This window comes from Paramisgurnus dabryanus, chromosome 14 (genome assembly GCF_030506205.2).
Source record: "Paramisgurnus dabryanus chromosome 14, PD_genome_1.1, whole genome shotgun sequence".
NCBI lineage: Eukaryota > Metazoa > Chordata > Actinopteri > Cypriniformes > Cobitidae > Paramisgurnus > Paramisgurnus dabryanus.
In genome coordinates, this window is record NC_133350.1 from 4,419,578 (window position 1) to 4,563,756 (window position 144,179).

Sequence of the window (144,179 nt, forward strand, 5' to 3'; positions counted from 1 at the left end):
ATTTCTAACCTATACCCCTTTCACTAGCGATTACGGCGGAAATCCCCTCCACACCCTCTTAGTGGTATCAATACTGGAATGTCAAACACAAAGAAATCCACCCCCCATCTACAGTACCTTCATATGAAACAACCTGTCTTTGGAAGACTACCATCAGATTCCACAGGGTATGTTTTGTCTCAATGCACAGTCAATGGAAACACCACAGTTCATGAAAGAATGCATTAGGGCCCCTTAAATATTTTTCTTTGCCACTTCTCCTGCGGATTCTTTGAAATCCTTTCAGCAATCAGGAAGATTTTCGCAAAATGTTGTCATCCTGCCTGCTAAACGCCGGAGTCGTGGCACTCTGTGGTGCACTGTTTTCATAAGAGCGGAGGAATCGCTGTTAAAAGTCAGGGCGAGTATTAATTGTATATACACGAGGCCCTGGCAGGCATGCATTGCTGCTGATTAACACAGAGTCTGGAACCAAAGCTGTTGTCCCAGGTGCGCTGTGTTTAGAAAGGGACCGTATCCAAAATGAAATACTTTGCAGAGGAAGTCCATCACAGCTATTGCGCTGGTGAGCCAGACCACATTTAACCACTTTAGGTGCGCCTCCGCTTCCTCAATTGCATTGTTAAACGATTGAAGATTTTTGCAAGAACGATCAAGGACAAGATCAAGCATAGGCCAGACATTCAACCTGAGGGCGTTTTTGGGTCAGTGGCCACTCGAGGCTTACAGCATGTGTATTAAGTCATTCTTTGATTAAATATTAGAAATATTATATACTTCATGTTACATCTTTAAGGTATGACTTCATGCAAAACTGTACAACCATGTTAGACAGATACAAAATTATTTAAAACTGCTTTTTCGTATTCTTTGTACATTGTATACAAGTGCACAATGTCAACAAACATGTTCCTTTAGTTTCTTTAGATTTGTTTGTAGAGGGGAAGGCTTCACAATTATTGAAACGACAGATTTTGTGTGTGACATCACATCTGACTTATGCATTATGGATATCTTTAAAGGGGACATATGATGGAAATTTGACTTTTCCATTTTTAAAGGTGACATTTCACAAGACGTTTTTAAGATGTAAAATAAATCTTTGGTGTCTACAGAGTATGTATGTGAAATTTTAGCTAAAAAAAATAACTTATAGATAATTTATTATAACATGTTAACATTGCCACTTTGTAGGTGTGAGCAAAATGTGCCGTTTTGGGTGTGTCATTTAAAATGCAAATGAGCTGATCTCTGCACTAAATGGCAGTGTTGTGGTTGGATATTGCCGATTAAAGGGCGATATTATCCCGTTCTGACATCACAGGGGAAGCCAAATTTCAATTACCTATTTTTTCACATGCTTACAGAGAATGGTTTACCAAAACTAAGTTACTGGGTTGATATTTTTCACATTTTCTAGGTTTATAGAAGCACTGGGGACCCAATGATAGCCATTAAACAAGGAAAAAGTCAGATTTTCATGACATGTCCCCATTAAGTGCTACAATTGGGTCCCCCGTGCTTCTATCAACCAAAGAAAATGTAAAAAAAGAACAACCCAAAGAAAAAAGAACAAACTTTTCCCTGCAAGCATGTGAAAAAATAGGTAATTGAAATTTGGCTCCCTTGATCTGCACTATTCAACCACGGCACTGCCATTTAGTGCAGAGATCAGCTCATTTGCATTTGAAAGGACACACTCAAAATGGCACACTTTTGCCCACACCTACAAAGTGGTAATTTTAACATGCTATAATAAATTATCTATATGGTATTCTAAGCTAAAAAACTTTGCACATGTACTCGGGGACCCCAAAGTTTTTTTGACATATTCAAAAAGTATTGCGAAATGTATTATTATTATTATTATTTTTTTTTTTGAGAATTATTGATCTACAACTCTCAAAAGTCCTGGGTTATATTCAACCTTGGTTTAAAAGGGACAAGTCCAGCATTTGGGTTAAATTAACCCAGAAATTTTTTATATTTGACCTAACAGTGTACAATTCTACTTTCAGGTTGTGTGTTCCCTGGGATTGAAACCACTCTCTTTGCGTCTAATGCAATAATTGAGCTACGGAAACATAGCACATGAAAACTTAATAAGAATGCCACGGTTATAATCATCATTTAGGGATTAAGCCACCTACCGCACCACTCATTGTCAACAAAAACATTTCTCACCTAGATACAATCTCATTTTATCAGCCATACGGAACAGTTTTGGAATATACCTACGGATCAGTTTGGCTCTTTGGATAATTTGAGGATACATAGACCTTTAGCGTGGCTGGCGACCCACCAAGAACGCTAACATAGTAAGTGCTATTGCTAATGAAAGCAACGGGCCACACCAGAACTTCGCCATGTGCCGTTTGTGCCTGTAGCAGAGCTGCCAGCGTTGCGGTAAATGGTGTTGATTAGAGCAACACTGATATTCTGAGCCAAAGCAGCTGCTTTGGTTCTACTTGATTGCTGGATGAAGGAAGGAATTAAATGAAGTATTCACCTGTCAGGGATTGTTTGGCTAACCACATATGTACCACATTATTACATTTTTTTTAGCTTCACATCATATCCTTACAGATGTCAAATGCAATTTTGACTGTCCAGGTCAAGGGTGACCAAAAATTAAGAGTCCCGCTGTCTCTCGGTTTTTTGATAATTAAGCATACTGATGAGAGACCTCATAATAAGGTTCACCCACAGGACATTAGATCCATGTTGATCTACAAATGCACGATTGTGGGCATAATATTGTTGTATACATTAAAAGTACCGGTAAATAAAAATAAACTGAACATACATTTTCGAAATATAAAACAGACAAGAAGAAACGGTGAAGAGCATCAGTGATGATGTCATACTAAATACCGGCACTTTTAAAATGTCACTTGGCCAATCAAATTAGAAAGCCTGAACTAACTTTCATTTAGGTCATTATAGCATATTTTACTCCCCAGCAACCACAGAGTCAGATTATCCAACGGCTATGTGAAATTACTGCTTGGTTTGGAAAAGACTTTTATAATTTTTGAGCTAAAATATATAATATTCACAGAACGAATCCGCTCTTAGATGGAAAAGTAGTACAAATATTTGGACATGTGGCCTCAGATAGAAATCCCCCAACCGTTACAGCTCAGAATAACGAGTTTTCTTTTTTACAACATTCTTGCTCACATTGAAGGACAATACTGGTTTTTCATTTTTAACTACTCCACACAGGCCTACGCTTAATTGAAGTTACGAAAGACTTTCAGAGGACCGTAACAACCGCAACCAGCGGTTAATGAATTTACATGCTTATATCTGACTTCATTAGTCCATAAAAGAGGGCATCTGCAGCTCTTTACAATCAAATAGACTGTATATTCAGTGTCAGGTTGCTTGATGAAGTGACGGGAGGTTCTGGCTGTCAGTCTAGGAACTGCAACACATTATTACTTCAGCAGTACCGCACATAGAGTAATTAATGTCTGTACATGCTCCTGTTTCCTCCCGTCTCCTGGCCCCACGCTCCACTGTTGAAACATGAACGACTCTCTAAGGGGTCACAGAGCGTGTTTTTACAAACTACCCTTCCTCTCTTGGCAAGGTTTAATTATGTCATACAGGACACCACTAACACTATGAATGTCCATTTATGTTAGAGGTGGTGAAGAGCCAGTGATAATTATACTGTGTTGAGGTTGGAAAGTTGATGTGAAATAAACCTGGTATAGCAGGAAAAACATGAATGTCTACATTTTTACAAATTATTTCAACTTTAAAATGTTGTATTCTGTGTGATATTATCTGTGGTGGAATTGATAATTATTCATTTTTGAAACAAAATGACAAATTCTTTCGCCTTGGATAATTTCGCTATAGTAAGCATTTTAAACTCTCAGAAAAAAGGTACAAAAGTTGTCACTGGGATGGTACCTTTTTAAAAGGTCCTATTTTGTACCATTTTGGTACAGATTTGAACCATTGAGTTACCACTAGGTACCCATATGCACCTTCTTTGGGTACAAAATCTACTTTTTGAAAAAGTGCCGCACCAGTGACAACTTTTGTACCTTTGTGTACCTTTTTCTGAGAGTGTACACTGTTAAGCATGAAATCAAATCAATTCATATTATTATGTTACATCAACTTGTGATAAGTTGAAATAACTATATAAACAAGTCAAAACTTAATACAGTAGGTTGCATCCAAAATAAAATGAAATAATATTTTCACTTTTTTGAATAATTTTAAGGCGGGGGGCGTGATTTTTGAAAAACAATTTGGAAAAGGGAGTCGCGCCGAGTACCAAAACACACTTGTAGCCAATCAGCAGTAAGGGGCGTGTCTTCTAACCAACATCGTTGCCTGGGTTACGTATGCGTGGGGAAGGTCTATCAATTGAAGGTTCAAGATTCTATTGGGGTAGGGGCATGTTTGTTTAGGTGATTTCAAATGTCAACATTGGCTTTCAGAGATCATGCACCCCGCCTTTAAAATGACAAAATAAAATATTATTAAATTACAACTTGATTGGAAATGACACACAAAAATCTTCTGCTCACAAATGTTGAAAGTCTTGTATAATAATAAAATAATAGACTGAAAAGCATTTTTAAAGACTTACGAAGAAAGTTAGTAACCTTAAGAATCCAATACATGTGTTCGTATATAATAACCATGCGTGCATGCAAAACTCTAATAATACATAATATTACGCACTGTAAAAGAAAAATGCAGCAACTTGGTTTTGCTGTCAATTCAACCTACTAAGTTTTGGCTTAAAAAGTTGACAATAAAATAAATTCAAGTTGAAATTGTTTAACTTAATTTTTTAAAGTTAAAGTTACATAAAATACGTGTTGATTTGACAAAAATGCCGCAAATTTTTAGTGAATAATTAAATAAACTAAGAGTAATGCAAAGAGCTTAGACCTAATGCTGAGTTCACACCAGCCGCGGTAGAGGCACCAAGCGCGAGTGATTTCAGTGTGAAGTCAATGTGAAGACGCATTGATGCGCGTCTGGAGGTCTTGCGGCGTGAATGAGGCGTTAAGCGATGTGCGAATGGCGCGAATTGAGCGTTGCCACGGCAAATGTGCGAGTTGAAAAATGTGAACTTTGGCAGAAAAACGCGCCGCGTTACCAATCAGGCGCTTGCTCTAGTAGTGACGTGATTACCAAAAGCGAGCGGAGTCGCAGAAGCCCCTCCCATGATGCGAATTTCCGCGTGAATGTCTCGATGACTAGAATTTCACGTGCGGCTTTCACACGCGAATGAAGCGAGTAAACTCAAACTGTTCAAGCAGCAAACTAGGCATGTTAGACGTGATTTTGACGCATCAAACGCGACTAGTGTGAACCCACGGTAAGATCAATATACATTCTACTTCTTTTTTTACTTACAGTAATTCAAATTCACAAATAGAAAAAAAACAACATTTTTGTAGAATTGCTGTTATTTATGTTATGCATAGAGTATAGAAAATGACAGAAATGACAAAGAAATGAGGAGCTCAGATGCAAAAGCATTCTTCATCAAAAATGAGATATTATACCAGATGCTCTCTGCCTAATCCAGGCCTCAGGTCATTCAGAAAAATGGGTTTGTTTTCCCTTCAAATGCAACTAATATTAACCGCAATCTTCTAAACAGCAGTGAAACCAATTTCCCCCAAAGACCATAAAGGATCAAATCCATATAAGCATCAACGATAAATGTGCCTGTGAGAGCATTGAATAGACAGAGTGTGGATGAACAAGAGCTCTTCCTTAAGGTTCACAGCAGGCTGGGGTTTTATCATTGTGTGTGTAGCAACTTGAGTATAGATGTGCATTTGCATTGTGTGTGTGCGCGCTAAAGGGTAGAAGCACATCTGAGAGCAATCCCCTCATGTGACAGAACGCAGACATAACAGTCTGCGCGGACACTTGTTACCGGCACATAAACACTTGCCTTAGTGAGATCGGGTCGAGAGAGGGCCCGCAGCAGCTGAATAGGGCTTGAGCAGATCTGCTATTTATCAAACCCTAATTAACTGTTAATTTGCCAACCTTTAGGTTCAAGCATGTGACCAATTTATCACACCCTACAAACAGACTCTCCCGAGAGGGTGGTCCAGAAGATTGCCTATATGTTAACGCCTTGAAGATCCTAGTCTTCTATAATACAATAGGCTTACATTTTAAATGACTTTTAGCAAAATGAAGCTACTAAATAAATAAATTGAATTAAATAAACTTAATTAAAAACATTTTGCTAGCTATGAAATCCGAATTTTATCTAACTGCTGATGTGGAGTTTTTGTAGCCTACTGATCTTAGGGGGAAAATTTGTTAAATTAATTCAAATAGTAAAAATGTGTTAAATTGAGCAGAGTACTTTAATTGGTAGATAAAATATTAAATAAAATAACACATAAGATGGATAAAATATCAAGAACCTGTATAATTTTGTGAATGATGGGTGTTCTAGTTATGTGAAAAAAATACAATATATTTTGACTTCAGGGGATAGAGATTTTGTGTGGGCCTGCCGATCTACAAGTAAAATAGATCTTTAATGTAACTATAGACATGAGAAAAATCTGACTTGTTGAATGACTGACAGCAAGTGCTTTGTTTCAAGCCCACATCTCCCAAAAGAACAAACCATAAGCCACTTAACCAACTCTTAACACACTTGTTGAAAAAAATCATGACTAACACCATAAGCTGAGTGATTTTTACCCCACATACTGTACTGTGCTACAGAACATTTACAACACACTGCACTTATTGTTATAACCTAATAAAACACTCAAACATAATAATTAGTTTAATTTTATAATTAGGCCTGCAATAATCTCACAATATACTACATTTTCATGCCTAAACATAAGCTTGCCAATTTTTATGTTCAGCCAAAAAGCATCACACCGATGTGACAGCCCTAGAGATCAAATGCGCTAAAGAAGACATCACAGGCGATACGCGAGCGTATGGAGTTCTTTATAACACCCTGGCGACAGCAGCTGTCATTGGAAAGGTGGAAGTGCGCGCGAAAAACATCTCTGTTGAGAGAAGTGTTAGTCTATCCCTGTGTTTGAGCGGGCCGTGTCTTTCAAAGCAGACGTCACTTGCACCTCACAGACAAATCATGCTATTAATTTGTCACATGGGCCGGAATGAAAAGCACTGATGGGAATTAAGCTTTGACGAGCCTTGAATGAGCTGAAACTGAGTTTTCATCGGGTGGTGTTTGTTCACATAAACCATTCTGGCCAGGCTAATGAGGGGGAACATGTACCGTGAATGACTCAAAAGGCAGTTTTGTAAAGATAAATCTTGTTTGGATAATCAGTTATTGGTCTTTTTTTGCAGCATATAATGACCATTCCAGTCTTTAAAGGTATTTTTTTTACAATCTAAGGTGCTGTAATTTTTCTTGTCTGGAACAGCACACAGAAAATGTGTCAAAATCTGACAGATATCAAAGAAACAGGTGTCTGGAGTTATGCTTGTTTTCATATCAGTTCTAGTTTTGTTACAGTTGTTTAGCCAATCAGAGGTCTTTGGGGCCCTTCACTCAGTTTAAGTGTTGGGGTATGTTCGCACTGTAAGCCTATAGAGGGCAGCATTTTGGAGGTGGGAGGGTAATTCAGTGAAAAAAAATCAGAAATACATGAAACATATTTTCATAATGAAATAATGATAAAAAAATTAGGGATGCGCCGATACCACTTTTTTGGAATACGAGTACGAGTACGAGTACTTGCATTTCAGTACTTGCCGATACCGATACCGAGTACTTAATAAAAAACATGATTTAAATTTACAGGTAACAGCTTTAGTCATATAATTTAACAAAAAAACAAGGGACTAGTTTTCCAGTTTGTTGTAAACTCTGCCTCTTTGGCAAACACAAGAGGCATTAACCCCTTACACGCCGCTCAAACATAGACATTTCTCAGACCGTGGTATCGATCCCTGGTATCGGGGGACTTTTAACGAGTACGAGTACTTTAGAAAATGTGGTATCGAGGCCGATACCCGATACCAGTATCGGTATCGCTGCATCTCTAAAAAAAAATGTATATGCATTGTAAATTGCTTTGGATAAAGCATCTGCAAAATCATGCAATACAATTGTTCTTTTAAAATAAACCAAACTTTTTTGTCTGCCTACGTTTGGGTTTTGCATTACATTCATTCTCACAGGTGAGTTCATTTAGTTTACAAACAAAACCATATAGTCGCTTGCGATTAAAAATGTCCTAATTTTAACATTTCCAAGCATTAAAATAACCAAAACACTGCGGTTTTGTTTCGCCTGTAGTTGTTATTGGGGGAGGGTTTAAATACAGATAAAGAAATCAGTGCTCACAGTCCCACAGCAATTAGGGTCACTCAAGCATATAGCTAGAAGCTCCACGCCAAATTGGGTAGTTCTGCTAAAATTTCACTTCCTACAGCAATTATCATGGGCACGTTTGAGAAAGGACAGATTGTTTACAAACAGTCAAGGCTTAGACTGTGGGAGGCATTAGTATTCCGTTAGCAAACAGACAATCTTGCCAAAGGATGTCAGATTCCAGGGTTTGGCCATTTAAGAGAATGATGGTCCCCTAAACTATGGTTTTATTATAGTAAAGTGTAGCAACCAGGGTGGGTTTTTCTGTGTGTATCGATTACCATTTCTAAATTAATGGGTTTGCTTAAAAACATGGTTAAACTATGGCTAATTTGAGGTAACTAAGGATTAACTATAGTAACTATTTTGTGTGTGCTTTATTTGTAGTAAAACTATGGTAAACTTTCTACATGTTTGTAGCCAAAGTGTGAGGCTTATTTTCCACATACCGTACATTTTGTAGCTTCAAATATAGACCGTTTCAGCAGTAACAACATAAACAAGCGGCTTTCGTGGTCCTCACATAACTTCCAGTAAACTCTGCGAAGAATAAATAACAACAAAGTCCTTTTATAGTTTATTTATATAGCAAGCAAAATAAACAACACATAGATTACATAGGAACCCGAAACATTTGTTATTTTCGACGAGGTATTTGCTTAAGAGTTTAAGCAACTAGTCAGACCATTAAACAAACAGAAACCGGAAGTAAAGTTCATACCAGACGCTTATCGCGTCACCGCACATGCGCCCGATGAAACCGTCTATACGGCTTTCCTCAAATGCTCTGATTTTGTGAAAAGCTCATCGATATGAAAAGCGCTGTGTCCTTGATTGGCCAGCCAATCTTTACGTTGTGATTGGCCTGAATACCCCAGACGTCAGCTGGACATGTGACACTCCTAACCATGTTTAAAAGATTCACTCACAATACAATGCTGACAGGAGTTAAATTACAAGCAGACTCAAAGCAGGAGGAATTATGATAATGTCGGTCTTGTCCACGTCAACAGGTCCAGGAAGGAAACTGTTCCCTACAATCCGTGTGTTTGTTGTAGTTTAAGAAAAGAGATTTACGTTGGATACAATAACTCGCATCATTGTTTACTTTGGGTTATGTACCTTTTGCATATCGTTAAAATGTACTAATACACACTTACACACCAAAGCAAATGTAAAATTGTGAATCGGACAATAGTTTCTCTTTATCTGAAATTACCTTAAACTATTTAACCAAAAGGGACAGCTGTTTAATATGAATTTGAATAAAGACATTACTGCTTTTGTACAAACGCACATCTAGTCGGAAGTAGTAGGGCATCCAGGTACTTTTCGCCTAATGTTTTTTGAATACTATGGATTCGGACATACTACTCACCTCGCTTACTGCTCATCGCCTACTATACAGTATGACAGTTGGCAGTTTCGGACGTAGCCTGAGTGTGACTCAATTATTTGGGTAACAAATCAAAACTTCAGTATTACACCGCTATTACACCGTTATCACCATAACAATTGTTAAAACTAATAACACACTGCTCATCCGGGTACTGCGAGTCACTCACTATTTTAGTATGATATGATTTATATTTAATTGGTTATCCGTTGTCTCCTTGGTTGGTTGGAATTCGATACAAATTGAGCTAATAAAATATTTTAAATCAATATTTCGTTTCAATGTATTTACTCATGTGACAAGCACCCATCTACAAGCACGTCCAGCTAGGGTCCAATTCACCTTCGCCGTTTCTCAAACAGAAGGCTGCATCCTTTGGAGATTGCATTTGTAGGCTGCATACATCATAAAAACTATCCTATTTCAGAATATTAACGATTATAAGTTTACTATTATACTAAGTTAATCGTAAATTGTTGTAATATGCTGTGAATTGCGAATGTAATGCTCCATTAACTGAAATAAACCAGGCTTAATGACGCATGCACCCTGCATACGCGACCTCCGAAGGATGCAGCCTTCCGTTTGAGAAACGGCCCCTAGCCCCTACTGCCCTGTGAGGGTCTATTTTGCGACAACAACCGGCTGGATGTACATTATCCCCTACATAACATAGCACTGATGTTAAAAACACGACGACAATTCTCCGTGTGTGTGAATTTGACGCATTAAGATGAGGGCAATTAACAGCAAACATGTAAACATAAATACGTGAGCGCTGCTCCTCCTCCGTGTGGGATTAAGAGGAGTCTTTAAGCACGTTGAAATACTGCTGCAGTGTGTTCTCCAGGCAGTTTAGTTTCCCTCAGGCTGCTTTCGGTCAATCTAATGCTCTCTGATGGTCCCACCAGAGTATTTCCTTACACACTCAACCGACCCTTGATCAGAAGCAGAGCTCACTGTGTCCATTCATCCACCCCCTGCCCGGCGCACGTGTGTCAGTGTGTGGGGCTCCGCGTGTGAGATCTTTAACGTTACCTTAATGACATCCTGCTGAGGAGATCGTGTCATTGCTCTGCACTGGGCCCTCCGGCGGTGAAACTTGTTGAAAATACTTTCCAGTTTTTTTGTTATGTTTGCCGTTGTAAATGAAGCTTCAATGAGTCAAACGTATTATGCGACAGCAGATAGTTTCGTCCCTGGAACGCTTCCGGTTAGTTTTCAGCGTCACTTAATTTGCGGTTTTAGGCAAACATACAGCCAAAATATAAGGTTGAGACACTTTTGTTTCATCAGAAATAAAACTTTATTAAATTAAAATATGTTTTCGCTCTAAGTCGTGTTCAAAGCTGCTGTAAATTATTGTAGTATAGACAAGACACCTGTGACCGCATTACATACGTGTTACTGCGCCATTGCGTCTTTGTTGCTTGGCAACCACTTTGTTGAATTCTTTCTGAAGAACTACATTGCTTGGCGGAATAATAATATTTTTATCAATATAATTACATTTTGTTGATTGTGTTTATTTTTATGAAGCTTTAATTCCGCCTTGTGCCTAACAACGACCCCTAGATGTTTTAAACTCACTTCTTGGGACTTCTTGTTTTAATTATAATCAATGAATTGAAATCAGACTTTCGCCCTTTCATTTGTTTATAGGCTATAGTCACAATTCAGACTTTTACTTGCTATTGGACATTTTCACTAAAAAGAAATAATCAAATTTATATATACACGTGTATATTTAATATATGTGTATTTATATTTACACGTACATTACATATTTCATTTAAGTTTTGTTTATTTAGTCACAATAATACTAAAAAAAACTTCCCTAAGAGTGTAATGTGCTGTCTCTCTTCAATGCTATTGTTACACAGTATTCAAACTATTATGATTCCTTTTCTAAGAATGACTGAACTCTTAAGCAACACATTTTTAAGGAGAGCTATAGTGTTTTGTCAGAAATGCAAGTCTGACTTAAAAGTTTGACACATCATTGGCCGTTCAAAGAGACCAGGAGGTTTATTGTCATGGCACAAGTTAAAGTTTTAATGGTTTGTGCCACATACAAGAAAAACACATTTCAATCAAAGCACTTTAAATTTTAATTATTCTGGTTGCCTATGCTATCTGGAACCCACACTTTGAAACCAAACAAAATAAACACGCTTCCCAGGTAGGAAAACATGGCACTTAGTTTGGCCTCTTTGTCTTTTTTGACACTCCAGTCGCTCACACACACACATATTCAAGCACGCACACTAATGGTTCTGGTGAGGTGTTGTGTTATGAACCAGACCACGGGACTGTGCACCATGATGAGTGCACCACGGTGCTTGGGTTCTAGTCTGGACACTGTGCAGGCCCAAGACTGGCGCAGGTTTTAAACAGGCCTTTGGTGTTATCACAGCTGTGAGTTTGCCAGGGAAATTTGTCTGCAATTCACCTGAATTAAAATCACCCGGGCAGCTTGAAACTAGGTCCCTTTAGAACAGCCTAATGGTTTGTTTATTTTAAAGGTTTTGCTTCTAGCAAATCATTCCTTATCTGTCTTTGGCTTATTGTCCCACTGGGTCACCTAAGAAAAAAGCAAAAAAAGGGGAGGGAGAAATACAAAAAAAATATGCAGAAAGACATACCTGCCTTTTTTTCTTTTTTTTTTAGCTTTCTGGTGATACAACAAATTATTAGGGGATTTGTTCATTGCTAACTACTTTGTTTTGCAAAATTTATATAAACTCATAGACATTTCAACAGATGATATTGTTAAATTTAAACAGGTCTTATGGTAAACGATCAAACGGGGAAAATGCCTGTTAACAACATAATGATGTTTATACCTTCAAATATTTAAATCATGTCTAAACACTTGAATGTTATGCTAGCTTTCATTTTCCTTTGTTATGGGATATTGGATACTCCTAAGTCATTGAATTCCTATAAACAATTCTAAATAATGCAATGCAATTCAACATAGCTATATTTATGTCAGACACCGTGATTTAGTGGTTACAATGGGCTACAAAATAGTATATTTTGAAAGTGACTCGTCTGTATAACAGCTCAGCAAATGGTCCTTGACATCATAATTGTCGTGTGTAATGGCCTCTGCAGATGTCTGTCAACTCACTCTATGGTGTAAAATGGTAAAGAATTTGAGTGGAGAGGCCGGTTTTGTTCTCTACTGATGTTTCTAAGAGCCATGACCATGCCAGAAGACCCCTAAGATCACTATGAATCTGTCTGTTACGGCCGGTTGCTTCTGTGTCTTAATCTGCTACCATTTACTCAAACATGCAACAAATTTACTTTTAATTGCAGGGATTCTGTGCTGCTTGTAAATAGTTTTGCTTTGACAGTTCATTTATTTTGTTTGATTGCTACCATCTATTTATAGTTATAATTTAGGGGGAATGCCTTGCATATGAATTCCTTGTGTCATCTGCGCCCAGCACAAAGACAAAAACGCCATGAATCAACATTGCCTGGTAGGAAAGTGTTTATTTATTCATAGACCCCAAAATTGCGCTTCATCCACGCTTGGCAAAGCAGATGGCATTTCCTAAAGAGTGAACGGGTCTTACTAACAAATGAAGTTATGGAGGATAATTACACTGCAAAAGTGGGCTCTCTTTCAGAACTCTTAGTACAGCATTCTTTTTCGACATTGTTATATCCCAGTAAAGCAATGGAAGAAGCCATTTTCCAACATTTTACAAATAGTTTTTTTTTTACTTACTAATAACACAAACTATAATTTCAGTCATATTACAGTATAGGCAATGTAGTTTATTAGTAATTATTTTGTTTATCAGTTTGTAATCATTTAAGAAAACACAATTTAAAACACACTTGCATATACATTAAATGCAACATTCAACAATAATGATGTTTTAAGTAAAAGAAAGATATGAAAGGTATTTAATGTTTAAGCCTAAAACATTAAACTTAATGGTGGCATTGTAACTTATAATAATTTGAGGAATATTTACATGTATGCATTTGGCAAAGCAACTTACTGTGCATTCACTGTTAACTTATTGTCTTTACTTAAACAATGAACTAAACATCACTTAATATTTTGTGTTTTGGACCTGTATGCTTAAAAATTTTAGTTCATAAAACTTTGAAGCATACAAAATTCATTAAACTTAAACATTTAGGTAAATTGAACTTAAAATGATTTTAAAAAATGCACCTGAATATTTTGATTATTTATGATTCATCACAGAATAAGAACTGATAAGAACTTTAACTACTTACATTTTTGTTAATAAAATGTTATAGAGGTTTAAAGAGGAGATTTCACAAGACTTTTTAAGATGTCAGATAAATCTTTCGTGTCCCCAGAGTACGGCTGTGTAGTTCAGGCTCAAAATATTATAATTTATTATGGCATATTAACATTGCCACTTTGTAGGTGTTATCCAAAAAAATTCTGGGTGTGTCCTTTTAAATGCAAATAAGATGATCTTTGCACTAAATGGCAGTGTTTAGGTTGGATAGTGCAGATTAAGGGGTGTTATTATCCCCTTCTGACATCACAAGGGGAGCCAGATTTTTCACATGCTTGCAGAGAATGGTTTATAAAAACTAAGTTACTGGGTTGATATTTTTCACATTTTCTAGGTTGATACAAGCAATGGGGACCCAATTAGGCTATAGCACTTCAACATGGAAAAAGTCAGATTTTCATTATATGTCCCCTTTAAGTAATTTTGTTTAGTCACCGTTCAGGTGATCAGTGTTTACTTACATGAACCCTGTTCAACACATTTCTCTCCACAGGACTGACAATGCATGTAAAAAATGCAGTTTTTGTATGTGTTTCTATTGATAATCAAGTTTATTTAATGACTTGCCTTATAATCAGTCATGCATTTTGTGTTATAATACCATTTATAACACCAAAAGTAATATAAAGAATTAAAAAATAGAATATATTTGAACTTAAAAACTAAGTGGAGATGTTGGAGAGAGCAGTGCAACAGGTTTCCGTGCAATTTTTTAGTAAAGTCAACTAATGGTCAAACTATACTTTTTATCAATATTTTATGTTTCCTGGTAATCAAATCCATGGCTTGCTAATGCAATGATCTACCAGTTGAGCTCAGAGTTAAACAGCAAGAATGTTATTGAGCATCAGGGATAAGCAGCATCAGTGTTATACAAAATTGGGGTAAAAAGCATCAGTGTAAAGCAGCATCAGGATTCACATCTAACATCATCATGGTTCAGCAGCATCATCTTTATGCAGCATTGGGGCTCAGCAGCATCAGTGTTAAAGGGATAGTTAACCCAAAAAATTAAAATTCTGTTTAAAATTATTAACTCTCATGTTGTTTCAAACCTGTATACATTTCTTTGTTCTGCTGAATACAAAGGAAGATATTTTGAGCAATGTTTGTAACTAGTATTTTGCTACTATGGAAGTCAATGGTGCTTCTGTTTCCTGCTTCATTACAAGAACAAAGAAATGTATACAGATCTGGAACAAGTAAATAAAGAGTTTGGTTCCAATACGAGATAACTCCGTTTTTTTATTTTTGTCAAAACATATTTATTAATATGTTATCATGTTTTTATTGTGTTTTTTATTGTGCTACTAAGCACATTTAAAAATGACGAGTTATCTCATTTTGGAACCAAACTTTTCAAATAATGACAGAATTTCCTTTTTTGGGTGATCTCTTTATGGTTTGGTATCATCAGGGTTCTGCAGCATCATAATTAACAACAGCATCAGAGTTAAGCAAGATCACAGTTAAACATCATAAGGGTTAAACAGTATCACGTTTAAAGAGGGTTAAACAGTATCAGGGTTAAGCATCTATTTAGTGGGCGCTAGAGGGCAGATGATCCGCGGGTCTGTGTGTTGTGTGTTGAGTAATTAGCGGCTCAGTCATTCACGCTGGGTGAGATAACATCAGCTCTTATCCATCTTCCCGCCATCAGGGGTCACGCTCCATTTCCGCAGCACAAACGCTCGCGGATGTTTTCGTGATTAGATATGTGGAGCGCGTGGGTGGGATGCGCGAGCGTCAAGTGCAGTCTGTCAGTGACGGGATGAGGTGAGTGTTGAAATCATATTTACCTCAAATAACACATGACATTTATGTTAAAGAGATGCAGTCAATATCTACAGCTGGAATTCTGTTTTTCGAAAACGAAACATTTTGTTATGTAACGTTAGCCTAATTACATTCATTCATGTATCAAAATGTAGGTATTTTAAATACGACGCTGTAAAATGAGTAGACTATCAAATCATATTAGATTAATGTGTTTTGTTTGAAAAGTGGATCACACACTTCGTTACAGGGCGAGCCATCCTGTTTAGATGCCATTTTAGTTTGCTAAACCTCGAAGAAATTGCGTTATTTCAAACAATGTGTTAAACTGTTGTACACTGTATTTTTAAAGTAATACTAAACTTTGTTAATGTTTGCTATATTATTCTGAGGTATTATATAAAGTGAAGTGATACACTGTGGTACATACTGTAGTATACTTTAATATTTACTATGATAAGGTTTAAACCATACTAATTTACTTTACTAAAATATACTACAGTAAAATATTTTTTAATTATGGTTGAATTACAATGTACTCATACTTTCACCTGATATTTCCTTTCTAAAAAGTTAGCATCTTTTTTACCTTTACTTTTTTATTTTTTTGCAGGTGCAATTTTATCCTACACCAAATTATAGGATTTGTTAGACCATTTACCCATGTCAGGTAAGATTATTCACATAGGATGTTGCTTCTGTCAGATATCGAACCGAGTAAACTGAACCATAGTTGTGCTTATGGCTGAAAAGTACTGATGTGATAACATTGGCTTTGTCCACTATATTGTTTATACACTCACCTAAAGGATTATTAGGAACACCATACTAATACTGTGTTTTCCCCCTTTCACCTTCAGAACTGCCTTAATTCTATGTGGCATTGATTCAACAAGGTGCTGAAAGCATTCTATAGAAATGTTGGCCCATATTGATTGATAGGATAGCATCTTGCAGTTGATGGAGATTTGTGGGATGCACATCCAGGGCATGAAGCTCCCGTTCCACCACATCCCAAAGATGCTCTATTGGGTTGAGATCTGGTGACTGTGGGGGCCATTTTAGTACAGAGAACTCATTGTCATGTTCAAGAAACCAATTTGAAATAATGATTCAAACTTTGTGACATGGTGCACTATCCTGCTGGAAGTAGCCATCAGAGAATGGGTACATGGTGGTCATAAAGGGATGGACATGGTCAGAAACAATGCTCAGGTAGGCTGTGGCATTTAAACAAAGCCCAATTGGCACTAAGGGGCCTAAAGTGTGCCAAGAAAACATCCCTCACACCATTGCATCAATGAGAAATTGAACAGGTGTTCCTAATAATCCTTTAGGTGAGTGTAAAAGGTGGAGCATTACAATGTCAAAGCACCAGAGAGCACATAGGAGGCTAAACCAGCTGCTGTTTTCCCTACACCCCAATTTTGTTAAAAGAAAAAGCTCAACTATTATTTACACTTCAGAAAGTCAAAGGTCGGGCAACAGAGTTTGGAGAATGGGCACCTTGTGTCTGCTGCATGCTCTTAGGTGAAGAATGTGACATGAGTGATTTTTGCCATACACCTCTTTGTTGTTAGGTGAGATCTGACCTGGTGAAGTCGACTCGAGCCATTATCTGCAAAATCAAATGAAGATAGGTAATTGCACGCACACATATTATATAGGCCTACAATGATTTTATCTCTTCTTCTACCAGAGTTCTTTTTTAACCATGCACATTGAACTGTTGGCAAACATGCAGATAGTTGTGTAGATTAGCATTTTACATTAATGGTTTTTGCTTGTTCTTCGCTATCATTGTTGCAATCATAATGAAATCCCACTGGAATACAAATAAAATCTCTCTAAAAGAATTGAATTAATCTAAAAATAGATGTCTGCCTTCTTGTCAGAACTTCAAAACTCATCTGAAACAGAATGCCTGTCAGATCTCTGATAATTATTTAGATGTGCCGCATACTTGTGGTGAACAGGCTGAAATGCTCCCTTTTAAACGCTCCACTTTAAACTGACCAAAATTGAGCACAGAATAATTCCTGTCAGTTGTAGCGGTCTGCCTCACGTCAGCCTGAAAAGGTTTTAATACGACCGTGCCACATTCATTTCTTTAACGTAAATTAACTCGATTCATTCTCCCGTAATCTTAAAGTGCAACTTAGCCGAATTTAACTAAGGCATTACGACCGGCAGACATAATTTCTTCCCAAAATGGCTCGCACTTCCTCTGCGTGTTATCATTACGCTTCTCAATGAGACACTTGAAAGCCTCGGCCATCCTGAGGTCGTGGCGCTGAAATCCGGAGCTGTTTGCACTGATTGGACCTTTTTGAAATGAGGCCATGGTCTATATCAGGCCGTTTGACGACATAACAAGCCTGTTAATATTCAAAGGAAATGCTGCGGGTCGGGAAGGTCGCATTCATTTGACCTTCGGGGTTCAGAGGGCAGAGAACCTAGGGGTGGCACATGGTCGAGCGAGAGCACTAATCATTTAGATATCTGTTACACACTCAGCAGAAAGGCAATCTTGTCTTATTAACCGTCTGCTCTGAGGGTTGAATGTCTGTCCGCCAAATAATAAACCAACTTTGTGGAGAGCAGGCCCATTTATAAGTACCTTTAAATCGTCATCACCGAAATATCTTCTTGAATAACAGATAATTAAAGACAGTTGACCACCATCAGTGTACGTTGGGCACACTATTATGACATTTGGTTCACGGTATGTTGATATACAAAACGCGGCCGTGTCAAATATTATGGAAGATTATAGAGTCACGTTTGTTTATTGCGTAGTTAAACTTGCATTTAACTTCGTGGCTTCTGACAATGATGGCAATGAGCGAAGTTTTTCTCTTCAGGGGGATTTGTTACAGAAAACAGCACTTTTAAACAGACGTCTTAGTTACTTGCCCATGCGTGAAGTGGTGCTAAATTTCATTGAAATAATGTAGCGCACATGAGGCTTATGCACAACAGAACCATATCCTCGAAAAACACTTTCAAAAGCAATTTCCGTCTCGTAATGCTGCATGTAAACAAAGTAATTGTATTTGGGAAACTCTCAGTGCCAGCTGAACAAAATTCTCGCACAACTTGTTTATGGGGGAAGCGGGGCAGAATGGCAGGGATTACAATCTAAACTTTGTGTATGATTACGATATATAGAAAATGATACCCCATATAAACAGCACGGATGTATTATTAGATCCGGTTGATGGATTGCTGCGTGTCAGCGTGGAAAATCTGCCGCAGAGATTCCGATAGAAATACGATCTTAGGGAAGCGTCTTCACTTTTGTCAACTAGGTCCTCGAAATAAACTTGCACAGTGTTTTTTGTGATAAGTGGAAATACATGATCGACTAAATGCTAGTTTTTAAAATGAACTCGTGGGTCAAAACGTTGTTATTTGGGGACACTGGCTCTGCTCTTAAGTTACAGCCAGAGTGTTTCCTTATGGTCATTGGGCTTGCTTACACAGAAAATGGCTGGTTTCATATGTATGGTAAAGGACCAGATGTTTGCATTTGCGAGCCTCAACCCTAAATTTGTTGCATCTGGCGCTGGGCTTCTCTGTTTATGCCTATCTGAAAGGTTGCGATTATGGATGTTTATTCACGTCACCAGGATTTGATCACACTACAGTGTGAAACACTTCACCAACCGCTCATGTGAATGGGGGTCACAGAGAGTTTAAAGACCTGATGGGAAAAGCTTATTGGCTAATGGAGGCATAGATATGCCCATTCATAAAGTTCTGGCACAAAGTCTATAACATTTGACGTTTTTCTCCAAATATCTTTTGCAAGTGAAATATTTCACTTCATTCTTATATTATCACTAGTGATACTGTTTATGCATTCGACAGATGCTTTTATACAAAGTGACTTACATTGCGTTTTTTAATCAGTATGTGTGCAGTACAATACTAGTTGAGCTGGAACAATACTTATAAAACATCTCACTAGTTAAAGTATTAATTAAAATATTTGGATGTTAATATATAGTAATGTGTTTGTATTATGTTGTCATGTCGGCATCAGATTAAGTCGTCGTTTGCTTTGATAAACCTTTTTTGTTGTTTCACAAACATCAGCAGAAATCTAAATTTAGTTTTAAATTACTTATATAAATATGTAATATATTATACTAATTTAATATATTATTTAAAATATATTAAATGTGTATTATTAGTATTAGTTAAATAAATATAAAATCTAAAAGTAATGTGATCATAGGCACATGTGCAAACCAGAATTGAGAGTCCCTGCAGAATTTTTTCAGGGGCATCACCGGGGTCTTGATCCAGCCTGCATCTTCTTTAACCACCAGGAATGTAGCTTTGAAGAACTTAGCAGAGGTAGAGGACCACCAATAATCCACAGCAGCGCCTGCATCGCTGTTAGGCCACACAAAGACATGACTTACTCAAACATTCCTATGCAATTAAAGCGTCTTCTGCCTGGCACGTTTCACCGAATCACTGGGGGCTTGTTAATAAGACCGCAGGGCTTTCGCCGAACTCGCAGCCGTCCGTTCACATCTGTGACCGCTACACCGCATATGATCACAATGAGATAAGCTCAGATTTGACACTCAGCAGATCCCACCTGGACTCCAACAGACACTGCAATTATGAAAGCACTTGCCCTTCTAAAGGAACCTATGTAATTAATTCCTAATGGACTCAAGTGATATTGAGCTCAGTGTAAAACAGAGGCGTGAACCTAAAGATCTGCTCAGTTGTACTGAACAAAAATAAGAGCTTTAGACGTGTAATTCTTTTCTTTAAACATATGAATAAATTAAAGGCAAACAGAACTTTAGGCAACTATAGTTATTAATATAATTGTTTCCAGTTTATTATGTGACACTGTCTATAAAAAAACTTAATGTAAAGAACATGTGAAAATATAACCTTGATATATTTAATATTGACTGAGTAAGGTCATGTCACAGATTAAAATTCAATTTAAATCTATATTTAAAATCAAACTCTTTATTTTACAGACAGCGTTGCATATAAGCTTTTTGTACATGCAATCTGTATAAAATAATTCAGTAATGACAAAAACTACACAAATAATGATATAATCAGGACAATTCATTGGTTAACAGGTGTGCCCCCGATGTAAAGGCAGCATGGTTAACAATGCTTTAAAAACAGATGTTCACATGTTACCAGGCAAACATTCAATATCCCCTGCTGTTTAAAATGTATCAGAGTACAACTCAACTTACTGCTTGAGGGATTTTATCACCTGTGCTATTTCATCACATGCACTGCAATACTAAATACACGAGCATTTTAAAGTTATATATATCGTTGTCCACTGGGCACAGACAAAGCAACCTTTTTAAATGATCTTTCTCTTAATGTAGTTTACATGTTTGAGCGGATGTGCTGGCCCAAAGAAATTCCCTGCATTTCTTAACCATCTGCGTTCACGACCAGAACTCACAACAAACTGAAAACATCAGGCAAATGTCTCTGTGGATAAAACTGCATTGTAAAGGTAATTATTATCTTATTTATATTGCATATTTAATTTTAAATTATTTTATTAAAAAGAAATATTATTTAATTAAAAAAATATATATTTTTTAAATACATTGCATACAAAGTAGAGGCCCATAAATAATAATAAATATGTAACCCTGTCTGTGAAATCCAAGCTAAAATCTCATAATCTAATTTTGAGATTCGGAACATCAAAGTTTGATTTCACTTTAATTATCAATACTCAATATTAAAGATATGTTATAAAAATACAAACTTATATTTTCACAAAATGTTATTAACATAACGTAGGATGATTTTATGTAAAAGCTAGGTTTTCGCATGCAGGGTCACATATATTTAAAAATATTTGTGCTTCTCCCTAAAAGTTTGTCTGTTTTCTTTGTTGTTATTTAAATGCTGTATTTGATTAAAGAGCTTAACCAAATCCGACTCTCTCCCAATCACCCTTGCTTTCCGTATCTCACGTTTCCTCCAGATCAGTCATGCTCAATCTTTCTAAAGCGCCGCTTTAAAAAAAAAAAGTTAACTAACTGCTAAAACAATGTTTGCTAAACACTGCTGTGCACAGACAAACAAACTAGTGGCAGGAACAAGTTAGGCCTGATATACGGGCTTCTTCTCTAAGTCCTCTAAGGACTGCACTTTGAGATAAACATCATTAATACACTCCAAAGTACTTAGGGCGACATGGGTGCTACTTTGCTGGGCAGTTTGGTTTACCGTAAGGCAATGAGCTGTGCCGTTCTCCGCGCTGTGTCTGATACATGGCAGATGTTGATGACAAAACCAGCATTTTCATGTTGAGAGTAGAACCCTGCCGCATACTCCAACAATAACAAATATGTACTCAAAGATGGTTTTATCTTAAATTATTTGAAATGTATGTCACTCCGCTAAGATTTATGCGGGATCACGTGCCACGCTAAAGACCAAAGGGAAGAAATTGAGGATAGGGTAAACATAAAAAATATGAAATTGGTTCAGGCCACATTTTTACAGTAATTGTTCGCTTATGCCCAATTGTTTATGAACTTGGCGTGGATTTTTCCAGTTTCCTCCAAATTAGCTCTTAAAAAGTATCCGTCAACATTAGATCCGCACTTACAGCGTGATACATCGTAATGCATAAACAAAGTTAAGGAAATCACATTGATCTCATGTTCTCATCTGTAAAACCCCTGACGTAAGTCATGCTTTAAACAGTACCTGCCAATTTTCTCTGAAGAGAAGCGACAGACCTGCTTTCTGAGATGTCTATCCCCACCTGGTGGTGTTTCCAAGTTCACCTCCGAGCCGAGCAAACCAAGACAAAAGCTAAGAATTACAGGAACGGGGCCTAGGAAATAAAGAGAAGCATGCGCATACAACACGAGATATTCATTGCAAGCAGGCAGATGTCTTTGAAATCTCACTAGAGTATGCAATTGTACACGTGTCACAGAGCATATATGAAACTACACAACAGAGCCCGGCAACACAGAGAGTATTAACAATGTTGACCTTGGCTTGGCCTTTGTTAATGATTTGGCCGGGGCTGCCGAATTGATTCGCTAGTGTTTGGCTTTAGCTGTGTATTAATGAACAAAAGCAGAAAGCGCGGCTCGGCTCCCGGCGGACAATGTGGTTCTAAATGGGGGGATTGTATTTGAGTAGAGAGTTTCTCCAGGGCATCAGACCTGAATGGTACAGTAGCATGAGCCCATTTAAAAGTAATTACCACAGCATGTTCCAGGGAACGTGTGTAGTCCTGCCATTTCATATGAATGGTGGAGGAACATGTTACCAAAGCTGACTTTCCACCGGCATTGTGCGCCGCTACGCCAAGGCAACTGACTTTACATGCGAAACGAGTGACTCATTTCATTTAGAAAAACAAATTAAGTGTACGACAACACAGCCTAATACTACAAGTTCAACAAAAGTGAAAAATTCATAGTGCATGGCCGTTTGTGCAAACACATGACACAAGCCTTAATTCAAAACAGGTCTCTGTGAGTCAGAAAATCAGAACCCACCACTACAAAAGTATCATTCACTGTCATGAAACAGTGGATGCATTTAATTGTTTGAACATATAAAAATAAACCACAACAAAGCAACACACGTTTTGTACAAATAAAAACCTGAAATAGTTCCATTGACAAAGATTTATCGGTGTGTTTCAAATCGAAAAGGTGGATACAAGATTTACATAAACTAAAACACTACAATTTATGAGCACAGTAAACCTTGTTAAGAATGTACATAATATGTTACCAAAATAAAAATCATGGCATGATGGTAGGAATTTTCAAAATAGCTGCTTAAAAATAATAATAATAATAATAAACAATAATAATGTAACATTTCCTATTAATGAGCAGTTGCACTTGATCTGATGAAAACAGTAAAGACAAAAATGTTTTTGCTAAGACAAAATGTAGGAACTATTGCCCAAAACTCAATGAGACATATTATGACAGAAATGTCCTAAGGGGCTCACAGACTGATAAAATATTTAAAACAAAACCTCTTAAGAATTGTACAAGTATAAAAGGCTACAAACATTAATAAATTACATCACTGACACAGATAACACTTCACAAGGTGCTAGTAAAATAACTTTGAAATCCATCAGGGGTATTTTTAGCTTAAACATCAGGCTGGTCGTAGAAACTTTGTCAACGTTGTTTTCCTTCTTCTCCCCCATCATGACTGAATCATAATACACGTGGTTTTATGCATGTAAGGCCATATAAGAATTAATGTTATTTTGTTCTCCAGGCAACACCTTTTGTCTAATGTAACAACAAAACGATGATTTAAAAAAAAAAGTTCAGCGTTTGTGTATCTAACAAAACAATTTAAACCGTAATGACTAGGTCTATATCTTTATATATATATTTTTGTTTGTAATTAGCAAAAACTAGTAAAAATGTATAATGAAGTATTAAAGAAAAAAGGATACAAAAAGTAGTCATTTAAAAAGCTATGTACAGGCTACATTCTACATACTGTACTGTGAAGCGATATAAATGCATATTTCGTTCTAGGGTAACTGTCTGGTGCTGCCTGTTAAACAAACAGAGGAGAGAAAGTATCCCAATGGCGTGAAATGGATGAGGCTTATCATCAGTTCATGTAGTGTTGTTGTATGGCTAGTGTTTCGTATCGTAGAACAGAACCGTAATAAGAGCTACATCGATAAACAATAAAGTGATGCGAAGAAATGATGACATAAAATTAGTAATTGTTAGAATCAACATTTAAAAAGATGAAAAACAATAAAATAAAATAAAAAAGATCATGTGTATTCATTACAAACAATTGGAATTGTTAGAATAACAATGTGTTTTGTTATTAATATGATATGTAATGATTTTTCCCACATCATTTTTATAACATAAATGCTTCCTATATCTGTTAACAAAATAAAAAAAACTATACAAATAAAAACAGCCTCCAATCAAGAGCTACATACTTTTTATAGTAGCTGTTCAGATATATAAGATTACTTACAGTAACATATCATGTTTGTGCTTCACTGATGTTTTGTAAGTGCCTTCTGGCTTTCCTCAAACTACATGTACAATTATATTAAGTCAATAAATATTATCTGTGATAGTGCTTTGCAAACAGAAAAATACTTACAGTATTTATTTGTCCTGTGTAAGTACTGCGTTTAAAAATGCTCAAGTAAATTTCATGTGGGGGATATTAAAATCACCCGGGCAGTTGTTGAAACTTGTTTAAAAAGACAATGATAAGCCACATCCAAAAGCATTAATGAACTTATTGTTTGCAAACCCCTCCGGCCCACCCCCAAAAATGCATGCAGCTGAACACATGCAAGGGATACTTTCTTCACCTTGGAATGACTGCTATGTACTGTATCTTATAATATATAAGCACCCCCTGATAAACTGATAGCCGTAGTAAAACAAGACCGATTCTTCTTACAAAATATTAATAGCAGGTATTCTGTACATTTTTAATATCTGAAAGTTATAAAGTAAAAGAAGAGGCAAAAACCTGTCTGAGCTATGTTCTTCTTAGAAATTGAAAACTTCTGTTTGCGTTCCCGGCTGTGTCAGTTTATACTGCTCTCATCCCGGCTCACTGAGTTAGGGATCAGGTCAGGCTGCTCATAAACACCGGGAGAATGTCCGAGTCTCTCGCTGTCCGTGTTACAGCAGGAGTTTGCCGTTACGATGAATCTTTAAGATTTTTCCTAGTCTCTGTTTGGCCGTCGCCATTCCTTTCTTTAGTCGCTTGGCTGTAGACAGGAGAACCAATTGGAAATGGTTAGCATGTGCAACAACAACAGCGCCCACTAAAAGCACTCTCGTATGCGTCAATACGTTATTGAAGCTACAGCTGTGTCAATAAATGATTAAACGTGAATCAAATAAACAACCATCAAAGAAAATCCTCATTAAAGGCGTAGTTTACACAAAAAATACTTCTTTCATTATTTACACACCCTCATGAGGATCTTTCTTTTTCGGTATAAATTTCTCGTTGCTCTTTTGAGTGCCTAATGACTTACAGGGATACCCGAAAATAAAAATGTAAGTCATTTATTTACCCTCAAGTTGTTCAAAACCTGTATGTAATAAGATATTTTGAGAAATGTCATGGTGATTTTATGTCCATACAGTGGAAAGTTCAAGTGTTCTTCAAAATATCTTCATATATGTTTTGTCAAATAAAGAAAATCATACAGGATTGCAAATACATGAGGATGAGTAAATGATGAAAGAATTTATAATTATAGCTAAACTAGCCTTTTAAATTTTTTTAGGGCCTGAATATAAAGGGGCAGTAATTTTTTTTATAAATAAAAATATAAATTTATTTAAAGAAATATTTGATATGACAAACAGCATATTTTATTAGTTACATTTTTATTTCTTTTTATTTGTTATTTGCAATATGGGCTTTTAACATTTTTATCCCAATAACAACAGTAATGATAATGATGATGATCACCATGAACCACTGACTTTGCCTACAAATAATAGGTGCATAGTCTTAAAGACACACTATGCAGTTATTTTACCTTAATATAACAGCTTCAAAGTCATTTCGATGGTAAACGAAGTCATAGTATGGCGAATCATCCCCCTGTTGAAGCTCGGGAAGGACGCCGCTACCAAAACCAGCAATGCAAGCTTGAGAGAACCGCCCCTGACAAATCTCGCGAGAATCACGACTTGCTTTACGGCAACGACGTCACACACGTTAGGCTTGTTCGACTTCGTGCAGCGCTGCAAGAACCGGCAGTCGGATGACGTAAAAGTACCGCGAGAATGATCCGAGACGGCACTTTGACGTCATCCGGCTGTTGGTTCCTGCAGCGCTGCACGAAGTCAAACAAGCCTGTAACAACAAGCCTGTAACAACAACTGCACGCGCGCATTTGAGACGTGATGCTCGATGAGGGAAACAGCTAAGAAAATCCGTTCGGAAGAGAGTAGAAAGCGAAAAAGAGAATCTGACCGAGTTAGGAACCGGACAAGAGTCCCACGCGGTCAGGTTTTTACTCGTTGGCGTGAGCTAATAGACAGCCCTGGATGCAAAAGGGATGCTGATCTGGCGATCTTGTTGATGGACAAGTAAGTAAATCTTTTATTTGTAAATTTGTTTGCGGTCTATGTTGTATGTGGTTGCGCTTGCTTGTAGTGTGTATTTTTTTACTAAGCTGTTCATTCATCCAGTGTTGATAATTAGACCAGTAAAATAACTTCAACAAGGGTCTAGCTAGCTTACGATCATAAGAGCATTTAGCAGACTTGCTAACAAACACTCGTTTCTCTTACATGTTTTTTTTGGCCATCTAAACTCAAGTGTTGTGTTGTGATGTGTACGTAGTCATTTGTCTAATTTCGATTGCTTATGGCCAACGAATAACGGCCAATGTTATGAAATAATGCAACGTATACAATTAACTTTGTCAATACATTTTGTAATGTTTACATTACAATTAAAAAACAAATGAAATTATACAGTAGACATAACGTTAGACTATAGACTGTTTACTTGTGATTAAGCTGCAATCTTGTAAAAACGTAATAAGCCAGCAAACGCGGTAGGCTACTTTTATTATTATATGCCTACTCTACACTTGGCATAAACTTCATATTATCCTATTACCATCATCTGTAGTTTAGTAGACATGCAGTAGCCTAATATTTGTATGAAACTGTGAAACATTCCCTGGTCATTATCTTCGAAGTCCATCTCACGCCCAACACTATCCTAACAGGTACGTACAGAGTGGGCGTGCGAAATTACGACAGTTGCAAGTTTTCCCCAGTGACTCTAGGGGTCGCTGTTTGACAAAAACATCAAACTGCATGGAATGCCTTTAAGAGCCTCAGAATCACAAACACTGATCTAAAAGTAAAACTTACCCATCACCAGAAAGACTTAAGTATACCAAATAACATAACAGATTAAAAACATTAAGAATTTCAAACACAGCCCTAGCAGAAATAGAAAAGTTGCAGATAAGTGACAAATGCAGATGCACACATTGCAATATCGATGCTGAAACAATATATTGTGCAGCCCCATATAAAAGTAAAAATAATTTTTTTAAGCCGGCTCTTCTGTCCTCATACCTTTTAACTCCATGAGACAGTAACCATCAGTATCTTGAAAATGTATTTTATGATCCACATAAGAAAGAAAGTCCTACGTTTTTAAAACATCACACTAGTAGGGATGTCACAATAATTAAATAATTGTCTCATCGCGATTGTTTGACCTAATCGGGATGATTTCAGATCACCGCAATGATTGCACATCTCTCTAAAAAACACAAGGGGGAGCTGCAGCGCCTGTATAAAACGAGACGTATGAGATGGCGCTCCTTAAATGACAGTGTAACGTGATACATTGCAAAGCCATTCAATACAGTGAAAAAACAGCATGCTGCAAAACTTTTATAAGCAGTATAAACTGCCAAGTAAAAGATACATTTCCAAAACAGCAATTCCAAATTTAGGGAAGTGAGGGATGCTATTCTTAAGGATCTGTAGGAATTTCTTTTTTTGCAGCCACTACAGACATGTTTGGCTACTATTTAAGGCCTGTTCTGGTATAGTCAGTTTATTTTTAGTTATTTTTCACACACTTTATTGTGTTTATTTCTTATGAAGAATTTTCAGTTTTTGAAAGATATATTCATTAAATAATTACTTTTAAATATGTGTTATGTGTATTAATATTTACACAACAATGTGTGAAAAATATTTCATAAACAAACAAAAAAATAAACGAGAAGTAAACGTCAAAGCAATAAAAAATTAATCGTCATAATTTATTAGGCAATCAACCGTCAGCCAAATTTCATAATCGTGACCGCCCTACACAAAAGTGAGTACATTTTCAGTCTTTAAAGCCTTTTAACATGGCTACATGATGTTGCCGACTCACCTTTGGCGTCTGTTGAGTTCCCACGTTCGACCTTTGCTGGTGGGACAGATGAGGTGATCTGAGACGACGACGATGACGAAGGTCTTCGCTGGTTGAGGAAGACTCCGGGGGCCATGGGTTGCGAGCTACCGGCGGTCTTGCCTGTCCCAGTGTTGTACTCGTGGTCGGCCTGGTTGCTTTCCGAGTCCGGTGTGGCTTCTGGAGAACTGCTGTCCTGAGAGAGTTTGTGCGGCTCTTCCACCACCATGGGCTTCTTTTTGGTATTCTTCTTCTTTTTCTTGATCTTCTGCTCTTCCTGCACCAAGAACTTAAGATTTAGCTTCATACAGGTTATTTAGTTATAAACACACATATGGGATGCTGGGAAACAAGAGAGTTATTTATAATATAAAGCCACTAATAATGTCAGATCATATCAGTGGTTGAAGGGTTTTTCAATACATAGGGATGATACAGTAGGAGTTTAGATTGAATGTATAGTTACTCAAAGCTGATATATAGGGGCGGTTTCCCAGACAGGGTTTATGCTAGTGCCAGACTAAAATCAAATGCACATTCGAGCTGCCTTCATTTAAAAACATCTTGCACTAACGTATCTTAACATATCTCAGTGTCATTGTTTTGTCTCAAGATGCACACCAGTAATGTTTTTGTAAAATCTACTTAAATGTCCTAATATAACTAAGGCCTAGTCCTGGATTAATCTAAAACCTATCAAAGATATACCTTTAATATATAATTTACTCACTTGTTTCTCTTATTCTGCATGACTTCCGTATGGAATTATATTTGTAATATTATCTGAGATTGAATTTCCCCCAAAATGTCCTATTTCCCCAAAAAACATCTCATTGAAAAATGTAACTAAAATACTCTCACCTCCAGAATCAGGAGGTAGAAAATCCCTGTGTTTACTTCCACAATACATATAAATGAGTTAAGCAAAATTAAATGATAAAAAACGAGAATTACAAACACAAGATATGCATGACAAACGTAAAATTAGTTTGACAAAATATTTACTTCTTTTAAAGCAGATTATACACATTATTTATATGTATTAAATAAATGCAAAGCATTAACCTGATGAGAGAGTTTGGCTGCTGCAGCCGCCAGTCCCGTCTCAATGGACGCCACTCGTGCTCCCTCTCGCGCTGGTCTTTCCTGACGCGGTACAGTCGGCCCGACTCGCGCTGTAACACGCAATCCCATGTCATTATATTTACTTTACAGTTTCATTCTCACCTGCTGACTTAAAAAAATGGCTTTCCAGTACCTGTTGGGCTATACGGAGTGTCGTCTGTATTTTTCCTTTTTTTCGATCTGGATTTGAAAACGGGGTTATCCTCTTCAGATTCCAGAGATGGATAAACTAGAAAAACAAAATCCATGATATACAAAAACACAAGCACAGCATAGCTGTGGGTCATAAGTGTTAACTGCCACAAAAACATTACATGAATAAAAAAAGCAAAATATGCACTTTCTACAGATCTCCCCATAAGTTTATTTCGTAGTGTTGGAAGATCATTTTAATACTTGCTGTCGCATAACGCAGTGTAACCAGCCTGCTTTTGCACTTCATAAACTACAATGCTAAGTATTTTCCAACTGGAAAGGATGTTAGCGTGACCCAGATGCCTGACAGCTGTTCTCTGCCCTGCTTCAGCCTGAATGTACCTAGCTTCTTTGATCGCAAGGATCACGCAATTTCCAACAATTCAATTATCGAGTTGAAAAAAACTGTTTACAGAAAAAAGGAATGCTTGCGCGTTTGATACAAAGCGCTCTTAATGTGAGTCCGAAAGGGAATGTGCGTGCTTGTAATGACTAATTATGGTATTGGATCAAAAAGCATTTAAAACAACAGTTTAAAACTCATGCTAATGGATTATTAACAGGCTACTAATGGTCTTGCTGTTCTTGGAAGGGGTTCACATAAAGCTAAAAACGGGACTCACTGGAACCGCTCAGAAAGCCAGAATTTAAAGTTTCCTCAGCTGAGAATAAACATCCCTGTCGTTTGCCTCCAATAAACCCCCCCCAAGTCCAAATCAAAGTCTAATCAGAAAATTGATAGAGCAGATTTATGTTGTTTTTCTATGCTCCAAGGGCACCTGGGCATTTACAAGCCATGAAACATCACTGACAAATTGTCTCGGAGGAACTAATTGGTCTTGATAATAGCACAAACAAGCTATGCGAGATGAAGGTAAGAAAGAACCGCAATCTGTTCTCCAAATGGGTTCCTAAGCACGGCAGATGAATCTACGGTACAATTCCCATGAACCTACCATAATCAGAATCCTTAAAGCAAGCTTCCAGGTGGTCCTGGTCATCATCGAACATGTCCGAGCTGTCCACACTGCTGCTCTTTTGCGTTTTCTTGGGTAGGCGTTTGGCTGGCCGCTTACTGTTTCCTACGCCGGCCGCCCCGCTCGGCTTCTTGCTGCCCGTGCCGCCATGGGAGTTGTTCTTAGCTTGGCTGTTGCTCCATGTGGGTTGCAGACAGGAGTCTGTTGACTGCAGGTTAGCCATGGACAGCATGCCCTGAATGGCTTCCTGTGTGCTGGGGGATGCAGGTGGCTGACTGTAAGTCCATCAATAAGAAATACACAACACACACACATTACTCTGGGCGTCAATGAGAATGGGAAGCGAATCGAGTTTTAGGGAGTGGGTCGAGCTGATGTGGAGCAGGACAGAAGCTACAACGGTTGAGACGGACACTTGATAGCAGTTTTGGATGGATATGGCGCATTAAACTACGGTCGGTTTCAGCCATGGCATATAAAAATATGTTTAAGTAAAATTAAAGGGACATTCCACTTTTTTTGAAAATATGCTCATTTTCCAGCTCCCCTAGAGTTAAACATTTGATTTTTACCGTTTTGGACTCCATTCAGCTGATCTCCGGGTCTGGCGCTAGCACTTTTAGCATAGCTTAGCACAATCCATTGAATCTGATTAGACCATTAGCATCACGTAATATATAACTACTAGGGGTGTAACGGTTCGTGTATTCGAACCGGACCGTTTCGGTTCAGGGCTTTCGGCACGGTGCGCACGTGCACCGAAAGTATTTTGTGTGCGCCTGTGCGGAACATAATACGTGCGTTTCCGCACGAACATATTAAGTGGCGGAAGTCTCCGCGTTCAGCGCAAGTCTTCTGTCAAACATATAACATAATTCGGCCCGCAGAAAGATTTTTATTTACTTAGTTGTATATCCGTTTGATTATTGATGTAAACGTTTACGTGTCGTATCTAAAAGCGCATGTTAAACGCGTGTCAACGCGCTGCTTTGTTCTTTCAAAAGTGCGTGAGAGGATGCACGTCTTTCGTTGCTACGCATTCATGAGACGCGCTTTCTGTGACAGCAAGAATAAGGAATGCGTGATCAGATTTTTCATCTGCATATCACGTCAATCATATCATTGTCACAATGCGATCAGCTGGTCGGGACAGAGAAGAGCTGTAACCCGGGCTTACTCAGCTGTTACTCAGCTGCGGAGGGGTTCGTAAGTAAAGTCACAGCTTACATTGATGACACAAGCAAAGATTAGGAGAAACGTGCAAAAGATCAAAGATGGCTATGTATGCAGCTCACTAATCTCAAAATGAGTGTATAATAAGTATATCATCATGTTGCTTGCTATGCAGTTACACATAGAGCAGTAATATTATTTTTATACAGAGATGGTACATAGCCAATTCAATTCTGTGAGTTAAACAATCCAAAATAAATCAAAACAGAAAATTTTTAGTGGCAAAAATGTAGGCTAATAGTTCATAAATGTATTCAGGAATTGAATTTGTTAGTTCAAGGTTTTAGTAGAAAAAGTTTAAGAGAAGGTTAAGATAAGAGTTACCTTCTGTTATAAAATAATGTAAAAAAATAACTTTGCAGTAGTATTTTATTTATTATTTTTTCATTTTATATATATTTTATACTTTAATAAAGTGTTTAAAAAAAGTGTAAACAAATTGTAAAAAAAAGTTTAAAGTAATAAACAACCTGCAGTTTAATGTTTGCATTTCTCCCTTACTGTACCGAAAATGAACCGAACCGTGGCTTCAAAACCGGGGTTCGCACCGAACCGTGATTTTTGCGTACCGTTACACCCCTAATAACTACAGAAGAGTCAAGTTTTAAATAGAAAAAAATATTGAAACTCATTGGTTATTTTTTAGCGCAATGCTAATGGTCTAATCAGATTTAATGGATTATGCTAAGCTATGCTAAAAGTGCTAGCGCCAGACCTGGAGATCAGCTGAATGGATTTCAGAACGGTAAGAATCAAATGTTTAACTCTAGGGGAGATGGAAAATGAGCATATTGAAAAATGTTAAGGCAGTTGTTAAGTTGAACGAACAATTTTTTTTACAATGTATGTGACCCTGTCTGTGAAATCTAAGCTAAAGTCTCAATCTTCTCATTTTTTTTATATTTCACATTGATCCCAATCTGTGACAAGACCTTACTTTGTCAATATTAAAGATATCAAGGTTATATTTTCACACAATGTTTTTTACATTATGTAAATCACAAAAAATGTTTTGCGCATTTTCAAGTGCTCGTGCAATAAACCACTCATTTGCACATCTACTACTTCACCTAGCAATTCAAGCTGCCTGTTCATTATGATCATCAATTCATAATATAAGTCTCTTTAGCTCTTATAATTTCAAAAGAAGATCTATGAAGACTATTGTTTCCACATCTGCTCCTGAGCTGGAGGTAACCGGCAGAAAAATAAGGATTTGGCCTGTGCAGATTACCACCTATTAAGTGATTAACTAGTGAGGTGGAACAATGAGTCAGGAGCGTGTTTAATGTGGTCGTAACTGACTGCAGGCATTTCCTACCCGCGATCCAGCAGTCATGTGTCGGCTTTAAAAGCAGACAAAAAATAATTTGAGAAATTAACATATTTTCGCTGTGCTTTTTTTCTCGGTTCGCGTTTGAGCTCATTTGCAGTTTTCAGCGCAGTGGAAATAGACCATCAAAAATGTGCCCAAAACAGCAAACAGCAAAATGAAGAGGAACGGCCTGAAGCAATTGCTGCGTTTGACAAATTAATAGTGCAGAAGGATTAAACAAATAATGCCAGTAGATGTAAACTGCTGACAAAGAACTGTGCAAACCATTACTTTCACCATTGTTCCAAAGACGAAGAAACACCTGCACGGGATCGGTTTATAGCAAACTATTAGCTTGCAGAATCTAAAAGATGTTTATCATTAAAAAATATGATAATGTTTTTTATTAAGCACTGCCCTTATTTCTGCTTTTACACATGACAGATATTTAAATACATTAATATGCAAGATTTACATATTCAGGACTAAAAATTAAATTGTTTGTTTAGTGAAGCCTCCAGGTTCTGGGGTCTCATTTATAAAGCGTGTGTACGCACAAAACAGGGCTGGAAACATGCATACACCGGTTCACACGCAAAGGTTGTGATCTATAAAAAACTTGATGAGAGAATGGGCTTGCTGAGGATGATTCATGTATGCACACTTGAAGGTGATCTGTGATTTATAAAAAGGAACATTGCTTAAGTCTTAATATTTTTTGGCATATGCCATTTTTGGCTTTTGTGTGTACGTTTACATTTAGTAAGGATCCTACGCACAGTTTTATAAATGAGACCCCTGGACATTATTTGATTTTCAAGCTTCCTCTGCAACTAATGAGATCAGAATTACTCGAAACTGAGATTCATACATCATCTGAAGCTGAATTACCTTTTCATTGATGTATACGATAGGACAATATTTGGCCGAGATACAATGATTTGAAAATCTGTAATCTGAGGCTGCAAAAAAATCTAAATATTGAGAAAATCGGCTAACAGTTGTCCAAATTAAGTCATTAGCAAAAACACATAAATAAGATAAATATTTTTTATATTTACGGTAGAAATCTACAAAATATCTTTATGTAACGTGATCTTTACTTAAAACCTAATGGCTTTTAACATTACAAAAATCGATAATTTTGACCCATACAATGTATTTTTGCCTATTGCTACAAATATACCTGTGCAACTTATGACATTTATGCATCTGGTAGATGCTTTTATCCAATGGCGGCTCGTGACTTCCGAGGGGCGCATATTCAAAATAAGTGTTCAGAGTGTCATGTGTGTTGCTTCATGTGTGTGTTTGTTGCGTCATGTGAACCATGTGCATCACGTGTTTTGTCAAAATAAGTGCCTGCTGCACATGCATCAAAACCGTTTATGATAAAAGAGATAATACACGCAAGACACTTCCTTAAACTCTGATTACGCATGAGATTATGCGAGAATCTGGTAAACGCGAGCGTCTCTTTTATCATAAACCCTTTAGACGCGTCTGCAGCATGCACTTATTTTGACAAGACGTGTGATGCACATAGGTGCACTCGGCGCGCCGAACACATTTTGACATTACGAACCACACACATGATGGGCTATAAACATGATGTGATGAACTTCGCATCATGCACCCTCGAAAAAAAAAGTCACCAGTCGCTACTGCTTTTATCCAAAGTGACCAAACTTAAGGAATTTAAGGAAATTATTGGAAAATTTGGGGTAATTTATGCAATCTTTATTACGTACGTAACGTATGATTGAAGAAATTATAAGAAAATAATGCACACCCAAGGTGGTAATGCAATTTTTCCGCTTATACCACAGTTACCACAAAAATTGCTCTGGTTGGTTATTTTAAGACATTTGACAGGTTAGGTGTGCATTTTACAGAAAACTAATCAACACCCGTGGAAGATTTCTCAACCAATCAACAGGCCCGTGAAATAAAACGCTTTTTGCTTGTCATATATTCCCACAATTCCCATATATTTCTGTGTAACTTACATGTAAAGTTTTTTTACCCTATTCCTCACACTACACTACACTGAGAACTTAGGGAATGTAAACGTTTGATCATTGTAATGTTATTGTGTATGCATTAGATGGAATTATTAGTGGTGTTACTGGCAGATATGAACAGCATACATTATGTACCTGTTGTTACTGTAGTCAATGCCGCCCACTTGTTTGCTGGCTTGTAAGAGGTCCAGAATCCCGGCTGAACTTCCTCCTTTCTTCTTGGACACCTTGGAGTTACGACCTTTGACATCCATCTTTGCCTCTGTGTCTATGTGGAGCGATTCTTCATCTGAAGAATCTGCACTCTGAAAGTAGAATGGATGTATATATGGCGTAAAACCAAAATTCTGTTTGGCAGAACGCACAAAAAACTAAAGAAAACTTGCTTAGTTTAATAACATTAACGCACATTGCTCAGATACTATCAAAATTGGTTATGCCTTTTTTTACCTTTGTGGTTTTTCCTTGACAAGAAAATAACGTCTCATATGTTACAGTGTGTATGCGGGCCTCATGATTAACTCTCTCATTGTAATTGGATTCACTCTGCAGTTATTATCTTCATCAGTTTTGGGGTGATACTTGGCTCCGTACGGCAGCTATGTCTCTTTGATTTGTGCCGTATGTTAGTTAAGTTGGGGCATTATGGGTGAATTATTGCAAGCCGAAAACATCAGCGCTGCCCTGGTACACAGAAAGCCTGCAGATGCTGTTCTTATGGACGTGAGACTGTTTTAAGTCCATCCATAAGGAATTAATCAGCTACTTTGTGAAATGAAGATTAGAGATTTGGATTTTGCCCAATTTCATCTTGTTTATTATTAATCAGCTTTTAAATGGTTTTACTGATGTCTTGTTACAGAAGTTCACTCAGAAGTGAAAATTATTTTGTTACTTTTCATCATTATTTATTATGCAGTTATTTTTCTGTGGAACAAAAACGTTTTAAAGAATGCTTGCATAGCTCTTGCCAAACATTTCTTCTTTTTTGTTCAAAAGAAAAAATTTAAAAACACAAATGTGGAACTGTGTGAATTTTAATTTTGGGGGAGGATGTAGAAAGATGTTTTTAGAGATGGAAATAATGATTACATTAAGTAAGCTCACCTTTATGACCGACGGTTGAAACTTTGGCTTTTTCGATGGCTGAATGGGCTCTCTGATGTTTGATAAAACTGTAAAAAAATCAGACATTACACATAGCATGAAATTAAAGGGATATTAAAATCAAAAATGAAAATTCTGTAATCATTTACTCACCCCAAGTTGTTTCAAATCTTTATAAATGTATTTGTCCTACAGATCTGGAGCCCCACTGACATGTGAATAATACTGTGAAAGTCAATGGTGCCCCAGATCTGTTTGGTTACAAACATTTTTCAATTCTGTGTTCAGCAGAACAGTGAAATGTATAAAGGTTTGGAACAACTTGGGATTGTGTAAATGACAGAATTTTCATTTTTGGATGAACTATCCCATTAAAATCTACTGTTTATCATTTAAAGGCATAGTTCACCCAACAATGATAATTCTGGCATCATTTACTCACTCTCATGTTGTTATAAATATGTATACATTTCTTTGTTCTGATAAACACAAAGGAAAATATTTGAGGAATATTTGTAATCAAACATATCTGGAACCCCATTAACTGTCATAGTAGGAAAAAAAGAATACTATGGAGGTCAATGGAACCTCTGAGAAATTTATACAGGTTTGTAACAACATGAGAGTGATTAAATAATGACAGAATTTTCATTTTTGAGTGAATTATCCCATTAAACAACTACAGTTAAAGGGATAGTTCACCCAACAATGATAATTCAAACCTGTATAAATTTCTTTGTTCTGATAAACACGAAGGAAAATATTTGAGGAATGTTTGTAACCAAACAGATCTGGAGCACCATTGACTGTCATAGTAGGAAAAAAGAATACTATGGAAGTCAATGGGGCCTCTGAAAATTTTATACAGGTTTGTAACAACATGAGAGTGAGTAAATGATGACAAAATTTTCATTTTTGGGTGAACTATCCCTTTAAAGCTAGCTTATGTATTACATACAGGCCCACCCAGAATCTGAAGCCCTAGAGAAACATCTCCAGTTTCCTGTTGAATCTGATCACCTGTCATTCACAAAGTTGTCAGTATTTTCACCTCTTGAAAGTTCATTTATAAGGCATTTTGACAAATTTAATAATGCTTTTAGCTACTAATAAGAATGTAATAATATCAGCTCTGGTTAACACATTATCCGATGTTTAAATCCATTCCAAGGAATTCTAGCCGTTTCCCCTAAAATCAGTGCAGATATCCATCTGGGTCTCATTACAGACTATATAATCATTTTTGAATCTTTTTCATAGCACTTAAGTTATACATTTTATTTAATCAGAAAATCACCCTGACCCAGATCGCGTATCATGAAACCTTACAAGAAAACTCTCTCTTGACAGCATTCTTTTTCCTCCTGATTGGGAATTCGTCGATCTTAAGCTCTCCCTCATCAGAGACGTACTCGTACTCGTCTCTCACGGGCTTGGGCTTTTCCTCCTTAATGTTTTGTATAGAGCCAAAAACACTTGAATTGGTCTGTGTCTTGAATGTCTTTGATCTGAGAAAACCAGATGACGGAAGAAACAACACTTTAAAACAGACAATCTGGTATATGCGGAGACAGAACAGTTTAAACTTATGTTTGAATTCATAATATCTACAAAACATACTTACCCCAGGAACTTCTTATTCGACATTGAAAACCCAAATTTGTTGTCTTTGTGTCCGAGTAACGTCTTGTCAAATTTGTGCTCTTCCTCCATTTTCAACAACGAATCAGGTTTGCTGTTCTGCAAGACGGAAACGAAAACAAATCAAATTCGGTGCGTTGAAACTCTTTGTCTCTCAAACACTTGACATGTCTTTGGTGTTTGCCGCTGTCTGTCGACCACGTCTGCGGCGATCAGACGTCAAAGACTGAAGTCATTGCAGCTGATGACCTTGAAGAATATCAAACAGAGGTTCCTCTCCATCTGCAAGTGTTTGGAGAGCTGCAGAGGAGCGCTTGGATCAGGGGACTTGGAGCGGATACAAACATTCCTGGTCTGTCTGGCATTGAATTCTCCCCCTTAAACGAAAGACCTCTAATGCCTTCCGTTCGGCCGAATTAAGCTTTTCCTACAAAAGCCATCCTGCATTGTCCAACAATGACACAACATGCTCATTCAAGTAAAGGCATATGTAAATGCTTAGCTGGCATGCTGGGAATATGACATAGCATTATAGCATTAAGTAAACACTGAGCATGAGAAAAGGCTTCTGCGTGCTGCTTTGATGGGCGCAGATAAGAGCGATTGATCGGTAGAGATATTTCTAATGATTTACTTTAAATGGAAATGTGTAAATGTCTTCTGACCTTTGTGACACTTTTTAACATAAACATCCACAACTGTTCTTTCTGTTTTAAACAAACAGACGTACCTTATATTTCCATTTCGCCTCGGTCTTGTTCTTATTGTGTTCTCGATTCATCTCAAACTTCTGAACGTCATTGGGTTTACTTGTCTCCTTCTCCATGACACTAAAGCCAGTCTTAGCCATCTGTGAGTAAACAAAATAAAAATGTCCAATTAGTCCAATAGAAGACCTGGTTCCTACCTGTATACCTTTGCACCTAAAGAGTACCTCAGAGGTACATATTGGTACCAAGTAGGGATGCTAAACAATTAATCGCGATTAATCGTTAGCAGAATAAAAGTTTTTGTTTACATCACATATGTTTGTAAACTGTGTATAATAAATATGTATATATATAAATATGAACACATTCATGTATAATTTTAAGAATTTTTTTTATATATTAAGTATTTATATTTATATATAATATAAATTATACATAAATATACAAATGTATATACACATGTAAACATTTCTAAAACATAGACATGCATGTGTGTACATTTATTTATACAAAGTTATTATACACATTTCACACACATATATGATGTAAACAAAAACTTTTATTCTGCTAACGATTAATCGCGATTAATTGTTAAGCATCCCTATACCAAAGAGTGCATATGTTAGTACGTCAAAAGTACATTTTGGTACCAAATGTATACATATCTGTACGTAAAAGGTACATATTAGGACCTTTTTAAAGGAAGAGCATAGGACCAAGTGTTGGACATTTAAAAGCATCTAAATTCCATAATGTCATTTTTACAATAAAATATGAGACCATCTTCCAACTATATTTGTCTGTATATAGTGTAACTAACTGTATGAAGAGTTTGGTTCCAAAACGCATTAAATCCATTTTGACTAATTTGGGTAAAAACATGTTTTCTATACCAAGAAAGTGACAAGATGAAAACCACTATTTTCTGTTACAAACTTTCAAATAGCATCTTTAGGTTATAATAACATAACAAATTCAAATCCAATATTTGATTTTCAAAGCTTTATTATAAACACTGATTATTTTTTCCACAAAATGCAATAAAATGAAAATTTTGTTTTCTTCAAAATGCTATAAATTTATTATAAACAAAATAAAAATGCATTCATCTTTGCCATGTTATATATATTCATTAAGAACACTGTCTTTGCTGCTGTCATCGCTGAACTTTTTTGACAGCGATCAGCTGTAAAATGTTTTGGTCCTGCTCAATTTTTGTTGACTAAGTAAAATAATGTCAAGTTTTTCATAAGATCCCCATGAGGTCAATGTGTTAGCATGACAGAAGCTTGATGCTGTCGTGAGAAAAGCAACAACCAGCTTTTTTTTCCTTCGCCTGAGCGGCTTACGTTTCTTCCCCGCCACAGAAAACCACCACGGTTTTATCCATGCCATCAAAAGTATTATTTTGTTTTTGTTTGTTTGTTGAAAGTACTTTTTTTTGTTGTACAAAGTACAAAGTAGATGAGGAAAACTGTGTATTATTGTTTACAATGCGTGGAATTGTGCACTGTGATTGGTTGAGCAGATTTATTGCATTCTGCAGAGAAGGAGAACTGGCGTTTATGGCGTTTTTGGAAAAAGGAAGAAAAAAATGACAGAATAACGCGGTGGATATCGTTTTTTGCATAAAATTAAGGATTTACTTTTTAATACTGACCAGAGACAATACTGATTTTGGTGGTAACTCATTTTTTTTAACTCTTCATATGCACCTAATACTTTCTTGCAGTTAAAACCAAACAAACGTCTTTTGATGAAATATTTAGATTCAAGTGTGCTTGTGTTTCTTTAGAAAATGCAACGTTGTTATCTAAAACAAAGACATTCATACATTTAATTGTAACTTGGTTGTCCAAAGACTTTTTGGGCCCAATGTTTATGCATAAAATAAAGGAGCTACCCATATATAAAATGATGATTTGGTATAATATGTCATTTTACTTAAACCTCACAAAACCTCATCATCATGGTAAGAAACTTGTGTAATTCTACTGACCTTTAGTTTTTTGGGCTGGTCCATCTTGTTAAGGATGTCCTTTGCATGAGACTCAAGAGCTGCCAGACTCGAAGGCTTTTTCTCTGGTAAAATACCATCTTTCGCTTTCTTGCACTTCTTCTTGCCGTCTTCTTTTATTTTGGGCACCTTCGGCGGTTTGGGTGCCTTGGGCATTTTGGGCGGTTTAGGTGGTTTCGGTGGCTTCGTGGCTTTCTTCCTGGCTGGCTTATCTCTCGGTGGAGTGGAGCTTCGGGCGGGGGACATGGGTTCTTCTGGTTCAGATGGAGCAGATGGAGGTTCCTCTGCAGGGGGCTTTGAATTGCTGGGTTCACTCTTTATGGCTTTTGTTGCATTCTGAGTCAAAGACATTGGGCTGGGTTATCACTTATATGCTTGGGAAATTTCCTTATTTTACAAGTATACACAATAACATACAACATCTTGTATGATCCTGTAAAACAACAAATAGGAAACTTTTCTATGAAATCCTTGAGCATTTGTGTAGCGGTCTCACCTCTGAAATCCGAATCTCTTTGGCAAGGTCTTTAATGAGCTGGGCTGGTTTCATGTTTTCTGGAAGCTCGTCCTCGTGTTCTAAAAGAGCCTTTAACAAAAAAGTGCAAGTCGCGGTCAAATCGGCATACAATCGCCATTGTTTACGTGATTTAAATCAGTAAAAGAACACCAAAGTACGAAACGTCAAAACAATTAGATAAACACGCTAAATAAAACACAACAAAAGCTCAAGTCTTGTTATCGTTTCTAAACAACCACAGTTCTGGCAATGATTATTCGCAAAAAAAAGTTTTACCTGTTTTTTTGTCCATGATCTGAACGCTCCATTGACGATTTTGGCACCATGTACCAAATAGGGAGGCGGCTGCTTATTTGCCTTATGTAAACCTGCAAAAGGTTTAGCATAATGAGTTTGATGCTTCCATCTGAATCCAAATCTGAAGTGTTAGTAATACAAGATGCTCTCTAGAAATGGCCATTTTCTAAATAGGCAAACTGGACAAAGGTCATCCACATAACCAACTTCTCTTTAAATCGTTAGCAGCAATATCTCAAACAACGGTTTCCCTGTCAGGAATGCTCAGAGCATGAAAAAGCGCTGAAAGGTAGAGAGAAACGTAACACCAGGAATAAAAATGGACTAGGTTTTCGAATGGACCCATTACTGTTCAATAACAAAGGCCATTCATATATCAAACTGATTACCTCAATCCAGAGGGGCCTAAAAACAGCCATGTGCCTTTATGGAAGGCCAGCATCAACATTGATTACATTGGACTGGATACATAGCCACTAAAGGAAATATATTCCTCACTGCATTTAAATTAATAACATGAACACAAAGTGAAAGCTAAAACAGCCAAATGAGAAGAGCGCAAAACAGCCGGGCAAGGGGCCAAGGTTTTTCCTCTACCTGGAGTCGCACACGAGCGTCGAACCCCAAAATGATGACCTTGAAATCTGACTCCCATCCCATCTTAACATCAGTTAGCTCCGAGAGCAACCGCGACTCTCGAATCCGCCCCTTCAATGTGCGATCTGGCAAAATTAAGTAACGTGACGGGGGTAAAATTGTGGAAATATAAACATGTGAGTCCAAGGCCAGATGAGGGGACTTTAAACGCTAGTTTGTAATGGAGCAAGTGATTCTGTCTTTTGAAGCTAATCATCTGTGAACCCTGAGATACACCGATTTAATGACTGCAATAATACTTCGGCTCTCCAGACCCTCCTCATCTGCTCAGCAGGCCTTCTCCGAGATCACGCACAGTTCTCCTTACAAGTGCTTCAACATTAAATGGCTTGATTTCCTGTCCCAAAGTTCACTGTCATGGATAAATCGTATGCTGCACAGGACGGAGCCGTAATTTTTGAAAGGAAAACCTTTGAAGCCAATTTTCTAACAACAGGGAAGTCACTTGATGGGAGCTTTGCTGCAAACGATTTACGTTATCAGTAATGTAAATGGTTGTGATGAATTTGATTTTTTTTTGCAAGTGATTTGTAGTACTCCTAAGAGGGAGGACTGGGGGTCGATGTAGAAAAATATATCTCAATATATTTAGCCTTTTGATGATATGTGAACCAGTCTGTGAAAACCCAGCTAAATTGCCTGAGTAAGGTCATGTCAAAGATTGAAATCAATGACTGAAATCAAACTTTGATGCTCGTAATTTCACAATTAGATTTTACAGACAGGGTCACATAATTGTTATATTAAAATAACACAACATGAGCAAATTATGACTTGAGACTGTTTAAAAAATTATAATAACAGTGAGATATACTCAGAACTACAAATCGGCCAAATTCATAAGACAGATGAGTTTTGAGGGATTGTTTATTGCTTACCTTTAAACCGCTCCAGGTAAAACTTTCCCACATACCAACATGCCGTTTCAAAGTTTGAAAATGGAGTGAGACTGGCAACCTTGAGTCTTTTTTCCACTTCATATGCTCTGATTGAAGAGACGAAATTGCAGGATTATTGAAAATGCCTTGAGAGAAAGTCATGACATCACAGAAGGCAAAAGCGCATGCTGACGACTTTCATTCTTTCTTTTTGTTGCTACAGAGGTGCCAAGAAAGAACCGGGAAGGTTTGATGCTTGAATGCTTCATTTGCATGATCACCACCTGGTCGTCATTGTATTTCAAAATGCATTAAATTGCATTTCAAGTAGCATGAAGCGACAACCAAAAAAATTAGTTGTTTCTTTTAAACCCATATAATAGTTATTAGCCCATCACCCTACCATTATGCTACTAATAATATGAAGAGTTTGGTTCCAAAACGTGAACGCCATTTAAAATAAAGCAATAAACCCCAAGAAGCAGTGGGTTACCAGTGCATTTTATAACAGCTAAGGGGCGTTGTTAGGCACGACGCGAAGCGTGGGATTTTATTTTATAAAATCCCATGCATGGGATTTTATAAAATAAAACACGAATAAGTTGTAATTATATTAGTACAAATATTACTCTTCCGCCAAACAAAGTAGTTCCTCAGAATCAAGTGTGACTGAAACAGAGTGCAGTTCCCAACCAACAGATGCAGCAAAGACACAATGAAAATATGATTTAAGACTGTGGTGTTTATTTTATAAATCACCATTTATCTAATTTATACATTAACATTTATATTGTGCAACTGTTGAAGTGATGATCAAATATGCTTGGAAGCATGCTGAACTCTTTCCCGTCAGCGTTTTTTTTTTTTAAGTTGCCACCCAGTTTTAGATTAATGCCTTGCAGAAAAATTATCTTCTTTAAATAAACATAAAATATCAAATGAAAGAACAGACCATCCGCTTTCAAACAAAAACAAACAAAAAAACGTTTCATTCATCCTACCTTCATTATCACCTCTCATTTTTTATTAGCTAAAAGCGGAGATAATTCCATATTTGTGAATAACTTATGTAAGAGATCAGATTGAGCCATCAAAACTTACACGTTTTCAGTGTTGAGTGAATGCGTCAGTGTTTAAGTTGGGTAAGATCGCCACCCAGTGGATAATAGCGGACGTATGAACTTGACTTATAAACTCCTCAGACAACGTTTTCTCTTTATCGACGAGATGACTCAACAATATTTATTGACATTTATCTGGATATCGCCATTAATAGTGCAATTGTAGACAAATTAAAAATATGATTTAAGACTGTGGTGTTTATTTTCATAAATCAATACACAGTAACAGTGGCGCAGTGATACTTATGTAATGTGGTCTGAACCGTGAGGTTACCGGTGTATTTTATCACGGCTTAGAACGCGTTTCAACCAATCAGAATGAAGAATCAGAACTGCCCGTTTTATAAATAAAAATAGTTACCTCCAAAATCAGTATTGTATCTGGTCAGTATTAAAAAGTAATTTCTTAATTTTACATAAAATCCAATATCTGCCGTGTTATTCTGTCATCTTTTGTCCCTTTTTCCCAAAACGCAATAAATGCCAGTCCTCCTCCTCTGCAGAATGCAATAAACCCGCTCAACCAATCATAGCGCACTATTCCACGCACTGTAAACAAAAATGCCGGCACGATAAAGGTGACATAGAATGATCGAACGGGGTATTTATCCTTGTTCTGTGATGTGACATGTAGACAATTTTTTTTGGGGGGGGGGTCTGTAATGCCTTAGAAGCTTCCTAAAAACCTCTCTCAGATAGCTCTATTAGGATGGGGGATTTTAAACAAGCGGTTTTGCACCTATTTGGCTCCCCCTACTGGCTTAACTTGCAATCTCATTACTGATTGGCTGACTTTGCTGCCACTCAAAAAATGTAGCCAATTATTTTAAAGTGGAGGGGCAGGGAGATGCCTGTGATGTCATAAGCATCAGTTTTTCAGATTGGGCCGTTTTCTGGCTGACATTTCTAAAAGGAGGAATTTCCGAGACTGAGATGTTTAGCATGTCTAGGACTTTTTGTATGTTTGTGAATGCAGGTAGACTACCATTATTCAACAAAAACAAGGTAATAATGTTTTTTTCATGCTCTGTCCCCTTTAAATACACATGGAGTCTACATCCTCATCTACTTTGTACTTCGTGATCAACAAACAAACAAAAACAAAATAATACTTTTGATGGCATCAAGCTTCTGTCATGATAACACATTGACCCCAGGTGATCTTATGAAAAACTTTCCATTATTTTACTCGAAGTCAACAAAAATCGATCAGGACCAAAACATTTTACAGGTGATCGCTGTCAAAAAGTTCAGCACAATGTCCCAAGTATAACAGCAGCAATGACAGTTTCTTATATGACAAAGTAAGTGTTTTGATTAATGCCATTAATGTTTATTTTTTTATCAGTGTATATCACTAGTCAACTAAATGAATATAACATGGCAAAGATGAATGCACATTTGATTCAATAGATTTATTGCATTTTGCGGAGAAAAAAAAAATTCTATTTTTATAATAAATCTTTGAAAATCAAATTATGGATTTGAATTCTTTTATGTTTGTATAACCTTAAGATTCTATGAGAAAGTTTGTAACAGAAAATAGTGTTTTTCATCCTGTCACTTTCTTGATATAGAAAACACCTTTTTACCGAAATTAGTCAAAATGGATTTATTTCATTTTGGAACCAAACTCTTTATATATTTACACATATTTATCTGTCTACATAGTGCACTATGGTTCTGTTCTAAGACCTGGTGATCTCTAAAGCAGGCAGCTTCCTAACTGAAGTGAAACCGTCTATAAAAACGAGCATTTGAACTCTTCTTTGAGGACAAAGAAACAGATCACTGACCTCATTTGCATCTCTACGCTTAGACTGTGGATAAAGTGTCCGGAGAAGGCTAAGCAGTCTACAGGAGTCAGTATTGCATTAATCCATCCTGCCATAAGAAAATGTAATTAATAAAATAACAACCCCATGCATACTTTAGCATGCTTAACACCTCTTTATTGACTAGTGTGATCACCTGATGGAATGAAGAGAGTTTGCCCTTGTTTCAATGTGCATTTGTAACACTTGTCCACCTGGTCGGCGAAGAACATCTCGGTGTGATTAGAGGAGGATCTCCAGCGCTCATATAGAGACAGGTTGGCAGAGGTGGGCTTGATTAGAAAGAAGATTTTCTCTCCCTGTACAACACAGAAAACATTTATTTAATAAAAAAGTTAATGCATTTTGTAATGAAGTATTATAAATTAGAGATGCAGCGATACCGATACTGGTATCGGGTATCGGCCTCGATACCACATTTTCTAAAGTACTCGTACTCGTTAAAAGTCCCCCGATACCAGGGATCGATACCACGGTTTGAGAAATGTCTATGTTTGAGCGGCGTGTAAGGGGTTAATGCCTCTTGTGTTGTCCAAAGAGGCAGAGTTTACAACAAACTGGAAAACTAGTCCCTTGTTTTTTTGTTAAATTATATGACTAAAGCTGTTACCTGTAAATTTAAATCATGTTTTTTTATTAAGTACTCGGTATCGGTATCGGCAAGTACTGAAATGCAAGTACTCGTACTCGTATTCCAAAAAAGTGGTATCGGCGCATCCCTATTATAAATGCACAATCTTTGAGGTTTTACCTTAAGTACATGATACCATACAGAGGCACCGCCACACTCGATATGGAAGTCTGTGTAGCTGTCTTTCACACAGATGAGACAGTATTTGGACACTTGGGGCTTTCCCAACAATGCATCATCTGGCCAGTAGTTATCGACCCAGGACAATTTTCGAACTATCTGCGGACTCTCCACAATATTGGCCATTCTAGAGTAAAAAAGCATTTATACATTTATTTTATTTCTGATGGTATGCAAAAATACTTACGGTCTCAAAATTAGTACTAAGGATTGTGAAACTTCAATAGCATTTGTACTAAAAAATACTGTATAAGTAATAAGCAACTTTGCGATTGCTTACCTTGTATCTGAAAACTCCAGGTTGATCACATTTAATACTTTCTTTCTGTTTGTGCTATAGTAGTAATCGACGAACTCTTTTAACTTCATCTTGCTGTCTGTCTGTTTGGTTACATCGACAACATCCACAAGAACATCAGGCCCTTTAAACCAAAAGCAAAGACTTTAGACATATACAACAAATACAAACATACTGTTCATGTACGACTGGGACATACATGTACGTACAATGCAAGGTTCAGGCATTGCTGATTATTATGATAAATCATAATACGTTTTATTTGATTGCTTGTTATTCATTTTTATTTGATTATTTGATTTATTGGTATATGTTTGACTGAACTGATTTAGTACGACACCAATTAAAAGGGATATTTAATTTGCTCTTGGCGCCCTCTTGTGACAGTTTCATTTACAAGAACATCAACTCTATGAAAATAATTAGATGATGGGAATATTAAAGAAAAATCCACTTTTTTTGAAAATATGCTAATTTTCCAGCCCCTCTAGAGTTAAACGTTGCCAAAAATAGTTCCCTGCTATTAATAGTTACCAAGGGGACTATTTTCGGGCAGTGCGTAATATCATTGCGCCTCCAGCAGCCATGTTACGGTAAAAAAGTCCTTGATTATAACGCCAGAATGAGAGTATAGTTCCAAGCCATATCTACCTGGAAAACTTTTAATTTTATGTTGGCCTTAGTGCACGATGTAACTACAAAAGAGTCAAGTTTTAAATAGGAAAAATATTGAAACTTTTTGGTTATTTTTGCGCGATGCTAATGGACTAATCAGATTCAATGGATTATGCTAAGCTATGCTAAAAGAGGTACAGCCAGACCCGGAGATCAGCTGAATGGATTCCAAAACTGTAAAAAATAAAATGTTTAACTCTAGGGGAGCTGGAAAATGAGCATATTTTTAAAAAAAGTGGAGTGTCCCTTTAAGCACTTGAATGAAACATTTTTTATGAAAATTCTTGCACTGTGCACAAGCTTTCGAGAAACCTCTAAATATCTACATTAACACGATTAGTTTGTAATGTATCACCTAATAAACTCTTACCAACATAGTTTTCCACATCGCTGATGTAAAATGTGGGTGCAGGCATGGCCATTCCCAGACCTTCTTTCTTCTGGATCAGAATTGGCTCATTGAATCCATTCTCTTCAAGGTAATCCAATGTTAACTGACTTCCTGACAGCTTCACCACTACATCTTCTGAACTGCAGTGGAAAACACACCGTCAGCATGTCACAAAGTCAAACAGATAGTTACCCACATAAAAGACATCATGCTGGAATCTCTTTCAGATGTTTTTGGAAACGTGTAATACATTAAGAAACATGATCAGATGGCTCCATCTACTGGTCATGCAATGAACTGAAATACTTGACTGACTCTTTAAATTTTGGATAGTGGGTTGACATGATCCTCACACTGTATAGTATATGTACACCCTACCTGGGGAACGTCCTGCTGCGTAGCTCTTTTATGAACACCTGACTGCCGTTCTGAACCGGTTTGACATCTCCACTTTGCCCCGTGTCATGTTTATACCAGCTCTTTTTCTTTTTCACTGACAAAATTGGAAACAAATGAAACAAGTCAAATTTAATTTAAGCATGATCGCCTCCATACGCTTTATTCTTTGTTACCATAAAGTAAATAATGCATTGAAACCTTCTCCAATGTATATGCACGTCCAGAAGACCTTGAAGATCTTTCAGATCAACATGATGCTTTGGTTAGTAACTGAAACTGTGCTGATCTGTGTCATTTCAGAGTAAACCACTCATGAGTTGCATATGGCCTTTTAAAAATGGTCTTTAATGGGATAAAGACTGTGATAATATAATATATTATAATAAAACTTACAAACAGTACATCCAGAACTCTGTGACTCAACCTGGCATGGCCTCCACAAGTTTGTGCTAAACCTGATGATCCATGTTGCTTCAGCATGATTCAAAAAAGATCTTGTGTGCTTTAACAAATTGGATTTTGAATTTTAAAAATGCTCTCAGAGTTTTGGATGAACGTCAGGACAATCCATTATCCAAAGCTGGTTCTGAGTCACTGACCACGTTTACTTGCACCTTCTTAATACGATTATAATGGGATTTTGGCAATGTTGCGATTATACTTTACCTCGTGTAAACAAAATACTTTGATAAAAATAATGCAATTAAGCTCATAATCGTATAATAGTATTAAAACAAGTGGCGAACACAGTTTTTAAACGCAGTATGCGGCCATTTAAACACTTGAATCGCATCTATACCGCACACACCTTAAGTGTGGGACATGTCACAAGACTTTTTTAGGATGTAAAATAAATCTTTGTTGTCTCCAGATTACATACATGCGAAGTTTTAGCTCAAAATACCATACAACATGCAAAAATGTCCGTTTTGGGTGTGTCCTTTTAAAGGCAAATGAGCTGATCTCTGCACTAAATGGCAGTGTCGTGGTTGGATAGTGTAGATTAAGGGGTGGTATTATCCCCTTCTGACATCACAAGGGGAGCCAAATTTCAATTAACTATTTTTTCAAATGCTTGCAGAGAATGGTTTACCAAAACTAAGTTACTGGGTTGATCTTTTTCACATTTTCTAGGTTGATAGAAGCACTGCACTGCAAAAAATGATTTTCAAGAAAAAATAGTACTTAGTATTTTTGTCTTGTTTTCAGTACAAAAATCTAAAAATTCTTAAATTAAGATGCTTTTTCTTGATGAGCAAAACGACCCAAGAAAATAAGTCTAGTTTTTAGACCAGAAATATCAAATTTAAGTGATTTTGTGCATAAAACAAGCAAAAAATCTGCCAATGGGGTACGCAAAAAATCTTAAACATTTTTTAAACACTAAATTCAAGAAAAATTTGCTTACCCCATTGGCAGATTTTGTTGGCTTGTTATAGGACTTAAACGTGAAAAAAGTCAGATTTTCAAGTAAATTAAAACAGTGGAGAGTATATGCAAGTTTATTATTTGTGCTCTGCATTCGGCTATGTGTTATATTATAATAATAAGCACAATCATTAGCAAATATTCAGAAAATAAAAACTGCATGTAAACAGGTGTAAAGAGTTAGCTCCAGTCTTGCAGCGAAGTCCTTACTCTGATTATTGGAAATAATCGCATTATTCGTGTACATGTAAACATAGTCATTTACATTAGCATGGAAAAATACTCACAGGTGGATTTGCCGTGAGTCTTTTCACAGTTTGGACAGTGGTAGATATCAATATCTGGTGCTTCATCTTCATCCACTCCCACACAGCTGTAACAAAATAAACATAGAATCAGATTATTTATGGTAATCGTGGTTCTGTAAATCAATCTGCAAACAGTGCCAACAAAACATTCATTCACCTCTTTAAAGTTTTATTGTTTGTAAATGTCAAGTTACTGTTCTGTTCTTCACATGAGTTCTGACCTCAAAATCATACAATAATATTTTGTATATTCACGTATAAAGACTTTCTTTAAGCACATATATGTGTGACCCTGCCTGTAAGTAATCCAGCTAAAGTAATTTTTAGTTATTTATTGTTTACTATATAAAATCATCCTATATAATAAAAACAAGGGGTAACTCGATTAACTTGAGTACTGAGGTCACTGTCGCAAATTCAATGACACAAAAATTATGGACAAGAAGACAATGTTTTTGCAGTTTGTCATGCACGCATTGACATCTGTTTACTTGTGTACTTTTCCAAGTATAGCATGCTTCTGCCCTTGAAGTCATTTGCACGTAAAGCTTTGTCTTTACGCTTGAGGTTATTGTCTTACAAACAAATCCATCAGAGTTTCCTTGCGGTTTTCTCTGTATTTTGCTGCATTAATTTACCCCAAAACTTGTTAACCGCTACCTGAAGGACAGAGTCCTGCCAGTGGAAAGGTGAAACGCTAAAATTTGATATAACGATTGGAGTCATATTTATCATTTGCATTGCTGTGAGTGCAACAGCCAAGATTATTTTATCTTAATTCAGTACACGCTGATAAACAGCTGCTGGCGGTCCTGTGCTTATCTGTGACACTGCTTGTAAAAAACCCAGCTAAAGTCATTTTTCGTGATTTACTGTTTTCTACATAAAATCCTCCTATTATGTAAATAAAAATTTTTGAAAATATAACCTTGATATCTTTAAAATCTCATTATTTAAATTATGAGACTTTAGACTGTATTTCACAGACATGGTAACTTCACACTCTCGAGTCTGCCCTACCTTCATAAGTCTTCCTTGTCCTGCATTAAAGACATCCGCGCAGTTTAATGCTTTAACTAACATGCTTAAGAGCAGGGCCGGGTCTACAGGGGGGCTGGGGGGGGCATTGCCCCCCCAGATTTTCCTTGTGCCCCCCCCAAAAATGTCCAGCCAACCTTAAAATAACGGAGTCTCTTTACACAAAAAACGTCTTCTTCAGGCAAGCGTTAGTGTTTACAGCTCCCGCCCACTAACGTCTGATTAGCTTATTCAAACCTTGGAGGTTTTTTCAGCAGTATTTAAGTCACAGGAAAAGTACTACTGTTCTCTATGACGGTAACTAAAAAAAACGCATCTTTAAAATATATATCAAAAACAATGCAATTTAGTATTACATAAACGTAATAACCCAACACATATTAAATTAAAACTTTTTTATAGTAAAACATGCCCAAAATAGCCCCTTATCCTTTCTTGGACTCACCTCATTATTTATTCATGCAAATACAACAGCCAATGGCAAGTCTCCAGCAGCATTTAATGTTTGTTTTAGACGTAGTTCTGTTTATTAAAATTAGAATATGCAGTTTGGTTGTGGCATACTATATAGTAGATATAAATGATATAAGATGGTTATACAGTAAATATACAGTATTGTAACAGCTGAGCATCGCGTGCAGTGCAGTTTTAAAATCAAATTTTAGCGGTTTTGTCATCGTCATTCATCAGCTCATTCAGCTCGCGTTTGAGAAAAAACTTCACACGCAAAAATCTACAGACTTTTAAGTTCAAGAGGAGCTTTCACTCCGCAAGGTCATCGTAAGGTAAAACGTTGTATTTTATAATGTTGCGTTGTATTATAATATCTAATTTGCTGTGTTAAAAAACAAAGCAGTGTGATTTATCTTTGGTCTCTTCGCAAATCACACTTACAGTATTTTAGGGCTTGTGCTTTTGTCTGGTGTTGTTATAGGCAAACAGGATAACCTTTGACGAATTTGTCATGCATGTCAAATTGCTTACATGATGCAACAATATATTATTTAAAGCATTGTGCTTTGTTGTGATATTTGAGGTCGCTGCAGCAGCAATGATAGGGTCAGGAATTAATGACAATACAGCTTATCACATTGAAAATACATTATTTTACATGAAAAAAATGTTTGAGAAGTGGAAATAAAGTTCCTAACAAGTGTTTATTTAGAATAAAGGCATATGTTGGGTAGGGTAGGTATAAGAATGGCTTTAATTTATCTATAAGTAAAATAATAGATTAAATGCAGTGTAAACATTAATAAAATATAGCTATATGTACAGCTTTATATTTATTTCACCTGCTTGCCTGATTTCATTAACTGTGACTAAATGTGTCAAACTAGTGTAATCATTATAACATTATAAATCATTAATCTAATTGCATCTACTTTTAAAATGTGAACGTGCAAAATGACATATAAATTGCCTTTTATTATAAGACATGCAAAGTAATATTGGATTGAAACATCCATAATTTTAGTGTATGAATAATTTTAGTCGAGAAATGGCTGCCCACCCAAAAATCCTGACTGCCCCCCCAGTCCAGCAAGCCTAGTACCGGGCCTGCTTAAGAGGATGAGGTTTTGATGTTTTATGCCAGACAGGGCTGACAGTAAGCCAGTAGTAGCCTTAGTTAAATTAGGATAGTGGCTTTTATAAATGTGCCTTAGGATAACATTATGCATATCAAGACAACAGTGGCACAAGTCTCTTTTACACATACAGTCTTTACTGGTAATTTACTGGTAAGTTAACAGGTCATGTGTGAACAGAACCTTTCTGGTAAATCAATGCTGCCAATTTACTAGTAAGAGAGGTTGTAAGATTACCAGTAATTTACTGGTAAGCGCTATGTGTGAACGAAAAATTATTACCGGCTTTAAGAACGGACGACGTCAGGCCGCGCTGACAGCTTCGCGCCAATCATAACGTTTTAATAAAGATGACGCGTTTAACCCCCGCACTGTTTATGGACGTTTCCACACGAACGCTGCTTAAAAGTCGAGCACACTCGAAGTTAACGTCCACATCTCTTCACCAAAGTTGTTTAAAACAGTTTATCATCTATTTGCCGATGTCATTGGCACACTCTCTGGAAAGCCTAATGTGCAAACAGTACAGCTGTCAAGACACAGGTTCCTTTTGACGGCGCCAACTGCAATGTCACGAGCAAATTCACGACTGTCAGCGTTTGCCACATATGTGAAAACAACAAAATACGAACCGTGGATATGAAGTCATAACCCGCCATTGTTTACAAATACAACACTGAGATCGCCGCGTGCCACAGGTAACTTCCGCTTTCTCTCAAGAGTTTACCGGTATTTTGATACTGATGTGTGAATGATGTCTTACTGGTAAAAAGACGGAACGTCACGCATGCGTGAACAGCACATTTTTGTATTTGTAAATTAACCGAAATTACTGTGTGCAAAACTTTACTACACACACATGACCTCTATTTTCCCATTACTGTGACTTCTTAAGCCATCTGGTTGTGGTGGCTGCACTAGTGATGATTCAAAGATTTTAAATGTGTAATTATTTTAATTAATGTTGTAGGGATATGGGTTCTCATTTGACATTCTAAGTTTTATTTCTGTTAAAAAGTAATAAAGGTTCATATGAGCCCATTGCAATTAAATGCCATAAAACGTCCTCACATAAAAAAGGCCACTTCGGTAAATGCTGTTTATAGACCCTGTGTGTGTTTTTGGTAACCCATCTGCAATGCAAATGGTTTTACTATACTGATATCAACACAACGTATCCATAACACATTCCTGCCATTAGGGGGAGCTGGTCCTACATCACAGAATTGGGAGTTTCCCTTATGGGCTCTCCTCCAGCTTGGTACAGTCATATGAATATCATGAATGCTGTCCTCTGAGATGGCATTAGAGTCTTTGAATCATAGCACAAGCATATGAAGTCAAGTTTCAAGACAACAACGAATGCAACATGGTGTGATGGGTCTAATCGGCCCACTTGTACATCATGATCTGCAGTGAAATACATTCTTCAGCTTTTCTCTGCTAATATTCCTCATATACAGTAAAGTCTTAGGCCACCATGCTACCATTAGATTTCTTGTTTTTGCAATTGTATAGTGATCATTTATAATTATTTCTCAGTCTCTTTATTAGAATACAACTAGAAAATACAGGAAATGTGTCTGTAGTATTAAAAACAGTGTAAAAGTATAAGCTGAAGTGTGAAGTATTTAGGGTAAACTACCCTTCCACTTGAGCAATAGCAGGCAGCTGCAGGATCTCTTAAACCTAAATAAAATTAAATCCTAATGTCTAATTCTAATCGAATGACTTTAGTCTCCTCAAGAAAGCTCAAGGTGTGTTTCGTGCCAAGAGAGGTCACACTAAATACTGACAGATGCCCGGAGAAGATATTTAGTTCTAAAAATTGTCTTGTTTTTAATTTTGTACACATATTTCCTGTATTTTCTTTTTTTATCTTAAAAAAGAGTGAACAATATATATGGATGGACATTAAAACTTTGCTAAAACAACAAACCTGGTGATGGTGGCCTTTTGCACATTTGCATAATGTCCTTGCGGCAGTCCCTAATTGCTTTAATAGAATAGTTCACCAAATAAATAAAAGCAAGTCAGATTAACTTTTGTACAAATGTTCACATTTCATACAAAAGTAATGAAATTGACAAGCTCCAAAAATCATAAAAGTATCATAAAAGCAGTCTATACAATTTGTCTGTGATTTGCAATATGTTATGCCAGGTGTTTGACATGGTGCTGCCAAATCAGCACCGAATGCAATGAAATTGGAGATCTGTGGGATTGGATGGAAATGTTTAAAAAAAATAAAGCTTAAATTTTAGCTATAGAAAGACTTCAGATGATTTATACAGATTATGTCAAATACTATGCCTGTGACAGCTGTATTTACCATAAACAGTTGTTGCATGGCATAAAGATGCTACAAAATAAAATTTTCCTTCGATGATTTTTACCAAAAATAACAGCATAGAATATGAGGATGAATAAATAATGATGATGACATATTTTTCATTTTTGCGTCACCTGCAGAATATACACAACTTCGGTCTTGAGACTTCATTGGTTACTAGAATGTTTCATTTTCATTAAACTGCAAACTGATAACATTTATTTACTGTGCCATTGTGTAAGTGCTGATAGTCCTGGAAACAGTCTTATCTAGTCTTGTCTTAGAAAGCATCTAATTAATGGCAGTAAATATACCTTAAGTATCTAAATGAAGCACCTGCACGCTAGTTTTGTGTCTAAATAGCAATAAAGCAACATCATATAAAACAAATGTGTAATAACAACTCAAACTGCCACATGGGGATAAACATATATAGGTCATGTCGGAAAAAAGAGGCTATGAAAATTTCATTGAGAAAAAAATCCATTTCACTGGCAAACCTATTTACAGAATTTACCATGCATGAGATCTGTTATATGTAAATGCAAGCATATTTATACTATGTAGTACAGAAGAACCCATTTCATTTTCCCAGCGTTAAAATGTTTGTCATAAACTGTACACTAATCTTCGAGACAGATGCAGTAACAGTATTACAATGCACTAAATATGCTTGCACAAACTGTAAAAGCTGCTGTCACAAACTAGCAATTTGGGTTATTGGGACAAATCTCATTTAGGATCTAATGCGCCACTTGTAGCTGGCGTCTTGCCCTGTGAATGAAAGCAATGATGTCATTCACTGCCACCTAAGAAGCCGAGAGCACACGCCCACCATCACAAACAGCAGCATGTGTTCAGCCTTTGGAAGTGTGTCATAGTCTGCAGATGACATCATGATCACATACGAAAATTTATGCCGATCATGCATGGGTTTAAACCCCAGGGAACACAGACACTGATACTTAAAAAGATCGATACAAATGTCCTTTAAATGTACTGTAAGTCGCTTTAGATAAAAATGCATAAATGTAAAATTGTTTAATGATCCAAGCAGCCTTGTGGTTTCAAAATCTCTGAGTCCTTTTTCAAAAATGAAAGAGTGAAAGTAAGGTCAAACCCGAGTTGGATCGTTTTCATGTGACGTCATGCACTTAAAGGGAACTGGAGGGCTTATGCTGGAGGGCAAGAGAGTGCTATCTGCCTTTGTCCGCAGGTTAGGAAGTAAGTGATTTCTTTAGCCTAAATATTGAATAGTTATTGTGCAATAAAATGCACTAACCCACGAGGAAACAAGCCTTGGCTATGCGTATACAAAATGCCGTCAGAGAAGAAAAAACCCAGAAAAGAGAAATTTGTGAATTTTGTGCCATAAAGTGAGGGCATCCAAATACAGTTAAAATTTACTCTAACAGATAAAGTTGGCTAAAGAATTAATGTGAAAAATCAAAAGTGTTGTGAAAAGAGTGAAAATGCAATGTTTGCAAATACTTTTGCACCTTTATTAGATCATTTGGGGGTGGTTTCCCAGACAGGGTTTAGATTAGTCCAGGACTAGGCCTTAGTTATATTAGGACGTTGTCGTTTTTATAAACAAACCTTACAAAAAACAATAATGGTGTGCATCTTGAGACCAAACAATGGCACTGATATATTTTAAGATATGGCAGTAAGGGTGTTTTTAAATTAAGGCAGCTCAAAAATGCACTTTAGTTTGGGACTAGCATAAGCCATGTCCGGAAAACCGCCCCTTTTTGTATTAACTTGTGCTCAGACTGAAAGTTATTGTTTTTCATTAATATGATTTAACTTTTATAATACAATACAATAAAATATTATATTGATATAAAAATCATTTTGTCGGCAGTATATTGCAAGGAATTTTTCACAAAATAGGCATCGCCAAAGTGGAGATCTGGCAGGAATCTAAGGGTTTTAGTGACTATAAATTAGACAATCGAGTGCTGTGAATAAATCACAAGTGCCCAAAACTTGAAGTTTGTGTTCATATCTTAACTTTTCACTGTTGAGAGGTGATTTAATTATTCAGGACTTGAAACAGACAGAAAATTGACTGGCTTGTGCTTCCTCTTAATGAGAGCCCATGTAAACTGACGCTTTCTTGCCTTCCAACTCCCCAGCGGGTCACATAACTAAAAACTATCAATATTGAATGTGTAAAACTTCATGAATGATGTGTTGCTATTCTGAGTTCGGTGTATGAAGTTCCTTTGTGTGTCTGTTCATCAGTAGAAATAAATGATACAATGTCTACCAACTTCTCCCAAGAGAAAACATACATTGTATGCATTTGAGTACAGTTTATGAATGAAACGGCTATAATTAACAATTCATTATTATAAAACTGAACTGGAGCTATTAGACAGTCAATGATCATTACAATATTACAAATCAATGTATTACTAAGGAGGACCAGCTAAAAAAAAGTCAAAAGAGGGTAACAAGTCAATAGCCTGGCTTGTCTGTCATTACAGATTTGCGCCAAACTTTTATGAAAAATAATTAATAATAAAAGAGATTATTTTGAAATGATGCCGTTTCCATTACCCGATGTAATGTGACTACATTTTTTTTCCGGATCCTGGTAAGTTACAGTGGCGGCCGGTGACTTCTTTTTTTAAAGGGGGCACGATGCAAACCTCATCACAACATGTATGTAGCCCATTATATATGTGGCTCATCATTTCAAAATATGTGTTCGCCGCATCATGTAAACTTATGTGCATCACGTGTGATGTTAAAATACGAGCCTGCTGCAGACACATCTAAAGGGTTTTTGATAAAATAGACGCTTGCGTTTGCCAGATACTCGCTTAATCTCATTCATAATCAGAGTTTAGGGTTAAGTGAATGTCTTGCGAGTATTTTGTGAACGTGAGCGTCTCTTTTATCATAAAACCTTTTAATGCGTGTGCAGCAGACTCATATTTTGACAAGAGGCATGATGCACATGACGCAACATACACATATTTTGAAATGACGAGCAACACATGACACACCCGAACACATATTTTGAATTCACGCCCCTCGGAAGAGAAGTCACCAGCCGCCACTGGTTACGTATATCACAGTTTAATCGAAGGACATCTTTTCCAAGCATTAAGAAAAGCCCCTGGGAATGCCATGTATGAGGCACTTCTGGGACGTTATAGACTGTTTCATCGGGCGCACGTGCGGTGACGCGATAAGCGTCTGGGCCGAACTTTACTTTCGGTTTCTGTTTGTTTAATGGTCTGACTAGTTGCTGAAACTGAACTCTTAAACAAATACCTAGTCAAAATAACAAATGTTTTGGGTTCCTATGTAATCTATGTGTTGTTTATTTTGCTTGTTATATAAACAAACTACTTTAAAAGGACTTTGTTGTTATTTATTCTTCGCGGAGTTTACCGGAAATAACGTGATGAAGCCGCTTGTTTATGTTGTTACTGCTGAAACCGTCTATAGTTCGTGATTTTGCATCCTTACAGAACGATCATGTGACTTATTTCCATTGCAATTATGCAAATTAATAATTTTTGCCTGAAAAACCAACCTATGCAGACGTAAAAACGTTTTGAGGTATAGCAGTTGTTTTCATGAAATTGACATGTATTTGCAATTTCTAAATGCGCAATTTGAAGAGTAACTAATAAAGCAGCGCAAAAGTTTGTGGGTTTGTTTTTCAGGAAACATACTGATAAAATGTATATAACTTGAATGCACTAGAAGTTGCTTTAGATAAAAACAAATGTTTAATAGCTAGACTACTGTGTCTGAAGCAGCTTAATAAATAAATAAATAAATAATAATAATAATAATAATAAAAACTTTAGATTACATTAACATGAATTTATATAAGTTGATGTAGTTTTGAAATATTATTATATTGTAATTACACTGTTATTATTATTATTGCGTAATTAAGCTGTATATGACAGTAGTGTTTTGCTCCTTCATCTGACCTCACAGGAACAGCCGTCCTGGCCCTACCCTCTCTACAGAGGTCACACAGGTTTAAAATCACAGAGGGCGGTAAATCCTGCGTCAGTCAGCGGAAACATCAGCAGAAACAAACACAAGTTATCAACTAAAACTTTTATTTAAACACTTGATAACAATTTAATTGTATATGTGTTAACTTTTTTATCTGGCAACAACAATGGAATCAGACAATGGATTTTTTAAGACGCATTGTGCGTTATATCAACTGTCACTCTTTTCCTATTATTACAATTCATTGCTTATTTTCTCATACCTAAATATCTTTACTAAAGAAACGGAACATTTGAATTTTAACAGGGATCATTAAAGGGTTAAAATTAAACGCGGGTAAATATATCAGTCAGTGGACCGGAACGCTTGTTCTTTGTTTACATTTGCGTATTATACATTTCATACATACAACAGTTTCGGTTTTGTTCTGAAAACAAACCGAGTAAATCTGAGCAGAAACCTACAATTATAATAAACAGATCACTGATCGACTACCATTAACACATCGGACTTAACTCATTTGCTGTGACTACACGCCGCTGTCAGTGATGGTTCAAATCAACTATATGGCAACGCACAACGACCCGATCTGAAGTTATATGCACTGCTCATGACATATACTGTATATGACAACGCACATAAGTCATACATATTCAAAATGTACAGATAGGACAGCCGAGCAGCTCTGAATCTGCAATGTCTGCCTCAAATGCAGACGATTATTCACCAGAACACAACGTATATAAATACACACACATACGTCTGCAGAAAAGACAATGGCAATATTTCAGACACAGTTTAAGCACTGATAACACGTATATGAAACAAGAGACGTATCTTTTGGGGAAATGTACAGAGGAAAGACATGTAACGCTCGCAGACACCCGCGGCTCACTACTACGACAACATCAACGTAGCAGTCCGAGACTCCGACGAAGCGCGCACGCAACGCGGATCGACCCGAGATCGCGGCGAAAACGTCGAAATGGCTTTACGATCAACAAAATATTTTTGTCCTGTTCGCAAAAATGTGTCAAAGGAGCCCAGCTAAATATAACTCCGCCTTCTTCTCCAAGCGGCCCTCGCTCAATATAAAACGTAGCCGTCGCGAATGTGCACCTAAATAAGCATTCAAACCAAACGTTACGCTTAAATACTTCAAGGAAATAAAATCCTTACCTGCCGTGAAACCAGTCTTTGCAGGCGTCGCATTCGATCATAAACTGATTTACGTCGTAAGGTAATCTGCAGATGCAATACACGGGTGCAGTCGCCATGTTAGATCAATTCACAACAACAGCCGGAGAGATGGATGGGGGCAGCAGCAACCCTCCCGCAACACAAAACTATAGCGATATGAATGCTGCTGCTGCTGCTAGTTCCGCTGAACATCGACATGCATCCGAACCCGTTCCGTTCGTTACTTCGTTTGAAAACGTACAATCTTACAGCGTTTCCCGCGCTGCGTTAAACGCGTGCGTGCCCCCTGGTGACTACACGGGCGTCGAGGCTTTCATAAAGCAAGAAAATGTATCCTTTCATCGTAATGTCGTTACGTCAGTCTACAAGACGAGAAATATCGCATCGGTCCGGATGAATGGAGCTCCGTTAACCGCTGCGACTGCTTCTCAGGGTTTCCCGGGACGAGAGAAAGAGATTCCGCCGCCAGGGATCTCCAGACAACCGAGTCAGCTGCCGCGAGAGCCGATGACACCCGTTTAGTTATGACAGAGTTGTTTGAATTAGGATAAGATCTTGAGAATGGCCTGGGATAATATTTGAGAAGGTGCTTATTTTAAATAACTCCAAGTACTGTACATTGCTTTATGCAAGTTAAAGCAAGCGAGCAAAACGGTTACGAATGTGCACGTGCAGCTGCAAAAATGTTTTAGTTAAAAAAAAAATTTTATAACAAAGAGTTAATGAAATATAAAACAATAACTATAGGTCTAGACGAATTTTTTAAAGGCGTTTTTAAATTGTACAATATTTTTAAAGTAGCACAATACGTGACCCTGTCTGCGGCTTAAGTCTTCTTAATTGTGAGATTTGAAGCATCAAAGTTTGATTTTAATTATATATTTCACTTTAATTTAAATCTTTGACATGACCTTACAGAGTTAATATTAAATGTATCCAGGTTATATTTTTACAGAATGTGACGATTTTTTGTAAAGAAAAAAAAAAACACAGTAAATCACAAAAAAAATGACTTAAGCTTAGTTTTCACAGGCAGGCTCACATTTAATATAAACTTGCTATGTGCTTATATATTGCTTATAACATTGCTATGGTTTAATGGAAAGAACATAAAGCTAGTTCATTCTCCAGCAGGGGGCTGAGACCACCAACTTTTTGTTGCGAAGATAGGCCTACACACTACATCAAAATGTGCAAAAGCATGTGCATTTTTTGCAGTACAAACGTATAAAAATATATACCAATCAAACCAATCACCCATAAAAAAACACATACAGAAAGCAGAATTATTCTAAAAGAATAAAGACTTTTATTAAGCATTGTAAGTTGCATTCAATTCTTTCAAATACATCACACCACAATCCATCAACAGTCACTCAAACCCAACAGTAGTTCATTCTTGTACAACCCGTGAGTTAGGAAGAAACTCCGATCAACTTACATCAAGGTAACCTACTTAGACTTGCGGCAGGGGGCTGAGGGGAATACACCATATTTCTGATCACTAATGTGCAATGAAAAGCATCAGGAGGATTAAATGGAGAAGTAATGATTCTTGTTTAGAAGTACAATCATTTCACTGAAGAAAACATCAAAACGGTTACAAGTTTATTCGCTTAAGCTAAACTCTCAAATGGGTGGGTCGAATGTTTCGCAAACTTGTTCTGAGCTAAGAAACGGGGGGAGAATTTCAGATCAAAGCTATTTTTCATACAGAGATGGTTTGCTGATAAGAATGCGGAAAACGGCAACAGAGAACAATAACGTATACAGTGATGAATACTCCAGGATTAACAATATTTAAAGTTTGGTTAGATTATGTTTCTGAGTAAATACAACAGAGGTCATTAACTCACAAAAAAATTACTAATGGTTAGAGCAAATCAGTTACTAACAGTTAACACTACAGCTAATCAATAGGACCGATTATCAGCCTTTTTAAATTTTGCAGATGGGCACAGTATTTGTGATGAAGAAGAAATAGGACCACATGCATTATAACTACACACCTTGGTTTTTTTTGTTTGTTTGTTTGTTTTTTTATAGTGAGCCATGCAGACAGCTGCGACAGCTGTACTAATGTTCTACATTTGATTAAAAAAAAACACGCTGATCTTTGATCACTGATGCATGGCATTGTCTAACACGGAAAGAGACATCTGTGGTTTTTAATAGATCATTTCTGAGATTTTTCTAACCATTTCTCGACATATTACCTATATCTCTATTGTATGACGTATTGAAATCATCCGAACTTTAAGATGCGGTATTAAATACTAGTTACTTAACGTCCAAACAACTGCACATTTAAAACACGCGTATACTCACAGTGGTGACACGTGAGAAATGTGTTCTTGTTTTTTAAGTTGTGAGTTTTACGTTCTTAACAATTATAAAGCATTTACTGTGACAACACAAACGCAATTACAATGGCAAATATATATGGTGCCAATTACTGGTACTTGAATCTCAACGTACTAAACTAAAAGACTGGCAAATAAAAATCAGTATAACTGTTTCTGTAGTTTCATAGAGAAGGTAAAATAATTTCATGAAACCCATTATATCAGCGACGAGGGAGAACATTGTCTTTCAACGTTAAACTGGTTAAATTCTCTGTACGACTCGTGCACATGTCTGTTTTAATTCATAACTTGTGGTTTTAACCTGCTGATATCATAAAGAGATTTCAAAAATGTGTAAGTCCTCACTAAAGCTTTCGGAGAGGAAAAACGTACACCGACTGTAGGCCTTCGATCCTTCCATATTTTCCCTAACCTTTAACCTTCCATCAATCTTTCATCAACCTCCACCCTCTCTATAAAAATAGTTTTACTCTTCTGTTTTTAAGACAGCAGCACCTAGAGCTTCATCTCTGTGGGTCTCACTGTCTTCGTTTAGTGCATTTAAATGAGGATTTGTATTGCACATTTTAGATTCGTTGCTAAAGGCACTTTCAGGTTGGTTAGAAGCCCTGCTTTCCCCTTTGTTCCCATCGAGCTGGTTTGCCTCTTTATCCTCCAAGCCATTCTCTGCCGCCACGGACCCTTCTGAGGTCAGATGTGCTGTTATGGCCGCCAGCTTGGGTTTCTTTTTGTCTTTATTCATGTCATTGGTTGAGGCAGCATATGGAGGCCTGCTCTGTTAAAAATTCAGTTGAAAAAATATTTTATTACATCAGTAAATACATAACTCTAAACAAACCTGCTAGCTAAAACATTAAAGGGGACATTTCACAAGACTTTTTTTAGGAAGTAAAATAAATCTTTGGTGTCCCCAGAGTGCGTATGTGAAGTTCTAGCTCAAAATACCCCATAGATAATTTATTATAGCATGTTAAAATTGCCACTTTGTAGGCGTGAGCAAAAATGTGCAGTTTTGGGGTGTGTCCTTTTAAATGCAAATGAGCTGATCTCTGCGCTAAATGGGAGTGGCATGGTTGGATAGTGCAGATTAAGGGGCGGTATTATCCCCTTCTGACATCACAAGGGGAACCAAATTTCAATGACCTATTTTTTTACATGCTTGCAGAGAATGGTTTACCAAAACTAAGTTACTGGGTTGTTCTTTTTCACATTTTCTGGGTTGATAGAAGCAATGGGGACCCAATTGTAGCACTTAAACATGAAAAAAGTCAGATTTTCATGATATGTCCCCTTTAAATAAAAGCATCATAAAATTAATTTTTAGTACACCAAAATGTTAAGCATATTTTGCATTTGAATAATCCGATTACAGATCCCAGGATGAGTACATGTCATGCCTGGAGTTAATATTTATTAAAAAATATATATGAATATGAATACATGATGATTTAACCTGGTATAATCCTGGACTCTTAAAACCTCTAGGGTGGTATCTGGTTCCTCGACCAAAGGTCCTTATAATAGGAGTGGAAATCACACCTCTTGGACGACTGTAAAAGCAAACAAATATATTAAAATAAGAAAACAATAAAGATGTATCTGTAACAGACAAAACGTGCAGTGGAGCTTAAACAAACCCAAAAACATAAATTATGAAATATTTTCATTCATTTATATTAGTGGACAATTAATAGACATAGAACAGAATGAAACATATAATAATTAGAGGATTTACATGTAAAAATAATTAAACTGAAAAGTGGCATATAAGCGTACCCTCTGGTTGGTCCACCAACAGAAACAACCTGTATGGGAAAAGAGGCTCTTCCTCTTCCACGTCGGCTGCCAGCCCACTGACCCACCACTGTTCCTGCAATCTCAAGCTTACCACCCTGCGAGGTGATGGCTTGTAATCCTACTTTAAAAGAACAACAACAAAACAAAATTAACTTCATGACTTTAATGCTAATAGGCTGGAGGAACTCAATGGGAATGACGGCGCACAAAGGTAGAAACTATGTTTATACTATTGAATTACAACTATATATGCTTCTTATAACACAGGAAATGAAAAAAATTCCCAAAAACTTTACAAATAACATATAGATGATTATTAACTCTTTCCCCGGCGCCTACAGACAAGTTAACTCGTCAATGAAGAGAAAACGCTTCCTTGCCAATGACGAGTATTTCCAGCCTTCCGCAATAACGCTATTATCCACCACGTGGAACTTAAAAAACCCGGAAGTATCGCCCTAGGCTGTATGTTTTGAGGATCGCTCTGCATCTGATCTCTATTAAAAGTCCTTCACAAAAATGGAATTATCTCAGCATTTTGCATATTTGAAAGGTGATGAAAAGAGAACTAATGGAGGTAGGATGAATTTTTTTTTTTTTGTTATTGTTGTTTGAAAGCAGAGGGTCTTCTCTTTCATTTGATGTATTGTATGCATATATATTTTAAGAAGAAGATATTCTGGAAGGCATTAAACTTTTGTGAAAATCATGAAAAATGCTGTCGGGCAACTTTTTTTTTTAAACGCTGGCAGGGGAAAGAGTTAATATTAGCTAATCGTTAGCATGTTAGTTTTACAAGTTTTACAAAGTACTAAATGATTTCCCAATAAAACTGTTAAACAAACAAGAATAAGGAAAAAGATAAATACATCCAAATAATAGCGAAGGCAATTCAGTAACCCGGTAAGTACCAGAATTAGCATTAAGCTGACATATCATTCATTATGCTGATATACGCTCTTGTTTACGCAAAGTCAGTTGCTAGTGCCGCCTTCTTGCTGACATCATGAGCAGCGAGTGTTTATAGAATGTTATCTAAGGGGGCGTGTACACCAAAGCATTTAAACGTGGCTGAAAATGCCAGGCAGATGCCAACTGTGGGCGCTTGCCAGCGTATTTTCAGCTAGGTGCTTCAGTTGCTATGATACTTCCGTTTGGTTTATTAGTTGTTGAACGATGCGGTGGGTGTAGTCTGAACCGGTCATTATTCTTACCAGGCATCCCCCTGCCTCGACCGTGCATTGGGGGAAGAGGAGGTGGGGGGTAGAAAGTGCCGTTGGGAGGGTAGAAAGGCATTGTATGTGGAGGAGGAGGGGGAAACGCGAGGGGCTGGGGTGGTCGAGACAAGTTCAGACCCTCTAGGATACTCTGACGCATCTTCTCCACCTTGGCAACTAGCTCGGTCTGAGAACAAAGGTAACAAAAAACACATAAGCTGCTTATCTTATCACTCCATTAGCTGGATCACAACTTACACTTTAGAAGAATATTAATGATTAACTATTAAGCAAATGTTACAGTATGTGTTGTGCAGAGCAATAATTTACAGTAAGCTTTACAACCATTGGGTGTGTCCGAGCATGGTTGCAAAGAAATGGTAATAAAAGGACTGCAGAGGTTTAAATTTCACAATACTTTTTATATTACAATAAACCATTTTAACCCCCAAAAAAGTATTAATCGCACAATATTAATCTGGTTTGTATGGGGTTTAACCCTTTATGTGTACTGCATATAAAGTTGTGGCTGTTCTGATTGTACCTGACCATCGCAGAGGTCAATGAGCGGGGCTTTGTCCCTGTTGGCCTGGATGAGTTTACTCTGTAGCAGCTTGCCATCAAAATACATCCATGGACAGCAATGCTCCCAGGGAATAGGCTGTCCGCATACATCATTGGCAAACAATGCCATATCCACGCCGCTCATAAAAAGAGCAGCCAGCTGAACGCCACGTGGATCCAGGTTGTCAATCTGGTGGCAACAGATGCAGCGAAAGTATCAAACAAAGCTCTTAGGGTTAAATAAGCAGCTACATGTTAAACTAGCAGCAGATGCCAAGCGCCGCCCCCCGCACCCAAAGCAAGCATGAACAAAATCCAATCTATTCAAACATGTAGACTAATGCACAAACCATTCCAGCCAATTCACAAACAGCCAGCATTGGCAACAGCAAAGCAAAAAGCAGAGCCGACACAGACATACGGTACAGCCACGACACAGCACAGCTAGTGTGGATGGTTCACGTGTTTTTAAGGGTGCAAAATTATGAGCTCACACAGCCCTTTACACTTAATTGAGCTGTAAGAAGCATAAAAATAAAGCTTTGTAAACCATCTACACAATAAGTAAGCTACACAATTTCCCGCAAAGCCGACTACTAAGTGTAAACATGCTTTTGCAAAGCATTAAAGCCAATCAGCCTGGCAAACTTTCTTACAAAATCAGAAGTGCCTGGGAAAACCCCCAAAGGAAGAAAAACTTCCTTCTTTTTTTTACTTTACTTTTTTTAAGTCATTTCAAACCTATATGACAAATTGTGAATATTATTTTAGCATTTCCTGGACGCGCTTTCCCACATAATGAAATGGGACTGAAACGGTCAAGCTCCAAAATGACAAAATTTTGAAAATTTGTTTTAATACTGGACTATTGACTCTGGAGAGCTATAAAGCAAGGTTTTCTCCAAGTCTTGCTTCCTTTGTTTTTATGGTGCTTGACTGTCCCAGTCCCCATTCACTTTCATTACATGGAATCGAGTTCTTGTGAAAGAAAGAACATGAAGTCCTATTCACACCAAATCTGCATATTTGTGCCATTTAGTCACGTTAGCCTGGTTGTGTATAGGAGTTTAATGTGGATTTGTGAGTGTTTTCCAGACACTTCTCATCCACACAGGTCACCTTGAGGTCCTGCAGCTGGTCAGGCTCATAAAGTTTAGGAGAAAGTGCTTGAGCTAGGAAAGCGTCAAGTTCGTTACGACGCAAAATTCTTACTCCTGGCCACTGTAACATAAACCTGAGGCAAAACAAAAGGAGTGAAATATTACAAATATACAAGAGCTGATTTCGGAAGTCCCGTTTGTAATGGTGGAAGTCATTTGTAATTTGAGGAATAGTACTTAATACGGTATCCTACAAAGTTGAAGTCATAAGGCCACTGCCAAGATATTAAAACTGGTGCGCGTGTGTGTGTTAAGATGCTCACCGTAGCACGCAGCACAGCACCATGAGTGGTGTGGGAACATTGGCAGGGTTCAGCATAGCTGGAGTGTCTGACCTCATGCAGGCCAGGAAAGCCCTCATCCGTCGGTTCTTGTCCTCCACCGCCTTGCCCAGCCAGAGTTTCTTCAGGTTGGGACAGGTCCACTCTCTAAACGGAAGAGCCTCCACTAGTTCAGGAGTGTGTGGAGATTTGCCTTTGAAAGCAGCCCATTCTTTTATTATCACTGTTGGATCTACAATGGCAAAGAAAAAACTTTTGTTATTGCAAAATGTTAAATTCTTCATTATAAGTCACTTCACTTAGATCAAACTCTCGGCTAAATTAATTATTTATTTATCTATCCATCATCTGTCTGATCTGTCTCTCTGTCTATTCATCTATCTGTCTGTCTGGCCTGTATGTCTGTCCGTCCATCTATCCATCTGCTCTGTCTGTCTGTCTATTCATCTGTCTGTATCTATCCAACTGTCTGTCTGTCTGTCTGACCGTCTATCTATCCATCTGGACAGTCTCTTTGTCTGTCCATATATCTGTCTTGTCTCTCTGTCTATTCATCTAGCTGTCTGTCAGTTCTGTATGTTTGTCCATCTATCCATCTGGTCTGTCCATCTGTCCGACTGATCTATCTGTCTCTCTCTCTATTTGTCTATCCGTCTGTCTGGTCTATCCATATATCTTGTCTGGTCTGTCTTTCTGTCTGTTCATCCATCGTTTTTTCTGGTCTGTCTATCCGTCTGGTCTCTCTGTCCATTTATCCGACTGGTCTATCTATCTGTCTTTCAGTCTATTTATCTATCCATCTGTCTGGTCTTTCCATATATCCGTCTGGTCTGTCTTCCTGTCTGTTCGTTCGTCTGTTTTTCTGGCCTGTCTCTCTGTCTGTCCATCCATCTGTCTGGTCTGTCTCTGTCTTTCCATCCATCTGTCTGGTCTGTCTCTGTCTTTCCATCCATCTGTCTGGTCTGTCTCTGTCTGTCCATCCATCTGTCTGGTCTGTCGCTCTGTCTGTCCATCCATCTGTCTGGTCTGTCGCTCTGTCTGTTTATTAATTTGTCTGTCTTTTCTGTCCATCTATCAGTCTGTCCATCTTTGGTTTGTCCATCTATCCAACTGGCCAGTCCATCTATCCGACTGGCCGGTCCATCTATCTGACTGGCCGGTCCATCTGTCTCTCTGTCTATTTATCTATCCGTCCGTCTGGTTTGTCCATCCATCTGTCTGGTCTGTCCATCTATCGGTCTGTACGCCGGTCCGTCTATCCGACTGTCCGGTCCATCTGTCCGATTGGGCGGTCCATCTGTCTCTCTGTTTATTTATATATCTGTCTGGTCTGTCCATCCTTCTGTCTGGTCTGTGCATCTATCGGTCTGTCCGACGGTCCATCTATCCGACTGGCTGATCCATCTATCCGACTGGCCGGTCCATCTGTCTATTTATCTTTCCGTTTGTCTGTTTATCAATCCATCTGTCTGGTCTGTCCATCTGTCTGGTCTGTCCATCTATCGGTCTGTCCGTCTGTCCATCTATCAGTCATCTATCCGACTGTCCGTCGGTCCATCTATCCGACTGTCCATCCATCTGTCTGGTCTGTCGCTCTGTCTGTCCATCCATCTGTCTGGTCTGTCGCTCTGTCTGTTTATTAATTCGTCTGTCTTTTCTGTCCATCTATCAGTCTGTCCATCTATCAGTCTGTCCATCTATCAGTCTGTCCATCTTTGGTTTGTCCATCTATCCAACTGGCCAGTCCATCAATCCGACTGGCCGGTCCATCTGTCTCTCTGTCTATTTATCTATCCGTCCGTCTGGTTTGTCCATCCATCTGTCTGGTCTGTCCATCTATCTTTCTGTCCATCTATCGGTCTGTCCGCCGGTCCATCTATCCGACTGTCTGGTCCATCTGTCCGATTGGGCGGTCCATCTGTCTCTCTGTTTATTTATATATCTGTCTGGTCTGTCCATCCTTCTGTCTGGTCTGTCCATCTATCGGTCTGTCCGACTGTCCGCCGGTCCATCTATCCGACTGGCTGATCCATCTATCCGACTGGCCGGTCCATCTGTCTATTTATCGTTCCGTTTGTCTGTTTATCAATCCATCTGTCTGGTCTGTCCATCTATCTCTCTGTCCATCTATCGGTCTGTCCGTCTGTCCATCTATCAGTCATCTATCCGACTGTCCATCGGTCCATCTATCCGACTGGCCGGTCTGTCCACCTATACATCTGGTCTTTCTTTCCATTCATCTGTCCGTTTATCTGGTCTGTCTGTCTATCTAACAGTCAACACTGAAACGTTTCTTTTTTCTAAAGCTTTCTAAGCCTTAAACTATACCAACCAAGTCTGTTGTGAATCACATCACAACATCTGATATCAAGCCAAAAAGTATTTGAAATCTATCAAGTCCCAACTTCCAAGTACTGTGTACTTCATCTTTTATGAATCAATTAACCTATGAATCATTGGGATGAGTAGGAGTTGTATAGATTTAAAACCATTTCAGATCTTGAATTCCACTGAGCCACCCTTAGCTATAACCAATGTTAGTTCTCAAATTATGCAGCTGGAGTTACAGCCTGGAATAACAAGCTAATGTCGAAACTTAAGTACACTTTCTGAATCATTCATTTCAATCCCACTTAACAGACCCTTGGGAGAATTTAGATATTAAAAGCAATATTAGAAACCAATAAGCAATTCTTACCCTATTTAAAATAATAGAAATTTGAACAAATTAAAGGAAAACCTACATAATGAAATTAAGTTGCTTTGTCATATACCAATCTGGGCTGATACTGCAAATAGCGCTAAAAGACTAAGAATGAACAGACATTACATTACATATTTCAATATCAGATCAATGTCATATTATTGATTGTAATACAGTAATTGTCTTCTTGTTTGCAAAGCTAGCTCTCATTGTGTGCTTAAAAGCCCTACTAAGTGCCGTTTTAAATCTAGATGTTAAAGCATGGCACCAGCAATGCCAAGAACATTCCCAGGGAAAACACATACTCCGTACTGAGTCACTTTATAAATAAGTGTCTGTCAAATGCATAAATCCAAATGTTACTCACATTCAGGAAGGCGGTTCCTCCTCATGGCGAGTCTCTCTGCTTTCTTTTTGGCCTCGGCAAGGCTAAAGAGAACACCGTAAACATACTGACGGATTGGCCGGTACAGTTGTACCGCGGAGGGCAGGTCTTTGTTAGCTTCATCTTCAATGGTGACTGATAGCTTTATCTCACCCTGCAGGAAACAACCATAAGCAGTGTCAACTAAACATGACATTGTAAAAGTAATTAATGAAGCCAAGACTTGCAAGTAGTTAGAAGCTGACCTTGGTGAGAACATGGTAGATGTACGGGTACATGAGGCCCTTTTTGTGTCTGTGCTCAGCAACCCGCAGCACCTCTGGTGCCACCACTGGTAATGGAGGAGTTGTAATATCCATGTGGTTTCTTGTTGGCATTGAAAGAAGGGATGGAATCTGGGCAATGACCCCTACATGACCTTTGCCCTCCAGGCCTTTGTTAACAGTGGAGGTCACAGAAGGAACAGACTGAAAAGATACAATGAATTCATTGCATCTAATTAATATTGACAGTATATTGAAAGTGTTTGGAGTTCATCATTTTTAAACATTCTGCAACTGGTAACAAACACAGCAAATAATTGCACCTACTTTGTTTTGGTCCTCATTGTCTCCTTCTGGGATATTGTCCATCTGATTTCTCTGTTTGTCCCATCCCTTATGGTCACTTACATGACTACAGTTGACAAACATAAGAAACAAATTTACAAAAAATATATGAGGGTGATTCTCACGAAACCATTGAAACACCACGGCACTAATGATTTTAGATATAAAATGTGTATTATAGTAATATTAAAAAGCCTCAGAATTAACACAATACTGTGTTCTACCTTGCACAATGTGTGATTTCAACATAAGAATTTATAATTTGTCAATTTTATCTCATTTTCTGCTGAAATTCTCATTACCGCAATGCGTCCGGCTGTGTTTGAACATGCGTTATGCTGTAATTTAAACATATTAAAATAAAAATATTTAGAAAAAAAATAAATGGATGTTTTGCTAGACTACTTTAGATGACAAAAAAATAATTTACTGAATATTCATGTATAATAATAATGAAGAAACATTTGGAAATTGATGTGTCCATGCCTGATGTTCTCATCCTCCGCAACACTTTTTGAGAACAGTTTAAGCACACATACAGAATTTTAATAAAGTTTGATTTTGAGTGACCAAGCACATGGACCAGTTACTTCAAGATGGCTACCAGGTAAGATCATCTCTTTATATCTTTCCAGTTAAATTTGAAATATTCTCTTGTCAGAATGCTTACACGACATTTTGATTATCATTACCGAAACAGGTAGTTTTCTACATTTCGAAAATTCTTTGATTTACAATTTTTTATGAAAATGTTCTTTATTAAAGTCTAATTATATGCACTGAATAAAAAATGAGCAAAGCCTATGTGGCATGTCTATTTTTAGCAAAACATACTGGGGTACCTCATCCTCCGCAACACCATTCTCATGTACCGCAACCATTTAATAGCAGTTGTGGTAAAGAGAACTTCTGTTTCGGAAATGAGAATTTAAGCATATTGTTTATTACATTTAAATGAATTTAATATAAATTTAAAATGTTATAACTGTTGATATTTTGCTTTATGATGCTTCATTGTAGACAGTCAGCAAGTGAGAAAAAAAGCTTTAGCAAAGGCCAGGTTGACAAAGTTCAGGGAGAAACTTAACAGCAACCCAGAATGGCTCGAGGAGTACAGAAGGAAGGAGAGAGAGAGGTTAGGTTTGGAGATGTTACTAGCAGGTGTAATTAGCAAAAAACACACTACAGTGTTAGGAAATGTACATGACACACACACACACAACACAACGCAACAAGTCTATACTATATGATGATGTGTACATTAATTTTTTTCTCCCATGTTGTGAGACATGCTAATTTAATGTTATGCTTTCTTTCCACTTTCAGGTATCAAAAACAACCTAGCGATGGCACGCATCTAGGCGCTGCAACATCAGTTGGATCACAAGATCCACAAAGTTGGATCCCATGCGTGCCAGCATCTCAGCTACCTGCGACCGCACAACGCGCGCTGTCTGCAGCATCAGATTGCTGCCTGGGGGCGATGGACAAAGGGAGACTAAAGGCGGCATCTCCTTTCTGCGCAGTGCGTGAGTCACAGACACCAGAGAGGATGGCCTAAAAGCGCCCGGCGCTGTGACAGAAAGCGGGTTGCTGCGCAATTCATTAGGACTGTGCGTTAACCCTTTCCGCCTCTGCTGTCTTCGCAGCATGTGGGTCGTGTTCGAGAGTGGGGGGGGGGCGTGTTGTAGACGCTTATGTGAGGACGGGCCCTAGGGCGAGCAACACAAAACCAACTGAGGAGAAAAATGCTCTGTTTTGGAGCGGCTTCGTCCCGGACGGCAGTCCCCCAGGACCCAGTTTCTGCATCATATACTGGAGGATTTGTGCCAGGGACTCTTGTGATGCACCACCGGTTCTGGTCCATGAGACACAGGGCGGTGAGGTAGGAAGTGGCTCATAGCCTTAGAGCTCTTCACCGCTTCCGAGAAATGCTCCGTGATTGTGCCCACCGTGTCGCCAAACATGCCGGATGGAGAAACAGGCGTGACTGTGCATGACCACCATGAGTGGTCTTCGTGGCCCGTAGCGTGAAATCCGTAGCCATTCTCAGATCCCTGAAGGTATTTAGATCCATGCTGCCCTCATCCAGAGCCTTAAGCACCTGCGCTTAAAAGATCTGTAGGACCACCATAGTGTGCAATGCAGACAGAGCCTCTCTCGGCGCGGGTATGCTTTTTCAGACAGGTGTGCTGTCATGAGGCTTCACTACCCTCAAAGCTGTGCCACACCATCCAAGGAAGTGGACAAGGGGCAGAGGTGAGAAGCCACAGCGTCCTTGATGGGTGGAATACACAGGTAGCCTACCTAAGAAAAAAAATGGGGGGAGGGGTAGCCCACGCTTTGGTGACTTTCCTCCGAGCATCAGCGGGGCGGCCTGAGTGAAGAAAACAAAAGTCAAGCTTGTTTCTCTGGGGTTCTTGTGGGGTGCTCCACTCAATCTCCAAGTCCTGCACGGCTTTGAAGAGAATGTCATATCCAGCAAGGAAATATTTATCATCTTATTTACACAAATGTTTTGTGATATCCAGCTGACATTAGCTGGCCATTTCTCAATCCGATGGCTGCAGCCTTCAGAGCTCGCATTTGTAGGCAGCATATGTCATCAAGACCATCTTATTTCAGTATGTTAAATGCATAAATGGGGACTTAAATATGACACAAAGGAATATTAATATAAGCCTTCCTGTTCTCATGTTTTGTCTTTAATATTTTTTTCAAAGACTACACAATAAAACAGTTTTGAACTTGAATGCATGATGCTGTAAATATTATCAGACTTTCTACTTTAAAATTTGTTTTTAACAAAATCTCAGGCTAGTATACGTATTCTCATTACCGAAATACTTAACCTAATTTCCGAAACCTATGTATCATTACCGCAACAGATGCTTATTAAATGTTAATTTCATTAATAGAAGCATAATACTTTGATTTTAAATGCTTGTGCAGAATCTCCAAATTATGTTCTTTCAGGTTTGTCATGTCATTTTGAAAATGTGTCAGGTTTCTTCGAAATATAAAAAAAATAGTTGTAAATTGTGGAAGGTGTTGCGGTATATGAGCTAAATAAAACAAAATAAAAAAAAACGTTAAATTTAAAATAAATATTATTTCAGAATTTCAATTTACTGTGCATGACTATTAATAATCAATTTTTAAAAATGTGAAAATATATTAGCTTTTCTAACAGTGTTGATGTTTTCTGACTGTTGCGGTAATGTGATTTTTTAGGACTTATTTTTGAAATTATGTTACAAAAAGTGTTAATGATAAGTAAAAGTTTTTAAATTAACGTTCCCATATACTTCAGACTTTGTTTCTAATGTCTGGTGGAAAAAAAGTAAATTTAAGCAATTTTTACATTTTCATGCTTGACATTTTTACAACCAAGTTTTCGTGAGAATCACCCATGAGGAGCTCAGATGCAAAAGCCTCTAAATGCCATCTCCTTCAAAAATGAGATAATGATATGAACCCAACGCTCTTGGCACGTATTATAGATTCATCAAATACTTTTGCTTAAAGTGCACCTATTTCATTGCTAAAAACAACGTTATTTTGTGTATTTGGTATAATGCAATGTGTTCATGGGGTATTTGGTGTCCAAAAAAAAAAAGTAAAATGGTTATATTTTAATAATTTGGTACTACTCTGTGACAATCACAATAAGATAGCTTTTGAAAGATGACAAAGCAATCCCACACCCATTACACAGCTGTCGGTCACTCACTTGGCAGTGGAGCCTGTGTTTTCCTCATTCTCTGAGGAGGACGAGGTGGAGGAGTTGGTGAAGAAGGCCGGATCTGTGTGGTTGGGGCTGCCGCCGTGAGCCGGGTTGATGGGGGACAACCTCTCGTACAGCGGCGTGTGCTGCTTCCCGTCATGAGGAATGTTGCTGTAGTTGTTCTGATCCAGGACCCCTTTACCTGATGGGTCCGATTCATGAGCGGCTTCAGCCATTGGAGGGCCAGAAAAGCAATGCGGGACCTTGAGGAATAAACAGAAATACTGTTTGTCAGGCTAATGTGGCTGAGTCATTGAGAACAGACCAGAGTATAATTACAGATGGGAATCATTGGGAATTTAATGCTGGTCTACTAATGATGCCTTGAAGGACTATATTAGTACATCTGAGGAAGAAATATTTGGAAATATGAAACGCTGTTATTGCATTTACTGCCCTGTCGCAGAATTAGATTATTTCAGATCTCACCGGAACAGACATTGCGAATAAAAAAAAAAACGTAATGCAATTTGCTTACACAAATGTTTAAAGCAGCACAGAAGTGGCATAAATGCATTCCAGTAATGACCAGTCTTAGATTTATTTGAATTATTTAGATCATTTCAGATCTCACCGGAACAAACTTGCGAATATATAAAAAAAACGTAATGCAATTTGCTTGCACAAATGTTTAAAGCAGCACAGAAGTGGCATAAATACATTCCAGTAATGACCAGTCTTAAATTTATTTTTTAAATAAAATGCTAAATATACATAAATTGAAGAAATAAACTATTATAAAAACATGCAGACTCTCAGGCGCTTTTCTATTAAATAAGTACGGCCCGGTACCATTTATATATATTTATATATATATATATATATATATATTTATATATATATATATATATATATATATATATATATATATATATATATATATATATATATATATATATATATATATATATATATATATATATATATTATAAATACACACACATTCATGTATGTATTTAAGAAACATTTACTTGTGTATATATATTCATTTATATTTTTATATGTTCTATATTATATATAAATAAAAAAAGATATATAAATAAAAAAATTCTGAAATGAATATATATCTGTGTTTGTGGTTAAATATACATAATAATTACCAATAGTACACACAGATTTATTATGCACAAAATCACTTTTATTTTGTATGCGATTAATCATGATTAATCTTTGCCCAGCACTAGGCGCTACTGTAACGCCAAGTCTATAACCCCACCCACTCTGAAGCAGCACTAAACTTTAATGGAAAAGCAAACCGAGTAAAAGTAAAGCAAGCCAAGCTATCCAAAGGGAAAGCAATATTATTGGAATTTGTAAATCATTGCAATATTCACAATTGCAAAATAATGACCATTTCAATATTCTGGAATTCTAACTTAAAATTTTATTAATTCCTTCTAACAAAATATTTCTTATTGGAACAAACCCATAATATGCCTCTTCATCTAATTGTTGTCATACAAACAAACAACCAATCAGTAAGTACACTGCATTTATTTTTATTTGTTATCTGAAGACACCAAGGTAACCGCTAAAATGTGCACTCAAAATTGATTGACAGGTCTAGCAAAACGAAAATTCCCTACTGCCAGCCACACAATGTCGCAAGCTATCCTGGTAAACAGAGGGGGCGTTGGAAAAGAACTTGACGCACTTCCGTGAGATAGATTGGGTCTTCTCTGGTCCGTTCAGCAAAAATACATTCATTTTAAATTTCCCGAGACCCAATCTCGCTTATATTATACTCGACCCGTGTCCAAGGCACACGTGAAACTTTTAGCCCCGAACCTGCTAGGGTCAGACTTGGGTATGATACTCACCCCAGGTTTGCCAGGATGAGGGGTCTGTGGAATGTTAAGCATCTGTAGTGCTGTTGGCCCTCCCATCTGATTTGGTCTGACTGTGGGCACAGAAACATAGAAGTTCAGTCTGGTTTAATTCAGTATATGCAGTGAAAATGGGAAAGAATAATAAACACACTCATTCCTGACAAATGTATAATTTTTTTTAGCAGTTAAAAGAATGACGCTCAACTGAAGATTTCTTTTGGTTTTCTCAAAACCACACATCCACCCACTGTGGAAACTGACCTTGAAACATTAAATTGTGTGTAGGCACCGCAGAGATGTAAAATGCAACGCATGTGTTTTTTAATAAACCTTTAAATATTAAACTCATTTAGAAGTTAACCTGTCTGAAACTAGAGGCTGTTGTACAAAAATGTCTCACACATGCTCTCACAAATTGGATGTTGTTTAATCTAATTAGGTCTTTTTGCTTATAACTATTCTTTTGACATCCCTTCAATGAACCTGTTGAAACTTTTCAGGCAAGCGGAGGAGTTTTTCCAGACTAGCACCCTCTATGCAAGAGTCCTTTCTAAAGAAGCCTATTTGTATGCACAGGGCACAACGGCCATACCAACATGCACACAACGTCCTAAGGCAAATGGGAAAATTTCTCACATTACTGTGAGGACTGAGACCAAGAGACGATTGAGAGAGAGAGACACAGAGTCTTTAAATCATGGCTTCAAACAGGGATAGGAAAACAACACCAACTCAGAGTGAGGGATTGCATTGACGTGCCATGCCATTAGGGTTTGTTTACAAAATTGCGTTTTTTGAAGAAACACCACCATTTTTCAATATTTTACTCTGTTCTTACCTCAACTTAGATGAATTAATACATACCCATCTTTTTTCAATGCGTGCCCTTTAAATCTTTGTACAGCGCTTGTTGAATGTGTTAGCATTTAGCCTAGACCTATTCATTCCTATGGCTCCAAACAAAAGTTTTATTTTGTGCCACCATACTTACTCGTGTAACTACTTATGTAAAAGTCTTTAAATAGGGAAAACATGGAAGTGTTTGGTGGCTTCTATATTCATCCCTGTTTGGAGCCATAGGAATGAATGGGGCTAGGCTAAATGCTAACACATTCACAAGGCGCTGTACAAAGTTTAAAAGCGAACGCATTGAAAAAAGATAGGGATGTATTAATTAATCTAAGTTGAGGTAAGAACATAGTAAAATATTGAAAAACGTTGGTGTTTTCCTAAAACCAAAAACTTTAAATGCATTTTGTAGTTTGTTAACACTGAAAGTTGCTTTTGGGGTCCTTAAAATTCAAACTTTTGAAAATGTGTTTCGTGGTGCAAGTTTAAAAAAATGTTGTAATCCACTTTATAATCCAGGGTCACTACAGTCAACGCGCTCCGCTGAGCCTCATTTAAGTTGCATTTAAGTGGATATGAGCAATCTTTTACATTATAGCGATGACGCTGGTAGTGACAATTCTCTCAGACCAATCAGTAATCTACAGTGTTTTCGCATCACGTTTTGTTATCAGCTCAGTTCGCTTGGAACCCCAACCAAGTTGGTACAAAAAAAAAATTGGGTACTACGTACTGCACCCAGTGGAAAAGCCCTCAAAAGTAAGCTGACCCGACCCAGGCCAAACCGTGGGGTACTATGCAATAAAAAAGCGCCATTAGTAATAAATCAACCTTATTATCTATCTATCTATCTAAACAAAACTGCTCAACACCATTGCTGTCTTGATTGATTGTATTATCCAATTAAAAAAACACTACAAGCCTGTGCACAAAGTAGCATCGCTAACTACTGGCCTTGCATGCATAATATTTTTGTGGATCAGTGTGAATGTTTATAAAAAATGCAAAGGATAAACTTTTCTGGTTTTACTACAATCATTGTCATGTGAACATACCATAAGAATTCAAACAGTATAAATCAAACAACACAGAAATAAAATCAGCCATTTCCATGTAAAACAGAAGAATTGACAATCTTACCTAAATAATACGGCAAGTAGGGGGGCTTACTCGCGGTGGCATAATACTCCACTGCTTTTTTAAAACGGACAAGTTTGTCATCTGTTCTGGACTGAATACAAGACAACACAATTATGATATACACACACAATTTCAATAATCTCACCTATATGTTGTTTTAAACAGAAGAGGAATGTTGCTTTAAATGCTTTTCTTTATTCCTTACAATAAGCAAATAAGAACTGAGTCCACAGGTCCAACATCATTTGTGGTCCACAAAAGAGCTACAACAACGTGTTGTTACCTGAGAGTGCTTGAATATATCCTTAGCAATAGCCTCCAGGTCATTGACATCTTGTAGATTGCGTACATAGTCGGCGACAGCCCTTATGACGACATCACAGGGAGGAAGAACAAGCTGGTGAGCACGAACCTGCATCAGAAAAAACAAAACCCATCACACCCCCAGCAAAAGCTTCTTCTGCATTAAATGTGATGGGCATCATAGGAGTACATATCTGACTGAGCACAATCCCGCTCAAGGCATAATAACCGAGAAATATTTTTTACTTTTGAAACAATGATCCCGAAACAAACCATACATCATTTAGACTGATTATACGATTAATTTCTAAGGGCGGTCCTCCTATCCTAAAATAATATCACTTTGCCTTTATACATGCTTTACACATTTACAGATCCTTTGTCTAAATGCTTGTGTATACTGGATATACTTCACTTTGTTAGTGAGGGTTTACATTAGGGCTGGGTATTGGCAAGGGCCTTACGGTATGATTCATATCATGATACATGAGCCATGTACGATACAATACGTTGCATGTTGCGATACATTGCAATATTTTTTCTTTTTTTCATATCAAAAATGCAAAAAAATAGAGCTAACTTTTTTTAAGCCAAAGTGCTTCCACACGTCGACTTAGAAATGTTTTTACATTTTCTGCCATTTTCTCACTCACATACAGAAGTATGTGGTATGTAGGCCAGCAGAAGTATTGCAATTGCAATTGCCTACGATGACATAATATTATAAATGGTAAATAACCACAATTATTGTTCAATCTTACGGGTGAAGGGTAATCCGTTCTGGTATCAATACTGGTTATTGCTCTCCGTTGACACCGATTGACTCTGGTGCTAGCGTAGAGTAAGGAGACCCAACCAATATGGTGGCAACATTGGATTACATTCCAGCACGTCATGAGGCGTCTACCTATATAATCTCTATGGAAGCTGTATTTGAATGTTGAGAGAAATGGCAGCTTTCATGCAAGTGGGCGGGGTTACAGCACAGAAAGCGGACACGCCCCCCAGGATTTGAGAGCAGAGAATCCTGCCTTTTTTCTGAGATAACTTATTTTATTTGGCATTTTATAATCATTCAAATTTGGCTGGCTGATTAACATCACATTTTTCTGTGGTGTCACAAACCGAGAGCACATTTAATATTTAATACATTTACACAGACTTTAAGGTTTCTGAAGGATGCTCCGGGATGACTTGAAGCATATACTCAGATGAGGGCTGTGATAGTTCCTGGTGTCAATTCAGGACAGAACAATTACTACGACAAAAATGGAAAATTACGCATAGATTTCTGAAAGTGTTAAAAACCACTGTAGCCTATTCTCGCTCAAACAGTAAATCAATAACGCCATCTGCCAAGCATCACCAACACTAAGAGGTTACACACACACACAAAGCAATTCTTCAGCTCAACCTCCTCATTTAGATTCGCAGATGGCTGCATTTGCTTAAGCAAGAGTTAAAGACTATTGAAGAAAGTACTGAAGACAAAAGCGGTACATACTGAGGACAATGTCAAGAGATTTTGCATGATGCCGATAAGTTATTTTCCAGAGCTCATTTCAGTCTGGTTGTCAAGGAAACTGGTCACAAATGGCTTGATACGGAGTAAATCTCATTGAAGTATCATTTCTGCAGCCTTTAAAAACATCTATTCTGAATGCAGAAACCATAATATACAGTAATGATACCGCATAAACCCAGTTTAATTGGGTTTTAAAAGAATTATTAAAAATCTGTCAAATTTAAATGTTTACATTTACACACTAGAGTAGATGTCATTACCTTCAATGATGCTAAAGGATGCTCAGGACCAAGTAAACTCCAGTGAAAGGCAGCCAAGTCTTCATCAGGCAGTATGTGATTACCTTCAATATAATATCAAACAGTATTTAGTTATTTAATATTGTAGTAAATTTTTTGCAATTGTTAATAACATGCAAATCATGAATATGAACAATATGTTATTGCAGGTCATGTAATATTGAACAATAGCAATGTTACTGATCAAATCTCATCATCTTTATCTACTGCACTATTAAATAAATTCTAGATCTTTTAAAAAATTAAGTTTTAAGATACTCAATGAGCAAATATATCACCACAATATTATGGCAAGACAGTGAATACTGTAATAAATCTTAAAACCTACCTAAAAGTGAAGCAAAAATGATAAAACGATTTGGATTGAGATTAAGCTGCTTGGCAACTTCGTGCATCAGGTATTGGCTGGTGGTCAAGCTTTTCCCATTACGGCTGAGTTTCAGAGCGTGTGCGCTGAAGTAGTATGGGATGTTGCACAGGGCGTAGTCAGAATCATAGGCGACCAAACCATGGAAGCCATTTTCTCTGAATAAGGCAATTACTTCCTGGTGATGATCCTCAATGGTCTGGACAACCTGAGACAGGAGGCAAATAAAAAAAGGGCTCATTAGAAGATCAAAAACAAATTTCCATTGGTTGGCGTGAATATACCAGTGTTCTTATCCATGAAAAGGTGCAAAATATCTCTCCTGGGAAACATTTCACTGTCAAATTCTGTCTTTTTTAAAGGCCTTTACTGAAAGGAACATGCCAGCAGCATTTATGCATATTCTTTCTTTTAAAGTGATGTTAACTTGAACTTGGCTAAACACAAAAACCAAACTTATGCATTTATTCATAAAAAACAATTACTGACATGAATTATTTTAAGTACTAAATACAAGTAGTGTTTTTATTCCTCCACAAATAACAACACAAATCTACACTTAGAAAATATGTTTTTTAAAAACCTTTCGAAAAGAAATTTAAATACAAAAGCAGTTCTCAAAAGTCATGTGTCTCGAAACACTCAGCACTTTTTACAGAACAGGGCCCACAAACTTGGTCACAGCCTGGGAAATCTCAGCAGAAGTGATGCATAGCAGGCAGCCAATCACAGCGCAGTGCTTACTATTCCTGTGTCACGTGAACACACGCAACAACCAATCAAAAGAAAAGAAGAGGTGGGAGTTCGTTTTTGCCAGCACAGCCTATTTATGCCTTCATAAATAAATGTTTTTCTTGTATTCGGGGAGGTGTGTATGGCATGACAACATCTGTATTTTAGTAACAGGGGGTTAAAATGAATGAACATTAGGACCTTTTGCAACTCAATCCCTGCACGTTTGTACAATTGTATAGTTTATAAAATATAACTGTAATATTTTAGACAAGAGCTATATGAGCTTTCTGTTGTATAAAATATTAAATGCTATAAAGATGTCACCCATAATGCATTTTCTTTTAAGCACCTGCTTATATATTCAAACATTACAGTAACAACCAGATGGATTTGTTACTTCACTGTAGTCCAACCAGTACAGTGAAGTCAAATCTCCGGCCAGATACCACCAGCATGCCAAACAGGTTTCAGTCCAAGTTGGCTAAAGGCTAAGGTTGCTGACAGGTGTAATGTTTGTAGGATAAAACTCCTCTGCAGAATAACAAAAGCATGCACCTGTGACTTTTAACATCATGCTCACTAATACTAATACTACATTAAAAGACATTGGGAGGCTCACAAATGCACTGTCTCTGCAGAATAACTCAAGTATAGTTCAACAATGTGTCTGCTGACCTTGGTCATAATGTTTGTATACATAACTTATCTCAACATGAATACCAGGGTAGGTCTTCATATTATATTCAACTCTGACATCCTAGTTTGATCAGGAAAGCATTACAGGACAGTGTTTCTCAACCGGGAGTCTGGGGCCGATTAGTATCCTATATTATTTTAAAGTAAACTGTGGTAAAACTTTTTAGACACTTGAATCTTACTAAGTAAACACTAGTTATACTACAGTGTTTATGCATTTACCTAGTTAATAAAACTGCATAATAATACTATAGTATAGTTTAATATGTACTGTACTCCTGTATATTATATTTTCCTGTGGGTATCGTTTTATTTTGTACAAATTGGGAGTAGCGGTCTTTCAAATATTGTTGTGAGCAATGATGGGGACTTTACGTTATAAAGGTTGAGATTCACTGGTCCACAACCTGGTAACCTCATCTGGATCTGGTTCCGCTAAGCTAACTGGGCAGATGGCAACAACAACAACCAGAATCTGTTACACTCACCCCGATGCGAAACCTGAGGAGTGCCAGGCGGATGCAGTGGGCCATGCACACCGGAGGCAGGAACCAGACCTTGGGCGGCGGGGTGCCCTTGTTTTGGACGTGGCTGACGATCTGCTGCGCGGTCTGCCTCTCGTTCACCTGTCGCTTGACCCACTCGTGAAGTCGGCCTTTCTCCAGGGCGCCATTGAAGCACACGAGCAGCTCGATGTTGCCGTTGAAACAGGCTTTGGCAAGAGCGGCGAGGTACCCGAGCATGTGGTTCCACTGGCCGCCGCTCACCCAGTCGGTGTAAAAGCCGCCGTAGAGTCGGTGCAAGCAGTTTTCGGCGTCCACCAGCAGCCGGAGCGGAGTTTGAGGGGGTCTCTGCCGGCCGCCGCCGACCAGACTTCCCCGGGCGAGCTTCTGGAGCTCCACGGGCACCACGGCGTTGGGGCAATGCTTTTCAATGTATTCCTGGAAACCTTGCACACCCATGACTGTTGTCTTTGAGTGTGATATCTGATTTTTTTTACGGGTTTTGCGTGAAATTGTCTGGAGGAAATTTGACAGAGACGGCAGCAGCCTCTCCCGGATACTGAAAACCGGATTGCGACGGAAAATCGGAAATCAATCAGATCGGATGTGCATCTGTAGTTTTTGGTGAGTTGGTTTTTGGTTCATGGCTGCTGGCCGCCATGTGCACCCTCACGGAGCCATGTCTGTGGTCTGGATGTGGCTTCTGTGAGGGGAAGAGAGGAGCGACGCACGGCACGTACAGTCACGCTGAAGGAGGCGGAGTCTGGAGTTCAGTGGGCGCGACTGGAAAACTGTTGCATGTTCGGTACGGTAGCTGTCTCGTTACAATTTCGACATCTGTTAATAAGAAAGCTATAAAAACTATTACAATTTGTAAGTTATGCATTCTTTTACTTTAATTTGCTTGTAAATATATTTATGCCCTCTTTGTTTTATCCCCTCCCCTTATGATCTTAATGTGAATTTCATCTACCCTCCATGTACTTATGTTGTCTGATGGTTTCCTTTGTTTATTACTTGAAAAAAAATGTTGCTGTATCTTACTTCTTTTTGATTGCAATAAAAAAGCTGTGTCTCGTTTCTGACTGCGTCCTCCGAAGGTCGCATCCGATATCTGCATACGTCAGAAGGCTGTCTCATATCAGAAAAGCAAGTAGGACACTCCGAATGCGAACTTCTTTTACTCGAATTCGGAGGATTCACAAGATCAAGGCCGTTTCTCAATCCGTTGAAGGTTGCAGCCTACGAAGGTCGCATATGCCGGCTGCATACGTCATCAAGCCTGGTTTATTTAAGTTAACCAAGCATTACATTCTCGAGTCATATTAGAACAAATTACGATTAACTAAGAATAATAAGTTAACTGTAAGATTTTCTGCATTCAAGATAGATTTTTGAAGGCTGCATGAACATTTATTGAATGCAACATATATGTAAAACAATATATGGTTAAATTACATAATTTAAAGTCGCCATGAAACGGAAGTAGCGATTGCCTTATTTTCCCCGTGGTGACGTATATCCGAATGAAACGACTTTTGAGAGCTGGATTTGAATTTGTCCATCGAGATCTGATTGGATCGTTTGAAGTTGGGTCGTGTTGCTAATTGCTAATCACTGCGATCTTCTCCCGGACCCCGCCCACCTGCCATACTTTTGACCGGAAGTGAAGAGAGATCGTTTTGAGGAGGGGAGGAGATTTGCATTTTTGATTAAAGATTATGAGCACACACGAATTTTTAAAAAATAATGAAGCTCACAGATAAGTCATTTGTTAATAATACCACAATATTAAAAATACATATATAGTTTTTCATTTCAATTTCATTGCGACTTTAATGTTATTTAATATTAACGTTTCTACATAAAATATTTAATATGTCTGATTCAATCAATCACTACCGTCTGCTAAGTTAATTGTTTCCGCCTAACTAGATGTTTTTTCTGAGGTTAATCGCTAGGGGGCTCCAATTCGCTATTTATATTCATAAAACATGAGCCAGACATTTCTATAGTTAGCAGAATTTCATCCTGTGATACGAAGTTACTATTTATTTCAGAAATCAGACAAACGTGGTATTTGCTTAAAGGGAAATTTGTAAAATAATTTAGTTGGCAAAGAAGTACTCTTAGTTACTCCTAAATGTGGAGAATTTTAAACAGTTTTAACCATTAAGCTATCACAATACACATCATATCACATACATCACATTTTATTTGTGTCAAGAAGAAACGATTTATTAGATATTACAGTACATGTTAAAAAGCAGAATACTGCATTCTTACAGCGTAAAAGAATGAATACTGAAAATGTAAGATTTAAGAATGGAAAGAAAATGAAAAAGTTGTATTCAAAGTTGTTTAGAAAAAAAATGTTTAAATTATTGTACAAAAATGTTACATATAGTATAGTTATTTACATACATTGTGTCTAATTATTATAACCAAAACTTTATACAGTGTTGGGCATTATAAAAGTGCATTGTTTGTTTAAATCATTTAAAGTCTGAGGTTTGGCTGGGCAAGTACATCATACACTTATAATAAGGCAAATTGATGCAAAGGTCTTTAATTATTGGTTAACACTGTATATACCAATAATAGTTTACCCAAAAATGCAAATTTTGATATTATTGTTTACTCTTGTTTCCTTTAGCTTGCTTACCGTCTGTACATTAAAGGGGTCATATTATGAGATTTTTTTTAAAGATACGTCTTTGGTGTCCCCAGAGTGTATACGTGAAGTTTAAGCTCAAAATTCCCCACAGATAATTATTATAGCATGTACAAATTGCCACTGCAAAAATGGGTGTGTCCTTTAAAATGCAAATGAGCTGATGAAATGCAAACACTGATCGCAATGATGGTGGTTTGTGCTGTCAATTATTTTTTTTCTCTCTCTTTCACTCTGCACTAAATGGCAGTGCCGTAATTGGATAGTACAGATTAAGGGGCGGAGTTATTGTAATTGGCCTTGCTACCTACCTCACAAAACAGGCACAAATTTGAACAATCTAATTTTTCACATGCTTGCAAAGAATGGCTTGCCAAAACAAAGTTAGATCTTTTTCACATTTTCTAGGTTGATAGAAGCACTGGAGACCCCATTATAGCACTTAAACATGGAAAGTGTCAAATTTTCACGCTATGACCCCTTTAACAGACAGAAATTTTGTGCGGTTTAAGTGTACTCTCATACAAATCAAACAGATTCTGATATTCCTCAAATACAATTGCCCAATGCGCCAACCCACCTCCTCATGATGATAACTTATAATATGGCTTGTCAGGCATCCAGTGACATTCTGAAGTGCTGTGCTCTTTGTGCCAGCTCTTTGGCAATGTCCTGGGCTTCCTGCAGTGATTGCTGGTCAGGGTAGTTCAGAGCTGCTTTCTTGGTGATCACGGCAAGCTGCTTGAGATGGGCACATAGCTGATTGCTCATAGACAACATTTCCTGACTGGCCTCTGTATTTTTGGCTTCGGTGCACAAAGAGTTCACAAGTCTTTGGCCCACCATAATAACCAGCTTACTGTGGGATATGAACTTTTCAGGGGGATGCCCATCATTCAGACTACTTATAAACACACTGATTGCCTTCTGAATGGCTCCAAAATAAAGTCTGCAGTGGTCAGAGATTGACGGCTTCTTGGAGGTTTGAAGTGGACGGCAGGGGCTAAGGGACAGTGATTTGGTAACCTTTTGAAGACACAGTAATGAAAAGGTTAGAGATTTAAAATCAATATATATTTGTAACACAATAATGCAAGCTTTACTTGTCCCCTTGCTAATAGGATCACATTATTATTCAACTACATTACTTTGAGATATAAATTACCTGTTTTTTAACAGTATCACAATTTTTCTTTTGTTTAAAGCTGCTTTTTGACAATTTCGGTTGTTGGACATCCTCTTCCGTCTTTGTCTGTTAAAAAGCAATAGCATTGGTTAAAAATGATGACTGGCAATGAAATTGTTTATATCTCATGCATATGACAAAAGAATTTATTCAGCATTATACAGATGATTTTTAAAGGGATAGTTCATCCTCGTGTTGTTCTAAACCTGTATGAATTTCTTTTTATGATGAACACAAAAGAAGATATTTAAAAAATGATGCTTAACACACAGCAGATAGTGACCATTGACTTCCATAGTAGGAATAAATAAATATTATGGAATTTAATGTGTACTGTCATCTGTGTGCTAACCATCATTTATCAAAAAAAATGTTCTTCATCATTTATCACAATACTTCCACAACACTCCTTTTTCTCTACTATGGAAGTCAGTGGTCACTATCTGCTGTGTGTTTACCATCATTTCTCAAAATATCTTACTTCTTATATTCATACAGGTTTAGAACAACTTGAGGATGAGTAAATGATGACAGAATTTTAATTTTAAAGTGAACTATCCCTTTAAAGTAGGGGTTATTAAAATCAATATTTAGTAGTAGTAAAGGCACAATATGTAATTTTCACCACTAGATGTCGCAAAACAATAACAAAGGTGTAGTTCGATGATGCTGTGAAGAAGCCTGGAATGATGGGACTGTAGTCTTCACCTGGAATGCCGATGGAAATCACTCCAGCAGGACTCACAAATCATGTTCATTGTTAATGAAATAAAGTTAACCAATTAGCCTGGGCACCACCGCATTAAGTCAAAACATTTATAGTTTTTCACTGCAGTAACTGATAATAACTCAGATATGATGTCATTGACAGGTGAGTAAGGAGGGTTAAAATGGGTTAAAATAGCAAAACATTTTAGTGGCTTTCCTATATTTTAATGCAAAAATCACATATTGTGCCTTTAATAGTAGAACCAGTTTTACTATAATGTTCAGTGGCGGTTCTAGGAAGGGGCCAGCGGGGGCCAGTGCCCCTGTGATAACAAGCTTGGACCCCCTTGTGCCCCCCCCCCAAATGTGGGGTGTGAAATTATTTGTACAATTTTTTTCGCGATCGTTGTTTTTTACATCCGTAATTAAACAGTAGCATAAACATGGTATTTGGCCCGTTAATGTTTTTAGTGCACACTGCAAAAAAATTATTTTCAAGAAAAAAAATCTTTGTATTTTTGTCTTGTTTTCAGTAAACATATAAAAAAATTCTTAAATTAAATTGCTTTTTCTTGATGAGCAAAACGACCCCAAGAAAATAAGTCTAGTTTTTAGACCAAAAATATCAAATTTAAGTGATTTTATGCATAAAACATGTATTTAGGGTTTAAGAATTTTTTTTTTCTTACCCCATTGGCAGATTTTTTTGTCTAAAAACTAGACTTATTACTAGACAAAAACTGAAAACAAGACAAAAATACTAAGATTTTTTTTCTTTAAAATCATTTTTTGCAGTGCAGTGCAGAAAATAATATGACAGGAATAAGGTCTATATGTAACTGCCCCCTCTAACAGTACAACTGGCCCCAGATTGGCCCCCCCAGTTGAAATGGTCTAGATCTGCCACTGATAATGTTAAAGGTGACATTTCACAAGACTTTTTTAAGATGTCAAATAAATCTTTGGTGTCCGCAGAGTAAGTATTTGAAGTTCTAGCTCAAAATACAATATAGATAATTTACTATAACATGTTAAAAATGCCACTTTGCAGGTGTGAGCAAAAATGTGCCATTTTGGGGTGTGTCCGTTTAAATGTAAATGAGCTGATCTCTGCACTAAATGGCAGTGCCGTGGTTGGATAGTGCAGATTAAGGGGTGGTATTATCCCCTTCTGACATCACAAGGAGAGTCAAATTTCAATGACCTACTTTTTCACATGCTTGTAGGGAATAGTATCAAAACTAAGTTACTGGGTTGATCTTTTTCACATTTCACAAGCACCGGGGACCCAATTATAGCACTTACACTGCAAAAAATGACTTTCTTACTTAGTATTTTTGTCTAGTTTTCAGTAGAAATATCTAAAAACTCTTATATTAAGATGCTTTTTCTTGATGAGCAAAATGACCTAAGAAAATAAGTCTAGTTTTTAATAAATATACAATTAAAGTGAATTTGTGCTTATAGCAAGCAAAATTATCTGCCAATGGGGTGAGAAAAAAATCTTAAAATAAATTTTGTTTAAAAATTAAAATGTTCTCACCCCATTGGCAGATATTTTTGCTTGTTTTAAGCACAAATTCACTTAAATTGTATATTTTTGGTCTAAAAACTAGACTTATTTTCTAAGGTCATTTTGCTCATCAAGAAAATACATCTTGATTTAAGATTTTTAATACGGAAAATTAGACAAAAATACTAAGAAAGTCATTTTTTGATGATATACTCTTTAATGTGTGATTTGCTTACCTGAAGTTGTATATAGTCGCTGTCATCTATTCCTGAGTCTACAGTTGGTTCACTTTTGCTTAAACGTTTTTCAGACGAGCCGCTTTGCTCCGCCATGTCCTGTTCCTTTGCAGGCACTTTGAAAAGAAGCTTCCCGTTGGCATTCAGGATGGACACCAGCCTCTTAACATCCTCCGGTACAGTACGAGCCACCATAACAAACTGCTCCAAATGGTCATGTGTCTGTGATTTGCCGTCATCCTGAGCCAAAACATCCAGCTTCCAGCCCATGCCTCGCAGCAGATTCGCAGCCTGCTGCAGGATCAAACCTGAGTCTTCCACGATGGAGAGCTGCTTCAGGAGCCTCGCCTGCAGGTTGGAGTCCGTCAACCTCTGCGCATTTCCTCTGACGTCCAAGGCAAAGTTCAGGAAACTGGTGATGGAGTCCGTCACTTCTTCCGTGGCTGTGCGGATCTGATGGAGGTGCTGACCCAGGTGCTCTTTGCTTCTCCATTGGCTGCTGACGAACAACATCAGTTTGGGTACGGATTGGCACACGGCATCCCGCAGCTCATGTAGCCGCTGGCCAGCCTCCTCCTGAGAAAGGGCGACCTCACGCAAGGGCTCGGGCTCTGGAGAGCTCAACAGGAAAGAGTCGCAGGAACTCCTGGAGGAACTGGAAGCTGTGGAGCAGTCGGACACAGTAGAGCTTCTCTGGTTGTCTTTGTTATCACTATAGTCCCTTCTAAATCCACCTTCCGTGGCCTGCCTGGACAAAGATCGACCCCTTAAGGGCAAACGAAGAAACTGGTCACATATGGGTCTGGACATACCCCTATACTCAAAGAGTTCATGATTCTTGATAGAGTCAATTTCAGGAGCACTAGACTGTCTGGGTAATGTAGAATGTTCAGAGGTCTCTTTCGGTTTAAGGCACGGTGGGACATCATAAGTGCATGAATCAGCTTGCACAAACAGGCTTGGTTTCGGAACATCATAGACAGGCTGGAGCTGAGTGACTTTTCTTTCGGGACAAACACGAGCTGGCAAGGTGTCATAAAGTGGTATGTCTGAGCTTATAATTTTGGATGGCATGGTGCCATAGCGATCAGGTTCAGCACCTTGTTTTTGCATGAAGACAGGAACATCATAAATCCAGTCTGACTTAGAAAGGTTCGGCATGGTACTGCAAACCAATGGAGGCTTTGGAATATCCTCACTGATGCAGGGCATTGGTACTTCATAACTGGGGTCTTGGGAAACCAATGGTCGTATAATGCAGACCTACATGAACAAGAAAGTACATTTTCACTTACAAATGATTCAGAAACAAATTGATTTGATTCAGAAAAAAACATATTTTTTTCTTTAAAGGATTAGTCAATTTCTTTAAAAAAAATCCAGATAATTTACTCACCACCATGTCATCCAAAATGTTGATGTCTTTCTTTGTTCAGTCGAGAAGAAATTATGTTTTTTGAGGAAAACATTCCAGGATTTTTCTCATTTTAATGGACTTTAATGGACCCCAACACTTAAAAGTTTTAATGCAGTTTAAAATTGCAGTTTCAAAGGACTCTGAACTGTCTAGCGAAACGATTGTAATTTTTGTCACAGGACCGGAGGAAGACGAGAAGTTGTGGTTTAAAAGTGCATTGTTATTTTTCTTGCCAAAAATGACAATCGTTTCGCTAGATAAGACCCTTTTTGCCTCGTTTGGGATCGTTTAGAGTCATTTGAAACTGCAATTTTGCAAACTGCATTAAAACTGTTAAGTGTTGGGGTCCATTAAAGTCCATTAAAATGAGAAAAATCCTGGAATGTTTTCGTCAAAAAACATAATTTCTTCTTGACTGAACAAAGAAAGACATCAACATTTTGGATGACATCGTGGCCACACAGTTGACAGTACCTATTGACTTCCATAGTGTTTGTTTTTTGTACTATGGAAGTTAATGGGTACCAGGAGCTGTGTGGCTACAATTATTTATCAAAATATCTTCTTTTGTGTTCATCAGAAAAAAAGAAATTCATACAGGTTTAGAACAACAAGAGGATGAGTAAATAATTACAGAATTTTCATTTCTGGGTGAACTATCCCTTTAAATGGGATATGGTAGTTATAAAAAGAAATCAAATGAAGATCAATAAAGGGATAGTTCACCTAAAAATGAAAATTCTGTTATTATTTTCTCATCCTCATGTTGTGCTAAATCTGTATGAATTTATTTTTTCTGATGAACACAAAAGAAGATATTTTGATAAATGATAGTAAGCAAACGGTTGTCGGTACTCATTGAATTTCATCATATTTGTTTTTCCTACTATGGAAGTCAATGGTCACTATCTGCTGTGTGTTTAACATCATTTATCAAAATATCTTCTTTTGTCACAGACTTTTCATTTTTGTGTGAACTTCCCTTTAACAACAATATGCATTACTGGTCATTTCATGCTTACATTTTTTTTAGATGCATTGACAGATCTGTTGCCTCGTAGCGTTTCATATCTCTTCTGAACTTCAGTGGTAGGCATCAGTGAAACTTTCCTTTGCATGGGTGGTTGCGGTGCAGGCGGCTACCAAAGAAATTAAGTTACACGAGGTATCTAATAAAAGTTTTTCCATATTTCTTATTAATAGTATTTCCTATAAAAGTACTCTTGGTTTAGATAAACTATAACAAAAACTTACTGTGAACATGGATTTTCTTCTTAACAAGCTTGGAACATCATATAATTCTGCACCGGTTCTGGGCGGAGTCATTGCAACCTGCACAGAGTAAAACTATTAGTCTAAATCTTAACCCAAAAAATGGTAACCATGGAGCTGACATCATGCGGCCCACTTCCGAAGTCTTAAAATGCAGTACACATTACAGTAAGTGTACCCTGTTAACCCAGTTGTATAATTGAAACCATGCCACATTTAAGCTGGTGAAAGACAACTGTAGAGGTAAACATCCTTCCCTGGAGCAAAATGGGAACACTGACGCCTGACCTGTTGCTATTTGATAACTAAACACTTTTATCTCTCTCTCTCTCTTTCTTTCTCTGTTTTTAATTCTTTCTATCCCCGCTCTCTGTCTCTAGGACATCAGACCCACTGCTTCTGTTTGTAGTTAGTGGTGTCTGAATTTTGTCTTGGTTGCTCTTTTACAAGCTCATAAAGCTTCTGTGTTGCATACCTGTCCCCAGAGAGAGAGACCTCTGGTCCCCATGTGTGCCAGCAGGGGTTTGCCAATTAGCCTCCCTACATCCTTTCTTTGAGTAATAAGGTGTTTTAAAAAAGGTTACATTGAATTACATTTTTATTTTATTTTAAAAGCATTAGAGGTACAAATCCAATCCCATGTATTTTTGTGAGGCCTTATTAGATAAACTATTATCTAAGATTAAACTATCCTAGCGTGAAAAGTACGGGTGCGCAGGGCAAAAACTAATCACAAAGCACCTTTCTCTATTTTTCACACATGATGCATTCTTTATTTATAATCCTTTTCATGCTAAATTGGTAGCTGACATGCTGCTGTTACAGTAAGAAACTTACATCACGTAGGGGGCTGTTTCCTCCTGGATCATCTTGTGACATATGCTTATCTGCTGAAGGGATGCATGGGAGGGACCGATTACTTATCATATTCATATCTTCATAAATCGGATCCGGTGGTGATGGCATGTTAGCTTTTGGGATTTGATAGATGTTTTGACAGCTTTGTTTCAACCAGGAATCTCTCTCCACACTTAAATTAGCAGAAAGACTCTCAGCCTCCACTGGAGAAAGAATACCCAGGCGGTTTGCCGGTGCCAGGCCCTGACGTCCATTAAGAGAACACTTCCACCAGCCGATGCTCCCCATAACGTTTCTTTCGAGGACCACGATGATGTCACCCTTGCGAAAAGCCAGCTCATCTTCACTTTCGGCCGTGTTGTCAAAGAGAGCTTTGGCAAGCAGGGTCTAAAAGAAAAGCAACACAGAAGACATGGGAGTCAATGACACGTAATGATTTATATGACAAACAATGGCTTTGTGTCGCTGCCGCATGAATAATGGGCCCGTGGGTAGCTAGGCACGACTTGACTGTATGTACAAATGTCTGTAATCTCATCTCTTTGTTGTCATCTGGGGTACATCATGCACGTGTTTACTGTTATATTGTGACCAAAAGCTACAGCAACCGTAAAATAAAAAAATAACATTTTACATAAAGGCATCTATTAAACATAATAGGCTGTGTTGGTTTTATAAGGGCTGTTTAGTTTCATCACATTGTGTAATACAGGGTTTTTTATGTGTTTGAATGACCAGAAGTGATTATATTATATAATAATATCTAATTATAATGGATTGTGATTGATGTAATGCAATGCAATTGGTGTCAAAATATTTTACTAAACCTCTAATGATAATCTTAGGTAAAAACATAACGTCATGACTAATTGTTTGCTAAATAAACCTTTACATAATATATGTGGGTGTACTGTGTATAATAATTATGTAAATACATACACATGCATGTATAAATCTAAGAAACATTTGCATATACATGTTTATTTTTATATAATTTATATAATATATAAATATTTCTTAAATAAATATATTTTTTCTATTTTCTACACCCACATACAGACTACTTAAGTATTGTTAATTTCTACATAAAAATACATTTTGAAGTATTCGTATTTTATTATATCAAAAAAACATACATTGCAAAGCATATTATAAAAAAATTTACTCCACTACATTTCATAATTTAAGTTTTTTGTTTATATTTAATATTTATGTACATTAAACATCTTGTTTTTTTACTTTTACTTAAGTAAAAAAATACTTTTGTACTTTTACTCAAGAAAAGTAAAAGTACATAATTTTATGTAATTAGGTATTAAATAAATTTTAATATGCAATATAAAGGAATACACAGTATGATTCTATGCTTTAGAATGTAGTGAAAATTTTTTAGTAAAGAAAAGTAAAAAAAATTCCAAGACAAACACTCTGATAAACCACAGATGATTGGAAAATTTCATTAAAATACTCAAGTAGTGTCCACCATAGATATGTATAAAGGCTAGATGTCTCGCCCGCGCTGCTGGCCAATTGAGTGGAACGTCCGCATTTTGGCGGCCATCTTACCACAGGGCGCTCGCTCACTCGTAGCATTGAGTTTCAATGATGCAGGTACTTTTAAATGACCATAACTTGCTTAATTTTTACAGATTTTCAAACGGTTTGGTTTGTTATAAACGTCAAAGATGTACCTATGACACTGCATACTTATACTAAAAATAAAAAAAAATGTATGAAACATGTTAAAGCATCCAGAATTATAGCCACGTTAATAACGTTTGTAAAAAATCAAACCGTTTGAAAATCGGTACAAAATTGAGCAAGTTATGGTCATTTAAAAGTACCTGCACCATTAAACTCAATACGAGTAAGCGAGCTGTCTGAGGTAAGATGGCTGCCAGGTGATGACGTTAGAGACTCCGCCGTAACACATCTAGCCTTTATACATATCTATGGTGTCCGCCTCTGCCCAAATATAATATGTAACCAAACATTTTTATTCTGCAAAGTATAAGTTGCGACTAATCGTTAGGCATTCCTTAATTCAACTCATTATTAATTATTTCAATTGAACCAAAATCCAAACTCAAAAAAATACTTGATCCACCCCCACTAGCAATAGTCTCACATAATAGAGAATGGAAACCTTGGCATAGGTGTGCAGATGAAAAGCATTTCAGTGTCTGGTTTTCACTTCCTGCCACAATTTCCTTTAAAAAACGGAAGCTTCTTCCCCATACTTCCCGTATACGTCTACACTTGTTTCCTAATTTAGATTTTTATTCAGAATTTAGCCTGTTTAAAAGTGAAAACCAGTGGGAACAATGAATCCATTCAAGACATTTTGTAGCAGAACTACCATATCAAAAGCACTTCAAACATCTAAAGATTCAATACTATATCCGGAAGTTTGAAGTGTTACTTGTGTCCTTCAGTTGTGTGTTTGGTTATTTAAGAACACTCCCGCAGACACCCACAAACACCTGCACCTGCAAATCATGCAGTAAATGAGAGATATGATGCCTGTGGCATTCGGAGAGCCCCTCGCTCGACACACATTACCACACAAACACACACACACACGCTTCAACCATGTGCACACGTCCCTTTAAACCCCATTCCATGTGCTCAAAAATTCCTCAGCACCAACAGTGCACATGCTCTTAAAATACATCACATGGAAACATGTAATGAACGAAACCTTTGTAGTATCAACACAAGCTGCTAACAGCCTGGTACATCACACATTTAAATACTTCAGATAAGAGTATTCATTTACCCTTAGTAACATAACGTAGCGTAACATTTGAACTATTGATTGTTTTGATGATGTAGTTTTGATGGCAAATGTTTGGGTGACAGAAACTTAAAGGTCCACTGTGTAGATGTTAGCGGCATCTATTGGTGAGATTGTGAATTGCACCCAACGGTTCGGTATTCTGTTCACCCTACCTTTCGAAATGCATAGAGAAGCTACGATAGCCGCCATAGGACAAATATATTGTCATCTGAGACAACGTAGTGACAAAACGCGCACTTTAAAACAATTTAGGGCTAATGTAGAAACATGACGGCGACTTCTATGTATGTACATAAAAACGGCTCATTCAAGGTAATAAAAAAATACAGTTAATTTTGTAATTTTTTATACACCACTGATAAATGAATATAGTTATGTATATTAAATGTACATTTCTGTCAATAGATCCTTTTAACTCTTTCCCTACCATTGATAGGCAAACTCGTCACTTAAGAGAAAACGCTTCCCTGCCAATGACGAGTTTTTCCTCCTCAATAAACAATGTAACATAGCCTTCTGTGTTTTTTTTCACAAAACAATATACTTTAGATATTATTTGATAGACTAGTATGAATTAAGGATGTTTAAAATCTCTAGTAGGCTATGTCTAGTAGTCTGGCCTAGTGGTCAGGACACATGAATGGATCAAAGGTCTGTTTATCTCTCCATTTATTTTATAAATATAAATTAGCAGCATAACTTTTGAATAGAAAATGTAGGCAGCACATTATACATTTCCTACTATTTATATATTTGCATATACGAGAGTATTTATATAACGACAATGAACGTCTCTATTGGCAATACATTTCCTCACATAACTTAACATAACAACACAATGACATGACAAGAAAGCAGGACTGACATGGAAATTGTATTATTATTACCGGAAAGACAGCAATATTACTGAAATATACTCTGAGGTAAATGCGTCAACACGCTGTTATAACTGCACTAACAAGTCTAAATAAGCTTAACAACATGCAGTGGAAAACATGAGTGGCGGCTCATGACTGCTCATACGAGGGGCGCAAATTCAAAATAAGTGTTCATGTGTGTTAAAATATGTGTTTGTTGCGTCATGTAAACCATGTGCATCACGAGTTTTGTCAAAATAAGTGCCTGCTGCACACCGTTTATGATAAAAGAGACGCTCACGTTCATAAAATACACTCAAGACACTCGCTTAGCAGTAAACTCTGATTATGCAAGTATCTGGCAAACGCGAGCGTCTCTTTTATCACAAACCCTTTAGACGCCTCTGCAGCAGGCACTTATTTTGACAAAACACGTGATGCACATAGGTTCACTCGACGCGCAGAACACATGTTTTGAAATTACAAACCACACACATGACGGGCTACATACATGTTGTGACGAACCTCCAAAAAAATAAGTCACCGGCCGCCACAGGAAAACATCTCTTCAAACTTTATATGACAAAAATTATATTCAAAGTAACTGTATTCTGACAGTTATTCAAAGATGCACACATTATTCCAAATATTACTCCCGTTTATGAGCACGTTCATTTCTATGTAGCGCTGATTGAAAGGTGTGCTTCTTCGTCTTTCAAACAGATATTTTTTGTATAGTTACTCCCTTAGGAAAATTAACAAAAAAATGTAATATAGCGAAAATGATTTTTGGCAAATTGGTTAAGACTTGTATTACCCTAGTTTGACTTTAAATATTATGGTTATGGTTACTGTGGAGACAACAGTAAATTTGGGGTACTGTTGTTTTACTACAAATAGAAACTAAAAGACTATGTAAGTATAAATAAACAATGGTTAAATTAACAGCATAATTTATGTAAGTGCATTTATGGTGAAACTGCTGCATTTTCGTGTCAATCCATGCTCATTTTGAAGATGAAGATTTTGAACATGCGCTATCACTTTGAATCAGCGTGTGCAGCTTGCGTGCAGTATAGCAAAAATAGACTCCCTCCACACCGCATCTGCAGCAGACCAGATGGACCGCATACGTATGCTGTGTAAAAGTAACCTGTTAACATGGGCACGTAAAAAAATATGCATTAAGAAGGCATTAAACTTTTGTGAAAATCATAAATATGCTGGCGCAGCAAATAAAAAAATAAAAATAAATAAAAAACGCTGATGGGAAAGAGTTAAAACCTTTTGCACCTTTAACAAACCTTTACATCAGTTTTTAAGGAATATTATGCTTAACTATATTACAGTTTTTCTGAACTGCTACAACACTAAACCCCATCATCTGAACTAAATAACCAGTGGCCAAATCATTCACTTTTTTTGCAAATCTCTAAACATATTAGGCAGTCAAAGTTAAACACAACTACAACACAGTTATCATCAAGTATACACAACAATTTTTCCTAATGATGTTTTTTACCGATTGTACACCATATAAGCCATCTGAGACTGTACAGAATAATATAGGTGTGTCGTATGTTTATACCAACAATGAATGGGAACAATCTGAGAGGCAGAGGAGGAGGAAGGTGGTAAATGAGGAGGAAGACAATGAGGAAGAGCAGGACCCCAGCAACTGGCCTGTGGGGTGAAAGGTGTGTTGGCAAGAGGGTTTATCCTCTGTTTACTGGCAAGGGACAAAGTTGCCTGTAATATTGTTGTCAGATCAGCATTAAGATGAATTTCTCATTGACTTTGGTTTTGCAGTTGCACAATTTTAAATATTGCAACATAATTTTATTTGTTTGGTATTTTGCAGTTTTTACAGGATTTATGTGATGCATATATTTTTTTACATTTTTGCATTTGGCAGACACTTTTATCCAAATGCAACTTACATTACATTACAAGGCATACATTTCTTTTTTATCAGTATGTATGTTCCTTGGATTTAAACCCATGACCTTTTGCACTGCTAACACAATGCTATACATCTGAGATATAAGCATTGTTTGATTCTAAGCACAGATCAAATCATTTTGAGGCAATTGTTGAGTCAGAGGTTCTGTGGATGTAGTTTGAAGATTTGATTTTGTGTTTAAGGTTTTGAGAAAGTGGGCAATAGTTTCAAGAAATGTGTTTTAGCGATTGTGAAAACAATATGTTTCCGAAATGTGCCAACACTCATTCTAGAAAATATTTTCATGTTCCTGTATTTATATATTTTCTGTTGATGGGAATGTGTTTACAGAAGCTTTACTTTACATTTATTTAAAACAATCTTCAATTTTTTAATAATTTTTGTCTAATAGACGGCTTCAACTCGTAAAAATAAAGGTGCTAAACTCTACCACCAATTAATCATTTTCGCCTATAAAGTTGTTTATAACGAAAAAGGTTCTTCGCCTAAGAACCTGCTATTAAAATGTAAAAAAAACCTTTGACGTAAAAGGTTATCTGCTACGAAGTGCTGGTATTTTTAACAGTGTAGTTCACCTCATTTCTGTCTTCCTCTTATCATTGGAATATTCATGTGTGTATGTGGGTTCAGTAGCTCATCTTAAACCGTCCACCCCATATCCTCTTCCCCCACACACAACAGCCTTCCTTCCCCGGTCTTACACTCCCTGTTGATAAGAGCCAGACGCGAGCGTGCAGCCTTAAATGGTTAACATGGACGAATCTTCAGACAAAGCCCCCATTCAGCGCACATGGACTGACATACTGACACCTGTTCTGCCTGCAAGCCCTCCAGTCGATGGAAATCTATAGTAATGCTTTGGGTTCTGCACGCTGACCACAACAAACCACAGGCCCTCCCACTTTAAACCACACAGACCAAAGAACAAGCACAAGGCCAGTCCCAGCATGCGATAGGTTCGCACGGGAACTTTGCTGCAGAAACCAACGCTGTGTATAGGGGAGATGATTAACGTGGATGCTTATATAGTGGTTCGGAGAGCACAATAGTAATACAATGTGGTTATCAAGTCTGAGGGAGTGGAAATTTTATCATTCTGAGTTGTTACTGACATAATTTCAATTAAGATTTCTTAGTGGGGGGGTTTATATATTCCCATAATTTACAGGTTTCGGGTTTAGTTTTTTTTTATCATGGTAGCTCACTTGGCATACAAGCTTTGTATTAGCAGCTCATGGGTTTGATCCCCAGGGAAAATGTATAGCTTGAATAAAGTGTAATTGTGTAAATGTAAAACTTGCAGACTTTATGAACCCAAAATGGTGTTGATATTAACATGAGGGAGTAATGCTTTCAAAAGAATTTGCAATCGTCCGCCTGTGCACGTGTCTTTATAGTCAGGAGCGCTGAGTGTGTAGATTTCTCCGTTTTTATTTGGACTATGTGTGTGTTGTAAATGTACAGTGAGAAAGGAGGTCAGATTCAGCTGGGATTCCAGCACACGCCTGCTTGTGCAGATCAGACCTGGACAGCTGGTCTGATCTCTCAAGAAGCAGCTGCCACTCTCCTTCATGTCTGTGTGTGTGTTGTGCATGGCAAATGAACAGTATCAGTGAGATGAAAACCGTATATATGCCATACCGTGTTTTAATATGCTAATAAAATCTTACAGTGTTTGTGCAGGACGTAGCGTTGCATTTGATCAACATGAAATGAAGCAAAAACCTTTTTAAACGTTTAACTTATTAACTTAACAGATTTCTAAAAACAATGGCAGTGATATTGAAATAATATTGTGTCATTTTTTTTGTATTAATCTTTTTTTCACAAAAAAAAAACTATTTGACAAGATTTACCGGCTGACATTTTGCATTTTAAGGCAGTGGGGGATGCAAAGTTTCAGTTTTATGACATATTATAAAATATATTAATTTATCATAAATTCTGTATAATTAAATCTTATAGAAATAAGGTTTATAATCAACAATGCACTATTACATAGTTTAATATATTTTGTTTAATAACAATTTAAGTTTAGAAATTATTTTATGTCATAAATTTTCTTGGAGGGGGTGACACGAAGGCATGCATCGTACACAAAGAGGTCACACGCCCGAAAAAGTTTGAGAGCCACTGTTTTAAGGAATACATTCACTACACAAAGTGCTGTAGCAAATACTTTGCTGCTGTAACATAGCTGCAGAAGCGCAATGATATTACTCAGTGCCCAAAAATAGTCCCCTGCTATTGAAAGTTACCAAGGGGACTATTTTCGGGCAGTGCGTAATATCACTAAACCTGCTGCAGCCATGTTACAGCAGCAAAGTCCTTGATTATTACGCCAGAATGAGAGTATAGTTCCTAACCATATCTGTCTAGAAAATCGCAACTTTTAATTTTACGTTGGTCTTAGTGCACAATGTAACTACAGAAGAGTCAAGTTTAAATAGGAAAAATATCGAAACTCTTTAGTTATTTCTTAGCGCAATGCTAATGGTCTAATCAGATTCAATGGATTGTGCTATGCTATGCTAAAAGTGGTACCACCAGACCCGGAGATCAGATAAATGGATTCCAAAATGGTAAAAATCAAATGTTTAACTCTAGGGGAGCTTTATTTTCAAAAAAGTGGGGTGTCCTTTTAAAAAGTGTTTCGTCAGGTTCAAACCACATAAATTGTCAGAAACTCACACGAAACAGAGATGCTTTCCCACTCTCTTTAACCTCTTAACCCCCAGGTGAAAGTGCAGAACCCAAGTGTTATAACGCCTAGCTAAGAAGCAATGCGAGGAATGACACAATTATACACAGACATTTTAGACATCAGATCTTTTCATCTTCAGAGCTGCACTTCATTGCAAAATAGCACACATATTTGAGACTGCAAAGTAGATGACGGCACAGGAAATGTTGATGGCCTGTATTTCCAAATCATTTTCGAATGAAAGTACCGTAAATATTTAAAGTCCACCCACAAGGTCAGTGCCAATGCAGATCTTTCTTTAGAGGCCAGGAAGCTGTCTTGTTAAATGGATGAATTCGACTTTCCCACACCAACTACGCTTGGATATGGGACATCCGGGAGATGCTTAATGCAAATCGTGTATCCAAGGATCATTTTCTGATTTCCTTTCTTGGAAAATCATTACGATTCAGAAACATGACAAGTGACAAATCGGCATTAACAATCTCAAGCAGTGTTGTGTGCAAATAACTAGAAGTGACACTACTAACAGTTTCAGAAGTTTTACCACTATAATGATGATGAGAATACCGCAATAGCAGACTTGCATGCAGAAGTGACACCTCATTAATAATGATAATATTCATAGCACGACAATGTAAGCAAAACACCAAAGAACTTAAAGATGCTTAAAAATTAAAGACATTTTATCTCTTCTGATTTTGATATAAGACACTTAAAATTGGCACACTGGTGAGAGATAAGTAAGATAAAGGTCAGTAAGCATAGCACAACCCCCCTAACTCCTCTGCTATTTCCTGTCGCCAAAATAACATCATAAAGAAACCTTACGTTTCTCATAGATGACTTCCTGGGACCCATCATTTCAAATGGTTCTGTTTATTTTTATATGCAAGGGAGTATATAAGACTCATAATGTTTGACTGATGTTTAGATATTGCATATCAGTGGAATTGAAATCATGCAATCATGCAACAATTGAAATCATGCAACAACTGGGTGTAATGAAAATATGCATGTTACAGGAAATGTTCTGTGATAAAGATTCAACATCAAGATAAACAGTAGATAATAGCAGATACCCTGCATATAATAGCTAGAGGATTGTGAGATCCTATGACTAGACATTTTTGCTGAGTTGATCTTTTTCTGCTCTTCTGGTTTTATTTAAAGACTGATTTCCTGACCTGACCTGAATCTCTTCTGCTTTTACAATTCTATTGTCTAATCCCCGTTAATGCCAATACTGGTCGAGAGAGAAGAAAACTATTTCCCCAAAGACAATTTATAGACATTAGATATGGAAAAAATCTGGATGTAGAGTAAAAGTAGCTGTTTTATGGAGGTTAAATGTCATATTGAAAGTGTGGTGGTGTGAGGAATCTGTGTGTAAGGTTGTTTTTTCTATTAATAACGATCAAGCTTCATTACAGATGAATAAAAGAAACATGAAATAACGGATAAGCAGTTGTGCAAGCAATATTAATATAAAAATTTAGATTGTGGTAAATCAGACAATAGATCCATTATTAACACTTCAGCTGCAAATCAGATGTTTTAATGGTCATTAAATGTAATTTAACCTGAAAAAGGTCTAAAAAAAGTGATGTGCACCTTTAATTTAATATAGCTCTGGCATTCTTCTGGTCTAGAAGCCTAATCTTGAGCCCTTTTTAAAGAAGACACTCTAAAGTTGTTCACTGAAGTATCTTTAGTTGATTGTAAAATTAAATTTAAAAATATTTATAGCAGTTTGGGGTGGTTTCCCGGACAGGAATTAGCTTAAGCCAGAACTAGGCCTTAGTTTAATTAGGAAATATAACTAGTTTTAACAAACCTGCCTTACTAAAAACATTACTTGTGTATGATGTACTGATATATTTTTAAATATGTCAATGCAAGTTGTTTTCAGTTTTGACAGCTCTAACATTTATTTTAGTCTAATCCCTGTCCGGGAAACCGCCCCTTTAAGTTTATTTTAATTAATACAAATAATGCAATGAGATATATATTTTATATTAAAAAACAATAAAAATAAAAATGTATCATGGCCAAAATGGCCAATAAAAAAGTAAAACCATAAGTCTTTAATAGTTTCAATCCAAATTAAAATTTGGTTTTTGTTACACTTTTAGTGGTTTTACCAACAAAGTCCACTAGGTGTCATTGATTTGCTGAATACTATTGTCACAAATTAATAAATTACTGTCACTACATTATTATTACTGCACAAAGGTTTTGAAATCTATAAAATGCATCCTTAGAGCTTTCCCATGATATATAGTTTGTCAAGATTATTTTAGCTTTAGAGTAGGATTATCGGTTTAACAGTCACATACAAATTTGGGCCCACCTGTGGGCCTGTGACAATTAAAGTGTACTGTTTAACAGTGGTTATGGTTATTACTAATGACATAGATTCCATAGACTATAAACACATTGGCATTAGAACAACATTCATCAGAACCATCAGACAACAACACACAGAGAAATACACAACGTACGCATCAAAATCGCTCACTTATAGCTCAGCGGTAGAGCATTGCGCTCGAACCCAGGGAACACACTGATTAAAAATGTATACCTTGTAATGTACTGTAAGTCTCTTTGGATAAAAGCGTCTGCCACATGCATAAATGTAAATGGAATGGCCTCCAGGGTCTCAACACGGTAATGCCATAAAAACAGTTTTGGTTCCCCTGTCATTTCTTACATTTTTATAGTTTGTAGAACCTGTTTCTAATACAAAAAATGATTTGTGCAAAAGAAATGTTCTCCGGATGTTAAAGGTTCTTTATGGAACCATACATCCAAAAATGGTTCTTCTACAGCATTGTGTAGCACCTTCATTTTTAATTGGAACATTTTTTAAAGTAAAAAAAAAAAAAGTGTACTTCCAGACTAAGACAATATTACTAAGCAAGTAGTAAAAGTGCAACTGTATTTAAACTGTTACACCTTAACACATTTCATGTTATGTCTGTAACCTTTACAACTCAACCCCAGGTTCAAAGAGAGATTGAGAGAGAGAGAGAGAGAGAGAGAGAGTCCCTAATGACAGCCATAAAGTCTCATTCTCCTCTCTTTCATTCTAGCCATGCTGTATCATGTTACTCTGCACCCCTTGCAAATTTGAAGGTCTATACAAAGCTCGGGGTGTCAGGAGCAGGCACTACATCTTAAGTCAAATACCAGTTGGTGGTTAGCGAGCCAAAAAACAAAGTAAAGTTCCTCTTTGAAACAGTGACAGAATGCTTGGAGTTCCCCTGGTCAATGCTTAATATTTTATTTGTTCTGAAAATCTGGATCTGCTACGATGAGGTCTCATTCATTAACATTAGTTAATACATTAGCCAACATGAACTAATGGGCTTCATTTTTTTACAACATTTATTCAATTAGTTGATGAATATGATTGGTTGTTGTCTGTTCATGTTAGTCCATTGTGCATTAGGTAATGTGAGAGATACAACTTTTGATTTAATATTGTATTGTAAATTTTGCAAATAACATAAATTAAGATGGATAAATTCCCTATTAATAAATAATACCACTACTACAGCATTTTATTGTTAGTATATCAGTTCATTTCAAGTTTTACGAATCCCAATTTGAATATCAGTTGTTGTATCATTAGCTAATGCGAAATGAACATGAATGAATAATAGCATTTGTATTTAACAACATTAATAAAGGACAATACAATTAATAAAATGACAGTTTGTGTTAGTTAATGCATTAAGTAAATGTTAATGAATGAGATGTTACTGTAGCCTACTGTTACCCAATATTTTAGTTCTGAAGAAGAAAGGATTCGGAAGTGAACGGTACTTACCTCCATCTCTTAAAGATATGAGCACTATGAACAAGCAGGTAATAAAATCCCATTCAAAAGTCCATGTAAACACAGCACAGCTCGTCTGACAGCATCTGTAAACCTCTAAACTCTCTTGCTTTTTTGTCTTTCTAACTGTTGTTACCGCGCACACACATTCACACACATTGCCTAAATAAACCGAGTGACCAGACGCTTCACAACAAGGGGCGGGGCATCAAGCGAAATGTGTCTTACTCTCGTGCACGTCAGCCAATCAGAATCACTCTTATCAACTCCTCCTTCTACAGCATCTCTTTTTTACAGCATCGCCTCCAAATTCTATAGAAGTGACACATAATTTGTGTGTCTCGTTTAGCCAATCAATGGCAAGCAGAAGTTGGTTAGAAAAAAAAACTTATTTTAGTATTACAATGACTCTCTCTGCTTTTCTAACCCGTCCCTCTTATAAAAGTGATGTGATTTAGGTGATTTATTGTTTGAATGAGACATTGTTTAGATTCTGACCTTGCTGTTAGGGCAACAGAGAGCCTCGTGAATGACTTAAGGGGGCGTACTGGAGTACCAGGGGTGATGACGGGCAATTCATAAATTAACATTTAAAGTGAAGTCCGTGTAAAGTCTTCAGAGAATAGGCTTTATGCCCAGCTGCACTACTTCCTGAACTTCAGCCAGCTTTTTGTTTCCTGTCTGCCATTATTGGACAAACTGATTAATCCAGGTGTGTCTGATTATTGTTGTTGTGACTACTGAGGTCAGGCACACCTGGATTAATCCGTTTGTTTGTGACTACTGAGGTCAGGCACACCTGGATTCATCAGTTTGTCCAATAATGGCAGACAGGAAACAAGGAGCTGGCTGAAGTTCAGGACGTAGTGCAGCTGGTCATAAAGCCTATTGTTTCTTAAAGGGCACCTATTTCATTGCTAAAAAAAAACGTTATTTTGTGTATTTGGTAAATATAATGTGTTCGCGTGGTTTATGGTTGAAAAAACACATCATTTTTTTACATTTACTGTACATTTTTGTAGCTCCGAATTTCACTCTCTTTCTGAAACATACTGATTTGGTACAAAACTCATTGATTTAAAAGGTGCTATGTCCCTGATTGGCCAGATACTCTGTACGTTGTGATTGGCCTGAATAACTCTGACGTCAGCTGGAAATGTGACACTCCTTACCATGTTTGAAAGACTGGGTCACAATCCAATGCTAACAGGAGTTAAAGGAACAGTATGTAGGATTGTGGTCAAAACTGGTATTGCAATCACAAAACTTGTGGCTAAAACTGGTACTGCAATCACACAACTGGTGGCCAATACACAACATGACAACATAAAAATCAGTTGAGGGCTGCAACTCCACTTTTTAAATGACAATATCCTGGCCAGACCACTGTTGTCAGTGATTTACGTATTTGAAATGAAAAGGATTTCTTAATATCTAGTGATTAATTGATATAAATTTCTTACATACTGTTCCTTTAACTTACAGGCTGAGTCCGAAGCAGAAGGAATAGACCCTTTTACTGTTTGTACACAATGATGACGTGGCAGCGTATGCGCGCGCATTTAGGCAACGGAAGTATCGTAAGAATCAACAGTGAAGCAACACAAACAGTAAGGTATTTTTAAAAAATTTACTTTATCAACATTTTCAACACAGCTACCAGATCCGTGTACTATAGTGGAGTGGATAAAAGACGTTAGCAGATGGCCAATAATAAAGTTGCCAGATACATATATACGTATATTAGTATATTATATTAGTGCAACCAAACGCAACAACGGGACATTTTGATGTTGAGAAACCGTTTTAATAAACTTTCTGAGTTGCTACCACGTTAGAACCAATGGGGAATAACACCACTTCCGTTGCCCAAATGCGCGCGCAGGCTATTTGATCACGTGAGCTGTAAAAGGGTCTATTAGGCTATAATAATGTTGGTCTTCTCTACATCACCAATACCAGGAAGTAAACTGTTGCCTACAATCCGAAACTGAAACACATTACAAATACAATAAAGTATGTAGTACTGAATTGTGGAGATTTTTTTCCATATTTCTGTGTTCAGGATTATTTGGGCGGAGCTAAAACTGTGGCTTGATGACGCACTGGGGCTACCACACATGTCCCCACCCTTAACTTGATCGTGAGCATCAATTTGAGAGAGACAGCAGCTTTCCCCACGAATAGGCGTAGTTTCAGCCCCAACAGCAGACATGGCAATATTTTCCAAAGGTTTTGATTACTTATTTTATCTACTTAAAATTTATAAATGATACATTTCAGTTTAGGGGCTGTTGGTAATCTTATCCAAATACTGCGAAGTGTAAACATTTTATTAGGGCATTTATTGGGTACATGTTTTGTATTTAATCCAAAATCAAACTCTACATATAAACACAGTTAACCTAGTATAATATGCATTTATTGTATCTGTCTGTAAAAATTTCTTTAGAGCTCTTCCCTAAACTGAAGTAAAACGTAATGAATGAATTAATCTGAATTCTGCATAACAAAAAAAGAGAAATATATTCAGTACACACAAGTAAATATTGTAATGTTAATACTCTGAAAACCTGTCCAGCACAGGAAAAGGAGGATCTTGAAAGTGTTTGAGGAATTACCCTTTTACGTCAAATATTTAGACATACCGTTAAGCAATTTTGCTTTAAGGGCACAGACAACCATATTAACCCGAAACACCGAAGGTTGCTATAGTGTCTTTCTCATGAAGCTACCAGTGGTTTACAGCTTCTGTAAATTCGTAATACGCTATTTCGCCTGTGGTGGCAAGAGCAGTGTTTCCGTTTGAGCTTTCGTGAGCTTCTCAAAACCATTAACCACAAATAATATATACATAGAAGATTCAAACCACAGCAAATATAAATATGAATACTTGCACAGCCGAAATGGAAGTTGCATTCAGTGTAGGTAAAAGATAATCATGAAAAAACTGCTTTAAAAAGTTTAATAAAGATTTAAGGAAGGAAATTCTATTTCATACTGCTTATTTTAATTGCAAGCTTAATTTCAATGAATCCAATTTTAGTAGATAAAAATTGTGCAAGATTTAAAGGGGATTGTTCACTCAAAAATGAAACTACTTTCATCATTTACTGACAATCATGCTGTTTTAAACCTGTTTAAGTTTCTTTATTATGTTGAACACTAAAGAAGATATTTTAATAAACAATGTTAACACACAGGTGACCCATTGACATCTATAGTAGGAATTTCATAATTTATCAATATCTTCATTTGTGTTCAACAGAATAAACTCTTACAAGGTTAGAAAAACATCAGGGTGAGTAAATGATGACAGCATTTTCATTGTTACAAACCGTTCGTGGACCCCATTTACTTCCATAGTATTCTTTATCCTACTATGGTAGTGAATGGGGTCCACGAACGGTTTGGTTACAAACATTTCTCAAAATATCTTCCTTCATGTTTATCAGAACAAAGAAATATAAGCGGGTTGCAAACTTTTAAAGGTGCCAAAGAATGCATTGAATTAATGTTAAATTGTTCTTTGATATTTACATAGAAGGTATGGAACTTTAATAAGTGCAAAAATGATCCAGAAACGTTTTCACATGTCCATTTACAACCCTAGGATTTGTCCTTTGAATGAAATGGTCTATTTTCCCCCTATTTGGAAGGGTCATGAATAATAATGTTGAGCTCTGCTCTGAGGCCTGTATCAAACGAAAATACAGATTTTGAGGAACAACTTATTGTTTGGAGATTGTTAATGGACGTTTCTGAGTGGTAAGTTTGTGTTTTTCCAGTATGGACCTGCAAAACGTAACTGTAAAGTCAGTCGTAGAACTTTAGCCTAAATGCTAGCATACAACATTAATTAGCATGTAGCGCCAACTCAGCAGTCACAATTTTGTTTTTAGCATTTAACAACTTTGTATTTAATTTAATGTGTAATTTAATTTTGGGTGCGTACATCTCGACTGCGATGTCTCAGTTGGTGTTAAGATTGACCTGTTTTCCAGCAGTCTTTTGCGTGTTCCAGGTTTACATAAAAATAAGAAAAAAACACGTTTGAGGCTCACGATGTGTCATTATGTACAGGTACTTATTATCAGTCCTTCCAGAAAAATAAGTTTCTTTTGTGATTGCTACGGGCAAAAATCCTTGATCTTGTGGCACATTTCTTAAAAATGCGATGGAATATGCTGGATATTTATGCAATTTTATGCGATGAAATTTGCGGGAACTGCGCTTGGGGTTTGCAGCTTTTCAATGATGTTCACATCGCATAATTACGTCACTTCATAACGTTCCCATAGCAACAGGGGACATGGCTGCGCTTGTGTGAAGTAAATGCAACATTTTTTTATTTTCTGCTAAGATATATGTGACTTCGGCTACGAAAATGTGCGGATTATGAAATCATACAATCCCGAATATTTTGCGTGCAGAAATCTGCAATTTATGTGGCGAAAATGCGACGTATTTGAAAAAATGCGGCCCCTGCATAAATATGCAGACTTTGGCTGATTATGCATTGAATCACGCGACTGCATAATCATGTTTTTTGGAGGGACTGTATTATTCATCTATACCTAGGTAAATACAGATTTGGATGATGTTACTGTGCCAGAGGTCGAAGTGCTGCAAACTAAGTGCTCTTCCGCCATACAATATAGTTCTCATTTTTATCTACTTAAAAAAATCGCCACGTTTTATTTTGTGCCACTACTTAATCTCATGTAACAGTCTTTAAATAGGGAAAACATGGAAGTGTTTGGTGGCTTCTAAATTCATCCCTGTTTGGATCCTAAGGAATGAATGGAGATAGGCTAAATGCTAACATATTCACAACACGCTGTGCAAAGAGGAAGTGCATGCATTGAAAAAAGATAGGCATGTATTAATTCACCTAAGTTGAGGTAGGAACATAGTAAAATATTGAAAAACTGTGGTGTTATCCTTTAAGTGTGAGAATAACTTACGTTAACTATGATGGCCTATATTCATTTCTGTACCATCCCCAAACTCTGTAGATTTGAGGCCTATAATAAAGATTGAATGACACAAGAATCTTTTCTCCAAGAGCCTTTTAATATAAAACAGCAGAAACTGAAAGTTAAAAAAAAAACTTTCTAGGCACTTGCCATGTACAGTAATAATCGTCTACTTTGATCAGAAATACACAAATAACAAAATGTTTAGTCTCTAGTTGTGAATGAAATATCAGCGCTATGGCTCACTGTATAGCTGTAACCAAATGGTCCTAAATCCAATATTTTAAAATGCTAAAAATGATCAACAGTCACACCAATGTACTGCAGTCAAAACGGGAAGCAAACATCGTGACATGTTACAGATGTTAATACAGGTTTTGTCCTTTGATAACAAAAACCCTTAACATAGTGTTGGTATCTAGATTTGGGGTCACCTGATGAAAATTCAAACCCTTCCCATTTGATTTCAAAGCAAGCGTCTCTCAGTCAGTGGTGGTACGGCGATACCAGAATCGGGCTCGGAAGTCATCGCTGCAGGTCATGAAGCCTGGGTTGGTAGGTGAGTGTACAATGCAGCGCACAATGTTATTGTGGCCCAGCGAGAGCAAGTTTTTTCTCTCGGCTGTTCGTGAGTCCCAGCAGCACAGGCTGATGGTTCGCTCATCCGGCAGCAGCACGTAGTCTTCTGTGTGGTTAAAAACACCCTGAGTTCGGTGTGTTTGTCGACCACTGAGCCCAGCGCCTTTCAGAAACAACACAGATAAGACAGCAGGTAAGAGAACATGTTACCACTGACATCAGACAGGTGGCCTGATAACACAAATGGTATTTCCACTCTATGAGCCAGATTTACTCGCAGCTTGTGCTAGCGCAAACCATAACAACCAGTAACAACTGTCGGGATTTACTAAAGACACGCAGTGAATAACTCGTGCTGAAAAGCTGTGGCCTAGTTATTTTTGCCACTGACCTTATTGTTTCTGAGCAATGCACATGACAGTAAAGAAATCCTCTCAGATGATAATCCTACATGCAAGTGGTTAAATAAGTTTACTTAATTTGCATTATTCTTTTATAACTGATTTCTGACAACAACAATATTAGCAGTTGTCCACATTAACTGAAAGTCCTGCATCTGCTGAGAATGCACAGTAAAGTGTTGTAAAGAAGATAAAGATATGTGAAAATATGTGCAAATTTTTGTCACAGGAAAGGAACAGGAAAACATCTTTGTAGACAGAGTTTTAAAGATAGACCAGATAGAAATTACTAAGCAAACCTTTTTGTGCCGGACATTGTAAGCCTACTTGACAATCTAAAGGCAAAACTAAAGTTTATTCAAAGGAAACTTGTTTCACACAGAGTAATAATCTTTATTGTACATAACATCTATTAGTGCTGGGTATGATTGATTGCTGTTTTCATTAAGGAAAATTTAAATTAATTTAAAATGAATGTGATCAGCATGTTTGTCTTGTCATTCGTTTATGAATAATAATCAAATCTGTTAAACAAGTCACACAAGTACAAAAAAATATATTTGATTTATTATATAACATCGCTAAAAAATTTAATCTATCCTTTTTTATTACGTGTTGAATTTGAAAAGCTCTTCATCGTGCATCTAACGCAGATTGCGCTAGTATAATGAAGAATACACGACTGCGTCAGACTTTCCGTATCACATTCGCTTAAAAAGGTACAAACTAATCTTGTTTACATGAAATAAGCCTGTTTCCGAGGCTACTTTTTTCCCCTTATACATTGTTTTCTCTTTCTTTGTAAAGCACTTTGAATGACCTCTGTGTATGAAATGTGCTATACAAAAAACTTGCCTTGTCTTGTTATGAGAATCAAGTGATACATACATAACAGAGTAAATATAGGACGTGAACTTGAAGCACAATTCTTCTGCGCCTCTGCACAAGGTTTTTTTTTGCATCCGAATGAAAAAAAAATTGGTGAAGTCAATGTTTATTTATATAGCACAAATTTAACACAACTGTAGATGATCCAAAGTGCTTTAAAAATCAGAAAATTAAAAATAAAAAAGAAATAAAAAAGAAAGGAAAACATGAATGGAGATAAAAATCAAATATCTAAATCATTTAAACAAGTTGTATATACATACAAAATACGAAACAACAACTATATAAAAATAGTATACATATACACACATTTACACACATACACAAACACAGCAGGAAAATAAGTATTTGACACATCAGCATTTTTATCAGTAAAGGGATTTCTAAGAGGGCATTGACACAAAATTTCCACCATTTAAGTATGCCCAAGGAACCTTCAAGATTTTTATTTTTTTATTTGGGCCAGAATCACTCCTGAGCAATGCAGACGACTGGTCTCTCCATACAAAATGAGTCTAGAAGCTGTAATCACCAACAAAGGCTTTTCTACAAAGTATTAAATAAAGTGTGTTCAATACTTATTCCCTGTGTCACCACACACTATTTATTATGACTCAACTTGTATACTTAAATGTTTTGATTTCTTTGTAAGAATTCAACCAGAATTGTGTCAATAGCCAACTTAGAAATCCCCTTACGGTTAAAAATGCTGATGTGTCAAATACTTATTTTCCCCGCTGTATACATATATGTATATATACGTACACACACACACACACACACACACACACACACACACACTGAGTTGAGTATGCACGCACAATCTTTACAGACCGCTTAAACTTCAGCAGCAAATAAGGTGACTATAAATTGTCAAATGTAAACCGCAAAACTCGTTAGTGATTTTTATAATTTCATTCACTTCGACCCTTTCGCAAACAACCCTTACCCCCCATTTTAAAAAAACTTTACAGATACAAATTTGGATACAAAACGGCTAATTTCACCAAAAGGTTAAAAGTTTTCACTATGTACTATGAGTGTGCTATGACTTCGTAAGATGGGATTTCACACCCCCCATTTTCAGCTGCAATGTATTTGGTGGTGAACTCAAGCGCATCAGGCTTTAGTGGATCACCCGCACATGAGGATCATGCTTATTTACGGCCCTCAATTAATTTGCGTTGCTCTTAGTAGATTGCTTTGGTCATTATGGAAATGAGCGCCTGTGTTATTTAATCGTGTTATTCAGCTTTTTAGCCAATAAATCGCAGATATAGAGACAGAGCGCAGTTATGCAAATTTGAAAACCACGCCCACCGGGGGGAAACAATCCAACCGTCTTCATTGACTTTGTATTGCGAGAGGCTGCCTCCTTGTCATTTCTGGCTTACAACAAAAAACAGAATAATGCCTAAAAGCTGCCGTGTGACACGATGTACAGCTAACAAGCCAAAGAACCCAGAAATAAGTTTTTATAAGCTGTCGAGCCGTAAAACCCAGCCTTTAAGGAGACAAAAAGTGGATCGCCGACTACGTTTCCCCCTAGTGGACGCAGTTCTACTAATATGAGTACTATGAAAAGTTGCCTGTTTCCACTTTTGTGTCTTTAAACTCTCGTTTTTTGAGGTCGACAGCTTATAAAAACTTATTTCTGTTTTTTTTTGGCTTGTTAGCTGTACACCTTGTCACACAGCAGCAGCTTTTATGTATTATTTGGCTTGTTAGCTGTACACCTTGTCACACAGCAGCAGCTTTTATGTATTATTCTGTTTTTAAGTTTAATCTGTAGCTAAGTTTTTATAAGCTGTCGACTCCAAAAACGAGCGTTTAAAGACACAAAAGTGGAAACTTTTCAACTTTTCATAGTACTCATATTAGTAGAACTGCGTCCACTAGGGTGAAACGTCGTCAGCGATCGACTTTTTTTTCCTAAAGGCTGAGTTTTACGTCTTATATAAACTTTTTCTGGGTTCTTTGGCTTGTTAGCTGTACATATTGTCACACAGCAGCTTTTAGGCATTATTCTGTTTTTTGTTATAAGCCAGAAATGACAAGGAGGCAATGGAAATGGTTGGATTGTTTTCCCCCCGGTGGACATAGTTTTCAGGTTATGACGCGCTGCGCTCTGTCTCTATTACAATTCTCATTGGTGCTTTTTTAGAATTGCGCTCTCACGCTAATTTGCCCCGTTTAGTAAATCTGGCCCTAAATGTCAAAAGTTATACATAGTTTTTTGACAATTGGAGTTAGTAGCAATTCCACAAACCCTTAATTCGTTTATAATCATCAATTTTTAGGACCTCATATTAACTGAGATATGCATTGAATATTTGTACCTTTGGACAAAATTACAAATATTCACAAAAAGCACAAAAAAAAACATCTGCTGACAGGCAAAAAGTTTACCTACTGTGCTTCTATGTACTGTATACATTATTAATCACCACTTTTAACCTTAAATGTATCTAAATCTTGACTCCACACCAAATGCAAATCTAACCCTCAACTTTAGCCATAAGTTAACCCAGTTTAAATCAATCTTACCTGTGTACTTCACCAAAGTCCGGCCGGTGGAAATTTCCCATAACTTGGCAACAGAATCTTTTCCACTTGACAGAATATACTTGGAGTTCTTGGAGAAGACCGCCGAACAGACCTCAGCGCCATCATGTGCTTTCTCGAAAGTGGTCACGCATCGGTTGGACACTCCATCCCAAAGTTTGATGCTGCCGTCTTTGCTGCAGGTGACATAACTATTGGCGGTGGGATTATAACAGACTCCGCTGATGGTGTCTGTGTGTTGATCAAGAGGATTGCAGGAGACGAAACACTGGAAAGTGTTGACGTCGTAAAGGCGCAGGGTGGGGTGCTGAGTACCCACCAGTAAGAAATCTCCAGAGGGGTGGAATGAGATGGAGCGTAACATTTCAGCTTCCTGTTCAAAAGCCAAACAAAGATTTTTCAGAAAATCACATTTGTTAAGGACTAGTCAAACATTTTTAATAAATGAAGCGCCAAATAATTGTTCAAAATGTTCAAACTATATTGTATATCCAAACTCAATTTGGTGGATGATTAGATGTTAGACTATCTATCAGAGGGTCATACCTGTATGTGCTTGAAGGCTCTTTTGGCTGATGGCTTTGAATAATCGAAAAGTTTAAGGGTGTAGTCACGGGAGCCGGAGGCCAGGATCTGTTCGGTTGGGTGAAAAGCTAGACAGGTGACTTCATCCACATGATCGTACAAGGTTCTGATAACAGGGTGGTTCTCCATGTTCTGCTGGGCTGTTTCGTTCATCATCACCTAAACCAAGCAGAATCATCAGTCTGACTTCAATGACCATTCCATTATAAACATACAACGTAATAGATAAAAATATGAAACTAAGGACATGCAAATCTACATATTCTCAAAATTGAGAATAACTCAAAACTTGTAGACTGAATAGTCATTTTAAAGAAGCACTGAGCAATTACGTCAATAATGCCCACCAGACACATTTCTTTAATGTGAACTACAACCCTTCAAAGGCACAATATTATAACAACAACAATAGCCACAGCTTGATGATGCTGTTAAAGAGCAAGGAACGATGGGAGATGTAGCCTTCACCTTTAATGTAAATAGGAATCGAACTGACACGACTCACAAAGCATCTTCGTGATGTAATTTTGCTTAAAACAAGCAGTTTAAAGTCCATCAGTAATTTATCTTGTAACATTGTGCTATACGAAAGATGTCAAGTGTTAATGTCTTACCTCCAGAGGCATTGCGCTTTTGGCCAGCATGCGTTCTGTGTCCAGGATCTTAATTGAGGCATCAGCAGAGCCTGTTGCAATGAGCTGCCCATCGCGGCTGTAGGTGGCGACACGACACGGACCCTTATGAGACGTCACGTAGCAGGTCTCATACTCGGACGCCTCCGGGGACATGGTCTGGACATCTGCATCAAACTCCATATCGATGCCCACACCAGGTGCCACAGTCTCAGAGCGTCCAATGGCGTACTGCACAGCGCTGTCATCGTTCTCCAGTCCTAGGGAACCACAGGGTTTGTGTTTAGACATGGGTGTAAATCACAAACAAAATGCAACTATATCCATGGTTTAAAAGAAACCCATTTGTTTCTAAATTCACAGCGTAATCACGCCCAATCATACCGATCTTGGCCAGTTGCATGAGCTGCTCTGATGGAGAAACAACGTTCTGGGGTTTGACTTCACTGATCAGGCTGTTGGCGATGGTGGTGTAGCCATCATACAGCAGCTGGCTGATGATCAAACTGTAGAGATGCTGTCTGTCCTTCAGTGTGGGTTTGGGTCGGAACATCTTTACTGCTTTACCTGCAAGTACATGCAACCATATCTCAACCATGTTATTATTTGTAGTAAAACTATAGTAACTACACATTTATCACGGTCTTACTGTAGTGCATGAACCACTATTTACTACTATGGTTATACAAAAGGTAATTAATCTGCCAAAAATAACATTTTTACTACACTTTTACTATAATAAAACCATGGTTAATTTTCTACGGTTGTGCTTAGACTAACGTTAGCGTTAGTTTGTTTGGTACTGCACAAACACTGTGGTTTGTCAAAATTGACTGAGCTTCCATCGTAGAGTATCACTTTTGAACACAACAGGCTTAAACGCGCTGTAATGCACAATGTTTTTGGGAGGCAGCTCACTAGGTTTCAAACACAAGACATTGAACAATTACGGTAGTGTACATTTGTCGTAAATAAATTCGAGATACGGGGAACTGCGTATCATTTATAAATTCAATAATGTCTGCTTTTGACTGCGTAAAGCGACAATTATTACAAACGCCGAATTTCACTGATGTAAATGTGCAAAACGTTTAACGACTTACCACTCGTAAATTCAATAAACACGCTAGGACGCTCTGTGCGTCTTACGTCATGACGTATATGGATGGAATTGTGGGTGAAAAGATTATAAAACAAAAGTCCCGGTTGAGTAGAGGCAGTATATGGTTCAAATCGGAAAAAAATATGGTTCAAATCGGTTCAAATAGAATCATCTCAAATTGATTAAAGTAATTCTAATGCCAGATTTAGCTCACATTATTTCGAAAAAAATTAGGACAAAGTAGTAATATTTCTAGAATAAAGTAAAAATAGCGAAAACCCATTTTAATATTTAATATTTTCGAGAATAAAATAAAAGTCACGAAAATAATCGTAATAACACGAAATTTAAGTCGTAATATTTTAGCTGGGTCCTAATTGGAAGGTCAATTCCTTTGAATGTAACGCGCTATTTATTGTTAATAATATTATTATAATTAAACAGTTTTACAGTAAAACGAAAACATCTGAGGCACTGCGTTTTTACTACGGAATTGAAGATAAAATATGTATATTCGGAAAATTATATTTATTTCGTATGCGACACGTTTCCTTTCACATTTACAGTCACTATGGTTAACTTGCATGCATTACGTCGTAATAGACTGGTTGTGCGTTTTGATGTTGTGCTGCCACCTGCTGGTTAAAATATTTGTGACTTGAAACTGTGAAAAAACATTGACAACATATGCTTTAAAAGTCAATATATGACGTTGTAGCGTTTGTAATATAGTGGTGAGGTAGTAAAACACTTTCATGTTTCTTCTGTGATCTTTAAACACCAATCAATTCCACACTACAGCCTGAAATTGATGAGAAGATTCAGCTGGGTCCACAGGCTCAGATCAGCTGGATATAGGGAGCCAAAGTCAGTGGCTCTTGTGAGGATGACATGTTGCTACCAAATGGGTTTCAAAGTTTTTCAATGCCAGAAAACTTGCAAAACGTGATTGTATGAGACAGCAGAGACCGTTGAGGAAAGATGGAAGCTTTCCAAAACCCTCTAATAAATACATAGATGCACCACCCAAAAACACATTAATTAATCTCAATATATATTTAAATATTGAGTTTTTCTTAGGAGGAAAATCACTCAGCACCACTTTAAAGGAGTTCTGACTGAAGAAGAAGTGGAGAGGAAGTCTGTCCATCATTGATGAGTTTCTGCACATTAATGACTAAGGAAAAGCACCCTGTACCCCCCTTCCCCCAAATTGGTGTACAACTTGGGATAAAATAATAGGGACTTAGATAAGTATTTGACTGGTCATGTGATCTCGTCATGATGTAGTTCATTGTCTTTGTCTTATGATTTTGTGTCACATCTCATTTGCTTTTCTGCTAAAATGACTAGGATTTCTCAAACGATTTTTTTAGACTCTAAATTTCACTGTCTTTTATCTGCAGATCAAAGTCAGTCACTGCCTTATTGACATGGTTACATGAGGCGGAGGAGTCTGAGGATAATTGACATAAACAGACAACTGATGCTAGGAGGCGTCCTACTGACAGACAATAAACTGAATGCATACTGTAAAAGTCTAGCCATATACTTCTACATATACATGAATGAGTCCTCCAGATTATGACTTTTAAACACTTGGCCCATTTTGAGCTGGAACTCTCGACAACAGGAGGGAACAATAAATACTTGTATCATATATATATAGAAAATATTTTTCCTTTAAAGTTTGACATTTTGCTTTTGTTACTTTTAAATGAAGAGACTTAAAGGTTCTGAACTCATTTAACTTAATTTATAAAAATTTTTAAAAGGCTGCAAATATATAATCTTTCTAACATTTGCAGAAGAACATTGATAGAAATAAAAGATTAAACATTTATCATAACAACAATAAAACAAATTAATTGTGTAAGCAGCAACCCTGAATTTCACTTGATTCACCTTGAACAGGGTAAAGATTTCCCCTCGGCAAAAAATAAATATCAGGCCTTGGCAAAAGGGGATGGTTGGTCCAGGATGGAGATGGCCAATGCTGTCTTTTATCAGGCTGTCAGAAGAACCACACCTGCTTTTGCTAAATTAACTTTTCATATAACAAGAATAAAAATAAGTATAAATATGAAAAAAAAAATTATTCAGATACCTTATGATCAAAATCAACCTGTAAGGTGAAATGCAAGCAGTAAATGCAAATCTGAATATTTTTGTTCAGTGTTCGTGTATTAAAGACCTGTAGAGAAAATTTAATGCTTGTAAATAAAAACAGAGATGATATTTAAAACAAGCATCAAGTTTTGACAAATCTTAGATAATTTTTCTTATGAAAGCACTATCTGTCCCCTCTTTGCAACATGTGAATCTTGAGCAGTTTATCTGTTGTTATACCCTGTATTAATGGACACACCTTACATTAAACATCAGTTATAATTTTATTATGTTAAAGGGCAAAAGGGAAATATTTAAATTGTCTTATTTTGTCCAGGTGCATTCAAAAATGCACATAAACATATGAATTAACATTATTTTATTAGGTGTCCATTGGCATTAAGTGCTGGATCCCTATTTGGGGAAATATTTTATTAATATTGTTTCTCTGCCCTAAAACAGTCCCAGTATGGTGGGATGATCATTAATCCCTCTCACTACTCTACTAAATTATAGGAAGTGTTGCTATAATAAGCTAATTCATATTTTGGTAATATTAATAGGCTACGTCTAGAATAAAAACTACTTTCTTCTAAATTTAATTCAACTCTTACATTGTTTGTTTACAGTTAGTTTATTTTTTATAGCACTGCTATAGATGCAATAAAATTATTTTGATGCACAGTTAAATGTAATCTTAAATTGTGGCAAGAAACCATGCTGCACTTTATCTTTACATAACTGTCTAAATTATCTGATCGTCACTGACATTAATGTTGGCTGAGGTGCCTCTCGTGATGAAAATTTTTCAATGGCAGTTTATCTGATGTCTTTTTTTGTATAAGCAAAATTATACAGCAAAAGTAAAGGCATATGTTTCTATTTCAAGACAACATTAATTTCGACAAAATAACCATGAAAACAAATAAAAAAATAAAACAAACTAAACACTGGGCTAGGGGTAATTATACAGTTCAATAAACAAATTAAAGAAAGGAAAAATTCTTGAGTCCTTTCTATTAATGTTGTGAGTTTAGACATGATTTTAGTAAACGTCCTTTTTTATTTCATATTATTTTTGCTATGTTGCTAAGATATGGTTTTTTGTTGTTGTTGTTGTTGCTATGATATGTCATATTAGTATAGAACGTTCTATTAGGCTACGTATTAATGGCTATGACGTCACATAATAGAATCTATATAAAGCGGCGCATTCAGAGCAACGCTTCAGTTCATTGTCATTCTAAGCGCAAGCTGTGGAGATACTTTGAACAGTGACTGAAATCTTTTCTGATCGAAAGTCAATAATGAAAAAGAAAAACCTTCCAGTGCAGGAGACGGTGAAACTCCGGGCCAGTAACCAGCAGGTTGATGGTGCACAGCGGAAGCTGAGCATCTCACCTCAGGCGGCTGGTTCGGGGTCAACCGACCCGCACGAGGCTTGTCCTCAACCACAACAGCCTGTGAGCTCAACAGGTTAGTGACAACACCTTAATTAGCCTAAGTTACATTAAAAATTATATCCGTGTACAATCCACTGTACCGTTCAAATTTAGAAACGCTTAACCGAAATGTTTCTCATGATCGTTTAATCTGAAGGTGTAGGCCGATATAAACAGTACACAGCATCTACATGTAATTGAAAGCATTCGGAAAGACTGCTGATGTGTTATCATGTCAGTTTATTATAAGCAAGAAAAGACTTTAACAGCCAATTTACAACTGGACTGATTTTTAGACTGGTGTAGATTTAATCAACATAACTCAGTCCAAAATTTACTCAGAAGAATTTAATAAACAGTTTACAATCTTCAATCCATGGCTAACACATGTATGAAAGGAAAACATGATCCACTCTTTCAATAGCTATTAACTATTGATAGCTAACATTACCATACAGTAAATTAATAGTGTAAATGTTTTTAACTAATACACATTTAAGATTAATATAAGTCACCAAAACCAAAGTGGAGAAGATGATCTTTAATTTGTGGGTCTGAACTGAACATCAACGCAGACATGAATTACCTCACAGAAGTTTAAGACAAGATTGTAACTTCAATTTTGATTCAATAAGATTTCAGTCAAACGGGGCTGCATAGGCAAAAGATTTCTTACCTAATACATTTATAGCAAAAGGAACAGTTTTGAGAGCATAAAGAGTATTTCACATCATTTTTTATTGAACGTTACAGAAATAAAGCGATACAGGAGATATCACATAACAAAAAGAAACATGATTTGATGTTTTACCCTCTTAGTTTAATAGGGTTTTAGACAGTGAGCCCATTTCAACTGACTTCACACTATATTCAAATATATGAAATTACTTTAATTGGACAAATATAATATAATTGTGCCAATTTCTTGTATTAGCAAACTAAAATAAACTATTATCATTCATACAGTGACGTCAGTCTTCACAGACCGACAGTCAAAAATGAGCACCACCGTGGATCAGGTGCAGGAGACAGTGGAGCCCTCGTCCAGCAGCCAGCAGGTTGGCGGTGTACAGCGGTGGTTGTACATCTCACCTCAGGCGGCTGGTTCGGGGACCACCGACCCACATGAGGCTTGTCCTCAAAAACACCAACGTGTGAGCTCAACAGGTCAGTGACAGCATCTCTGCGAAATGGAAATAATGACACAAGTGTTAACAATTTTTAAATAGAAATACAATCTACAAAACTGACCAACAGTTTAGAAACACTTAACTAAAATGTTTCTGATGATTTTAAAATCTTTTAATCTTAAGTTCTATGCTTAAATTTTTCTTATTAATTTTTAGACAAATATATAATCATGACAACATATTAATTTCTGTCATTAGAAAGAGTACATTTTATTTAATAAATTATTATCACCCATACAGAGACCGAAGTCTTCACAGACCGAAAGTCAAAAGCGAGCACCACGATTGATCCGGTGGAGGAGACAGTGGAGCCCTCTTCTAGCAGCCAGCAGGTTGGCGGTGTACAGCGGAAGTTGTACATCTCACCTCAGGCGGCTGGTTCGGAGACCACTGATCTGCACGAGGCTTGTCCTCAAATACACCCTGTGAGCTAGTGATGGTCAACCCGGATCTTTTTAAGGATTCGGGTTATTCTGAGTCACTCACTAATATGATCCGGGTTGTGCGAGTCACTCGAGTCACTTGAGTCACTTGGTCAAAATCTCCCAATTCCAATCGCTAAGTCATACTAATGCCAACCAAGCAACTCGGATCACGCGTGCAGCTACGAGTTTATGACTCCTCTGCTCACAAAAAGGGCTTATGTGACCTGAGGAACTCGTAAAAAACATGCATGCCCGTGATAACATTATCAATAACATAATTGTAAAAGTTTGGTGTGTTTAGTTTCATTTCATAACGACAAATATATCAACAACACATTTAGAAGATGTCAGGCTTGGTTGACTTGGACGTGAGAGGAACGTGTCCTGTTTCAGATTGACTTAAAAGATCCACGATAGGCTTCGGTTAATCTTGTGAGGGAGTCCCAGACAGAACCGCTCGCCCGCTCCTGCACGGGTCCTGTGAGTGAACCACTCACGTCACTCTGAGTGACTCAGTCAACAAGAGGAGCCGTGTACGTCCGTCGGTGGCGGATCTTTCCAGCAGCACTGCTGCAGCAGTCCTCTTATTTAAAAATGTTAAACATTTGCAGCTTCTACCCAAAACATTGTGCCAGTCAAATATTTCAACAGATTAGCCTACATGAGTCAGTGGGTTAACAACACGAGCAAGGCTTGTTTCTCCTAGCCCAGGATTCAAGCTCCATGAGTTGAGTCACTCTCTGTGTGAATCCCCGAGCCGCCGACCAACTCATTGTCGCGCGCACGCATCCCTTTGTACTCGGACTCGGAGCTGCAAGAAATAATGATCCGGAATAGCAGCTTTTGGTTCACTCGGTGATGTAAATTAACTCGTTGTTGCAAGTTATAGAACCTATGGCAGCTTATGTAGAGTTATTTGTTGTAATTCTGTTGTAAACATTTGAAGAGCTTTGTGTTTGATACAATTTCTCATTTTTAATGCAAAATCTGAGAGGACTCAACTGACTCGGGTTAATGGTCACTAAGGACTCATGGTTCTCGAGTCATTTTAGGGATCGGGTTAAATGATCCGAGTTTCGGGTGACTCGCTCATCACTACTGTGAGCTCAACAGGTCAGTGACAGCATCTCAGTGAAATGAAAATAATGACACAAGTGTTAACAATTTTTAAATAGAAATACAATCTACAAAACTGACCAACAGTTTAGAAACACTCAACTAAAATGATTTTGATGAATCAAAAATCTTTTAATCTTAAATTGTACGCCTAAATGTTTCTTTTAAGACAAATATAATCATGCCAACACATACATTTTTTTCATTAGAAAGCGTACATTTTATTTAATAAATGATTATCACCCATACAGTGACCGAAGTCTTCACAGACCGATGGTTAGAAATGAGCACCATGAGCACCATCTTCGATCTGGTGCAAGAGGCGGAGGAGCCCATGACCAGCAGCCAGCAGGTTGGCGGTGCACAGCCCAGGTTGAGCATCTCACCTCAGGCAGCTGGTTCAGGGAGCCCGCATGAGGCTTGTCCTCAAACTTATGCTGTGAGCTCAACAGGTCAGTGACAGCATATGAAAATAGTGACCTAATGAATCTGTACTACGATTCAAGTTTAGAGACTCTTGATTAAAATGTTTGTCATGAATTGAAAAATCTTTTAATGTAAAGGTGTATCTCTAAAGGACAAAAATGTAATTGTCTCAACACTAATTTTACATTTACATTAATTCATTTTCTGTCATGTAATAAATTATTTTTACCCGAACAGCGACCAAAGCCTTTACAGGCCCACAGTCAAAAATGAGCACCATTGATTCAGAGAGAGTGGAAGATTTGAGAGTGAATGAAAGCTTAACAGGTCAGTGAAAGCATCTTAATGAGACTTGTATTAAATATAAATACAATCTATGCCCTTAAATACATTTAAGTAACTGTTTCAGGACATAAAAATGTCAAGCTTCACTTAAGTTTGAAATATATTTTAGGTGTAGTGTTTTTATTTATGAAGTCCAAAAATGTGTTTCTCTCTCTTATAGATAAGCAAACAAGTAAAAAGGAGGAAGGCTGTAAAGCATTCTTCCAGAGAAAATTGCGTGCAGTGAAAAGTGCTTTCAAGTGCCGCAGAGGCAACAAAGTGGAGCCTCTTAATATCCAGTTGAATGCCTCACTGGATGATAAGCGAGCAGATAACGTGCCGGGTCTTGATGATGCCGGTCTAAATGATCACCAAACTGATGCCAGAGATCTAGCTGCTCATGAGCCTAATGCCATACGGGCTCAGCCTTTTGTCAAACGAGGCAACAAAGCCGAGCCTCTGACACTCCAGCTGAATGCCCAGCTGAAAAAAACCAAAAAGCGAGCAGATGCCCATCCCGGTCCATCCGGCTTTGGGATAACGGATCACAACAAAGATGCCGAAGATCCAGCTGCTCAGACGTTAAGTCCATCGGCTTTCCGGGCAGTCCCAGGCCCGTGTGATGCAGCCGGCCTTATGCTGGCTAAGCCCGAGTCATCTGACCAAAAGTGGGCTGAATTTGATTCAGAGTTAAGGCTTGCTGAAGCCCTATCTACTCTGGAGGCCATGACTAAAACTAGTTCGGCCGACACCGATACGGTAACATCAGCCGTACCGGAGCCCTCACCTCTGCCAGGACCATCTCAACTGGGACAAATACCAGACACATATTTGGTGGATCCCAATCCAGGGAAGGGTGAGTCTACTTTCATATTACATTGTCATTGCACTTAGATTTTTGTCTGCTAGCTGAATTGCATTTGAAGTTTGTTATTGGAGTTTATCTAACCAATCAGAAATACAGAATCATCTAATCTGTTAACTTGTTCTTTACATGTGTTTTAGATAAATACTCATCCTTATATAAACTGGGAAAGAAGCTGGGAGAGGGATATTATGGCAGAGTGTATAAGGGCACACGCAAATCTGATGGTCAGAAAGTAAGTTTCATTTTTGCAATCCCGATATACTTAACATATAACAAGAATTTTCTACATCTTACTTGATTTATTTTGTAAACCCATTTAATTTTAGATTTTTTTTTCAAGTTTGATTATTTTAAAACATTTAATTATGAATTTATTTTGCTGTGGTCTATTGGAAGAGTGCAAGAAGCAATGCCATCAATCATCATATCCATCAACCTGACTTGATTTAATCAGTTTGTCTCTCTGTAGGTTGCCATCAAATTTGTTAAAAAGTTGAAGAGCGATGTTTACATTGACATTGTAAGTTGATAAGATTTAACAGATCTGAATACATGTAATGAATTTTTAGACTCCACTGTACTCATTGTCAGCTAACCTTTTGTTGAACACTTTTCTACAGCCCGGACATCCTAAGCCCCTTGAAACAGAGGTTGCGCTTAATGTTCTGATGTCAAAGCCTCCAAGGAGTCCGTACGTTTTGCCAATGTACCAGTGGTTTGATGAGCCTAAAAGACGTGTACTTATTTTGAAATATCCAAACCCCTGTGAGTCTGTGAAAACATTCATCAGTCGTCACGGAGGTCGCGTGAGTGAAGAGATGGCACGTGACATCATCATTCAAGCAGTGTATGGAGCGAAACACTGTCTTCAGCGGGGAGTGTTTCATCTTGACATCACTTTGGACAACATGTTGATCAACAAAAAGACGCTAAATCTACAATTCATAGACTTTGGAGTTGGACAGTACGCTGGCAATGACGTTGACATCGATAAGGAGATAGGTGAGTGTTATTTGATTCTTCACAGAGCTTTCAAGTTTCTGCACATTATTTACAGCAGATTCAAGTTTATTATCCAGCAATTGGAATTTACTGTGGGTCGGATGCCATTATAGATTCAGCAGATATTTTGTAATGTTAGATACTGCACTGATAAATTCTGTAATTCATGTGTTTACTAAACTCATCATGAAAATCTCATGCTTCCATGAATAGAGGAACGCCTTCCAAAGGACTTCTATAGGAGACGCAGATATTTACTTGAAAATACAACAGTCTTCTCTATTGGTGCTATGATGTATGAAATACTACACGGACGCCCGCCCAAAAGGACTGTGCATGGAAATGATCTGATTCTTAAATCCAGTTTATCCAAAGGTGGGAGAATAGCATCAATAATAGCAATAATAAGAACAAGTGTAGCCCATAACTAACCAGATCTCTTGTCAAAACCTGTACAGAATGCTGTGATTTATTAGCTCAGTGCTTGAATCGCAAAACATTGGAAAGACCACATATAAAGCAGATCATAAACCATGAGTGGTTTAAGGGAACAGAACGACAGGAAGAGCTTCAGGAGACAGGTAGTGTAACATATAGTTTGACAGAAGACCTCAAACCCCTTTCCACCCAGAATCACAGAATAATTTTTTCTTCTTTTTTTAAAACAGCAGAGATGACTCCCGAGAAGAAGAACATTTGGAAGAAACTGAACAAATTTTTCACACACACCAAAAAGGCTACAGAAAAACCACTGGTACCCGAGCCCTCACCTGTGCCAGCTCCATCTCAAACTCCTGACACATATTTATGTAACCCTAAACCAGCGAAGGGTAAATCTACTTTTATTTTTGTTGTAGGTCTGGCAGCTGAATTGAGTTACAAGTGTTGTAAACCATTCAGAAATACAGGATTTAATCTATTAACATGTTTTTTTTTGTATGCATTTTAGGTAAATTCACTTCCCGATATAAACTGGGAGAGAGACTGGGAGGGGGAGGCTTTGGCACAGTATTTGAGGGCATTCGCAAATCTGATGGCAAGAAAGTAAGTTTCTTTTTCGCAAGCCCAATATACTTTGAGTCCTAACATAACTTGTTAGATTTCCATGATTTTAAAGCAACAATATGTAGTTTCCATGTAAAAATGACTTACAGCTCCCCCATGTGGTTGAAAAGCGCAACAGTGCCTGGTATCAGACACTCTTCTGCAGGCAGGGGGAGGGGCGGGGCTGTGTGCTCTACCCTCCACCGCCACTTTCAGAGTGTGCTTGTAGCAGCTAGGAGGCTGCTCAGGTTGCAGCAACAGTACAATTTGTCCAGTTAAAAGTTGTTCTATCACTGAAATAATTTTAGAGACATTATTTAAAGGTAAAAAAAACTACATAGTGTTGCTTTAACATAACATTCAGCCATTCAAATCTTAAGAATTTTCTACACATTTTACTTAAATATTTTTTTCTAGACCTATTTTTTTGCAGCAGTTTATTTCAATTATATATTTTTAATATTAAACTATGTTCAAATTTTTGCTTTGGTCTTGAAAGTGTGCTGGAAGAGTGTTGGGAGCAGTGCTATCAATCATCATATATATATACACAAACATAACCTTCATCAGTTTACATCTGTTTGTCTCTTAATAGGTTGCCATCAAAATTGTTAAAAAGATGCCAGTCAACAATAGGATTGAAGTTGTAAGTTGAAGAGACTTAATATCTTTACATACATATAATGCATACATTTTATTATGAATACATACAGTGGTGTCCAAGGGCTCTATCTTACACCCGGCGCAATGCAGCGCAATGCGCGACGCAAGTGTCTTTCGCTAGTTTCCACCCTAATTTTCACGTTTAGCGCTGCGTTGTTTAAATAGCAAATGCATTTGCGCCCCCTTTTGCGCCCATGGGCGTTCTGGTCTGAAAACGAGGTGTGTTCAGGCGCATTGTTGGCGCGTTGCTATTTTGAGGCAACTAAAATAGACTACGCCATTGACCAACAAAAACCTGCTCTAAAGTCTAAAGTCAATGGCGCAATGTGTTTTTTGTTATTTAAAGAGCGCATTAGTAATATGCGCCTAAACGGGAGGACAACGCGGGTTTGCTTATCACAAAGTACATGAATGCGCAGCAGCACAAAAATGCTTTTAAATATGAAAGATTAAAGGATTGAATGTAAAAGATTATTATTGAGTCTCTTGGACATAAATGAGGACTAATTATGAGACGTTAGAAGGCACAAAGAGCTGCTTCACCTGCAGCCTGGTAAGTAAATAAATGCTTTGCTTTAAACAAATGCATCTGTTTTTAAATGTTTTTTTTAAAATGGTACCTCACGGATTTATTATATGATGACTCTGTACCTGTGGATATGATGAGATGAGAAACATTTTTAAGTAATGCTTAAAAAAACTCTTAGCTAAAAAACCGCTGTCCAAAGTGCTGAAACGTGAGGAGAGCCGTTTGTAAATTCTTTATCTCCTGTTTGTTACAAATAAAGTATTTTTAGAGTACAAACCTTATCTTACATACTTGTAAATTATGTTTTGATGATATTGGATAGCCATACATTAAAAGCAATTACAAGCCTGCTTTTTACTTCCATGACTAAAAGAAAACGGGTTTTAAAGGTTTTAATAAAAAAATAACAATTTCAATACAAGTGAAAAACAACACAATTATTTAACATTAATCTTAAACTGGGGATCTTCTTCCTCCGCTTAGTTTTTCAGTTTACAAAGTTCGTCATCTAAATAGGGATTAGACATAGCGCCAGCGCAACTTGCTTTTAAAGGGGATGAGAGCTGAGTCTCTCATTGGTTTACTGCACGTTACGCCCAAAATAATCCCATTACAATAAAACCCTTTTCGACCATGAGCTCGGCGCACAAACCATTTTTCCCGTCGTTAAATTAGCAAAAGTGGATTCGGACACGCCCATTTAGACATTGCGCTGTGCGCTTTAGACAATGTGCTTATATCGTTAAAATAGGGCCCCAAGTCTTAAAACCAGATTAAAAATCAAGGAAACATTTTTGTAAGTAATTCTAGAGTAACTTGATCATTAAAGCAAAAGGGAAAAGAAAGTAAGCATTTTTTTTAACTCAAAATTATACTAATAATAATAACATCGATATTATATAATATGCAAAGTAGAAGTATTTTTGTTAATGGTCTCAATACTTTGGACTCCACTGTATCTCATAAAAAAAAAAAAAAGAGTACCCATTGTCAGCTAACCTTTTGTTGAACTCTTTTCTGCAGCCTGGTCATCCTAAGCCCCTCGTTACAGAAATTGGGTTCAATGTTTTGCTGTCAAAGCATCCAAGATGTCCCTATGTTCTGCCAATGTACCAGTGGTACAATGAGCCCAAGAGACGCATACTGGTGTTAGAGCATCCACACCCCTGTGAGACTCTAAGTAGTTTCATGATGCGCAACGGGGGTCGTCTCAGTGAAGCAATGGCACGGGATTTAATAATCCAAGCACTGCGTGGGGCGAAACACTGCCTTGAACGGGGTGTGTTTCATCAGGACATCAATTTGAACAACCTGTTGATCAACACAGAGACACTGAGGCTGAAAATAATAGACTTTGGTGTTGGGCAACATGTTGACACTAGCGTGGACATCAACGAGTTGCTAGGTGAGTGTTAATGATATTTGATTCTTCATCGAGCTTTAAAGTCTCTGCACATTATTTACAGCAGATCCATGTTTGTTAATACAACAATGGGAATTTAATGTGGGTTGGAAACAATTACAGATTCAGCAGATATTCTTGAATGTTAAATATATTGCACTGATAACTTCTTCAATTTATGTGTTTGCTAAACTGTGAAAATCTTGTGCTTACATGAATAGGCAAACCTTCACCGTTTGAGTTTTCAAAGAGGTGCCGATATAACGCTGAATTAACAACAGTCTGGGATCTCGGCACCGTCCTGTATGAAATGTTACATGGATACCACCCCAGAAGTGAAGAGGGCTGTAAAAAGAAGTTTCATCCCAGTTTATCCAAAGGTGAGAGAACAGCATCAATAATAGCAATAATAAGAACTTGAGTGTAGAACATAACTAACCAGATCTCTTGTCCAAACCTGTTCAGAATGCGTCGATTTATTAACTCAGTGCCTGAACCGCAACAGAATGTTGAGACCGTCTGTACAGCAGATCATAGACCATGAGTGGTTTAGGGGAATAGAGCAGCAGGAAGAGCCTCAGGAGTCAGGTAGTGGAAAACATAGTCTGACAAAAGACCCTAACACAGAAACACAGAATTAATATTTCTTTATATTTATTGATACAGCAGAGTTGAGTCCTGTGAAGAAAGAAAAAGGAAGACGAAGTGCAAATATTACTAAAAAATTGAGAAAAGTTTTCAGAAAGAAAGAACGAAAATACAATTTACAATAAAAAATATGTTAACCAAAACCTTTAAAGGTGTCATGAACTCATGGATTAAAGTGAAAAAAATTCTTCTGACTGAAATTTTTTTCAGGCCAAGTCATATTCCTTTAACTAACACTCTATGTAGGCGAGACCAATAGCATTTTAAGGGGAGATTTTTTTGCCATTAATTCCATATTAAAGTCTCCTGTGGCATAGGTTGCTGTAGTTTGCATGGCATTTAAGAGATGAAGGCAAAACAGCTAAATAACTGACTATATAAAAAGATAACATGAATATCAACACCTTTAATGAATCTTTTATTAATTATTTATTAATTGTAAATGTATTTATTTTAGCATTTACTAATAATGTTTTAAATCAGAGTTGAAACTGTTAACATTAGTGAATGCATGAACAACCATCAATTAATGTAATGACATAAACAAGAATTCATTAATGCTTATATACTCTATATTTCAAATTATTTGTTCATAATGCATTTACTAATGTGAAGAAATACAACTTTTTAATATCATATTATTCAGTACACATAAACGAATAATCCAGGGTCTGTTCTGTTCACACAACAGTTTACAGTCACAGCTATACAGTAACGTTATAAATATAAACCCTGAACGAGTAACTCGAGTTAAACTCGTGTACAATTCGCGCACAGGATCACTGTACCTTTATCAACAAAATATTATGTTACAGTAGAGGCAGCGCTGATGTGCTATTTTATGCGCAATGGTTCTGCAGTTTACTTTCTCCTAAGACCTAAATGGCCGTGTTTATATGAGGATACTTGCAAAGACGGGATTTTTGACGCTATTTGTATTTAAGGCCAATAAAGTGGCAAAAATACTCACAAGCTCAATGAAGCGAACGCGCGGCTTATGTGTTCAGCTCTGACACACAAACAGCGGATGCATTTAACGTTAGCACTGTTGTTTGTGTTTGAATGGCTTAATATATCACTTGTTTATAAACTGCGGCGCTTAAATATGTGTGCAAATTTTACGTTTTTTGAGACCACACGCAAATGAAACTGCAAGAACCGACAGGTGGATGACATCAAAGTGACGCGAGAACATCAGAAGCAGTCTCCTCTTATGATTCCTGAAATCGCTCTCACGGGATATGGATGTCATCTGCCTCCTGGTTCTTGTGGCGCCACATAAAGTTTACCCACGAGTTTAATAAACCCGTTGTATCAGCAACTGGCCTGATGAGCATAGCAGTCAAAAACGGGACGCGGGTAATCACGTACGTGAGAAATCATTTACCCCCAAAATACAGGAACCCTAATCGCAAAGACACGTAAATTACCTGGCGGTTTGATTTTCTTATCCCACGAAATGAAAGGCTTGCCAATCTTCATCATTTCGCTAAGCCAAGTCAATCTCCATTGGTCTTTTACACCTTTATCAACCGCCAAAACATCGGAGCCTTTCTGCATTACAAGTTTGTCCATAGCTGAAAAAAGTTTTACCTCAGCTTAACGTGATACAGTCAGAAAACCCGGAGTGGATCCTGTGCGTATGATTACAGACCGCTTAGAGTGGAGAGAGGAACGTGATTTGGCTCCACTCCAGGCTTTGATCACATCCAACTTAAAAAAAGGTGAATACACGTCGTCTTTATTAAAAATGAATTTAATAATTTTGCAATTGACGGAAATCCGTCTAGCGACGGAAAACTTTAATCCATGTGAACTGCATCTTTTTAAAAAAAAATGCAGGTTTTTTTTGGCCATTTTTGCCTTTTATTTGAACGTGATTTAGGAGATGACAGGAAAGTACAGGGAGGAGAGAGGGGTATGGGATTGGCAAATGACCACGAGCCCGGAATCAAACTCGGGTCGCCGAAAATGCGAAAGCACTAAATGTCGGATGACTTTAAAAAAAAAATGTTTATAATGTTCTCGAAGGTAGACAGTCCCCAACCTTTTTACTCTGTGGACCGGTTTCAGCTTAAAAAAAATTTGCGGACCGGGGATGGGCTGTTCAAATAAAGTGCTGAAAATCCTTCTTTGCGCAGTGTATAACACTTAAAATGAAAGTAAAGATCAAAGAAAAAGAAGTGTTAAAAGTGTACCCATTAAAATATGGTTACTGCAGTAATCCTGGTGCCACAATCGACGACGAGCATGGATCTCAACTGTGCGGAGAGAATTTAAAGACCTGTATCTAACACAATATCTATCTAATAACATTGTACTATATACATTAATTTAACACAGTAACGTTAGTTCAGTGTAATAGTTGGTACACATTAGATATGATACATGAATGAAGGTAATTTACTTGTCATTTATTTCCCTTGTTATCCGAAATAAACTACCAGTCTAGTTTTCCACATAGAAGTATTACTAGGCTATAATTAGCTGCACAAGCCCTGAAAAGTAAAGCAAAGCATTTTGATCGTCCCCCCAGTGACTGGTCCCAGTATAGGTCATAAACCCCACCTCCACATGTTATTCATTGTGACTTGAGACCAACGAAACAATTTAATTACACTTCAATTATCTTTTTTCCGAAGCTGTAATTTGTATAAACTGTAATTTTTATCACGCTGATATAAATTCAAGTGTTTATTTATTTATTTTTTTATTTAATGCTATAAAAAACGGTGGTGTCACGTCATGATTGACAGCTGTGATAACGTGTGATATGCTCATTCTGCGACGGCAGGGCCTTGCTTTCGCGGCTTTACTTTCTGCTCACTACTGCGCAGGACTGGTCCCGAAATCGCTACTGCGCAGACTCAAGACACTGACGAGAGCAAACGGGCGTCGTCCATCTTTTTTTACAGTCTATGTTTTGACCCCACAACTTTAATATAGTGAAAGCATGGTAATCATGTTTTTGGCAGACTGATTACCATTTTACTACAAATACCATGGTTATTGTGGTGAGAGACTTTAATAAATTTGAGGTTAGCGTTGTTTTACTACAAATAAAACCACAAATACCATGCTAGTATAATTCAACAATGGTTATTTTAAAGAGCTGTTAAAGGTTTGCCTTTTCTGCTTAATCCCAGGATTTAAAAAAACGAGATGCCAGTAAAATTTTTATTTATATGCATTTTTCTCCATTCATTTTGATCACTTAACATGCATGATCACTTTAATTTACTGCTTGCAGTATGCGTGCATCACAGCAAAAATAGACTCGGTGCATAAATGATCGCTGCCCTGCTGCAGACACTGAAGGCCAGTGTGCAGGGTAAAAGTTGTAATAAAAAAAACTATGCATAAATTAATTATTGTTTCATGCCGCATGACATTAACATTTTAACCTCTTATTTTGCAAATAAATTCTCCTTTTGTTCATTATTTGACATTTATTAATTTTTATACAACTAAGCATTTTGACAAAAAAAAAAAAAAATGAGCAGCATTACTGAAAAACGTTATTCTAATTTTAACTCCATAATTTATAGGGCTTGGAAAAATATTTATTATCCGATTTTCTTAAATTTTTAACTTACCAAAACAAGGGGAAATCCCTGAATGGATGTGGGTTTTACTTCAGATGTGAATATTATCTGTACTTTGCTTCTCATTCTAAAGATGCAGCCATCTTTTGTAGCTTAACTTAAAACAAAACAAAAAGAGAGGATCATGGAGGAAGGTCACTGTACCCAAGGACAGCTCAGGCAAAATTAAAGTCTAAAGTGTGAAAGTATATCAAAGATGAATTCAGCATATGTTATGAATTTCAAAAACAGTTATATTTAGTTTGCATGGATACCACCCCAGAAGTATAAAGCATGGTAATTCATCATCCCAGTTTATCAAAAGATGAGAGAACAGCACCAATAAAGCACTAATAAGAACATGAGTGTAGCGCATAACTAACAAGATCTCTTTAAGAGAATGCTGTGATTTATTAGCTCAGTGCCTGCATGGTAATGCAGTGAGAAGACCATATATACAGCAGGTCATAGATCATAAGTGGTTTAGGGGAAAAGAGTAAATACAGGAAGAGCTTCAGGAGCCAGGTAGTGTAACATATAGTTTGACAGAAACCTCACACCCATTCCCACCCAGAATCACAGAATTAATTTTTCTTCATTTTTATTGATACAGCAGAGTTGACTCATGTGAGGAAAGAAAAAGAAACTCAAGGAGAAACTTTTGAAAAAAATGAACAAACTTTTCACAAAGTCAACGGCTGTCGCAGGCCCAACTACACCGGAGGCTGAACTAAAACCAGTACGACCGTAACAGATAAGGTCAACAGCCATACCCGAGCACTCACCCATCTGTGGATTTGGCAAACCAGCAGGTTGGTGGTGGACAGCTGAGGTTGAGCATCTAACCTCAGGCGACTGGTGCGAGGACCACCAACTCGCACAAGGCTTGTCCTCAAACCCATTCAGTGAGCTCAACAGGTCAGTAACACCCTAATGACATGGAAATCATTAGATTAATACAATGAACAGTACCATGCAAGGTAAGAAACATTTAATGGCAGGGTGTATGATTTTTGAAAAACACTTTGGAAAAGGGAGTTGGGCCGAGTACCAAAACACACTTGTAGCCTATTAGCAGTAAGGGGCGTGTCTACCAACCAACATCGTGGCCTTGGTTGCGTATGTGTGGGGCGGGTCAATCAAAAGAAGGTCCAGATTCTATTGGGGTAGGGCCGTGTTTGTTCAGGTGATTTCAAATGTCAACATTGGCTTTCAGAGATCATGCACCCCGCCTTTCACTAAAATGTCATGATCTTTAAATCTGAAGTTGTATGCTTGAATGTATGAAATTACTTCTTAAGACAAAAAATTACATTGTGCCAACATAGTCATTTCTTTCATTAGAATGCTAACATTTTGTTTAATAAATTACTATCACAAGAAAAGTGCCCAAAGTCTTTACAGACCGACAGTGAAAAATGGAGAAAAGTGGAGGTCTCGACCATCAGCCAGCCGGTTTGGAGCACAGCGAAGGTTGAGCATCTCACATCAAGCAGCTGGTTCGGTGTCCTCAAACCCATGCTGTAAATTCAACAGGTCAGCATCTAAATGACATGGAAATGACGACACCTGTGTTAACACATTTTAAATAGAAATAATACAATCTACAGAACGGTTTAACAGTTTAGAAACACTGAAATAAAAAATATTTTAAAATCTTTTAATCTTAAATTGTATGCCTAAATGTTTCTTATTTCTTTTAAAGACAGATACATAAATGTGCCAACATATTTATTTTGTGCATTATAAAGCATACATTTTATTAAAGTGACCAAAATCTTCACAGACCGATGGGCAGAAATGAGCACCACGGGTTCCACCAATGATCTGGTAAAGGGGGTGGGTTGGCGCTGCACAGCGAAGGTTGAGCATCTCACCGCAGGAGACAGGTGCAAGGACCACCGACCCAAACCCATGTGAGCTGAACTTGTCAGTTACAGCATCTAAATAATGGAAATAATGAACTTATGAATCTATACTACTATTCAAGTTAAGAGACTTCTGATTAAAATGTTTGTCATGATGAATTTAAAAATCTTTTAATCTAAAGGTGTATGCTTAAAAGCCCCACTGGATGAAAAGCGAGCAGACACCCAGCCCAGTCTAGATGATATCGATCTAAAGGATCACACCGATGCAAAGATCCAGCTGCTCATGAGCCAAAGTCATGTGATGCCATGCAAGCTCGATCTATTTCAGAATTAGTGCCTACGGAAACAAAGTCAAGCCTCTAAAAATCCAGCTAAAGACGAAATCAGTTTCATATCATATTAAAACTGATATTTATAATAATAATACATTACTATCTATTAGCTTGTTAATCTATTTTATCTATAACATGCAAAGTAGAAGTATTTTATTAGTGGTCTCAATACTTTGGACTCTACTGTATCTCGATACAAATGATACACGCACATGAAAGAGTACCTATTGTCAGCTAATCTTTTGTTGAACACTTTTCTGCAGCCTGGTCATTCTGAGCCCCTTGTTACAGAAGTTGTTCTCAATGTTCTGATGTCAAAGCCTCAGAGAAGTCCAAACGTTCTGCCAATGTACCAGTGGTTTAATGAGCCCAAAAGACGTATACTGGTGTTAGAATCTCCACACCGATAAGAGTCTATGAGGAATTTCATCATGGGGGTTGTGTGAGTGAAGAGATGGCACATGATTTAATAATCCAACGGGGTCGGGGTGTGTTTCATCAAGACATCAATTTGGAAAACCTGTTGATCAACACAGAGACACTGAGGTTGAAATTAATAGACTTTGGCATTGGGCATTTTTGAAATTAGTGTGGACATCAACCAGTTGGTAGGTGAATGTTAAAAATGTTTGAGTTCTGGGGTTATTAATCTGCAAATTAGTTGGGGTAATGCAGAATTGTTTGGTTTTGCTTGTTACGTAACTATTTGAAATATTTAATAATGGTTCATTGTTTTCTATTTAAAATGTTTGTGTTTTTGTGGTTGATTTATTTTTGGGGGGGGTATAATGGTGTGTGTAGTGAACTAGTCCTGTGTATATACTGTAGGCTTCCCTCATGTTCAAGGGGTTCGTTTTCTTCAGGTTAGGACCCGGTTGTTAAGTCTTGTTTTGTTTAGTTTGATTGTTCAGGCCCAGATTTAGATTCATTTATTGAGTTCTTTTTACAATTTAACTTGTAACTTTGATGTTTTTTACTGAATAAACAATCTTTTTAGAAAACCTGTGTTTCTCTTGCTGCTTGGTCTCTGCTGCTTGGTCGCTTACATAGACTGTAAAGATATCAACATATTAACAAATGTTGTTATAACTTTTGACATTTTCTTCCTATTGTAATGGAACTGTCAATGATCGGTTTTGATTCCTTGGGTTATACTCAGTATGATGATACCAAATACCCCTAGATTAGTTAACACTTCAGCAACTGTTTGATACATTTTAGGATTTCTATAATATCTCTGTTAATTTAATAATTTATCAGTAACATGAAACTGTTATGAAACTCCTGACTATTAATAGTTTACTGTTAAAATGTAATCTTTCTCCTGTACAATAATTAAGAAATATTCTAGTAAATGCATTTTTAATTTATCAGGGGAATGCTAACACTATCTTAAAGAACAAAAAGTACAGACACAATATGACAGATTGAAATAATCGTTCATGTATTGTTATTATGTTTACCTTAGCAGGTTGTCGGTTGGCATCTCCCCACAGGGTCACCACTAGGTGATGCAGGCTCGCTGAAAAAGCACGTTGTTTTTTCTCACAGAGTTTCAAATGTATTGACGCTTGAAAACTGTGATCGTATGTTACCACTGTGGTTCCTGCTTACGATTGCTCTACGCACCGCTGTAATCTCACAATCCACCGGCTCAGCAGCACCTGCTTCCGCCATTTTGGAGTGAAAGCGGCAGTGCTGTCGCTATGGCAATATCAGCTGCTTTATTAAAAACGTACATTACAGCTGAAATCCATTAATGATGACGAAACAGAATAACGTACAATCACTAGATTAGTGATCATTAGATCACTTAAACATTATGTATGACTATATGTTTAAGCTTTAAAGTTATTCAAAACATGCACTTGCGCTGCTGCCGTTGAGCGGCCAGACGCAAAGTGGCGGCGAATTTAAATCTGCGTTGTCTGATTGGATGATTGGCATGACGCGATTACGCGTCTGGGCGTAACTTTACTTCCGGACTCTGTTGGTCATGAGTTGCTAAACTAAACTCTGGAACAAATATCTCGCCGAAAATAACAAATTTTTGGTTTCCTAAAGACGAGGGAAGACGGCTATCATGGATTACCGCTATTTGATGGGAGGTTTAACAGCCAATCTATAGTATGATTGTATAAGGAATGTGAAGGTACATCACGTAGCAATGGAAGAAACGAAGCTTTTCGAAGCTTTGAATCAATTGCTCCGTAAATTGATTCAGTTTTTCGAAGCCTTCGAAACACCATACACGCTGGCGAGACCTGCTGGTCAAAATAGTGTAAAAGCAGCAAGATCTGTCCAAACATTTTACACTTTTTACAAAATAATAGCAGGATTGTTCTAAAAATATGTTTTTAAGAACAATTAATTATGTAATTTAAGTAAGACATAATTCAAAGTGTATTCTGTGTTTTTAGTTTTATTTATACCAAACAAATAATTAAAACGAACTCCCTTTTTAAATATGCACATTTTTGTAATTAAATCTGTCTATAAACAAAAAGTAGACAAAATGGTAGTGTTATTAGTCAGAAGGGTGAATGTATAAACTTTTACAATAAAACTGACCCGAGTTCACCTACACTGGTCATTTGTGATCAACTCCCCCTAGTGGTGAACCATCAGATTTTCGAAACGTTTCGAAACAGTTATGACGTAATGAAGCCTCGTTTGCAAAAAATAACGTGACTTTGGCCAGTTTGAAACAAGCTCCGAACCAATGATTCGAAACAAAGATACGTAAATGTTTCGAAGCCAGCCTCGTGAAGCGTGCTTTGAAATCGCCCATCACTAACGTCACACAGTGCTGCATTATGGGACGTGGGTGCCATGTTTAGAGGCACCGCCGACCGCTATGCCATTTAATTGTGGGTGTGTTAAGCTGAAACAAGGAAAAATTAAAGAAGAAATGGAGAAGCCAAAAAACGTTATTTGGACAAACTGTCCGAGATAAACAACATAAGTTTGATCCATTTGATTTAGCAGCCCAAGACTGGATTACGTATCCAGACGCACTACCTCCGCTACCCATGTTTTTGGATTGAGTTTGTACACTTAGCAGGAGTTGAGGAGCAATAAATCCCTTCAAGCTCATAGTAAGATGGCCGATGGCAAACCAGCTAAAAGAAATATGCTGTTTACTGACAATGTATTAATACCTACGTATCTCAACGATTCTATAAAATTGATATTTTCTCTGTTGTATTCTGTGCAATGAATCAACACATGTTCATAATATGGCACTTCTGTTTTTGGCCAAGTTATTAAAACAAACAAAATGCTAAATATTCAGCTAAGGTTATGTTATTTTAAAGAGCCATAAGCAGTGTGTTTGAGCTGTTGCAATTAATTTAAAAAAAGTGTTATAATCGTCAAAATGTATTTTTGTAACTCATGTGGTTATGTTGATTAGAAGTTAATGTATACATAATTTACATTTACAAGTTAGTTCGATAGTGTTGGCATAAAAACAAGACAATTTGGGTGGTTCTGCTTTTATTAATCACAAATTACGGAATGACTGAAAATGCAGCGAACACACTCTAGCTGATGCAGTGATGTTTTGAAAAATAAAAGTTTTTCTCCTGATTGCGGCAGGCAAACCACGCGATCCGGCGTCTTTTCGTCCACTCCTCCATCGGCTTTCCTTGTTGTTTTTTCCAAAAATGACAGTTAAAAATTCTTTTGTTGTACTATTTATTGTTATTGATTCTTAGCGGGGTTTACCGGAAGTTATGCGTGTCGCACGAAAGCCGTTTGTTTATGTTGTTGCTGCTGAAACCACATTCCAAGGCATAAAGGTCGTCCGAATCCAATTTTTGCTTTACTTCCTCTCTTCTGAGATACCTTCATTGTTCCACAAGTGCTTGTGTGTGCATGGGGAATTTGGTCGAGGCTGGTCGAGTTCGAAAAAATAAAATGGCGGCCAAGTAGCAGCTGGAGCACAAATTAAGTGTAAATAAAGTTATATTTTCACTTTTTACACCTTTAAATTGCAAAGAGACAAACGGAGATAAACTGATGAAAACTAGTTATGTTTGTGTATATGATGATTGATAGCGCTGCGTTTCACAATCTTCCAACAGACCACAGTAAAAATATTTTGAACATATTTAAATATTAAAATTATCTTATTTAAATAAAATGCTGAAAATTGCTGCAAAAAATAAATAGGTCTACAAAAAATAAAAAATAAAGTAAAATGTAGAAAATTCTTAATATATGAGGCTGATGTTATGCTAAAGTTAAGGAAATCTGACAAGTTATAACCAAATAGTGGACACGATATGTTAAACCTTAAAGTTAATTGGGCTTGCAAAAATTGTAACTTACATTAAATTTGCGAATGCCCTCAAATACTGTGCCAAAGCCTGCATCTCCCACACTGTAAAAAATAAAAAGTTGACTTAACTTAAATTTTCAAGGCAACTTGCTGCACAGCTTTTTTGAGTTTACTCAACTCTTGGATGATGTAGTTCACCTAACTCAATTTACTGAGTAATGTCAACTTACACCAAAAAGTTGAACCAACTTAAACTGATTAGGTAATAAACAAATTTCTATGTTTACTCAACTAGTGGCTAAGTTGGGTAAAGAGTAATTTAATATATCCAAATTTAACTAATCTACAAGTTTTGGACTGTGGGAGTGTACACAGAAAGGTCTCATAAACAAAGTCTTTGTCTGACTTAAACCAGAGACCTTTTTGCTGTGAGGCAACAATGATGCGCGCTAACTCATTGTGCTGCCCTCTACACTGAACACACACTTCTCAATCATGGTAACAATGAACAAACATAATTCTTTAAAAATTACTCTAAATACAACATATAACTAACATTAACAACATAACAACATAAATAAATGCAGCAAACATTAAAACAGTCATCTTTTTTAGTAAATATTAACCAAAGAAGTGAACATGTTGCAATGCATGCTGGGAACCATTCCGACCATAGTTTTTTTTAAATTGCTTGTTCAGATTACTCAGTTTGGCAAGTTGGGTGAACGAATTGGACAAAAACTTATACATCTAAGTCCAGTAAACAAAATAATATTTGTTAGCTGAATGATTATGCTCTTTTCATTCAGTGAACACAAAATAATCAATTGACGCCCTTCAACAAAGAAATCTTTGTTCAAGTTACTTAATGTTCTTTGTTGAATGAACATTTTAAAGTTGGATTTTTTACAGTGCAGCATTTCTGCTACTTTATATCGGAAAAAGATTTTACCAAAAACACATACAAAAAGTACATGTTAATAGATTGGATCTGGCATTTCTGAATGGTTTACAACAGTGGTTCCCAAACTTTTTCAGCATGTGGCCCCCTTTGTGTACGGTGCATTCCTTCGCGGCCCCCCAAAGAAAATTTGTGACAAAAAACTGTTCGAAAACTCAACATTTTAATAAAAAAAAAAAATAAATAAAAAAAATTAGTGCTTTTGGTTAGTAGCCTTATTGTTTTAGGTTTAATTACAGAGAATTCATGATAAATTAATGTATTTCATAAAATGTCATAAAACTGGGGCCCCCCTGGGCACCATCTCGCGGCCCCCCTAGGGGCCCCGGCCCCCAGTTTGAAAACCACTGGTTTACAATACATTAGAGGTGTCATGTGCTTAAATCGATGAATCAGCTGTACCTACCAACTCTTTGACCTGATGCTTGGAAGGAAAAGAGAAGGAGAGAAGCGATCCTACTGCTCACAGTTGGTGCAGGGCTAAGTACCTGTAAAGGTGGGCCAGTTGCGATGGCCTCATCGAATTTTACATATCACATATACATATAAAAAAAAAAAATTTAAGCAATTCAGCTGCCAGACCTACAACAAAATAAAAATGCAATGAAAATGTAATAATGAAAGTAGACTCACCCTTCTTCGCTGGTTTAGGTTTAATAAAATATATGTCAGGAATTTTATCCAGATGAGATGGAGCTGGCACATGAGAGGGAATGGGTGAGTGCTCAGGTACGACTGGTTTGACCTTATCTGTTTTGGTCGGAACGGTTTTAGTTCAGCCTCCAGTGTAGATGGGCCTGCGACAGGCAGCGACTTTGTGAAAAGTTTCTCCTTGAGTTTCTTTTTCTTTCCTCACATGAGTCAACTCTGCTGTATCAATAAAAATGAAGAACAATTAATTCTGTGATTCTGGGTGGGAATGGGTGTGAGGTTTCTGTCAAACTATATGTTACACTACCTGGCTCCTGAAGCTCTTCCTGTCACTCTTTTCCCCTAAACCACTTATGGTCTATGAGCTAATGAATGTCTTCTCACTGCATTACCATGCAGGCACTGAGCTAATAAATCACAGCATTCTCTTAAAGAGATCTTGTTAGTTATGCGCTACACTCATGTTCTTATTAGTGCTTTATTGGTGCTGTTCTCCTTTTGATAAACTGGGATGATGAATTATCCTGCTGTATACTTCTGGGGTGATATCCATGCAAACTAAATATAAGTTTTCGAAATTCATAACAAATGCTGATTTCATCTTTGAAATACTTCCACACATTAGACTTTAATTTTGCCTGAGCTGTCCTTGGGTACAGTGACCTTCCTCCATGATCCTCTCTTTTTGTTTTAGTTAAGTTATGAAAGATGGCGGCATTTTTAGGAATGAAGAAGCAAAGAACAGATAATATTCACATCTGAAGTAAAAACCCCAAATATAAAGATTCAGGGATTTTAAGTTGAAAATTTAAGAAAATCGGATAATAATTATTTTCCCAAACCCTATAAATTATCGAGTTAAAATAATAATAATGTTTTTCAGAAATGTTGTTGAAATTTTTTTTGTCAAAATGCAAAGTTGTATAAAAATTAATGTCAACAAATGAATGTCAAATAATGAACAAAAGGAGGGGTTAAAATGTTAGTGTCATGCTGCATGAAGCAATCATTAATTTATGCATAGTTTTTTTTATTACAACTTTTACCCTGCACACTGTCCTTCAGTGTCTGGAGCAGAGCAGCGATTGTTTACGCACCGAGTATATTTTTGCTGTGATGCACGCATACTGCAAGCGTTAATATAAAGTGATCACGCAAAGTGATCATGCAACCATTGTTTAATTATACAAGGATAGTACTTGTGGTTTTATTTGTAGTAAAACAACAGTTACCTCAAATTTATTACAGTCTTTCACCACAATGACCATGGTATTTGTAGTAAAATGGTAACCAGTCTGCCAAAAACATGATTACCATGCTTTCATTATATATTAGTAATTGCAGGCTTCTGGGAAACAACTTCAGAATTATCCAGCGATTGTGGCACCATAATCCAAATAAACACTTTTTTTATATTTACTTCCATTTTAAATGTTATACACTGTGCAAAGAAGGATTTTCAGCACTTTATTTAAACAGCCCAACCCCAG

The 144,179-nt window shown here is 37.2% G+C and overlaps 5 protein-coding genes and 2 long non-coding RNA genes across 9 annotated transcripts; 3 read left to right on the forward strand and 4 right to left on the reverse strand.

Moving 5' to 3' along the window:
- Window positions 1-23,411: 23,411 nt before the first annotated feature.
- phf2 (PHD finger protein 2) lies at window positions 23,412-61,479 on the reverse strand. Of its 2 annotated transcripts, none has more exons than XM_065241189.2 (22): window positions 60,919-61,479; window positions 50,764-50,849; window positions 49,028-49,142; window positions 48,629-48,789; window positions 47,566-47,707; window positions 47,226-47,412; window positions 46,611-46,773; window positions 46,436-46,523; window positions 43,519-43,625; window positions 41,963-42,054; window positions 41,666-41,755; window positions 41,152-41,505; window positions 39,173-39,292; window positions 38,426-38,541; window positions 38,131-38,309; window positions 36,802-36,869; window positions 35,830-35,999; window positions 31,102-31,397; window positions 30,084-30,179; window positions 29,891-30,000; window positions 28,808-29,102; window positions 23,412-25,640 (listed from the first exon to the last, which is right to left on the reverse strand). In XM_065241189.2, the coding sequence occupies exons 1-22, from the start codon at window positions 61,014-61,016 to the stop codon at window positions 25,552-25,554; spliced, it is 3,222 nt and encodes a 1,073-aa protein (XP_065097261.1). In that variant the 5' UTR covers window positions 61,017-61,479; the 3' UTR covers window positions 23,412-25,551. The 2 variants fall into 2 exon arrangements, with proteins under 2 accessions (XP_065097261.1, XP_065097262.1); XM_065241190.2 differs by having other exon boundaries at window positions 31,102-31,376; window positions 60,919-61,478.
- Window positions 61,480-62,758: 1,279 nt separating this feature from the next.
- Window positions 62,759-85,044, reverse strand: LOC135718860 (constitutive coactivator of PPAR-gamma-like protein 1 homolog). Its single transcript, XM_065241191.2, has 17 exons — window positions 84,040-85,044; window positions 82,082-82,328; window positions 81,715-81,797; window positions 79,910-80,038; window positions 79,627-79,717; window positions 77,629-77,708; window positions 75,755-76,011; window positions 72,004-72,088; window positions 71,659-71,880; window positions 71,396-71,567; window positions 68,307-68,556; window positions 68,003-68,117; window positions 66,864-67,073; window positions 66,317-66,506; window positions 65,082-65,223; window positions 64,759-64,855; window positions 62,759-64,080 (listed from the first exon to the last, which is right to left on the reverse strand). The coding sequence occupies exons 1-17, from the start codon at window positions 84,511-84,513 to the stop codon at window positions 63,772-63,774; spliced, it is 3,153 nt and encodes a 1,050-aa protein (XP_065097263.1). The 5' UTR covers window positions 84,514-85,044; the 3' UTR covers window positions 62,759-63,771.
- Window positions 72,150-74,185, forward strand: LOC141280725 (uncharacterized). The gene is made up of 3 exons (XR_012335039.1): window positions 72,150-72,628; window positions 73,042-73,156; window positions 73,348-74,185. It is a non-coding gene; the product is annotated as an uncharacterized lncRNA (long non-coding RNA).
- Window positions 85,045-86,281: 1,237 nt separating the features above from the next.
- On the reverse strand, window positions 86,282-106,248 carry cass4 (Cas scaffold protein family member 4). Of its 2 annotated transcripts, XR_010520920.1 has the most exons (8): window positions 106,078-106,248; window positions 93,898-94,305; window positions 93,043-93,120; window positions 92,811-92,927; window positions 90,372-91,634; window positions 87,894-87,980; window positions 86,768-87,754; window positions 86,282-86,704 (listed from the first exon to the last, which is right to left on the reverse strand). XR_010520920.1 is itself a non-coding variant. In XM_065241188.1 (7 exons), the coding sequence occupies exons 1-7, from the start codon at window positions 106,081-106,083 to the stop codon at window positions 87,341-87,343; spliced, it is 2,373 nt and encodes a 790-aa protein (XP_065097260.1). In that variant the 5' UTR covers window positions 106,084-106,248; the 3' UTR covers window positions 86,767-87,340. The 2 variants fall into 2 exon arrangements, 1 of the variants encoding a protein (XP_065097260.1); XM_065241188.1 differs by lacking the exon at window positions 86,282-86,704 and having other exon boundaries at window positions 86,767-87,754.
- A 4,900-nt stretch (window positions 106,249-111,148) lies between these two features.
- On the reverse strand, window positions 111,149-117,907 carry cstf1 (cleavage stimulation factor, 3' pre-RNA, subunit 1). Its single transcript, XM_065241187.1, has 6 exons — window positions 117,819-117,907; window positions 117,100-117,282; window positions 116,698-116,975; window positions 116,045-116,242; window positions 115,481-115,871; window positions 111,149-111,807 (listed from the first exon to the last, which is right to left on the reverse strand). Exons 2-6 carry the CDS (start codon window positions 117,266-117,268, stop codon window positions 111,548-111,550), a joined length of 1,296 nt encoding a protein of 431 aa, XP_065097259.1. The 5' UTR covers window positions 117,269-117,282; window positions 117,819-117,907; the 3' UTR covers window positions 111,149-111,547.
- Window positions 117,908-127,001: 9,094 nt separating this feature from the next.
- Window positions 127,002-130,901, forward strand: LOC135719348 (serine/threonine-protein kinase pim-2-like). Its single transcript, XM_065242038.1, has 6 exons — window positions 127,002-127,549; window positions 127,669-127,763; window positions 128,359-128,409; window positions 129,979-130,360; window positions 130,579-130,737; window positions 130,846-130,901. The coding sequence occupies exons 1-6, from the start codon at window positions 127,393-127,395 to the stop codon at window positions 130,899-130,901; spliced, it is 900 nt and encodes a 299-aa protein (XP_065098110.1). The 5' UTR covers window positions 127,002-127,392.
- A 4,470-nt stretch (window positions 130,902-135,371) lies between these two features.
- LOC135718856 (uncharacterized) lies at window positions 135,372-136,778 on the forward strand. Its single transcript, XR_010520919.1, has 4 exons — window positions 135,372-135,507; window positions 135,971-136,125; window positions 136,376-136,505; window positions 136,640-136,778. It is a non-coding gene; the product is annotated as an uncharacterized lncRNA (long non-coding RNA).
- Window positions 136,779-144,179: the final 7,401 nt, after the last annotated feature.

Excerpts from the sequence above, each read along its gene's own strand:
- cass4 (XM_065241188.1), bottom strand. Across the intron at positions 92,928-93,042 it reads GAAGAAAATCCATGTTCACA|CCGCCTGCACCGCAACCACC; the intron begins GTAAGTTTTTGT and ends TTTCTTTGGTAG. Across the intron at positions 87,755-87,893 it reads GTGATACTGTTAAAAAACAG|GTTACCAAATCACTGTCCCT; the intron begins GTAATTTATATC and ends TGTCTTCAAAAG.
- LOC135718860 (XM_065241191.2), bottom strand. The coding sequence starts at position 84,513 with ATGGGTGTGCAAGGTTTCCAGGAATACATTGAAAAGCATTGCCCCAAC. Across the intron at positions 67,074-68,002 it reads ACCAGCTGCAGGACCTCAAG|ATTGACAACCTGGATCCACG; the intron begins GTGACCTGTGTG and ends TGTTGCCACCAG. Across the intron at positions 65,224-66,316 it reads TCGAGGCAGGGGGATGCCTG|TAGGATTACAAGCCATCACC; the intron begins GTAAGAATAATG and ends GTTCTTTTAAAG.
- phf2 (XM_065241189.2), bottom strand. The coding sequence starts at position 61,016 with ATGGCGACTGCACCCGTGTATTGCATCTGCAGATTACCTTACGACGTA. Across the intron at positions 41,506-41,665 it reads AAGAGATTCGGATTTCAGAG|AATGCAACAAAAGCCATAAA; the intron begins GTGAGACCGCTA and ends TCTTTGACTCAG. Across the intron at positions 39,293-41,151 it reads ACCAGCCCAAAAAACTAAAG|ATGGCTAAGACTGGCTTTAG; the intron begins GTCAGTAGAATT and ends GTTTACTCACAG.
- LOC135719348 (XM_065242038.1), top strand. The coding sequence starts at position 127,393 with ATGACTCCCGAGAAGAAGAACATTTGGAAGAAACTGAACAAATTTTTC. Across the intron at positions 127,764-128,358 it reads GCAAATCTGATGGCAAGAAA|GTTGCCATCAAAATTGTTAA; the intron begins GTAAGTTTCTTT and ends GTCTCTTAATAG. Across the intron at positions 128,410-129,978 it reads TCAACAATAGGATTGAAGTT|CCTGGTCATCCTAAGCCCCT; the intron begins GTAAGTTGAAGA and ends TCTTTTCTGCAG.
- cstf1 (XM_065241187.1), bottom strand. The coding sequence starts at position 117,268 with ATGTTCCGACCCAAACCCACACTGAAGGACAGACAGCATCTCTACAGT. Across the intron at positions 116,976-117,099 it reads CATGCAACTGGCCAAGATCG|GACTGGAGAACGATGACAGC; the intron begins GTATGATTGGGC and ends GTGGTTCCCTAG. Across the intron at positions 116,243-116,697 it reads AAAGCGCAATGCCTCTGGAG|GTGATGATGAACGAAACAGC; the intron begins GTAAGACATTAA and ends TGCTTGGTTTAG.